We start from the raw sequence: 144,179 nt of genomic DNA, 5'->3' as shown, positions 1-144,179 counted from the left end.
TCCTCAATTAATAACATCACCATGCTCAAAGGGATATTCGATGTCTACTTTTTTATTTTTACCCATCTACCAATAGGTGCTCTGGAAAATCTCCCTTATCCCTGTGGTTGAATTGGAAAATATCCCTGGTCTTTGTGGTTGAATCTGTGTATGAAATGTGCTGCTCGACAGAGGGACCTTACAAATAATTGTATGTGTGGGGTACAGGGATGAGCTAGCCATTCAAAAATCATGTTAAACACAATTATTGAACACAGAGTGAGTCCATGCAACTTATATATATTTTTTTTACTCCTGAACCTATTTAGGCTTGCTCCCGAGTGACGCAGCGGTCTAAGACACTGTATCTCACTGCAAGAGGTGTCACTGTAGTACCTGGTTCAAATCCAGGCTGCATCACATCCGGCTGTGATTGGGAGTCCCATAGGGCAGCGCACAATTGGCTCAGCATTAGCTGGGGTAGGCTGTCATTGTAAATAAGAATTTGTTCTTCACTGATGTGCATAGTTAAAGAAAAATATTTTTTTAAACACAAACAGTAACAGAGGTTGAATACTTATTGACTCAAGGCTTTTCATTTTTAATTCATTTGTAAACATTTCAAAAACATAATTCAACTTTGACATTATGGGGTATTGTGTGTAGGCCAGTGACAAAACATCTCAATATAATCCAATTAAAATTCAGAACGTAACAACAAAATTAGGAAAAGGTCAAAGGGTGTGAATACTATCTAAATCCACTGTTTTCTAATATTCTAAATCAAGTCATTTTTGGGGGTAGGGGAAACTGATCTTCTCGGATCCGGAAATTGAGATCCGAAACAAATTGGATCTGTGAAATTCCCATTGTTTTTTGTTTGCTCTTGGGCAACAGGGTCTTAGAGGGAATTTGTATTTGTGGTCCTGGAAACTGGACTTTTTTTAGACACCATTACTTTTGTCTTACTGAGATTTACTGTCAGGGCACAGGTCTGACAGAAGCTGTGCAGAAGCTGTAGGCCTTCCTTGGTTGGGGACAGAAGAACCAGATCATCAGAAAACAGTAGACATTTGACTTCAGATTCTAGTAGGATGAGGCCGGGTGCTGCAGGCTGTTCCAGTGCCCTTGCCAACTGTATATTGAAGAGGGTGGGAATGCATTCTTGTCTCACCCAACGACCATGTGTTGTTTTGTTGTTGCCAATTTTAACCGCACACTTGCTGTTTGTGTACATGGAATTTTATAATGTTGTATGTTTTTCCCCCAACACTACTTTCCATCAATTTGTATAGCAGATCCTCATGCCAAATTGAGTCAAAAGCCTTTCTGAAATCAACAAGGCATGAGAAGACTTTTCCTGTGTTTTGGTTTGTTTGCTGTAGCAAGAGATCAAACCAGACAGAGAGAGAGGCAGACAGAGAGAGAGGCAGACAGAGAGAGAGGCAGACAGAGGAAGGAGAGATAGTAATGCTTTTGACTGGACCAACTGCCATGTGTAGCAAATGTGATTTATAGATAATATTATTTTCTTCGGGATATTTTCTTGTTCAAATATAATTTTGGATCTGGTTGGTATTTCACATGTTTGCAGACAGATCCGAGGTCTGTGGTCACCGAGTGTGATCCGACCCAGGAGCCGATGGTCAACTACAGACTTTTGGCTCCTATCTGTTATCGGGTTAGGGTATAACTAACTTATCAGGTAAATGTTGCTACTGAAAACCAAGCTTCCAATGAAAATCCAGCACAATCATAGCTTTTTGAGATCACTTTTTTGCCAGTTTCTATGTCGCTAGATAAGTATCTAAATATCTTTAATCAGACCAAAACAAATGTATCCGTTCTTACTCTTATCTACGGCCGATCCCTTTGGTCCTTCAATTTATCTGCCTTCTCCTATGTATCCATCCACTGTCTCTCTCCCTCCCCTCCTTGAACTCCTCTTCATTCTCCTCCCCCTCCTCCTTATCTTTCTCCTCTCCCTCCTCCTATTTATCCTCCTCGTATTTATCCTCCTCTATCTCAGCTCACTCATCCTCTTTCTCCTCTCTCCCTCATTCTCCTCTCCCTCCTCATTCTCCTCCTCTCCCTCTTTCTCCTTCTCATCTTCCTCCTTCTACTCCTCCTACTCCTCCTCCTACTCTTCCTCCTCCTCCTTTCTCCTCCTCCTCCCCCTCTTTCTCCTCCTCCTCCTCCTCTTTCATCTCTCTCTCCTCCTCCTTCTCCTCTTCTTTCTCCTCCTCCTCTCCCACCTCATCTTTCTCCTCCCCCTCCTCTTTCTGCTCCTCCACCGCCTCCTCTTTCTGCTCCTCCACCGCCTCCTCTTTCTGCTCCTCCACCTCCTCCTCTCTTTTTCAGTTCTCTTACTATACCCATTGTTGTCATCAATGCCAATACTGTATACCAGTTTCCCATTCATTAGACTTTCTGTCTGCTGTGCCCACTACCTGGCATTGTCCTGTATCACCCACATTGATTGACTACCGTTGCCATCAGACCCATTAGACACCTCTCTTGGCGTGTGTATGTTAGCTCCTCAGGTCAATAATCCAGCCCTAATAGAGGTATGTGAGTTACAGCACCTTGTGATGTAGGAAGTGAAAGACAGGTGATTTTGGATCAAATGCACAGAGAAAAAAGAAGTTACACTGAACAAAAATATGAACGCAACATGTAAAGTGTTGGTCCCATGTTTCATGAGTTGAAATAAAAGTTCCCAGAAATTTTCCATATGCTTTCCAAAGCTTACTTCTCTCAAATGTTGTGCACAAATTTGCTTACATCCTGATAGGGAGCATTTCTCCCTGTCAGGATTGTAACGATCGTCCGTGGTGGAAGAAGGTGAGGACCAAAGTGCAGCGTGGTATGTGTTCATGTTTTTTAATAAAGTAATGAACACTGAACAAAACAATAAATGTGAAGTAATCAAACCGAAACAGTCCCGTGTAACACCTACACTGACACGGAAAATAAACACCCACAACTCAAAAGTAAGTATGATTCTCAATCAGGGACAACGATTGACAGCTGCCTCTGATTGAGAACCATACCAGGCCGAACACAGCAATCCCAAATCAATAGAAAAAAGAACATAGACAACCCACCCAACTCACGCCCTGCCCTGACCATACTAAAACAAAGACACAATAAAAGAACTAAGGTCAGAACGTGACAAGGATAGTCCATCCACCTGGCAGGTGTGGCATATCAAAAAGCTGAATAAACAGCATGGTCATTACACAGGTGCACCTTGTGCTGGGGGAAATAAAGGGATACTCTAAAATGTGCAGTTTTGCATGCTGAAATGTGCAACAATTGGCATGGTGACTGCATGAATGTCCACCAGAGCTGTTGCCAGATAATTTAATGTTAATATATCCTCCATAAGCCGCCTCCAACATCCTTTTGGTGAATTTGGCAGTACGTCCAACCGGCCTCACAACCGCAGATCATGTGTAACCACGCCAACCCATGACCTAGCAGGAACATAGGCTGTGTGTGTGACAGCTCATTGACAGCAGTGAGTGACAGCTCATTTGAAAGATACAGATGGCTACTCAAACGAATGTCTAGCTCAGCTGGCTACAATAGTCTTGAAGGCGAACAGCTGCATGAGCCGTGGGTTTGAACCCTGTTCAGTCAACAATATCCCAGACAGACACTCTCAGAAAAACACCATCCCAGACAGACACTCTTAGAAAAACACTATCCAGACAGACACTCTCAGAAAAACACCATCCTAGACAGACACTCTTAGAAAAACACTATCCCAGACAGACACTCACATAGTGCTATCTGGAACCTAAAAGGGTTCTTCGGCTGTTCCCATAGGATAACTAGTTTTGGTTCAAGGTAAACATGATTTTGGTTCCAGGTAGAACCCTTTTAGGTTCCCAAAAGGGTTCTACCTGAAACCAAAAAGGGTTCTCTTACGGGGACAGCTGAAGAACCCTTTCGGGATTATTTTTATCTAAGAGTGTAAGAAACATGAGAGGCGTGTGAGTGACAGCTCATTTGAATGATGCAGACGGCTTATGCACTGACATCAAAGGAAGACAAACACCATTCAGATCATTGGAGAGGGTGTAATTTCTCCAGTAATATAAATAATAGGACAACATCACACATTTTATATGCCTATTATATGAGGATCTATTCAAATGAATAGACGTCACCGACTCAAACTTGTGATTTGATAGCTCAAGTGGCCATTGTGTATCTGATGGAAACATAAAGAAGAAAATTAAGCTGCGATGAGACAGACAACCTCTTGTATAACAGAGGCTTGTGATCACGATGCCACATCCTGAGACCCCAGATGATGATGTGTTGTTTGTGATCACAATGAAATGACACGAGGTGAAAACACTCTTGGTGCTGTCTGGAAGGTTCCTTATGACTAATATACATACTCGCGTGCAAGGTCGCAGACACACAGGCACACACACACACTGACAAACACACACATCTCTTTCCAGATAATGGGTCTGTGGCAGGTTCAGGTGTGTTCTCACTGAGAGGATGATTAGACCAATCTCTGTAGCCACTCACAGAACAGACACGAGTAGCCATGAAGACACTCAAGTCATTTTTGTTTCACAGTCCTCTATAATGAAATGAAACTTCAGGATACTTGTCATCTATTACGAACATAGACCAAACACAGGAAGAACACACAGAAAACACCTTTGTAGGTCGATTCTCAATTTGTGTTTGTCTCTTTACACAACGGATTTCAGTTTGTGTCACCACAGGAACCGTTTCTGTTTGTCTGTGCAGGTAATGGGTGGGGTTTTACCTGTTTGTGGCCCTTGCAGCACAGATTGTCTCGTACGATTTCCTACAACTTATTCTAACTCATTTCCAAAATAGAATACAGTGAGTTGGTTTGTTACTGCCTGTTCAGATCTCTCACAAGGGTTAAAGCACAAATGTCTCATTTCTTCCCCCCTCCCTTTCTTCCCCTGCTTTATCTTGGCCAGGTCGCAGTTGTAAATGACAACTTGTTCTCAATTGACCGACCTGGTTAAATAAAAAGTAAAGAAATTGAAAAATCACGCTTTTTCGCTTACTTTCTCTTTCCTCTCTCTGTCCCTCTCTCTCTGTCCCTCTCTCTCTGTCCCTCTCTCTCCGTCCCTCTCTCTCTGTCCCTCTCTCTCTGTCCCTCTCTCTCTGTCTTTCACTCTCTTCTCCACACAACTTTGATATTATTCCCATATGTACCCAGCTGTGAATCTAACATTCATTGATGTTTGCAATTTCCTGTAGCTTGTGGTTGTACCTCTACAGTATATGGACATATATTTCTGTATTGTGTCATGTTTCATGTTTTGTGTGGACCCCAGGAAGAGTAGCTGCTGCTTTCGCAACATCTAATGGGGATCCTAATAAAATACCAATACCAGTCTAGTCAACAGGACATGTCTAGAAGGGTAGAATCAATCATCCTACTGATACCTTATTTGCTTCAAGGAAAACTGAGGGGTCTGTGCAGCAACCATCTGTCTCCTACTCTAATGGTCAGAGTCAGAGTAAGACATTCACAACACACAAAGTTGTATTTCTTCAAGGTAGTCATGAAAGAATGAATCCAGGGCTGGATTCATACAATATTTATACAGGTTCTTCATATTACTATGTCTGTCGGCAGGTACTACTACGCTCATCCGTTGAGACGCTAAACGACATGCAGTCAGTCGTCAATATGTGTAATACACGGCTGATGTCTTTGTAATCTCTTTAGTGGCTTCCAGATGAGGACAAACTGCCTACAGCTGTAAAGCCATAGAGATACAATATGTGTTCTGTGTGTGTGTACGTCTGGTGTGCAGCAGTTGAGGCTGGTGGGAGGAGCTATAGGAGGATGGGCTCATTGTAATGGCTGGGATAGATTCACTGGAATGGTATCAAACATATGGAAACCACATTCTATTCCAGTCATTACAATGAGCCCATTCTCCTATAGCACCACTCACCAGCCTGCACTACACAAGACTCCACTTGTGTGCATACTTGTGTGCACACTTGTGTGTGTGTGTGTGTGTGTGTGTGTGTGTGTGTGTGTGTGTGTGTGTGTGTGTGTGTGTGTGTGTGTGTGTGTGTGTGTGTGTGGCATAGCAGCAGAGACAGAGGAAAAAGAGCCTAGCTTTATGATGTAGAAAAGTGATCAGCCCAGACCTACTGCTGGAGGAAGGAGTGGGAGAAACACAACATACAGACCAATTAACACATGTCTCAATGCAGGTCAGAGCATCACTAGATCCAATTAAATACCTACTGATCAGCAGCCCACTGACTTAGACAGTTTGAAAGACTTCAATATAAAAGGTCAATGTGGACATGTAGCATTCATTGAATCATCTAGTTATGACAGCATAACCTTGAGATTGAATAGCTGTTATGTGATGGGAAGACCAGTACTGTATGGTGGCATGCAGCATGTAAAGATTTTACAATGTTTTTCATCTAGTGGAAATGTGAAGATTGTATGGTGTTTTTCATCTAGCGGAATGTGAAGATTGTATGGTGTCTTTAGATCCACAGATGTGTATCATTAACCAGTGTAGATGTAGTGTCATGTACAGAACCAGTCAAAAGTTTGGACACACCTACTCATTCAACGCTTTTTCTTTCTTTTTTAAATGTTCTACATTGTAGAATAATACAGTGCCTTGCGAAAGTATTCGGCCCCCTTGAACTTTGCGACCTTTTGCCACATTTCAGGCTTCAAACATAAAGATATAAAACTGTATTTTTTTGTGAAGAATCAACAACAAGTGGGACACAATCATGAAGTGGAACGACATTTATTGATTATTTCAAACATTTTAACAAATCAAAAACTGAAAAATTGGGCGTGTAAAATTATTCAGCCCCTTTACTTTCAGTGCAGACTCTCTCCAGAAGTTCAGTGAGGATCTCTGAATGATCCAATGTTGACCTAAATGACTAATGATGATAAATACAATCCACCTGTGTGTAATCAAGTCTCCGTATAAATGCACCTGCACTGTGATAGTCTCAGAGGTCCGTTAAAAGCGCAGAGAGCATCATGAAGAACAAGGAACACACCAGGCAGGTCCGAGATACTGTTGTGAAGAAGTTTAAAGCCGGATTTGGATACAAAAAGATTTCCCAAGCTTTAAACATCCCAAGGAGCACTGTGCAAGCGATAATATTGAAATGGAAGGAGTATCAGACCACTGCAAATCTACCAAGACCTGGCCGTCCCTCTAAACTTTCAGCTCATACAAGGAGAAGACTGATCAGAGATGCAGCCAAGAGGCCCATGATCACTCTGGATGATCTGCAGAGATCTACAGCTAAGGTGGGAGACTCTGTCCATAGGACAACAATCAGTCGTATATTGCACAAATCTGGCCTTTATGGAAGAGTGGCAAGAAGAAAGCCATTTCTTAAAGATATCCATAAAAAGTGTTGTTTAAAGTTTGCCACAAGCCACCTGGGAGACACACCAAACATGTGGAAGGTGCTCTGGTCAGATGAAACCAAAATTGAACTTTTTGGCAACAATGCAAAACGTTATGTTTGCTCATCGCCCTGAACACACCATCCCCACTGTCAAACATGGTGGTGGCAGCATCATGGTTTGGGCCTGCTTTTCTTCAGCGGGGACAGGGAAGATGGTTAAAATTGATGGGAAGATGGATGGAGCCAAATACAGGACCATTCTGGAAGAAAACCTGATGGAGTCTGCAAAAGACCTGAGACTGGGACAGAGATTTGTCTTCCAACAAGGCAATGATCCAAAACATAAAGCAAAATCTACAATGGAATGGTTCAAAAATAAACATATCCAGGTGTTAGAATGGCCAAGTCAAAGTCCAGACCTGAATCCAATCGAGAATCTGTGGAAAGAACTGAAAACTGCTGTTCACAAATGCTCTCCATCCAACCTCACTGAGCTCGAGCTGTTTTGGAAGGAGGAATGGAATAAAATTCAGTCTCTTGATGTGCTGTGTGCGACACTGTTGTGTCGTCGGCAAACTTAATGATGGTGTTGGAATCGTGTTTGGCCACGCAGTTGTGGGTGGTGAGGGGAGTGCATGAGGGGACTAAGTAAACACCCCTGAGGGGCCCCAGTGTTGAGGATCAGCGTGGCAGAAGTGTTGTTGCCTACCCTTAACACCAGGGGGCGGCCCGTCAGGAAATCCAGGATCCTGTTGCAGAGGGAGGTGTTTAGTCCCAAGGTCCTTAGCTTAGTGGTGAGCTTCGTAGACACTATTGTCAATAGCTGTAGTCAATTAACAGCATTCTCACAAAGGTGTTCCTTTTGTCCAGGTGGGAATGGGCAATGTGGGGTGCTATTGAGGTTGTGTCATCTGTGGATCTGTTGGGGTGGTATGCGAATTGGAGTGGATCTAGGGTATTCGGGAGGATGCTGTTGATGTGAGCCATGACCAGCTTTTCATAGCACTTCATGGCTACTGACGCTACAGGGAGGTAATCATTTAGGCAGGTTACCTTCACTTCCTTGGGCACGGGGACTATGGTGGTTTAAGTGAAACATGTAGGTATTAGACTCGGTCAAGGAGAGTTTGAAAATGTCAGTGAAGACACTTGCCAGTTGGTTGCGCATGCTTTGAGTACATGTCCTGGTAATCCGGCTTTGTGAATGTTAACCTCTTTAAAGGTTTTGCTCACATCGCTACCGAGAACATTATCACACAGTTGTCCAGAACAGCTGGTGTTCTCGTGCTTGCTTCAGTGTTGCTTGCCTAGAATTGAGCATAAAAGGCATTTAGCTGATCTGGTAGGCTCGCGTCACTGGGCAGGTCGCATTTGGGTTTCCCTTTGTAGTCCGTAATAGTTTTCAATCTTAGTCCTGAATTGATGCTTTGCATGTTCGATGGTTCGTTTGAGGGCATTGCGGGATTTGTTATAAGCATCTGGATCAGTGTCCAGCGTCTTGAAAGCGACAGCTCTAGCCTTTAGCTCGATGCGGATGTTACCTGTAATCCATGGCTTCTGGTTGGGATATGTACGTACGGCCACTGTTGGGACGTCGTGGTCGATGCACTTATTGATGAAGCCTATAACTGAGGTGGTATACTCCTCAATGCCATTGGATGAATCCCGGAACATATTCCAGTCTGTGCTCGCAAAACAGCCCTGTAGCGTAGCATTCACGTCATCTGACCACTTCTGTATTAAGCGAGTCACTGGTACTTCCTGCTTTAGTTTTTGCTTGTATGCAGGAATCAGGAGGAAAGAATTATGGTCAGATTTGCCAACTGGAGGGTGGGGGAGTTTTGTATGCCTATCTGTTTGTGGAGTAAAGGTGGTCTACAGTCTGTTTTCCTCTGGTTGTACATGTGACATGCAGGTAGAAATTAGGTCAAACGGATATGTTTGCCTGCATTAAAGTCCCCGGCCACTAGGAGCGCCACTTCTGGATGAGCATTTTCTTGTTTGCTTATGGCCTTATAGAGTTGGTTGAGTGCGGTCTTAGTGCCAGCATCGGTCTGTGGTGGTAAATAGAAGGCTACGAATAATATAGATGAGAAATCTCTTGGTAGATAGTGTGGTCTAAAGCTTATCATAAGATACTCTACCTCAGGCGAGCAATACGTTGAGACCTCTTTAATTTTAGACATCGCACACCAGCTGTTATCGACAAATAGACACACACCCGCACCCCTCATCTTACCAGATGTAGCGTCTCTGTTCTGCCGGTGCATGAAAAATCCCACCAGCTCTATATTATCTATGTCATCGTTCAGCCATGACTTAAAACATAAGATATTGCAGTTTTTAATGTCACGTTTGTATGATAATCTTGATCGTAGGTCATCAATTTTATTCTCCAATGATTGCACATTGGCCAATAGAACGGGTGGTAGTTTAGCCCGACCTCCACCCTGTAACGGGAGTGGTCGTCTGAAGAAGAGGAATCGGACCAAAGCGCAGCGTGGTAAGTGTCCATGACTTTTTATTTAAACTGAACACTAAACAAAAATAAGAAAGTGAATAACCGAAACCGAAACAGTCCTGTCAGGTGCAAAACACTAAACAGAAAACAACTACCCACATAAACCATGTCGGAAAAAGCTACCTAAGTATGGTTCCCAATCAGAGACGACGATAGACACCTGTCCCTGATTGAGAACCATACCCGGCCAAAACAAAGAAATAGAAAAAAGAACGTAGAATTCCCACCCAAATCACACCCTGACCAAACCAAAATAGAGACATAAAAAGCCAGGGTGTGACAGTACCCCCTTTTTCTCTGTATTTTCTTCACGCAAATGGGATTTGGGCCTGTTCCCGGAAAAGCAGTATATACTTCTTGTCGGACTTGTTAAAGGAGTTATTTTCGGTCATAAGAGATGGTAGCAGCAACATTATTTACAAAATAAGTACAAAAATAAGTAAAAAAACAACGCAAAAAACCTAACAAAATACCACAGTTTATTAGGAGCATGTAAAACATCCGTGATCCTCTCCAGCGCCATTTTCATGGACATTAGACTAGTAGAAATCTGCCCTTTGGTCTGATGAGTCCATATTTGAGATTTTTGGTTCCCACCGCTGTGTCTTTGTGAGACGCCGAGTAGGTGAACAGATCTCCGCATGTGTGGTTCCTACCGTGAAGCATGGAGGAGGAGATGTGATGGTGTGGGGGTCCTTTGCTGGTGACACTGTCAGTGATCTATTTAGAATTCAAGGCACCAGCATGGCTACCCCTGCATTCTGCAGTGATTCGCCTGTCACACCCTAATCTGTTTCAACTGATTTCGTGCTTGTCTCCACCCCCTCCAGGTGTCGCCCATCTTCCCCATTATTCCCAGTGTATTTATACCTGTTGTCTGTTGCCAGTTTTCTTTCGTCAAGTCTACCAGCGTTTTTTTCACATGCTCCTGTCTTTCAATAGTTCCTGTTTTCTAGTTTTGACCATTCTGCATTCTGCCTGTCCTGACCCTGAGCCCACTGTTCTTTTCAAACTCTGCTCTGGATTATTGACCTCTGCCTGCCCTTGAGCTGTCATTTGAGTGCAAGCATTCCTCATGAAGCTGGTTGAGAGAATGCTAAGAGTGTTCAAAGCTGTCATCAAGGCAAAGGGTGGCTACTTTGAAGAATCTAAACTTTGAAATATATTTAGATTTGTTTAACACTTTTTTGGTTACTACATGATTCCATATGTGTTATTTCATAGTTTTGATGTCTTCACTATTATTCTACAATAGTAAAAATAAAGAAAAACCCTTGAATGAGTAGGTGTGCCCCAACCTTTGACTGGTACTGTACATATAGCTGGTAAATAAATACCAGCCCATTACACACCATGTCCTTAATTTTCATTCTCCCATATTAACTACTGCTGCTGCTGTCTGACTTTAGTATAATGTTGAGACCAATGTGTTGAGTGGTGATGGACCCCAGTATATTAAATTAGAATATAATCTCTTCATCTACATGACCTTCTCATTAAGATTTTAATCTTAATGAATCTCATATCCGTCAACCTCTGATCGTCTGTTTATCATAGTGACCCTCCCTTTTGGGTTTCTAAACTCAGTTAGCCATACACAGTATCATGCAGAAGTGGAGCTATGGCCATGAGACCAGTGTGTTGAGTAAACTACATCTTAATGAATATCATATCCCTCATCCTACAACCATCTCTTTATCAATTTGACCCTCCCTCTGTGTTTCTAAACTCAGTTAGCCCACTACAGACAGCATCATGACGTCTAGATAAGCAGTGCAACCTATTCACCCTCAGACCAAGAGACCAGTGGGTTGAGTGGAGAAGGACCAGAGAAGATGATATCTTATTGACTCTCATATGCCTTCTTCTATGATGATCTCCTCCCTCCTTTAGCTCAGTCTACAGTATCATTAGATGTTCAGATGTGCAGTTAATCGGTGGACCCTCATCTGCCCTGTGGACATGATTATCCCTAATGACAGTGACTCACAGTAGGTGTCCTCCCTTCCTTCCTTGTTGACGTTTGGTGTTGAAAGAAACCCACGCATTGGTTTCTATTTAAATCTATCAATACATCAATAGGTGCCACAAAGCCCTGGGGATTACAGGAAGCAAGTGAAGTGACAGAAAGGCTGGTCAGTCAGACGTTAGTTAGATAGGACGTCACTTTTAATTATGTTGTGATGTTGATGATCTGACATTTTCAGGATGCACACAGAGACAAATTATTCTGTCATTCAACAGCGCTGGTGTCGTGACAACCTCTCTCATTATCTCTCTCTCGGTCTCATACAGACTGTCTCCCTGTCAAATAGCATGTATCTCTTCCAACCTCTTGTTTCCCCCTCGACCCGCCTCAGCCAGCCCTAGTTGACTTTGATGTAAAATGCAATGACCTATAAGGCTCATGTATTTTTAAGATCATCATTTCTCCATACAGAACTGTAGAACCAAAGGATTCAGGTGGTTAAGGTTTTATTCTGTTAGAGGTAACCGTAGCAACATGGGCACTGACATTCAGAGATAAAAGGTGAACACTCATTTGTGGTGATTAAGAAACCATCAGGATCTTATCAGCTCATATATATCTACCCACTCTGACTCTACCTAGACCTCTGGCACCTTATGCACCTACTACAGGTCTGTGCAGCTGCTGGCCCAGACATAGCAACAGACCTGGATTTCATTCAAATACATTAGCTAGGCTTTTGACTGAGCCTTCCTGGCGTGCCAGATGGTCCAACAACAACGACCATTTGAACCCTGACCTGCACAGTAACTGTACTTTCATAATGTAGGGGAGACATCTTTGCATCCATAGTTCTGTCTATGAATTCGAGTGGTTGCATTTCTCCAGCGGCAATCCTCAGCTTTTACTGAAACATGAGTGGGGAGAACGTGTTCTTATTGTTTCAACTTCCGACTGCCGCTTTAGAGATGATTCCATATGGAGAATGAGTAGGTGTATTACATTCATCCTACATATTTGAAAACCTCCCACACCTAAAACATGAAACCACAGTTGTTGCACAACGAAGGAGTAAATTGCAGTGCTATATCTTATGAAAGACTGTTTGCCATATGTTCTTATCATGACAGTATGACATCTGTGTGTTATGAACAGTAATGCGATCAACCAAAGAAGGAAGAAGCTGTCTGTTATAGATGTCAGCTGTCACTTACAGAGGAAAGGCTTTGAGAAAAAATGATCAATCTGATGCGTTGTAGTGTGTGTGTGGGCATCTTTATGTGTTTGTGTGTGCCGGGAGGGGCTCTTAGGAGAACCTTGGGTCATCATTCAGTGTGCTGTATTGCGTGTGTGGGCGTTGTTATGTGTCCTGTCCCCTCTCTCTGTCTGCTCTACACATATGCACTATATATACAAAAGTATGTGGACACCGCTTCAAATTAGTGGATTTGGATATTTCAACCACACCATTGCTGACAGGCGTATAAAATCCAGCACACTGCAAGGCAATCTCCATAGACAAACATTGGCAGTAGAATGGCCAAACTGAAGAGCTCAGTGACTTTCAAAGTGGCACCGTCATAGGATGCCACCTTTCCAAAAAGTCAGTTTGTCACATTTCTGCCCTGATAGAGATGCCCCGGTCAACTGTAAGTGCTGTTATTGTAAAGTGGAAATGTCTAGGTGCAACAACAGCTCAGATGCTAAGTGGTAGGCCACACAAGCTCACAGAACGGGATCGCCAAGTGCTGAAGCGTGTAGCACGTAAAAATGATCTGTCCTCGGTTCTAACACTCACAATCGACTTCCAAACTGCCTCTGGAAACAACATCAGCACAAGAACTGTTCATCGGGAGCTTCATTAAATGGGTTTCCGTGGCCGAGCAGCCGCACACAAGCCTAAGATCACCATGTGCAATGCCAAGTGTTGGCTGGAGCAGTGGAAACGCATTCTCTGAAGTGATGAATAACGCTTTGCCATTTGGCAGTTTGATGGATGAATATGGGTTAGGCGGGAGCCAGGAGCACGCTACCTGCCAGAATGCATAGTGTCAACTGTAAAGTTTTGTGGTTCGGGCTAAGCCCCTTAGTTCCAGTGAAGGGAAATCTTAACGATACAATGACATTCTAGACAATTCTGTGCTTCCAACTTTGTTGCAACAGTTTGGGGAAGGCCCTTTCCTGTTTCAGCATGACAATGCCCCTGTGGACAAAGCAAGGTCCATACAGAAATGGTTTGTTGAGATCAGTGTGGAAGAACTTGACTGGCTTGCATAGAGCCCTGACCTCAACTTCACTGAACACCTTTGGGATGAATTGGAACACCAACTGCAAACCAGGCCTAATCACCCAACATCACTGCCTGACCTCACTAATGCTATTGTGGCTGAATGGAAGCAGCAAAGGGGGGACCAACTCCATATTAATGCCCATGATTTTGGAATGAGATGTTCGACGAGCAGGTGTCCATATACTTTTGGTAATGTAGTTGCTGAGAGGGACAGAAACCAATCACAATCAGCAAGATGTCATCCCTTCCTGAACACCAGCAGAGAAACAAACTGTACTGGGAACACATAAATAAAGTAACACACATTCGTAGGCAGACACGCACGCACAAACGTATGCATGCAGGCATACACACACACACACCGGGTTGAATGTCATTAAGAAAATAGTTTTGTAATCCAAGAAGTAATCATCTAGTTTTTCAAAAGTATCTGATTACAATATTTTTGCTGGTAACTTAACTGATTACGGTTAGTTTTTGTTGTTGTACTGAACTAGATAGTAATAGTAGCTGGTTATCTTATTGTCACGCCCTGACCATAGAGAGCTGTTTATTCTCTATGCTGTTAAGGGCGGGGTGTGTATAAAGGTGGGTTATCTAGGGGAATTGTGTATCTATGTTGGCCTGGTATGGTTCCCAATCAGAGGCAGCTGTTTATCGTTGTCTCTGATTGGGGATCATATTTAGGTAGCCATTTCCCCTTTGTGCTTTGTGGGATCTTGTCTAGGTATAGTTGCCTGTGAGCATTATTATAGCGTCAAGGTTCGTTTGTTTGCTTTGTTGTTTTGTTCTTTGAAGTTGTCTATTCCAAAATAAAGGATGGGAACATACCACGCTGCACCTTGGTCTACTCCTTTTGACGAATGTGACACTTACCCATGATTTTGCACAACGATTTAAGTCAATTAGTCCTGGTTTTAGTCAAAGTACAGTATGATATATTTGGGCTTGAAGTGAAAAATCCGAACTGCCCACTTTGTGCAAATCCGTGTGTATGTGGTGTCCTTTCCTATGATATGATATACAAATTATTTTCAGCCTACATTTCATTTCAGGGCTGGGTTTAATTTTAATCTTACCACCCACCATCATGACATTGTTTATTAATCAGAAACAGGTGCAAAGTTAGTCCTCTTCGCAACTGAGATGAGCTAAACAGCCTTGTGTCCACTTGGCCGTCTATGCCACGGAGCTAAATTAAAATAGCTAAATTATGTTTTTTTGCACCTCCACTTTTTACATAATCCATTGGATTATTTGTCAATTTTCACTTTTTTTTGTAGTTGGTCTGTTTAAAAAAATATATATGTATGACCATTTTATAAACAGTATAATTGCATATGATAGCATTTAGACCTGCTTAGCTTTGATATTTGTTACCGACTATCAATGTGCAATTATGAGATAGTTATTGAGAGATCTCTTAAGAACTAAAAAGATTCATGGTTGCTATCAAAGTCATTCAAAAGGGTACGTTTATTAACAGAGCCAATCAAAAGTTAGATTAAGTCAGTGGCACAAAATATCTCCCTCTAAAGTGGATATCTGGTTGCATTTGAACTTTGTTCTGCTTTTAAAATGGTTGAAAGTGCAGTGATAACACATTTAGATGACAACTATACCAGAAATCAGACATGGTTTTTCCATTGGAATTTGGTTGTGCGTTTAGATGGTTGAAGCATAACACACTGGGAATTCAACACACTTCTGTCTGTCTTTTTGAGTGGGTGAATAAAGGTTGGAATCTCAACCAAAAATTACCCACATTTCCACGTTAACGTGTCCCTTCTCCCTCTAGACTTCTACCCATCTAACTGCAAGCCATCCTATCTCTTCATTTTGTTTATCTTAGTGCTAGCTGGTCCATCAGGTGTTGTGAAACGTTAAATTACCCAACCAACGTGTCCAAGACCCCTGCGCCCTGGGCATAATGCCGTAACGACTCAGGAAGGCACACACCTGAAGTCTGTGTCCACTTGAAATGCAGGAAATTGTGGCTGCTCTCGTTAATTGATGCTCCGCAGCTAATGGGACTGTGACAGGTTTTGAGACGTTTGCTGTTGTTTCGGGCTCTGGGTCTGTGACTGTGCTAGCTGTATTCTTTACTGCGGTAAGAGTTAAGAGCTGGTGATATAATATTACTCAGCTCAGCTCCCATGCATCAAGCAACCCTCTGTGTGTGTCTTGTGGACTGGTGCCCCACCCCAACCAGACCCCTCTTCCACATACTCATCAGGAAGATGGATTTTCAGTGGAAATTGATGGGCATGACAGGGATCATGGTGGTTCAGGCAATAACAGAGACAGAGATTGTAAAACACTATACCCTTCCAGATTGCATTATGCACCTACTGATTGCATGGGAGCGGTCTGGAAGAAAACAAACAAAAAAAAATTGGGGTGTAATTCCCCTTTAATTGTGCATCTGTCCCTTTAATTGCATGTCCAGAGAGTAAAGGAAAGTGCCTTCTAATGTGCCGGTCTAGCGATGATTCTCTACTGCTGCTGCTCATTTCATGGCAAAGTTTGCAAATAACAAATAATAGATACAAATTATATACTTACTCATGATATACTTCTGCCAGTTAAGCCTACTTTGCAGTTAACATTTAACTGAGAAGGTTTTGGGGAAAGTAGTTCTGTCAACCCACAAGATGGTTATCACATCAACTGGCTACTCACGGAGTGATAGACAAACACGCTCACCACACAGACAGAAAGGGGCAATATTGGGGTGAGATAATGTCAATGTTGCGTTGGTTGGATAGTAGCAGGGAGCTTTTGTGGTGTCTGACACTTGTGAGATTTGTTAATGACAGTTTGCAATGGAACACATGAAAAATGTCATGTACTTTCGGAATTGTTTGGTGAGCTAGTCATAAGTGGGCTGCAAGCTACTGATAGCTCCGATCAACTTGTTAGAGACCCCTGCTGTAGACTGTAGGCAGAGCAACACAGAGTTCAGTGGGCTCCTCTACCAGCTGGCTCCTCTACCAACTGTAGGCAGGGTACCTGGCAGAGCAACACAGAGCTCAGTGGGCTCCTCTAACAGCTGGCTCCTCTACCAACTGTAGGCAGGGTACCTGGCAGAGCAACACAGAGCTCAGTGTGCTCCTCTAACAGCAGGCGCCTCCTCCAGTTGTCTCCTCTTCCAGTTGGCTCCTCTACTAGCTGGCTCCTCTACCAGCTGGCTCCCCTACCAGCTGGCTCCCCTACCAGCTGGCTCCTCTACCAGCTGGCTGCTCTACCAGCTGGTTCCTCTACCAGCTGGCTCCCCTACCAGCTGGCTCCTCTACCAGCTGGCTCCTCTACCAGCTGGTTCCTCTACTAGCTGGCTCCTCTACCAGCTGGTTCCTCTACTAGCTGGCTCCTCTAACAGCGTGTTTCTCATGGAGTGTAGGCCTACAAAACTTCACTGGAGAGAGATGAGCAACACATGGAGAAGTCTCTGATCACACTCGTGCACTCATCATGTACGCCATGTCGACCATCCCCTACTCACTGAAAGGTTGCCTGAAATGTGCCTTGACCCGGCGTCTTGCAAGTGGTTTGGGAGCTATCTGTCAAACAGGACACGTGTGCTTTCTGATGGTGTCAAGTCAAGTTACCAAGCTATTACTAAAGGTGTCCTGCAAGGGTCGATTTTGGGACCTGTCCTCTGTACTATTTAGATAAATAATATTGGTCTATCTGCATAAACCTGGAACATTCATCTGTATGCAGATGACACCGTTGTGTGAGATCTGTTGGATCTGCAATCGGATTTTGTTGCTTTGCAAATCAAGAAACCCAGCCTAAAACCCCAAACAGCCAGCAATGCAGGTGTAGAAGCACGGTGGCTTGGAAAAACTCCCTAGAAAGGCCAAAACTTGTGCCGGGTGGAGATAATAACAGAACATGGCCAAGATGTTCAAATGTCCATAAATGACCAGCATGGTCAAATAATAGTAATCACAGTGAATAACCGCAGGCAGAACAGTTGAAACTGGAGCAGCAGCACGGCCAGGTGGACTGGGGACAACAAGGAGTCATCATGCCAGGTAGTCCTGAGGCATGGTCCTAGGGCTCAGGTCAACCGAGAGAGAGAAAGAAAGAGAGAATTAGAGAGAGCATACTTAAATTCACATAGGACACCGGATAAGACAGGAGAAATACTCCAGATATAACAGACTGACCCTAGCCCCCCGACACAAACTACTCCAGCATAAATACTGCAGGCTGAGACAGGAGGGGTCAGGAGATACTGTGGCCCCATCCGATGATACCCCTGGACAGGGCCAAACAGGCAGGATATAACCCCACCCACTTTGCCAAAGCACAGCCCCCACACCACTAGTGGGATATCTTCAACCACCAACTTACCATCCTGAGACAAGGCCGAGTATAGCCCACAAAGATCTCCGCCACGGCACAACCCAAGGGGGGGTGCCAACCCAGACAGGAAGACCACGTCAGTGACTCAACCCACTCATGTGACACACCCCTCCTAGGGACGGCATGGAAGAGCACCAGTAAGCCGGTGACTCAGCCCCTGTAATAAGGTTAATAGGGAGAGAGGGGAACCGGCCAGGCAGAGACAGCAAGAGTGGTTCGTTGCTCCAGTGACCTTTCCGTTCACCTTCACACTCCTGGGCCAGACTACACTCAATCATAGGACCTACTGAAGAGATTAGTCTTCAATAAAGACTTAAAGGTTGAGACAGAGTCTGCGTCTCTCACATGGTTAGGCAGACCATTCCATAAAAATGGAGCTCCATAGGAGAAAGCCCTGCCTCCAGCTGTTTGCTTAGAAATTCTAGGGACAATTAGGAGGCCTGCGTCTTGTGACCATAGCGTACGTGTAGGTATGTGTGGCAGGACTAAATCGGAAAGAAAGGTAGGAGCAAGCCCATGTAATGCTTTGTAGGTTAGCAGTAAAACCTTGAAATCAGCCCTTGCCTTAACAGGAAGCCAGTGTAGGGAGGCTAGCACTGGAGTTATATGATCACATTTTTTGGTTCTAGTCAGGATTCTAGCAGACGTATTTAGCACTAACTGAAGTTTATTTAGTGCTTTATCCGGGTAGCCGGAAAATAGAGCATTACAGTAGTCTAACCTAGTAGTAACAAAAGCATGGATTAATTTTTCTGCATCATTTTTGGACAGAACATTTCTGATTTTTAAATGTTACGTAAATGGAAAAAAAACTGTCCTCGAAACCGTCTTGATATGTTCGTCAAGAGAGATCAGGGTCCAACGTAATGCAGAGGTCCTTCACAGTTTAATTTGAGACGACTGTACAACTTAAAGGTCCTGAACCATCAAGATTAATTGTAAGATTCAACAGAAGATCTCTTTGTTTCTTGGGACCTAGAACAAGCATCTCTTTGCAGAAAGTCCTTGTTGATTTAAAATTGGTACTAAATCTATGCTATTTTCTAATTCTCATAGAAATATTTCAGGTGGCTTACACATTTCTGCATTGGAGGGTTCTTTCATCAAGCAGGTTCTCGCTTATAAATATCTGGCTTTTGGATTGACAATAATTTGACGTTTAAAAACATGCAGATGAGCTGGTCAAGAAGCCGAGATTTAAATAAGGCTTATTTTTAGAAATAGATTGTGCCTCTACCTAAACAGCAGGAAGCAGATTGTGCCTCTACCTAAACAGCAGGAAGCAGATTGTGCCTCTACCTAAACAGCAGGAAGCAGATTGTGCCTCTACCTAAACAGCAGGAAGCAGATTGTGCCTCTACCTAAACAGCAGGAAGCAGATTGTGCCTCTACCTAAACAGCAGGAAGCAGATTGTGCCTCTACCTAAACAGCAGGAAGCAGATTGTGCCTCTACCTAAACAGCAGGAACCAGATTGTGCCTCTACCTAAACAGCAGGAAGCAGATTGTGCCTCTACCTAAACAGCAGGAAGCAGATTGTATAGTCAACCAGTTCTTGACTATGGTGACACATTTTTAATTTGTTGTATTGTTCGCCCAATGGGCGACGCTGGGCCCATTGGGCGCCGCCCTATGGGACTCCCAATCACAGCTGGTTGTGTTACAGCCTGGATTGTAAATTAGATCCTGGGCTCAATGGGTTCCCCTGAATAAATAACATTTTAATAAATCAAAATTAAGACTGTCTACAACATTCCACTATCCCTCCCTGACTGACATTATCTTTTTTTGATTGTGCTTATAAGTGCTGCACTTATAAGCTGTCAACATCCCTCCTTGTCCTTCTTCCAGGGAGAGAGCTCATTCTCATCCACCAAACTGATGTCGTCTAGGTGGTGTGTCAGTCAGACAGCGACACATGCTAGGCAGTCACACAACAAAGCCATCCCCTGTGGTACTCAGACTGTTAAATAGACTAATTCAGTGGGAAGACACCTGAAACAGAAAAGCATGACAGGGAAGAGAGTGACCACCAACCAAGGGTAACAGTATTGGCCAAAGACAGCAATGGGCTTCACATGGTTCTGCTTCCACATTCTCAAGTAATGACATCCTGTATTGGTCTGCAGAAGTAGAACACACAGGTTGTCATGAGACGGAAAAGTCCAGACAGATGTCCACCAGCTTACACTTACGCACACACACATGCCTGCACACACGCACACACACACCAGCAGACCAATACCTAAATATATCAACCACTAGCTAAATATATGAAGACCACTAGCTAAATATATTAAGACCACTAAATTCATATATTAAGACTATAACCTAAATATATCAAGATCACTACATTCATATATTAAGATCATTACCTAAATATATCAAGAACACTACCTAAATATATCAAGATCACTTAAATTCATATATTAAGACCATTACCTAAATGTATCAAGACCACTACTTAAATAACAATTCATAGAATAGCATGTCTAAAGTATGCTTTGAAGTCCATTCACATCTGCAATTAATCAAACTAAAGTTTCATCTGATTCATGATTCATGATTAACTTGTGGAAATGTTTTACTTTGAGAAGTTTGACGCATCTTGCTCCTGTTATTCTCTTTTACTTAGAATGTAAAAGATTGAGAATGTAAAAGATTGAGATTTTTTTTGTACCAATTTCTATGGTTGAAAACCCATCTCAAGACTGTCAAGAGGGCAGATTGCTACAGATGTAGAGACAATAATACAAACAAATAGAGCCAGTGGGAAGAAACACTGATTACCCCCAGTGACAAATACTAATGTCTTCATCTTGGCTAACACTAAACTACTTTTCTTTCTCCTCCAACTGGATGGCGAGCAGTAAACGGGCATCAACGCTAACAGAAGCACCAGAGCTGTCCCCTGATAAGATGTTTGAGGCTAAACAAGTGTCTTATTTTTCTCCAGTTTCTCTCGTAGTCACCTGTTGTCATAAAAGATAGTGTAGAAACAGATTTTTGAGCGGAAAACAAAAACACTTTCAGGACCTAACTAAAGAACTTTGAAACCAGACACACACACACACACACACACACCACAATGGAAGTATTGTTTAAAATGAAATCCCATTACGTACAGTAGATACATATCCCAACCAGAACCCATCGATTACAGGCAACATCCGCACTGAGCTAAAGGCTAGAGCTGCCGCTTTCAAGGAGCGGGACACTGATCCGGACGTTTATAAGAAATCCTGCAATAGCCTCAAACGAACCATCAAGCGGGCAAAGCGTCAATACAGGACTAAGATTTAATCCTACTACACCGGCTCTGATGCTAGTCGGATGTGGCAGGGCGTGCAAACTATTACGGACTACAAAGGGAAACCCAGCTGCGAGCTGCCCAGTGATGTCAGCCTACCAGAAGAGCTAAATGTATGTTATGCTCGCATCGAGGCAAGGAACAGTGAAGCATGCATGAGAGGACCAGCTGTTCCAGAGCTGTTCCAGAAAACACTTTCAGGACCAAACTGGAGATTACTGAAACCAGACACAGGTGGCACCTTAATTGGGGAGGTCGTGCTTGTGGTCCATGTCTGAAGCAGAATAGGTGGAATGATAACAAATATATCAAACATATGGTTTCCAGGTGTTTAATGCCATTCCATCTGTTCCATTCCAGTTATTATTATGAGCTGTCCTCCTTTCAGCAGCCTCCCATGGCGCACACGACAATGGAAGTGTATTTCAGTGCAAATGGTATTTCACATCAAATCCCATTAACATCCCTGCCCGACAGTCTTATAGCCTTAGAGGAATATACCACCAGCCTAGCAATCAAATGATCATTTAGATGAAAGTGACATCTTGAGGTGTCAGAGTTCAGGCAGAAACAATCATGTACCCTACAGAGTCCAGGGTCCATAGGAGCCTAGACACACAGGAAATATCCTCAGTTTCATTACAGACCAATAATTCAATTACTGACATGTGCCTCTCAACTCTTATCTTGTGGGGAGGAGTCGGGGTGTCTGTGGAAGATCTCCACCAATACGCTCCTGGATTTCCTCGGAGGTTTGGAGAAGGAAGCCAGAAGAGAGGGAGCAAGGAATTTTGAGCTCCACATCAGACATCCACTGATTGTATTTCTGGTTTCCATGTGTCGCTGTTGGCTGAAGAGAACAGCGGGGGTACAGAGAGCGTGGGACTGTGTTTCCCTAAGTTTGGGTGGTGTGAGCTCACACGTAGTAGTCTGACACCTCCTTCAGACTAACACACACACACACAGGCATACAAAAAAATTGAATAAATTGTTCTTTGTCACATGCTTCTATCATGACGTTGCCCTCTTTGGGTACAGCAAGCACCATCCCCCTCTCCCTGCTCCTTTAACCATATTGTGTCCTCATGGACACAATATGAGAAGGTATAAAAGATCGGTGAAGAATACAGCTACGAACTGGTCCATTTGTAACAACTTGGGGAAGCTCATGGGAGACGGTGCGGCCACATTACCATAACGCTGTTTATATAATAGCCTCAGATATGAGGTTTATATCTAATTGTTGTATAAGATGAATGAGTGAGGATGATACTGTTTGTAAAATTGTGATTTTGGACTGTTTAATGAAGGAAACTCCAATTCCCTTTTGAGTTTAACTAAATCAGAGGAACGCCCAAGAGCCCAGTTAGGGTCAGGCATCCTGGGGCAGCCATTGTTCTGCAATCACGAATGTTACCCAACTTTGAGAAATTCTAAGTAGACCATGTTTCTCTCAATCACGGGAGGACAAAGGCTGCAGACCATTGCTGAATCTTTTAACCATACCACGTGGTTAAACTCTTAGACTATTGATACCGACAGAATAAGAACAAGTCTTTGATATTAATTACTAGTCTGCAGCTAGGAATTCGGTATCATTGAAGGCGAAGAACAACAACCGCCGAAACATCCAATATACAACAACATGAATGAATGTCACTCTAAACTATCCACTATAACCACGACAGAGAGAGACAGACAATTCTACAAAAGAAACAAACTTTTCAAGAGCGATCAAGACGACACACTGAGCGTGAATATAGATTGATTGCAATTGTTCCCGAATGAGTGAGCGTTCATGTGTAAACGATTAGCATTTAAATTGTTATAATTATTAACTCTGTAGTGACTTCTTAGTCGACCCCCACTTCCCTTTTGTCTAACAAGCCGCCATGCCAGTTTAGCCCACTAGGGCACATTCTCCTATCATATCTTGTAACCATATTTACTTTTTTTACTTTTTTTTATGCATTTCTGTTCATTACTTAGTTAGTAATAAATAAATGATTAAAGACAATTGATGTATGGATGACTCATAGTGAAGCCTGGGTTCTTGCAGATAACCAACTATTTACAACGTTTGGAATGAGACTAACGTGAGGAAAAGTAAATAATTAATTAGAAGACTATTGATCAGATATGAAAATATCTGAAAGGTTATATTGGGAAATTATAACTTTGTAATCTGAATATTTTCCTTGGTGCCCCGACTTCCTAGTTAATTACAGTTACATGATTAATCAGTTTGATCGCGTAATACTAATTACAGAGAGTCTTTGATAAAAACTAAGTCTTCAATTTACTGATAGTAAAGACACGACACTTCATAAACAGGTGTAGACTAACAGTAGTTAGTTACGAGCCCTTCCCAACAATGTAGAGAGAAAAAAAAGAAATAATAGAAAAATAATAACACAAGGAATAAATACACATTGAGTAACGATAACGTGGCTATATATACAGAGTACCAGTACCGAGTTGATGTGCAGTGGTACGAGGTAGATACTTGTATGTACATATAACTATGAAGTGACTAGGCAACAGGATAGATAACAAACAGTACCAGCAGCATATGTGGTGTGTGTGTGTGTGTATACACATTATTTAGCAGTCTTGTTTAGCAGTCTTATGGCTTGTGGGTGAAAGACTTGGTGTATTGGTACTGCTTGCCATGCGGTAGCAGAGAGAACAGTCTATGGCTTGGGTGTTTGGCAATTTTTGGGGACTTTCTCTGACACCTCCTGGTAAAGAGATCCTGGATGGCAGGGAGCTTGGCCCCAGTGTTGTACTTACGGTCTGCTGCCATGCTGTAACGATCATCGTAGGTGGAAGAAGGAGAGGACCAAGGTGCAGCGTGTACGTGTTCATGATCTTTTAATTACACTGAACACTAGAACAAAAATAACAAAACGGAACAAACGAAACAGTCCTGTCTGGTACAGAGACAGAAAACAACTACCCACAACTTAAGGGCGAAACCAGGCTGCCTATGTATGGTTCTCAATCAGAGACTACGATTGACAGCTGCCTCTGTTTGGGAACCATACCAGGCCAAACACATAGAAATACAAACATAGAACAAAACATAGAATACCCACTCACATCACACCGTGACCAAACTAAAAATAGAAACATACAAAGCAATCTACGGTCAGGGCGTGACACATGCAGTTGCCGTACCAAGCAGTGATGAAGCCAGACATTGTAAATAAGAATTTGTTCTTAACTGACTAGTTAAATAAAGGCAAAATAAAAAATGTATAAAAAAGTGAAGATCTTGACCCTCTCCACTACAGCCCCATCGATGTGGATGGGGGGATGCTCACCCCTCCGTTTCCTGTAGTCCAAGATCAGCTCCTTTGACTTGCATAAGCAGATATACACACAACATCTGCCCCTGGGACTCATTGACAATGGATTATCAGCTGTCTCCTGTCCTAGCCTGTTTACAGATATATTTGTTTTTACACCCACAAGCTCTAGTCAGCAACTTCATCCTCTCTCTCTCTCGCTCTCTCTCCCTTCTCTTGTCCTTCCATACCTGCGAAATCATATTACAGCTCTCTAATGACGTCAACCCTCTATTCAACTCCTCTCAACTCTTTTGACGACATGAAACTTAAAAGCCTGTCCAAATGGAAGATGAGAAAGGCAGGCTACCAGGGTATTATATCCTGTCTGTGTCTGTGGTTTCTTCACCATTCAAGGGTCATATTAATATGTTGCAGCTCCTCTGCTGTCTTTCATTGGTGTTCTACAGTACATCTACTCAACTTATTTCACCCACCGGGAGATGGACGTAATAGATTTCATTTTCTGAGTCACAGTAAACACTCTTCATGAACTAGCTTACTTGAGACATGTTCTTCTCCTACTGTATAACAAGAGTGTAAACTGCCAACTCCACGGCGAAATAGACTTCTTTTGACAAATGGGTAGTGCATCATCGGTCAGTAGAGTATGCGGTCTTCCCAATAAACAAACAAAAATACATCTGTTACTTAGGGTAGAGGAGGTGAACAAAAGTGCAGACTCAGATGAGGAGACAGGGATAAGGTAACCAAGGTATTTACTGAAAAGCAGGGGGAGATGGGGCGTGTAGCAGGGAACCAGGAACTGAGGCTGGGGCAAGGGGAGTAGGGGCAGGGTAAGCAGGTCTGGAGCAGAATCCAAGGAAGCAGTAGAGCAGGGGTCCAGGGCAAACGGCTTGAAATGCAGATGGACTGAGCAGAGGCTACGATCTGGCAGTGTGGAAGTGGCAGGGCTGAGTACTTGTAGAGGTCTTGATTATGGAACAGTTTGCAGCTGGTGGGGATCTGCTCTGACTCCAGCACACCTGTCTCCACTCACACAATCAGATACACCCACACAGAGAGCGGGAGAGAGCACTGGGGGAGTGGCGGCACGTTAGGGAGACACAGGAGGAGAAGTAGAGGGCGTGGCAGGGGTAGATGTAACACCCAGTTTAAACCACCCATTTTATACCTCCAGGTTTTGTGGTTTACGGCCAATATACCAAAGCTAAGGGCTGTATCCAGGCACTCTGTGTTGCGTCGTGCATAAGAACAGCCCTTATCCATGGTATACTGGCCATATACCACACCCCCTCGGTCCTTATTGCTTAATAAATAAACTTGGTGGTTCGAGCCCTGATTGCTCCATGGCTGAAAGCCGTGGTATATCAGACCGGGTATGACAAAACATTTATTTTTACTGTTCTAATTACAGCAAAAAGGCACCTTGGGGGATTGTGGCTGTGTCCAGAGACTCTGCGTTGTGTCGTGCCTAAGAACAGCCCTTAGCAGTGGTATATCGGCCATATACCACACCCCCTTGGGCCTTACTGCTTAAATATACCATGCTTAAGGGCTGTTCCTATGCACGACACAAAGCGGAGCGCCTGGATACAGCCCTTGGAAGTGGTATGTTGGCCATATACTGTACCAAACTCCTTAGTTTAAAACGGTTACCAACATAAATACAGTGCCTTCGGAAAGTAAAGACCCCTTGACTTTTTCCACATTTTGTTACGTTACAGCCTTATTCTAAAATGTATTCAATAGTTTTTTCCCCTTATTAATCTACCAACATTACCCCATAATGAGAAAAACAGGTTTTTAGAAATATCACATTTACGTAAGTATTCAGACACTTAGTACTATGTTGAAGCAGCTTTGGCAGCGATTACAGCATCAAGTATTCTTGGGTATGATGCTACAAGCTTGGCACATCTGTATTTGGGGTGTTTCTCCCATTATTCTCTGCAGATCCTCTCAAGCTCTGGCAGGTTGTATGGGGAATGTTGCTGCACAGCTATTTTCAGGTCTCGCCAGAGATGTTCAATTGAGTTCAAGTCTGGGCTCTGGCAGGGCCACTCAACGACATTCAAAGACTTGTCCCGAAGCCACTCCTGCGTTGTCTTGGCTGTGTGCTTAGTGTCATTGTCCTGTTGGAGGTGAACCTTCATCCCAGTCTGATGTCCTGAGCGCTCTGGAGCAGGATTTCATCAAGGATATCTCTGTACTTTGCTCCCCTTTATCTTTCCCTCGATCCTGACTAGTCTCCCAGTCCAAGCCGCTGAAAAACATCCCCACTGCATGATGCTGCTACCACCATGCTTCACCGTAGGGATGGTGCCAGGTTTCCTCCAGACGTGACACTTGGCATTTTAGCCAAAGAGTTCAAGCTTGAATTCATCAGAGAGTCTTTAGGTGGGCTGTCATGTGCATTTTACTGAGGAGTGGCTTCTGTCTGGCCACTCTACCATAAACACCTGATTGGTGGAGTGCTGCAGAGATAGTTGTCCATCTGGAAGGTTCTCCCATCTCCACAGAGGAACTCTAGAGACCTGTCAGAGTCACCTCCCTAAACAAGGCCCATCTCCCCCGATTGCTCAGTTTGGCTGGGCGACCAGCTATAGGAAGAGTCTTCCATTTAAGAATGATGGAGGCAAACTGTGTTCTCGGGGACGTTCAATGCTGCAGACATGTTTTGGTACCCTTCCCCAGATCTGTGCCTCGACACAATCCTGTCTCGGAGGTCTACGGACAATTCCTTCCACCTCATGGCTTGTTTTTTTAATTATCTGACATGCACTGTCAACTGTGTGACCTTGTATAGACAGGTGTGTGCCTTTCCAAATCATATCCAATCAGTTCAATTTACCACAGGTGGACTCCAATCAAGTTGTAGAAACATCTCAAGAATGATCAATGGAAACAGGATGCATGCAACGGCCGTTGGTGGAAGAAGGTGAGGACAAAGGTGCTGCGTGGTACGTGTTCATATTATTTATTCGAAACTGAACACTAAAATAGCAAAGCAATAACGAGAACAACCGACACAATTCTGTCTGGTGCAGACACAAAAACAGAAAGCAACTACCCAGAAAACTCAGGTGGGAAAAGGCTACTTAAGTATGGTTCTCAATCAGAGACAACGATAGACAGCTGCCTCTGATTGAGAACCACACGGCCAAACAACAAAGAAATCCAAAACATAGAAAATGAACATAGAATGCCCACCCTAGTCACACCCTGGCCTAACCAAAATAGAGAATAAAATCCTCTCTATGGCCAGGGCGTGACAATGCACTTGAGCTCAATTTCAGCCAATCAGCATTAAGGTCCTAATCTATCCGGTTTCTAAATAACAATAATTGTCAAGAGACTGGATGTGGTTGAGGATTGAACAAACTGAGTCAGAGACTCTGATCCCCAGTGACACCTCATGACCAGACTCAAGGAAGTCAGACTTACTTTGATCTCAACTTCACAAAAAGACAAACAATACAATACAACGCCCACACAGATGCCAATACAACGCCCAGACAGACGCCAATACAACGCCCAGACAGACGCCAATACAACGCCCAGACAGATGCCAATACAACGCCCAGACAGACGCCAATACAACGCCCAGACAGATGCCAATACAACGCCCAGACAGACGCCAATACAACGCCCAGACAGACGCCAATACAACGCCCAGACAGACGCCAATACAACGCCCAGACAGACGCCAATACAACGCCCAGACAGATGCCAATACAACGCCCAGACAGATGCCAATACAACGCCCAGACAGACGCCAATACAACGCCCAGACAGATGCCAATACAACGCCCAGACAGATGCCAATACAACGCCCAGACAGACGCCAATACAACGCCCAGACAGACGCCAATACAACGCCCAGACAGATGCCAATACAACGCCCAGACAGACGCCAATACAACGCCCAGACAGACGCCAATACAACGCCCACACAGACGCCAATACAATGCCCAGACAGACGCCAATACAACGCCCAGACAGACGCCAATACAACGCCCAGACAGATGCCAATACAACGCCCAGACAGATGCCAATACAACGCCCAGACAGACGCCAATACAACGCCCAGACAGACGCCAATACAACGCCCAGACAGATGCCAATACAACGCCCAGACAGACGCCAATACAACGCCCAGACAGACGCCAATACAACGCCCAGACAGACGCCAATACAACGCCCAGACAGATGCCAATACAACGCCCAGACAGATGCCAATACAACGCCCAGACAGACGCCAATACAACGCCCAGACAGACGCCAATACAACGCCCAGACAGACGCCAATACAACGCCCAGACAGATGCCAATACAACGCCCAGACAGATGCCAATACAACGCCCAGACAGACGCCAATACAACGCCCAGACAGACGCCAATACAACGCCCAGACAGATGCCAATACAACGCCCAGACAGACGCCAATACAACGCCCACACAGACGCCAATACAATGCCCAGACAGACGCCAATACAACGCCCAGACAGACGCCAATATAACGCCCAGACAGATGCCAATACAACGCCCAGACAGATGCCAATACAACGCCCAGACAGACGCCAATACAACGCCCAGACAGACGCCAATACAACGCCCACACAGACGCCAATACCACGCCCAGACAGACGTCAATAAACGCCCAGACAGACGCCAATACAACGCCCAGACAGACGCCAATACAACGCCCAGACAGACGCCAATACAACGCCCAGACAGACGCCAATACAACGCCCAGACAGACGCCAATACAACGCCCAGACAGATGCCAATACAACGCCCAGACAGATGCCAATACAATGCCCAGACAGACGCCAATACAACGCCCAGACAGACGCCAATACAACGCCCACACAGACGCCAATACAACGCCCAGACAGATGCCAATACAACGCCCACACAGATGCCAATACAACGCCCAGACAGACGCCAATACAACGCCCAGACAGATGCCAATACAACGCCCAGACAGATGCCAATACAACGCCCAGACAGATGCCAATACAACGCCCAGACAGATGCCAATACAACACCCACACAGACGCCAATACAACCCCCAGACAGATGCCAATACAACGCCCAGACAGATGCCAATACAACGCCCACACAGATGCCAATACAACGCCCAGACAGACGCCAATACAACAAAAATGTGTCCATTTCAATCTCTGAATTGGCACATTTTCACCAAGTCAATTTAAATGTATTGCCAAGAAACACTTGCATGAGTTGCTTCCATCAACTTTGAAAATAATAAACTGTGAAACATTGTTCACAATTCAGTATAACTGGACTATAATGACACAGGCTCAAGCTCTATAAGATGTGATAACTGGCTGCCGCAGATACATACAGCTTCGGTGCAGTATTATTTCAAGGAGAACAGGCTGGTTTAAAACCATAGAATGAGAATGTTGCTTCATTACAATTCCCATGTTCCTAACCCAGGGTAGCAGAACATCAGCAAATCAAATCAATATCTGCCAAGAAAATGACACACCTGCAGCTAACTGTCATGCTTTTATAGAAACACCCACAGCCAGGTCACAGAGAGCAAGCATGCCCAACGCCTGTACACGTTCAAGTGGTCGTCATGGTTGTCACAACATTCAACATGGTTCAACATGAACATTTGTCAACACTGAAATTGGGACAAGTTGTTCTGTACAAATTCCTTTTAAGTTTATGTCAATGTCATAAACATCAGTGTCATAAATGCCAATGTCATGAATCACCTCGTTTTACAGTTGACCCAATATCATTGAATCTCTTGAAAAATGATCACGTATTATTGTAAAGATCCAAGTGATCTGTTGGTAACAGGGAAAGGAGATGATTGTAGACTACAGGAAAAGGAGGTCGCCCCCAATTTCATTGACGGAGATGTAGTGGTGCAGGTTGAGAGTCTCAAGTTCCTTGTTGTCCACATCACCAACAAACTATCATGGTCCAAACACACAAAGACAGTCGTGAAGAGGGCACGACAAAGCCTATTCCCCCTCATGAGACTGAAAATATTTGGCATGGTTAATAATGTCATGTCCTCAGATCCTCAAAAAGTTATACAGCTGCACCATCGAGAGCATGGTTGCATCACTGCCTGGTATGGCAACTGGTCAGCCTCTGATTGCAAGACACTACAGAGGGTAGTGCGAACGGCCCAGTTCACCACTGGGGCCAAGCTTTCTGCCATCCAGGCCCTCTATACAGGCGGTGTCAGAGGAAAGTCCTAAAAATTGTCACAGACTCCAACCACCCAAGTCATAGACTGTTCTCTCTGCTACAGCACGGCAAGCGGTACCGGAGCGCCAACTCTAGGTCCAAAAGGCTTCTTCACAGCTTCTACCACCAAGCCATAATAGGTTATCAAACGGCTTCCCAGACTATTTGCATTTCCCCACCCCCTTTAATACGGCTGCTAGTCTCTGTTATTTATCTATGCGTAGTCACTTTAACTCTACCTAAATGTACATATTACCTCAATTACCTCAACTAACCTGTGCCCCTGCACATTGACTCTGTACCGGTACCCCCTGTATATAGCCTCACTTTTGTTATTTTACTGCTGCTCTTTAATTATTTGTTTGTTTTATTTTTTACTTACCAATGTTTTTACTTAACACTTATTCTTCTTAAAACTGTATTGTTGGTTAAGGGCTTGTAACTAAGCATTTCACTGTAAGGTCTACCTGTTGGTTAAGGGCTTGTAACTAAGCATTTCACTGTAAGGTCTACCTGTTGGTTAAGGGCTTGTAACTAAGCATTTCACTGTAAGGTCTACACCTGTTGGTTAAGGGCTTGTAACTAAGCATTTCACTGTAAGGTCTACCTGTTGGTTAAGGGCTTGTAACTAAGCATTTCACTGTAAGGTCTACACCTGTTGGTTAAGGGCTTGTAACTAAGCATTTCACTGTAAGGTCTACACTTGTTGGTTAAGGGCTTGTAACTAAGCATTTCACTGTAAGGTCTACCTGTTGGTTAAGGGCTTGTAACTAAGCATTTCACTGTAAGGTCTACACCTGTTGGTTAAGGGCTTGTAACTAAGCATTTCACTGTAAGGTCTACCTGTTGGTTAAGGGCTTGTAACTAAGCATTTCACTGTAAGGTCTACCTGTTGGTTAAGGGCTTGTAACTAAGCATTTCACTGTAAGGTCTACCTGTTGGTTAAGGGCTTGTAACTAAGCATTTCACTGTAAGGTCTACACCTGTTGGTTAAGGGCTTGTAAGTAAGCATTTCACTGTAAGGTCTACCTGTTGGTTAAGGGCTTGTAACTAAGCATTTCACTGTAAGGTCTACACCTGTTGGTTAAGGGCTTGTAACTAAGCATTTCACTGTAAGGTCTACCTGTTGGTTAAGGGCTTGTAACTAAGCATTTCACTGTAAGGTCTACACCTGTTGGTTAAGGGCTTGTAAGTAAGCATTTCACTGTAAGGTCTACCTGTTGGTTAAGGGCTTGTAACTAAGCATTTCACTGTAAGGTCTACACCTGTTGGTTAAGGGCTTGTAACTAAGCATTTCACTGTAAGGTCTACCTGTTGGTTAAGGGCTTGTAACTAAGCATTTCACTGTAAGGTCTACCTGTTGGTTAAGGGCTTGTAACTAAGCATTTCACTGTAAGGTCTACACCTGTTGGTTAAGGGCTTGTAACTAAGCATTTCACTGTAAGGTCTACCTGTTGGTTAAGGGCTTGTAACTAAGCATTTCACTGTAAGGTCTACACCTGTTGGTTAAGGGCTTGTAACTAAGCATTTCACTGTAAGGTCTACCTGTTGGTTAAGGGCTTGTAACTAAGCATTTCACTGTAAGGTCTACACTTGTTGGTTAAGGGCTTGTAACTAAGCATTTCACTGTAAGGTCTACCTGTTGGTTAAGGGCTTGTAACTAAGCATTTCACTGTAAGGTCTACACCTGTTGGTTAAGGGCTTGTAACTAAGCATTTCACTGTAAGGTCTACACCTGTTGGTTAAGGGCTTGTAAGTAAGCATTTCACTGTAAGGTCTACCTGTTGGTTAAGGGCTTGTAACTAAGCATTTCACTGTAAGGTCTACACCTGTTGGTTAAGGGCTTGTAACTAAGCATTTCACTGTAAGGTCTACACCTGTTGGTTAAGGGCTTGTAACTAAGCATTTCACTGTAAGGTCTACACCTGTTGGTTAAGGGCTTGTAAGTAAGCATTTCACTGTAAGGTCTACCTGTTGGTTAAGGGCTTGTAACTAAGCATTTCACTGTAAGGTCTACACCTGTTGGTTAAGGGCTTGTAACTAAGCATTTCACTGTAAGGTCTACCTGTTGGTTAAGGGCTTGTAACTAAGCATTTCACTGTAAGGTCTACACCTGTTGGTTAAGGGCTTGTAACTAAGCATTTCACTGTAAGGTCTACCTGTTGGTTAAGGGCTTGTAACTAAGCATTTCACTGTAAGGTCTACACCTGTTGGTTAAGGGCTTGTAACTAAGCATTTCACTGTAAGGTCTACACCTGTTGGTTAAGGGCTTGTAACTAAGCATTTCACTGTAAGGTCTACACCTGTTGGTTAAGGGCTTGTAAGTAAGCATTTCACTGTAAGGTCTACACCTGTTGGTTAAGGGCTTGTAACTAAGCATTTCACTGTAAGGTCTACCTGTTGGTTAAGGGCTTGTAACTAAGCATTTCACTGTAAGGTCTACACCTGTTGGTTAAGGGCTTGTAACTAAGCATTTCACTGTAAGGTCTACACCTGTTGGTTAAGGGCTTGTAACTAAGCATTTCACTGTAAGGTCTACACCTGTTGGTTAAGGGCTTGTAACTAAGCATTTCACTGTAAGGTCTACCTGTTGGTTAAGGGCTTGTAACTAAGCATTTCACTGTAAGGTCTACACCTGTTGGTTAAGGCCTTGTAACTAAGCATTTCACTGTAAGGTCTACACCTGTTGGTTAAGGGCTTGTAACTAAGCATTTCACTGTAAGGTCTACACCTGTTGGTTAAGGGCTTGTAACTAAGCATTTCACTGTAAGGTCTACACCTGTTGGTTAAGGGCTTGTAACTAAGCATTTCACTGTAAGGTCTACACCTGTTGGTTAAGGGCTTGTAAGTAAGCATTTCACTGTAAGGTCTACCTGTTGGTTAAGGGCTTGTAACTAAGCATTTCACTGTAAGGTCTACACCTGTTGGTTAAGGGCTTGTAACTAAGCATTTCACTGTAAGGTCTACACCTGTTGGTTAAGGGCTTGTAACTAAGCATTTCACTGTAAGGTCTACACCTGTTGGTTAAGGGCTTGTAAGTAAGCATTTCACTGTAAGGTCTACCTGTTGGTTAAGGGCTTGTAACTAAGCATTTCACTGTAAGGTCTACACCTGTTGGTTAAGGGCTTGTAACTAAGCATTTCACTGTAAGGTCTACCTGTTGGTTAAGGGCTTGTAACTAAGCATTTCACTGTAAGGTCTACACCTGTTGGTTAAGGGCTTGTAACTAAGCATTTCACTGTAAGGTCTACCTGTTGGTTAAGGGCTTGTAACTAAGCATTTCACTGTAAGGTCTACCTGTTGGTTAAGGGCTTGTAACTAAGCATTTCACTGTAAGGTCTACACCTGTTGGTTAAGGGCTTGTAACTAAGCATTTCACTGTAAGGTCTACACCTGTTGGTTAAGGGCTTGTAAGTAAGCATTTCACTGTAAGGTCTACACCTGTTGGTTAAGGGCTTGTAACTAAGCATTTCACTGTAAGGTCTACCTGTTGGTTAAGGGCTTGTAACTAAGCATTTCACTGTAAGGTCTACACCTGTTGGTTAAGGGCTTGTAACTAAGCATTTCACTGTAAGGTCTACACCTGTTGGTTAAGGGCTTGTAACTAAGCATTTCACTGTAAGGTCTACACCTGTTGGTTAAGGGCTTGTAACTAAGCATTTCACTGTAAGGTCTACCTGTTGGTTAAGGGCTTGTAACTAAGCATTTCACTGTAAGGTCTACACCTGTTGGTTAAGGCCTTGTAACTAAGCATTTCACTGTAAGGTCTACACCTGTTGGTTAAGGGCTTGTAACTAAGCATTTCACTGTAAGGTCTACACCTGTTGGTTAAGGGCTTGTAACTAAGCATTTCACTGTAAGGTCTACACCTGTTGGTTAAGGGCTTGTAACTAAGCATTTCACTGTAAGGTCTACCTGTTGGTTAAGGGCTTGTAACTAAGCATTTCACTGTAAGGTCTACACCTGTTGGTTAAGGGCTTGTAACTAAGCATTTCACTGTAAGGTCTACCTGTTGGTTAAGGGCTTGTAACTAAGCATTTCACTGTAAGGTCTACACCTGTTGGTTAAGGGCTTGTAACTAAGCATTTCACTGTAAGGTCTACACCTGTTGGTTAAGGGCTTGTAACTAAGCATTTCACTGTAAGGTCTACACCTGTTGGTTAAGGGCTTGTAACTAAGCATTTCACTGTAAGGTCTACACCTGTTGGTTAAGGGCTTGTAACTAAGCATTTCACTGTAAGGTCTACCTGTTGGTTAAGGGCTTGTAACTAAGCATTTCACTGTAAGGTCTACACCTGTTGGTTAAGGGCTTGTAACTAAGCATTTCACTGTAAGGTCTACACCTGTTGGTTAAGGGCTTGTAACTAAGCATTTCACTGTAAGGTCTACCTGTTGGTTAAGGGCTTGTAACTAAGCATTTCACTGTAAGGTCTACCTGTTGGTTAAGGGCTTGTAACTAAGCATTTCACTGTAAGGTCTACACCTGTTGGTTAAGGGCTTGTAACTAAGCATTTCACTGTAAGGTCTACCTGTTGGTTAAGGGCTTGTAACTAAGCATTTCACTGTAAGGTCTACCTGTTGGTTAAGGGCTTGTAACTAAGCATTTCACTGTAAGGTCTACCTGTTGGTTAAGGGCTTGTAACTAAGCATTTCACTGTAAGGTCTACACCTGTTGGTTAAGGGCTTGTAACTAAGCATTTCACTGTAAGGTCTACCTGTTGGTTAAGGGCTTGTAACTAAGCATTTCACTGTAAGGTCTACACCTGTTGGTTAAGGGCTTGTAACTAAGCATTTCACTGTAAGGTCTACACCTGTTGGTTAAGGGCTTGTAAGTAAGCATTTCACTGTAAGGTCTACACCTGTTGGTTAAGGGCTTGTAACTAAGCATTTCACTGTAAGGTCTACCTGTTGGTTAAGGTCTTGTAACTAAGCATTTCACTGTAAGGTCTACACCTGTTGGTTAAGGGCTTGTAACTAAGCATTTCACTGTAAGGTCTACACCTGTTGGTTAAGGGCTTGTAACTAAGCATTTCACTGTAAGGTCTACACCTGTTGGTTAAGGGCTTGTAACTAAGCATTTCACTGTAAGGTCTACCTGTTGGTTAAGGGCTTGTAACTAAGCATTTCACTGTAAGGTCTACACCTGTTGGTTAAGGGCTTGTAACTAAGCATTTCACTGTAAGGTCTACACCTGTTGGTTAAGGGCTTGTAACTAAGCATTTCACTGTAAGGTCTACACCTGTTGGTTAAGGGCTTGTAACTAAGCATTTCACTGTAAGGTCTACACCTGTTGGTTAAGGGCTTGTAACTAAGCATTTCACTGTAAGGTCTACACCTGTTGGTTAAGGGCTTGTAACTAAGCATTTCACTGTAAGGTCTACACCTGTTGGTTAAGGGCTTGTAAGTAAGCATTTCACTGTAAGGTCTACACCTGTTGGTTAAGGGCTTGTAACTAAGCATTTCACTGTAAGGTCTACACCTGTTGGTTAAGGGCTTGTAAGTAAGCATTTCACTGTAAGGTCTACACCTGTTGGTTAAGGGCTTGTAAGTAAGCATTTCACTGTAAGGTCTACACCTGTTGGTTAAGGGCTTGTAACTAAGCATTTCACTGTAAGGTCTACACCTGTTGGTTAAGGGCTTGTAAGTAAGCATTTCACTGTAAGGTCTACACCTGTTGGTTAAGGGCTTGTAACTAAGCATTTCACTGTAAGGTCTACACCTGTTGGTTAAGGGCTTGTAAGTAAGCATTTCACTGTAAGGTCTACACCTGTTGGTTAAGGGCTTGTAAGTAAGCATTTCACTGTAAGGTCTACACCTGTTGGTTAAGGGCTTGTAACTAAGCATTTCACTGTAAGGTCTACACCTGTTGGTTAAGGGCTTGTAACTAAGCATTTCACTGTAAGGTCTACACCTGTTGGTTAAGGGCTTGTAACTAAGCATTTCACTGTAAGGTCTACACCTGTTGGTTAAGGGCTTGTAACTAAGCATTTCACTGTAAAGGTCTACCTGTTGTATTCGGCGCATGTGACAAATACAATTTGATTTGATTTGACTGGGCCTGTCTAAATTGTTTTCTGCAAAATTATCACTATTTGACAAACAACGGGGGCTTCAAGGGGAAAAAATGGTCCGGTGTAGGGGCCTCAAGGAAATAAATTGTCTGGTATGATAGCAACTGAGACGATTTCTAGTCCCTGTCCTCAAGGGAATAAATTGTCTAGTATGATAGCAACTGAGACGATTTCTGGTCCCTGTCCTCAAGGGAATAAATTGTCTAGTATGATAGCAACTCGGCCGATTTCTGGTCCAAGTCCATCCCTGGTTGGTAATGAGTTAAAAAATACCTGCAGTGTGACCCTTAGACAACCTTTTTTAGGAATTTCCACAGAGCACTGCACCATTTTATTTATTTTATTTATTATTATTATTTAACCAGGTAGGCAAGTTGAGAACACCTTTATTTAACCAGGTAGGCAAGTTGAGAACACCTTTATTTAACCAGGTAGAATAGTTGAGAACAAGTTCTCATTTACAATTGCGACCTGGCCAAGATAAAACAAAGCAGTTCGACACATACAACAACAGAGTTACACATGGAGTAAAACAAACAAACAGTCAATAATACATTAGAAAAATAAGTCTATATACAATGTGAGCAAGTGAGGTGAGATAAGGCAAAAAAAGGCCATGGTGGTGAAGAAAATATAATATAGCAAGTAAAACACTGGAATGGTTGATTTGCAGTGGAAGAATGTGCAAAGTTGTCACACCCTGACCATAGTTTGCTTTGTATGTTTCTATGTTTTGGTTGGTCAGGGTGTGATCTGAGTGGGCATTCTATGTTGGATGTCTTGTTTGTCTATTTCTATGTCTGGCCTGATATGGTTCTCAATCAGAGGCAGGTGTTAGTCATTGTCTCTGATTGGGAACCATATTTAGGTAGCCTGGGTTTCACTGTGTGTTTGTGGGTGATTATTCCTGTCTCTGTGTTTTGCACCAGATAGGGCTGTTTTTGGTTTTCCACGTTTATTGTTTTTGTAGTGTTCGTGTTTATCTTTTGTTATTAAACATGAATCAAAGAAACCACGCTGCATTTTGGTCCGCTTCTCCTTCACCCCAAGAGAACCGTTACAAAAGTAGAGATAGAAATAATGGGGTGCAAAGGAGCAAAATAAATACATAAATAAATGCAGTAGGGAAAGAGGTAGTTGTTTGGGCTAAATTATAGATGGGCTATGTACAGGTGCAGTAATCTGTGAGCTGCTCTGACAGCTGGTGCTTATTAAAGCTAGTGAGGGAGATAAGTGTTTCCAGTTTCAGACATTTTTGTAGTTCGTTCCAGTCATTGGCAGCAGAGAACTGGAAGGAGAGGCGGCCAAAGGAAGAATTGGTTTTGGGGGTGACCAGAGAGATATACCTGCTGGAGCGCGTGCTACAGGTGGGTGCTGCTATGGTGACCAGCGAGCTGAGATAAGGGGGGACTTTACCTAGCAGGGTCTTGTAGATGACCTGGAGCCAGTGGGTTTGGCGACGAGTATGAAGCGAGGGCCAGCCAACGAGAGCGTACAGGTCGGAGGCTTCTAATGTTAACATGCATGAAACCAAGGCTATTACGGTTACAGAAGTCATCAAAAGAGAGCGCCTGGGGAATAGGAGTGGAGCTAGGCACTGCAGGGCCTGGATTCATCTCTACATCACCAGAGGAACAGAGGAGGAGTAGGATAAGGGTACGGCTAAAAGCTATGAGAATTGGTCGTCTAGAACGTCTGGGACAGAGAGTAAAAGGAGGTTAATGGGGTCGATAAAATAGCTTCAAGGTATAATGTGAATACAGTGGAGGTAAACCTAGGTATTGAGTGATGATGAGAGAGATATTGTCTCTAGAAACATCATTGAAACCAGGTGATGTCATCGCATGTGTGGGTGGTGGAACTGAAAGGTTGGATAAGGTATCATGAGCAAGGCTAGAGGCTCTACAGTGAAATAAGCCAATAAACACTAACCAGAACAGCAATGGACAAGCCATATTGACATTAAGGAGAGGCATGCTTAGTCGAGTGATCCTAAGGGTCCAGTGAGTAGTGAGGTTGGTTGGGGTCACGGCGATTCAGACAGCTAGCCGGGCTATCGGCAGCAAGCTAGCATAGGATGGAGGTCTGTTTTTAGCCACCTCGTGCGTTTCAGTCGGTAGATTAGTGGGGTTCCGTGTGGTAGAGGGGATCAATCCAATTGGCAAAATATATATAGTTATAGTGATCCAAGAAAAATTGTCCAATAGACCTATTCAGATAGCAGCCGATAAGACAGCTAACGATTACCACTCCTCCACCCTACCTCACCCCACACCGCCACACCCCCACCCTACCATACCTCACCCCCCGTCCCTGAGGAAGAGGGGAATGGGGAGAGGAAGAGGAAAGAGGAAAGAGGGGAGTGCGATGTGGAAGGGAGATGGGAGTGGGTTCAGGGCCATATACCAGCAGGTAAACATCCCATCTGGCACCATGCAGCGCCATGCAGCACCATGCAGCAATGCTGCAGCACCATGCAACCCGCTGCAACCCGCTGCAGCCCAATGCTGAACCATGCAACTCTATGCAGAACCATGCAGCCCCATGCAGCCCGCTGCAGTCCCTACTTCTGTCAGATCTCTCCACCCCCAACCTTACCCTCCCGCACACCAGCCTGGTCAACACATACACCAATAACCACACACCCTCCATCCCCAACCTCGACCCCTGCCCTCAAAACCCCCACTCTCTGCCTTATTTGTGGATCTACAAAACACAAGAACTAAGAAATATGGCCTGGAGTTCCTTATTAAAACCTGACACTTTTAACCTTTTGTAATATGCAACATTTGAACATTTGGATCCCTACTGGTCCTTTGTTGTTCCATGCATGTATTCCATCGTTTATCTAATCACAGTCCCTAGGGACTGAAGTCTTTGCATCTATTATATCCCCCACGGCCATAGTCCCTAGGCTGCTATGATCTGAAAGTTTATATAAATGAAAAATGCATGACTCGTACAGATGCGTTATGGTATGATTCATAAAACGTCCATTGAAGTTGAATCTGATTGCCAGAGTAGGATTTAATTGTGACGCAAAAATAATTGTTGATTTATTTGCTTACTGCTGATAAAAACTGTTTTGAGTTGCTTTCAAGTTTTGGTTAATTAAATTGTATTTTCATTGTTTGATAATAATGTTTTATTTCAGAATAATAATTCAGTTGCATATGAAGTAAATAATAAACTACCAAAACTCAATGTATTGTATTACCATTGTCCAGAAAACGAATGCTTCAACGCAGCAGATTTAGGTATGGGCAACATATGCAGCCGCCCACGGGGGCAGCACAGGTGCCCACACAAAAAAATTAGAATGGTGACATTTGCGTGATCGGTTTTCTATCGCTCATTTGCATGTCAAGTCAATGATATCATGTCACCGTGTGGGACTGTGGTTCAATTAACCTTGTCGGAGTGGGTGCCCTGATTCTAATTTGTGAGCTAGGCAGACTACTGCCTGGGAATGTCTCCCACTCAGAAGTATGAGATGGGGAGGGGGGCGGGTGTAGGTTGACCTCAGGTCTCCCCACTGGAAGCCCGGGGTAGGGGGAGCGGGGGTAGGTTGACCTCAGGTCTCCCCACTGGAAGCCCATGGTAGGGGAAGCGGTGGAATCTATCAAATAGCACACCTCTAACTTTGTACAGTACTAATGCAATTAGTAAAATCAGTCACACAAGGAAATGCTACCAAATAAACCAGAATTCCTTCGTAATACTGTGAATATATAGTTTCACAGGCCTATGTTGCAATTTCTTCTGGTTTGTGCGAAAACTAGTCTGCAAACCACCAAGGTGAATTGGTTTAGTCATGACTCTTGGTTGACAGTGTTGGGGAGGGGGGGGGGGGTAATGTATTGATGCTCGAGTGCCAAATCAACACAAATGGATAAGAAAAGGTCTAAGCCATCAGGTGCCCAGTTTAGGAAAAAGAGGAAAGAAGAAGAGGAGAAACGCACAAAAGATAAAGGTATGCAGCTATGTCATCTATTTATGAGTATAATATTATGTAATGAAATAGGTTAGTATAACACTTACAATGCCTTGCAAAAGTATTCACCCCCCTTGGCATTTCTCCTATTTTGTTGCATTACAGCTTGTAATTGAAATTGATTTTTATTTGTATTTCATGTAATGGACATACACAAAATAGTCCAAATTGGTGAAGTGAAATTTAAAAAATAACTTGTTTCAAAAGATTCTAAAAAATAAAAAAACAGTAAAGTGGTGAGTGCATATGTTATGAAGGCCCTAAATAAGGGGCCATCCATATGTATTCACCCCTTTACTATGAAGCTCCTAAATAAGGGGCCATCCATATGTATTCACCCATTTACTATGAAGCCCCTAAATAAGGGGCCATCCATATGTATTCACCCATTTACTATGAAGCCCCTAAATAAGATCTGATGCAACCTATTACCTTCAGAAGTCACATAATTAGTTAAATAAAGTCCACCTGTGTGCAATCTAAGTGTCACATGATCTCAGTATATATGCACCTGTTCTGAAAGGCCCCAGAGTCTGCAACACCACTAAGCAAGGGGCACCACCAAGCAAGCGGCACCATGAAGACCAAGGAGCTCTCCAAACAGGTCAGGGATAAAGTTGTGGAGAAGTACAGATCAGAGTTGGGTTATAAAAAAATATCAGAAACGTTGAACATCCCACGGAGCACCATTAAAGAATATGGCACCACAACAAACCTGCCAAGAGAGGGCCGCCCACCAAAACTCACAGACCAGGTGAGGAGGGCATTGATCAGAGAGTCAACAACGTGACCAAAGAGAACACTGAAGGAGCTGCAGAGCTCCACAGTGGAGATTGGAGTATGTGTCCATAGGACCACTTTAAGCCGTAGACTCCACAGAGCTGGGCTTTACGGAAGAGTGGCCAGAAAAAAGCCATTGCTTAAAGAAAAAATAAGCAAACAAGTTCGGTGTTCACCAAAAGGCATGTGAGAGACCCCCCAAACATATGGAAGAAGGTACTCTGGTCAGATGAGACTAAAATGTAGCTTTTGGCCATCAAGGAAAATGCTATGTCTGGCACAAACCCAACACCTCTCATCACCCCAAGAATACCATCCCCTCAATGAAGCATGGTGGTGGAAGCATCATCGGCAGGGACTGGGAGACTGGTCAGAATTGAAGGAATTATGGATGGTGCTAAATACAGGGAAATTATTTCTTCTTTCTTTCAATCTTCCAGAGATTTGAGACTGGGACGGAGGTTCACCTTCCAGCAGGACAATGACCCTAAGCGTACTGCTAAAGCAACACTCAAGTGGTTTAAGGGGCAACATTTAAATGTCTTGGAATGGCCTAGTCAAGCCCACACCTCAATCCAATTGAGAATCTGTGGTATGACTTAAAGATTGCTGTACACCAGCGGAACCCATCCAACTTGAAGGAACTGGAGAAGTTTTGCCTTGAAGAATGGGCAAAAATCCTAGTGGCTAGAGGTGCCAAGCTAATAGAGACATATCCCAAGACAATTGCAGCTGTAATTACCGCAAACGGTGGCTCTACAAAGTATTGACTTTGGGGGGGGGGGGGGGTGAATAGTTATGCTCAAGTTTTCATTTTTTTTTTCTTATTTCTTGTTTGTTTCACAAGAAAAAATATTTTGCATCTTCAAAGTGCTAGGCATGTTGTTTAAATCAAATGATACAAACCCCCCCAAAATCTACTTTAATTCCAGATTGTAAGGCAACAAAATAGGAAAAATACCAAGGGGGGTGAATACTTTCACAAGGCACTGTATGTTTGTTAGCCTATGTTGCTTGCTATGCTATTACACATAGGGCGACACTATTCAGTTTTCTGTCCAACTAGCTTACATGACATTGGATATAATTTCACAGTTTCATCATGATAGTGTGTGTAGCCTGTAGCAAAGCGATTACAACCTAACTAGTGCATTATTGATTTTGTTAACTTTCATTGAGGTGACATCATAAACGTTTTCTGTGATTGTACTGACTAGGTCCTGAGCTCAGTAAGGGGAATTTCCAATGCTGTAGGCTAACTTAAAAGATGCCTGTCTATATTATGCTGATATTTTGTATCGTTTGTGATATATTGAGTCTTTTGGTGTCTTATGCCTAGAATTACCCAAGGCGGTTGTATGGTTCATTTGGTTCCTATTCTGAAAGTTTGATAAATTGTGCATAATGACATGTGTATTTAATTGTGCAACACATGTATTTAGGGTGTCAGACTCATATATTGTATTTCAATGTAGATTCAGGGGCACCTCTGAAATATTTTGGAGCACCCTCTGGCACTGGCCAGGATCAGGAGCCATCTACCTCCTCAGTCACACAGGCCTCTTCAGAAATTATCTTGGCGCCTTGGGTTCAGGGGCCTTCCACCTCCTCAGCCACACAGGTGTCTTCACAAATGTTGTCTGAGCCTGAGGACCCATTTGCTTCCACTTCTCCACAGCAGGATTCTTCAGGTGTGTTTGTGTAGCACGTGGACATACATGTGTGTGTGTGGGTACACACATGTGTTTATGTGTGCATCACTGCATAACATAAACAAAATAAATCATTTCCATTTTGAAAAGTTTTAAGTTTCCATTTTCGAGGTAACAATGATGATTTTATTATTACTGGGTTTGTATGTGGGATGTTCCACCACTATAAATGCTGTGAGTAACGAATGCTCATGTGCTCTCCATCTCTCATATGAGTGTGTTATTCTTTTTGTGTATTTGTGTGATTTAGTGCAATTTAGTTTTATTTGTGTGTTTCTTGTTAGCAATAGGATAATTATGTAACAATTTGATTCTCTTATTTATTTGTATTTATATACTACAATTTGTTTCTATTTGTCTTTGTTACTTCTTTTTTATATTTATGAGTCTTATTTCTGTATATATTTATATAGTTTTAAATGTTATGATTATTTATTTGTGTTTTTCAAAATGTCTGATAAAACGTAGTTAGTGCAAAATTGTGCTTTTTATTGTTGAGGGGGCGCTGAGGGGGGTGTTCGCCCAGGGAGCCATACAAGCTAGGACCGCCACTGCTTCAACGAATGACTGATACTATGCTTCATATTTTTTTATATAAATCCTCTTAAAGATTGGCCACTTTAAAAAAAAAAAATCGCCTAAAATGACATACCCAAATATAACTGCCTGTAGCACAGGCCCCGAAGCAAGGATATGCATATTATTGGTAGGTAACATTTGAAAGGAAACACTTTGAAGTTTGTGGAAATGTTAAAGGAATGTAGGAGAATATAACACATTAGATATGGTAAAAGATAATACAATGAAAAAACAAATTTTTTGTATTTTTTGTATCATCTTTGAAATGCAAGAGAAAGGCCATAATGTATTATCCCAGCCCATGTACAATTTAGATTTTGGTCACTAGATGGCAGAAGTGTATGTGCAAAGTTTTAGACTGATTCGAAGAACCATTGCATTTCTGTTCAAAATGTATCAAGACTGCCAAAATGTGCCTAATTTGTTTATGAATAACTTTTCATGTTCAAAACTGCACTCTCCTCAAACAATAGCATGGTATTATTTCACTGTAATAGCTCCTGTAAATTGGACAGTGCAGTTAGATTAACAAGAATTTCAGCTTTCTGCCAATATCAGATATGTCTAAGTCCTGAGTAATGTTCTTCTTACTTACAGTGCCGTGCGAAAGTATTCGGGCCCCCTTGAACTTTGCGAACTTTTGCCACATTTCAGGCTTCAAACATAAAGATATAAAACTGTATTTTTTTGTGAAGAATCAACAACAAGTGGGACACAATCATGAAGTGGAAAGACATTTATTGGATATTTCAAACTTTTTTAACAAATCAAAAACGGAAAAATTGGGCGTGCAAAATTATTCAGCCCCTTTAAGTTAATACTTTGTAACGCCACCTTTTGCTGCGATTACAGCTGTAAGTCGCTTGGGGTATGTCTCTATCAGTTTTGCACATCGAGAGACTGACATTTTTTCCCATTCCTCCTTGCAAAACAGCTCGAGCTCAGTGAGGTTGGATGGAGAGCATTTGTGAACAGCAGTTTTCAGTTCTTTCCACAGATTCTCGATTGGATTCAGGTCTGGACTTTGACTTGGCCATTCTAACACCTGGATATGTTTATTTTTGAACCATTCCATTGTAGATTTTGCTTTATGTTTTGGATCATTGCCTTGTTGGAAGACAAATCTCCGTCCCAGTCTCAGGTCTTTTGCAGACTCCATCAGGTTTTCTTCCAGAATGGTCCTGTATTTGGCTCCATCCATCTTCCCATTAATTTTAACCATCTTCCCTGTCCCTGCTGAAGAAAATCAGGCCCAAACCATGATGCTGCCACCACCATGTTTGACAGTGGGGATAGGGTGTTCAGGGTGATGAGCTGTGTTGCTTTTACGCCAAACATAACGTTTTGCATTGTTGCCAAAAAGTTCAATTTTGGTTTCATCTGACCAGAGCACCTTCTTCCACATGTTTGGTGTGTCTCCCAGGTGGCTTGTGGCAAACTTTAAACGACACTTTTTTGGGATATCTTTAAGAAATGGCTTTCTTCTTGCCACTCTTCCATAAAGGCCAGATTTGTGCAATATACGACTGATTGTTGTCCTATGGACAGAGTCTCCCACCTCAGCTGTAGATCTCTGCAGTTCATCCAGAGTGATCATGGGCCTCTTGGCTGCATCTCTGATCAGTCTTCTCCTTGTATGAGCTGAAAGTTTAGAGGGACGGCCAGGTCTTGGTAGATTTGCAGTGGTCTGATACTCCTTCCATTTCAATATTATCGCTTGCACAGTGCTCCTTGGGATGTTTAAAGCTTGGTAAATCTTTTTGTATCCAAATCCGGCTTTAAACTTCTTCACAACAGTATCTCGGACCTGCCTGGTGTGTTTCTTGTTCTTCATGATGCTCTCTGCGCTTTTAACGGACCTCTGAGACTATCACAGTGCAGGTGCATTTATACGGAGACTTGATTACACACAGGTGGATTGTATTTATCATCATTAGTCATTTAGGTCAACATTGGATCATTCAGAGATCCTCACTGAACTTCTGGAGAGAGTTTGCTGCACTGAAAGTAAAGGGGCTGAATAATTTTGCACGCCCAATTTTTCATTTTTTGATTTGTTAAAAAAGTTTGAAATATAAAATGTCGTTCCACTTCATGATTGTGTCCCACTTGTTGTTGATTCTTCTGTGTCCCACTTGTTCTGTGTCCCACTTGTTGTTGATTCTTCTTATAAAATGTCGTTCCACTTCATGATTGTGTCCCACTTGTTGTTGATTCTTCACAAAAAAATACAGTTTTATATCTTTATGTTTGAAGCCTGAAATGTGGCAAAAGGTCGCAAAGTTCAAGGGGGCCGAATACTTTCGCAAGGCACTGTACAACCTCATGCATTAGCCTACATTAGCTCAACCATCCCGCAGGGGACCCACAAATCCTGAAAAAGCTTTTAATCAATTGTCTTATTCCTTGTGAAGAAAGGAATCGTACTCGTTGGGTCTAATGTCATGCTTGGGGTAAGTTGTAGAATCGATGTTTGTTCGCAACGGCTGTCAAAAGCGTTTAAGTAGGAATTTAGCAGCAGAGGAAGCAATTTGAAAAGACCTTTGGAAACACACACACACACTGACTGACTGCCAATCACTTTGACATCTTTACAGGATCTCTTTCTGCTAATCAACCCGGCAAGCAGGCAGCAGCTCAATTAGCTGTCTCCAAGACGTCCATCCATGTAGTCTCACGGTGCTGTGGCTGCTCCTATCTCTATAGTCTATAATGACTTCCTAGACGGATTGGGCTCTTGTCAATGACCACTACAATTAAGCGATCAAGAGCACAGGCCACCACGATGAGAGCAGCTATTTAGCAGTTAACTAAGGCAGAGCAAAAACCAAAATGAACCTTAATCCACTTATCTTCAGTACCAATTAGATTTGTGTCATGTATCAAAGAATAGGACTATGGAACGTTTGAGGCCATTGAATGGATCGTGGTGTTCGTTTTTCCGATGACAGCTAGGCGCCACGGGCTCCATTTGAACAGCATGGTCATCATCACGAGTAGTATGAATATGAGTGTACACGAGAATGTGCTATGACGTCGAGAACCCACCTACGTTTCTGCAGCCGATTGGACTCGCGCAGATACCCAGCTATCATTTAATAAACAGAGGTGGATTGGACCTCTCACTTTCGTCGTGGATCTCGTCGCTGCACTGCAGGAGCTATTCACGCCTTTCCTCACTCCAGAACGCACCTGGGCACACGCGCGGCGTAACAGAATATTACCACTTCGATCGGAAAACAGGTAAATAAGTATTTATTTTAGAGAAATATGCCCTGTATTGATGTATTATATATCTAGATGTTTTTAAATGATTGCTATGCTTGTCAAATGGCGTGCATATTTCAGCGACATTTGGAGACGCTGATAACCCAACCTTGAACGCAGCGGGAAAAAAACATAAATATTGGACTGTTGTTGTTGAAACATGATTAATGTCCTTGAAAACATCCGAACAAAGCAAAAATAACTGCCATTGTTTATTAATATAGACTTTAAATTCAAAATGCATGGCAACATTTCAGTGCGCATTATGCGTATTTTCAAACAAGAAGCCATTTCCTTTTGGGTCTTTATTTTCATTTTTTTTTTTAAGATTGTATTGTAGAGTCATATCTGTCAGCTATATTATATTTATTGAGGGACAATATTAATTCGCGTAAAATCAGGCTCAAATGTGATGCGAGTTTGGTTTCCGCGGAGCTCTTATCCAAACTTTTCAAGTTGTTTGGCTATATTGTTGCTAACCCATCGTCACTCACCTTACAGGTGGTGGTAAAAAGATGAGAAGCGGCATTTTGCTGGTGGCTTTGTTTGTCGCCATGAAACTCCACTCAAGCCAGTCCAGCTGCGAGGAACATGCACACAGATCAACCGACTCAGAGGTATGGAAGTTTCTCAGCCTAAAGTTTCAATTTAAATCTCAGGTTAGCGCGTAAATGTTCTGTTTTTCCTTCATACAATAAATATGATTTGTGAATTCAAATTACTGATAAAATACACTATAGCCAATGAATAGGTTGAATCAAAGCCGGACTGTGGATAGATAACATTGTTTCATATGACATGAAAACATTAAATGAGTTAGAATGAACGAATTCCTTCATATTTCACCAGACCTTGCCCACTGGGAACAAACGTTAGTTCAACGTCTAGTTTTGTTTTACATTTGGTTGAGTTGTCGACTAATTCAACGTGAAATCAACAAAACTATTTACCATGTAATTGGATGTAGGTTAAAAGTTGGGTGAAAAAGAGACGCAGTGCCATTCATTGATGACTTTTTGAAAATCCAAATCGTTTTCCAAGCTGATTCAACGTCATCACATTGATCTTTGGGGGGTGGAATGACCATGGGTGCTTACGTTTTTTTTCTTTCTCAATCACTTTGGTGCAATTTTCACAAGTACAGTATGTGTTACATTTTCACAACTCTAAGCACACAAATCTAAAGAGATCATCAATGGCTGGTGTTTCAAAACTCCCAAGTACATTTTCAATTGACTGAGTACAACAAGCTAATTCACAGAGTCTCTTGTCCACTGCACCAAATCACTCTTCCAATTTGGATACATATTCAATCTAAGTATCTGCTTTTCAAAATGCAATATCCTCTTTACTTTTTTAATGTCATTTGTTAACAATACAATTAACTATCACTTAATCAAACTGCTCAACACTAATAACTACTGAAACAAATGTATGTAGTGCCTAGTTAACATTATAGTTTGATTACTGCTGAACACTGTACATTTTTATATATTTACCTCATAAATGTGTCAATTTGACATAAATTTATGCTGGAAGGTAAAACCGAATCATATATGGATGTGGCTGTAAATACTACATCATCATTCTCCATCAGCCATTGTTCTTCAACAGGACAAAGTAGAAATAGTCACTATGTGCTACCATTTGTAATTATAGTGTAGTGTACAATGCACTGCTGAAATACCTAAATATATCATATTATTCTATTATATTCCACTCGTTATCTGAATTGCATTGATACACTGTAAGCAGAGAAAAAAAATGACAAAATATGGGTAAAAAATAAAAAATAAAATAAAAGTGATCTTGAAAAATGTTGCATGAGGCACAAATGACACACAACACAGTGCTATGTTTTTACAGTGGCCAACTGCTTTACAATACCACTATTTTTGATGATTTGTCCTATGTATGTAATTTATAAGGATAATTAAACTATAAGCTTTACATGTTTCTCAATATTCTCACAATCTGCCACTGGATACAAATATACTGTATGAGAAATTATACTTACCATCTAATATTCTTTCTATTCAACACTATAAAAACTAACGTTGTTTTTTTGCTATTGGATTAAATGGTAGTTAAAATGATTAAATGGTTAGCCTATCGTTATCTGATGTATTGGTGACCAAACAAAATGTTCTCATGGTATTTCACAGAAAAGATTTTGGCATGGATGACTCAGGGGTGAAAGATGTGTGAAACCCCAATGTATGCAAGGTTTTGAATGTAAAATAGGAGGCATTACAAGTGTTATCAGTTCAGAGTTTTGTACCTGGGAGTATACCACTTACATCTAAAAACTTGCACAAGTGATTGAACAAAAAGAAAACACTGAATACAATCATGTGTCATCATTACAGGAGGGTCCAGGTTTGGGAAACATCCAGCGGACCATTCTGAAGAGATATAACGGTCTGGATTATGACAGCTTCGTCGGGCTGATGGGGAGAAGGGGTGCTGGTAAGTGTCTGCTCTCTCTACTCCACATCCTAGATCAAACTAAAGTTATTTAGAAATACCTTTTTACATCAGCAGACAACAGTTGTCACAAAGTACTTGCCCTGGCCTAAAGAGATGATGTTGTGTTGACTCAGGCCATTCATGTGTTTATATAGAAGTGTTTATACCAATGATACATCTTTAATTATTTCATAACATGTTCAATGCTGATGCTGGTGTTCACTGCTGGTAAAGGACATTCTTCATAGGACTAACTCACTTTTTATTGGAGATCTATTGCGATTTATGATTTTTTGACATTTGACTTGGTTTTCCCCAGATATAAATGATCTACCACCATCTCCCCATAAAAGTTAGTAATAACCATTCATTTACTGTTTCTTTTACATATCAATAGAAATGTTATTATCTTTAATTGAAAATTATGAGGCATTTCGTGTCATATAATACTAATTCATAAAGTGCTTTTTTCATACCCAAGGTCCTAAAAAATGTAAACATACTGTGAACACCTGCATTTGATAATGACCTAAGCCTTTTTGTAACAGGGGAGATGGACGACGTCTTTGTTGGGCTTATGGGCAGAAGAAACTCTGAACTTGGTGAGTGTAGGTGGATGGGTATATGTTATTAGCCTCAGGATGGAGATCTGAGAGCAGTAAGGAGGTAATATGAAATGCGGTGTAAAAAAGGAAGCACATGAGAATGTTTCAACTTTATCAAGTGACTCCGTTTTCATAATCAATCAAAAGTTAAATAAATGAATATTCATATCAAATAAGTTTACATAAAGATGAAATGATTCTTAGATTGAATTTCAAGAAATAACAAAAATAGAATTGACATTACCCAATGAAACAAAACACCATTCAGTATTTAAGTCTCCTCCATGAACACACTAACATTCAGTCTCCCAGTCTTGTATAGCAAACAGCTCCATTTTATGATGACCACATCAGCAAGAGACAAACAGTTCAAAAGTCTGATGATAGAACCACGACAGAGTATTACTGTAATAACAGCCCAACTACGTTCTGCATCCCCCTGAACCATGAGATGACATTACTCTCCTGTTGAACAAATAAACCATCCAATACATTCACTGTAATATACATTAGAAAATAGTTACTTGGATATGGACACGCATTCCCCAGGGCACGAGCAGGCACCCTTTGAAACTAGCTAGCAGCCCCTCTCGATAGCTAGCTGGCCTAGCTCACTAGCTTGTTTGCTACATTGAATTTTCATAAAAAATATAACCCCATGACCTATAAACATTACAAAGAATGTCAGACCATGTTGCTAAACACCTTGTAACTCATCAACAACAAATAAAGTACAAATAAAGGAATTTTACATGAAATGAGGTGGAAAAAAGGAAGCACATGAGAATGTTTCAACTTTATCAAGTAACTCCGTTTTAATAATGAGGCCAGCCAAGGTTGCCAGGTCGAGCTAAAATGTATAGGCCAATGACCTCTGAAAACCCGCCCACAAGGCCTGACCACTAGCCCATAAAAAATGTTGTTGCAAGAGTTGCCACATTTATCCAATAACCCCTTTTCCATAAAGTTATCAATCGAATTAAGAAGGAATATCAATGTCATTTTTAACGACTTAGACTAAGAAGCAAAATTCGTTTTTTCATCAAAATAATAATTCTTGCGAGTTTAAGAATAAGTCGCAAGAGAAAAGATAAAACACCCTTATTAAACTCTCCAGATCATTGTCCATCAATGGATGTCGATTTAACTTGTTTTGACTGCTTTGATTATGCAGTAAGGCTGGAGGAGGTGTGGTAAGAACAGCCCTTAGCCATGGTATATTGGCCATTTACCACAACTCCCTAAATTGCCTTATTGCTATTGTAAACTGGTTACCAATGTAATTAGAATGGTAAAAAGTATGTTTTTGTCATTCCCTTGGTACACATCTAATATACCATGGCTTTAAACCAATCAGCATTCAGCACTAAATTATAATTCTAAACTGGGTGGTCCGAGCCCTGAATGCTGATTGGCTGACATAAGTGGCATATCAGACCTTATACCACAGGTATGACACAACATTTATTTGTACTGCTCCAATTACGTTGGTGACCAGTTTATAATAGCAATAAGGCACCTCTGGTGTTTATGGTATATGACCAATATACCACGACTAAGGGCTGTGTCCAGGCACTCCGCGATGCATCATGCATAAGAACAGCCCTTAGCGGTAGTGTATTGGCCATATACCACACCCCCTCGTGCTTTATTGCTTAAATGAACCCTGTTTATGCACGTGCATAACTATAGATACATCGACCTGAGAGTTTGAGTGATGAAAGTTGGACAGAGGGTCTCGAAATCGCTGCAAGAATCATTTGGACAAACTTTAAAAAACGAATGTTAGTCTATTTTCTCGCAATTGTGCCGTCATTATCTCCCAAATGTTAAGACTACAAACATAAATCGCCTATTTGCGAGGTTGACTTGTTATTTCAATAGGCAATATAATTAAATATAATTGCAATTCAACTGTGCCAGATGCAGGTGACCTATAGCCCCTGATAGGCCAACATGCCAACATCTCATTTCAGGAGAAAATCCACAATGGAGAATGATACATTTGTGATAGAGCTGTGAACATGATCACATTTGATAACTTCCAATTTAATTTAACTAAACATGCCCATTAATAATTGCATAATTACACAAGGATACAACAACAAACTGAATTATATTCTATTAAATCCGTTTGCCAGCTCCAGGTAGGCTACACAAGTGGCACAAATTGATTTGCATCGACTCCAGTGATATAATAATTTCAACATACTGTATTTACTGTATCAAATGGCAGGCTACAGTAGCCGAGAATGGCATATAAATTAATAGCTTACTTGATGGCCATCAGATGCAAATGTCGCCTATCAGTCCACACATGTAATGTGATTTTCATTGTGGACATTTCCCCATAACACAAGCACGCGAGGGAGTTCCATAACTTCCATTTCAAATTTCCCTAGAACTGAGCATGAGTAAAACCCTTCGCCTGATACGGTTATCCATAAGAAAATTCACCTTCAAAAATGCAGTTTACTTTAAACCACCTCTGAGCGAATTTATCTAAAGTGCTCTAGTGCGCCTAGTGTCGATTTCAAATGCATTCTCGCCGTTATCAGTTCTAGCTTGTTAATGTTTAATGGAAAAAAGGGTGTCTCCATAATGACCCATCTAAATTGCCTACCTACAACCGGTAAAAAAGTTATCACGATGTGCGCGCGTGCTGCTCTGTCTCCCTGACTCAGTGAAATATATATATATTAAGGAGAAATACGATTGCGGTGCAATTGAAAGTAGCCCAAAAACCCGCCACCCGCGACCAATGCATTTTCACCCGCGACATCGTTTTCAAAGTAGCCCAATTTCGCTGGAAAACTGCGAACATGTCAACACAGAAGCCAGCTCAGTACTTACTCCTTTGATTCCTAGTCCAACACAAGTTAGAGCGCCCTCTTGTGTCCTGACTGTAATTGCATCTACTGCTGCATAATGAATACCTGACTGCATAGGAATGGATAGACAGTCCAGCAAAATAGAAAAGGTATCCCTTGAATCCCATGTACTTTAAGTTCTAACTCAATTATTTGCAACCTGCTACACGCTCACCCTCTTTAAATAGTCCCTCCTGTTATTACTCAGCAAGTCTGTAACTGAGCAGTATGTCTGGTGTTCTGTATAGGTTTCGGCACTGGTATTGATATTGGTCACACTGCTGACATTGGTAAGTAGACATGCATTTTGGTGGAGTGGGTGGTAGAGTTTGCTATAAGGCATGAATGTTAGGTCTCCACACCTGGTATGTTGGCTGTCCAAGTGTGTCATAAGTTAGCTTGCTCCTTGGTTTTAGGCAGTGGTGTAAAGTACTTAAGTAAAAAATACTTTAAAGTACCTCAAGTTGTTTTTTGTGCTATCTGTACTTTACTTTGCTATATATATTTTTGACAACTTCTAGTTTTACTTCACTACATTCCTGAAGAAAATAATGTACTTTTCACTCTATACATTTCCTGACACCCAAAAGTACTCGTTTTGAATGCTTAGCAGGACAGGAAAATGGTCCAATTCACGCACTTATCCTGAGAACATCCCTGGTCATCCCTACTGCCTCTGATCTGATGGAAACACTAAACAGAGAACATCCCTGGTCATCCCTACTGCCTCTGATCTGGTGGACTCACTAAACAGAGAACATCCCTGGTCATCCCTACTGCCTCTGATCTGGCCGACACACTAAACAGAGAACATCCCTGGTCATCCCTACTGCCTCTGATCTGGTGGACTCACTAAACAGAGAACATCCCTGGTCATCCCTACTGCCTCTGATCTGGCCGACACACTAAACAGAGAACATCCCTGGTCATCCCTACTGCCTCTGATCTGGTGGACTCACTAAACAGAGAACATCCCTGGTCATCCCTACTGCCTCTGATCTGGTGGACTCACTAAACAGAGAACATCCCTGGTCATCCCTACTGCCTCTGATCTGGTGGACTCACTAAACAGAGAACATCCCTGGTCATCCCTACTGCCTCTGATCTGGCCGACACACTAAACAGAGAACATCCCTGGTCATCCCTACTGCCTCTGATCTGGCCGACACACTAAACAGAGAACATCCCTGGTCATCCCTACTGCCTCTGATCTGGTGGACTCACTAAACAGAGAACATCCCTGGTCATCCCTACTGCCTCTGATCCGGTGGACTCACTAAACAGAGAACATCCCTGGTCATCCCTACTGCCTCTGATCTGGTGGACTCACTAAACAGAGAACATCCCTGGTCATCCCTACTGCCTCTGATCTGGTGGACTCACTAAACAGAGAACATCCCTGGTCATCCCTACTGCCTCTGATCTGGTGGACTCACTAAACAGAGAACATCCCTGGTCATCCCTACTGCCTCTGATCTGGTGGACTCACTAAACAGAGAACACCCCTGGTCATCCCTACTGCCTCTGATCTGGAGGACTCACTAAACAGAGAACATCCCTGGTCATCCCTACTGCCTCTGATCTGGTGGACTCACTAAACAGAGAACATCCCTGGTCGTCCCTACTGCCTCTGATCTGGCGGACTCACTAAACAGAGAACATCCCTGGTCATCCCTACTGCCTCTGATCTGGTGGACTCACTAAACAGAGAACATCCCTGGTCTTCCCTACTGCCTCTGATCTGGAGGACTCACTAAACAGAGAACATCCCTGGTCTTCCCTACTGCCTCTGATCTGGAGGACTCACTAAACAGAGAACATCCCTGGTCTTCCCTACTGCCTCTGATCTGATGGACTCACTAAACAGAGAACATCCCTGGTCATCCCTACTGCCTCTGATCTGGTGGACTCACTAAACAGAGAACATCCCTGGTCATCCCTACTGCCTCTGATCTGGTGGACTCACTAAACAGAGAACATCCCTGGTCATCCCTACTGCCTCTGATCTGGTGGACTCACTAAACAGAGAACACCCCTGGTCATCCCTACTGCCTCTGATCTGGCGGACTCACTAAACAGAGAACATCCCTGGTCATCCCTACTGCCTCTGATCTGGTGGACTCACTAAACAGAGAACATCCCTGGTCATCCCTACTGCCTCTGATCTGGCCGACACACTAAACAGAGAACATCCCTGGTCATCCCTACTGCCTCTGATCTGGTGGACTCACTAAACAGAGAACACCCCTGGTCATCCCTACTGCCTCTGATCTGGCGGACTCACTAAACAGAGAACATCCCTGGTCATCCCTACTGCCTCTGATCTGGTGGACTCACTAAACAGAGAACATCCCTGGTCATCCCTACTGCCTCTGATCTGGCCGACACACTAAACAGAGAACATCCCTGGTCATCCCTACTGCCTCTGATCTGGTGGACTCACTAAACAGAGAACATCCCTGGTCATCCCTACTGCCTCTGATCTGGTGGACTCACTAAACAGAGAACATCCCTGGTCATCCCTACTGCCTCTGATCTGGTGGACTCACTAAACAGAGAACATCCCTGGTCATCCCTACTGCCTCTGATCTGGCCGACACACTAAACAGAGAACATCCCTGGTCATCCCTACTGCCTCTGATCTGGAGGACTCACTAAACAGAGAACATCCCTGGTCATCCCTACTGCCTCTGATCTGGCCGACACACTAAACAGAGAACATCCCTGGTCATCCCTACTGCCTCTGATCTGGTGGACTCACTAAACAGAGAACATCCCTGGTCATCCCTACTGCCTCTGATCTGGCCGACACACTAAACAGAGAACATCCCTGGTCATCCCTACTGCCTCTGATCTGGAGGACTCACTAAACAGAGAACATCCCTGGTCATCCCTACTGCCTCTGATCTGGTGGACTCACTAAACAGAGAACATCCCTGGTCATCCCTACTGCCTCTGATCTGGTGGACTCACTAAACAGAGAACATCCCTGGTCATCCCTACTGCCTCTGATCTGGAGGACTCACTAAACAGAGAACATCCCTGGTCATCCCTACTGCCTCTGATCTGGAGGACTCACTAAACAGAGAACATCCCTGGTCATCCCTACTGCCTCTGATCTGGTGGACTCACTAAACAGAGAACATCCCTGGTCATCCCTACTGCCTCTGATCTGGTGGACTCACTAAACAGAGAACATCCCTGGTCATCCCTACTGCCTCTGATCTGGTGGACTCACTAAACAGAGAACATCCCTGGTCATCCCTACTGCCTCTGATCTGGCCGACACACTAAACAGAGAACATCCCTGGTCATCCCTACTGCCTCTGATCTGGTGGACTCACTAAACAGAGAACATCCCTGGTCATCCCTACTGCCTCTGATCTGGTGGACTCACTAAACAGAGAACATCCCTGGTCGTCCCTACTGCCTCTGATCTGGCGGACTCACTAAACAGAGAACATCTCTGGTCATCCCTACTGCCTCTGATCTGGTGGACTCACTAAACAGAGAACATCCCTGGTCTTCCCTACTGCCTCTGATCTGGAGGACTCACTAAACAGAGAACATCCCTGGTCTTCCCTACTGCCTCTGATCTGGAGGACTCACTAAACAGAGAACATCCCTGGTCTTCCCTACTGCCTCTGATCTGGAGGACTCACTAAACAGAGAACATCCCTGGTCTTCCCTACTGCCTCTGATCTGGAGGACTCACTAAACAGAGAACATCCCTGGTCATCCCTACTGCCTCTGATCTGGAGGACTCACTAAACAGAGAACGTCCCTGGTCTTCCCTACTGCCTCTGATCTGGAGGACTCACTAAACAGAGAACATCCCTGGTCTTCCCTACTGCCTCTGATCTGGAGGACTCACTAAACAGAGAACATCCCTGGTCTTCCCTACTGCCTCTGATCTGGAGGACTCACTAAACAGAGAACATCCCTGGTCTTCCCTACTGCCTCTGATCTGGAGGACTCACTAAACAGAGAACATCCCTGGTCTTCCCTACTGCCTCTGATCTGGAGGACTCACTAAACACAAATGTTTTGTTTGTAAATGAATGTCAGTGTTGTAGTGTGCCCCTGGCTATCCGTAAATATATATACAAAAAAAAATGAAATTATGCTATCGGTTTCCATGATATAAGGAATTTGAAAGGATTCATACTTTTCCTTTTGATACTTAAATACATTTCCATTTCAATTCTATTTACTTTTGATACTTAAGTATATTTAAAACCAAATACTTTTAGACTTTTACTCAAGTAGTATTTTACTGGGTGACTTTCACTTTTACTTGAGTCATATTCTATTAAGGTATCTTTACTTTTACTCAAGTTTGACTTTTGAGTACTTTTTCCACCACAGGTTTTTGGATACATTGGGATCTTCTGATATCCATCCCTTCCTCTACGCACTGCTGATCTGAATCCATGACGTCATTCATACATGAACAACCATTGTCTGGATTGGGCCCAACTACAGTTTCGGGAGTGTCATCTCTCCTTTCAACATGGTCCTCTCTCCCTTCGGCATTGTCCCAATCCTCATTGTTTGGTTCTTCTAGGACCTCTGATTCCTGCTTCATGTTCTCATACTAACTACTTTCTGTATCCTGAATACAGGGATGAAACATATAGGCCTCTTCTGTCAGTGATTTTTATCTGAGGTCTTGGGTGTTCTGTGCTTGCAACTGGGTTAACTCCACGAGAACAGAAGTCTTCCTCATTAGATTCTTCTGAAGTTTCATCCCCATCTCCTCCATGTTCCATGTTTGATGTTCTTTTACTAGCATGCTGTTTCCTCTCTTCCAAGGTCTCATGTTTCACACAGGTATGTCGTTCACTAACAACATCATGTTGCTATGGAGCACTCTGATGCCCTTAGCACCATTCTCCCTTTCCACCTTGTAGACTGGTCCTTCCCCAATCTTTATTACCACCCTGTGTATGGCAGTGTCCCAGTAGGCCTGCAACTTGCCTGGTTCTCCTCTCTCTAACATGTTCTTCACCAAGACTCTATCTCCAGTTTGGAGGGCCACTGCACCATGGTCGTAGTGTCTTTTGCCTTTAGCAGAGGACTCTCTACTGTTTTCAGATGCAACTTGGTAAGCTTCCTGCATTTTGGTGGCCTAGTTCTGAGTGTAGACTGGTTGTGACACCTGTTTATCACACTGATTGAGGCCAAGCAACTGGTCAATGGGCAGGCGGGGTAGTTGGCCAAAGAGAAGGAACTGTGGTGTGTAAGTGTTGCTCCGTGACGAGTAGAGTCTATGAATGTACAATATGAGCAAGCGTTTGGCTCTCACACGCAGTTGCCTTTTCTCGGTGTCTGTTGGTTGTCGCCCCTTTAACCTCTTCGGCAGCTTGGATGTCCTCAACGGTTAACGGTATCATGTCTTCCCAGACATTAGTGTTGTCAGGAACTGGAAGACTGATTGACAGAGCAGCTGCCCACATAGCCTCCTTTTCTTTGACAGCTTTACTTTCCTTCCAGATGGCAGTAATTACATCTTGAGTCATGTTGTTGGTGAACTCGCATTCACCCTTATTGGAGGTCAAGTGTGTTTCTGGATAGAGTGTCTGCGTCAATATGGACTTTCCCTGGGTGGTACTTAATGTAAAAATGTAAGTTTGCTAGTTCACGCACCCATCTGTGCCCTACAGCGTTAAATCTGACAATACTCATCACAAATATAAGGGGATTGTTATCTGTGTATATTGTAAAAGATGAGGCATAGTAGAGATTATCACGGAACTTGTCACAGCCCATTTTAGAGCCAGGAATTCGAGCTTTCCGGAGTGTAGGTGATAGTTATTTTCAGCTGGAGACAAGGTCTTCGACCTATAACCTATCATTCATATCTTTTCCTGCTGCCTTTGGTAGCTTACTGGTAGTTAACTGCATTCACACATCTATCTACAATGGCCTGGTGGGCTGCTGTCCATTCTACTGGCATCTTTGATGGCAAACGTGAACATTTGGTTTTCAGCTTTCCTTTCGATGTTCTTTGGGACATTTTGGTCTCCACTGTATTTTCTCAGTCGGACTGGAGCAGTTCATTCAGCTCTTTTGCGAGTCTCAAGAAATCTTCTATAGGAACCTAGAAATCAGAGAATAGGCCTCACCTCTCCCACTGTTCTCACACAACAGGTAATGAGTAGGACCACTTTGACCACCCCCCCTCTTTCAAGCAGTGTGTGCACATGCTCCTTCACTTCCTTCTACAATGGTTTTGGAATGGAGTTGTAGGATTTCTGTACAGGTGTGTCATCACGTAGGTTCACACAACCTATATCTCCCGGAATTCTCAGCAAACACATCTGATTCGTCGAACTACATTTGTCTCACTACTTATTCCTGCCTTGAATCTAGATCAGTGGCTCCCAAACAATTTATCGTCCCATACCCCTTCAAATATTCAACCTCCAGCTGTGTACCCTCTTTAGCACCAGGGTCAGCTGTACCCCCTCTAGCACCAGGGTCAGCTGTACTCCCTCTAGCACCAGGGTCAGCTGTACCCCCTCTAGCACCAGGGTCAGCTGAACCCCCTCTAGCACCAGGGTCAGTGCACTCTCAAATGTTGTTTTATGCCATCATTGTAAGCCTGCCACACACACACGCTATACAATACATTTATTAAATATAAGAATGACTGTGAGTTTGTCGCAACCCGGCTCGTGGGAAGTGACAAAGAGCTCTTATAGGACCAGGGCACAAATAATAATAATCAATCATTTTGCTCTTTATTTAGCCATCTTACATATAAAATGTGATTTGTTCATTGAAAATTGTGAATAACTTACCACAGGTTAAGGAGAAGGGTGTGAATAACTCACCACAGGTTAAGGAGAAGGGTGTGAATAACTCACCACAGGTTAATGAGAAGGGTGTGAATAACTTACCACAGGTTAAGGAGAAGGGTGTGAATAACTCACCACAGGATAAGGAGAAGGGTGTGAATAACTCACCACAGGTTAAGGAGAAGGGTGTGAATAACTCACCACAGGTTAAGGAGAAGGGTGTGAATAACTCACCACAGGTTAATGAGAAGGGTGTGAATAACTCACCACAGGTTAATGAGAAGGGTGTGAATAACTCACCACAGGTTAATGAGAAGGGTGTGAATAACTTACCACAGGTTAATGAGAAGGGTGTGAATAACTCACCACAGGTTAATGAGAAGGGTGTGAATAACTCACCACAGGTTAATGAGAAGGGTGTGAATAACTTACCACAGGTTAAGGAGAAGGGTGTGTTTGAAAGGATTCACATAACTCTGCAATGTTGGGTTGTATTGGAGAGACTCTCAGTCTTGAATCATTTTCCACACACAGTCTGTGCCTGTATTTCGTTTTCATGCTAGTGTGGGCGAGGAATACACTCTCACATAGGTGCGTGGTTGCAAAGGGCATCAGTGTCTTAACAATGAAATTTGCCAAGGCAGGATACTCTGAGCACAGCCAAATCCAGAAATCTGGCAGTGGCTTCTGAATCAATTATATAAGGGCACAGGGCGAGACCCAGATGCAGACACAGGAGGCAGATGGTTTGAGGCAGACCGGGCAGACTAGCAAACAACAGGTGACACCTGGAGGGGGGTGGAGACAATCACAAAGTCAGGTGAAACAGATCAGAGCGTGACAAAAATGTAATTTTCACAGAACCACTTCTTGCAATTTTGATGAGGCTCTCTTGTTCAGATATCAGTAAGTGAACTGGAGGCAGGGCATGAAAGGGATAACGAATCCAGTTGTTTGTGTCATCCGTTTCAGGAAAGTACCTGCGTAATTACGCACCCAACTCACTCAGGTTCTTCTCTATATCATATTTGACATTGTCCATAAGCTTGTGTTAATTTTCACACAAAAAGTCATACAGTGATGGAAAGACCTGTTTGTTGTCCTTGTTAATGCAGACAGAGAAGAGCTCCAAGTTCTTAATCATTGCCTCAATTTTGTCCCGCACATTGAATATAGTTGTGGAGAGTCCCTGTAATACTAGATTCAGATCATTCAGGTGAGAAAAAACATCACCCAGATTGGCCAATCGTGTGAGAAACTTGTCATCATGCAAGCGGTCAGACAAAAGAAATGTATGTTCGGTAAAGAACTTTAAGCTCGTCTATAAATTTTTTTAAAGCGTGTCAATACTTTGCACCTTGATAACCAGCGCACTTCTGTATGTTGTAAAAGCGTTACATGATTGCTGCCCGTATCATTGCATAGTGCAGAAAATGCATGAGGGTTCAGGGGCCTTGCTTTAACAAAGTTAACCATTTTCACTCGTGGTGTCCAAAACGTCTTTCAAGCTGTCAGGCATTCCTTAGGAAGCAAGAGCCTCTCGGTGGATGCTGCAGTGTACCCAAGTGGGGTCGGGAGCAACTGCTTGCAGGCGCGTTACATCTCCACTATGTCTTCCTGCCATGGCTTTTGCGCCATCAGTACAGATACCAACACATCTTGACCACCAAAGTCCATTTGATGTAACAAAGCTGTCCAGTACCTTAAAAATATCCTCTCCTGTTGTCCTGGTTTCCAGGGGTTTACAGAAGAGGATGTCTTCCGTAATTGACCCCCATTAACATAACGGACATATACCAGGAGCTGTGCCAGGCCCGCCACGTCTGTTGACTCATCCAGCTGTAACAGACATATACCAGGAGCTGTGCCAGGCCCGCCACGTCTGTTGACTCATCCAGCTATAACAGACATATACCAAGAGCTGTGCCAGGCTCGCCACGTCTGTTGACTCATCCAGCTGTAACAGACATATACCAAGAGCTGTGCCAGGCTCGCCACGTCTGTTGACTCATCCAGCTGTAACAGACATATACCAGGAGCTGTGCCAGGCACGCCACGTCTGTTGACTCATCCAGCTGTAACGCATAGAATTCACTGGCATGTATGCAAAGCAGTAATTGTTTCAAAACATCTCCTGCCATGTTACTGATGTGTCATGAAACAGGGTTGTTTGAGGAAGACATTGTCTGTATAGTCTTTTTGGCGTTTTCCCCCAGCATTGTCCCAGCCATATGCACGGCAGCAGGAATAATTAAGTCCTCCACAATAGTATGGGACTTGCCTGTCCTAGCCACTCGGTAACTCACCATATAAGACGCTCCTAGCCACTTCTTATTAATGGTATCTGTTGCTTTTATACATGTCTTACTACTCGAAAGTAGTCTTAATTCTTGCTCAAAAAACTCCCCTGGCTTATTTTCCAAATTGGCATGTTTTGTTTCTAAATGTCTGCGCAAGAGTGAAGGTTTCATTTAGTTGTGAGATAGTACTTTTGCACATATACTCAGCAAAAAAAGAAATGTCCTCTCACTGTCAACTGCGTTTATTTTCAGCAAACTTAACATGTGTAATATTTGTATGAACATAACAAGATTCAACAACTGAGACATAAACTGAACAAGTTCCACAACATGTGACTAACATAAATTGAATAATGTGTCCTTGAACGAAGGGGGGTCAATATAAAAAAAATAACAGTCAGTATCTGGTGTGGCCACCAGCTGCATTAAGGATTGCAGTGCATCTCCTCCTCATGAACTGCACCAGATTTACCAGTTCTTGCTGTGAGATGTTACCTCACTCTTCTACCAAGGCACCTGCAAGTTTCCGGAGATTTCTGGGGGGAATGGCCCTAGCCCTCACTCTCCGTTCCAACAGGTTCCAGACGTGCTCAATGGGATTGAGGTCCGTGCTATTTGCTGGCCATGGCAGAACACTGACATTCCTGTCTTGCTGGAAATCACGCACAGAACGAGCAGTATGGCTGGTGGCATTGTCATGCTGGATGGTCATGTCAGGATGAGCCTGCAGGAAGGGTATCACATTAGGGAGGAGGATGTCTTCCTTGTAACGCACAACGTTGAGATTGCCTGCAATGACAACAAGCTCAGTCCGATGATGCTGTGACACACCACCCCAGACCATGACGAACCCTCCACCTCCAAATCAATCCCGCTGCAGAGTACAGGCCTCGGTGTAACGCTCATTCGTTCGACGATAAACGCAAATCCGACCATCACCCCTGGTGAGACAAAACCTTGACTCATCAGTGAAGAGCACTTTTTGCAAGCCCTGTCTGATCCAGCAACGGTGGGTTTGTGCCCATAGATGACGTTGTCTGGTTAGGACCTGCCTTACAAAAGGCCTACAAGCCCTCAGTCCGGCCTCTCTCAGCCTATTGCGGACAGTCTGATCATTGATAGAGGGATTGTGCATTCCTGGTGTAACTCGGGCAGTTGTTGTTGCCATCCTCTACCTGTCCCGTAGGTGTGATGTTCGGATGTACCGATCCTGTGCAGGTGTTTTTACACATGGTCTGCCACTGCGAGGACCATCAGCTGTCCGTCCTGTCTCCCTGTAGCGCTATCTCAGGCGTCTCGCAGTACGGACATTGCAATTTATTGCCCTGGCCACATTTGGAGTCCTCACACCTCCTTGCAGCATGCCTAAGGCATGTTCACGCAGATGAGCAGGGACCCTGGGCATCTATCTTTTTGTGTTTTTCAGAGTCAGTAGAAAGGCCTCTTTAGTGTCCTAAGTTTTCATAACTGTGACCTTAATTGTATACCGTCTGTAAGCTGTAAGTGTCTTAACAACAGTTCCATAGGTGCATGCTCATTAATTGTTTATGGTTCATTGAACAAGCATGGGAAACAGTGTTTAAACCCTTTACAATGAAGATCTGTGAAGTTATTTGGATATGCACAAATTATCTTTGGACAGGGTCCTGAAACGTTTCTTTTTTTGCTGAGTTTATATAATATAATATACACTATCGTTCAAAAGTTTGGGGTCACTTAGAAATGTCCTTGTTTTTGAAAGAAAAGCACATTTCATGTCCATTAAAATAACATCAAATTGATCAGAAATACAGTTTAGACATTGTTAATGTTGTAAATTACTTTTGTAGCTCTGGCTCACTAGCATGGGAACCGTTATAGCCATATTTGGTACTTTGGATGTCCACCAGCACCTCAATCCACCCCTCAAAGGGTACTCTGGTTCCATTTGCTGCCTTCCTATTGCGGTGTTCTTTATCTCCAAGTAATGTGTCAATGGTGGGCAGTGTCTTGTCAAGCCACTTCTTTCCCACTATGCTAACCTGTGCGCCTGTGTCTAATAGTGCCTCGCATGACACTCCATTCATGAGACATGAGAGCAGACACTTGCCCCCAATTAACTGCTATGTATTTTGTGTTTTGCCCATTACTGTATTGTCCATCTTCTGAATAAAGTGAGAATAATTCTGTCACTAGACCTTGCTGTAGTGTCGGTTTGGTCAGTAAATACCTCAGGAGGGGACTTTCCCATGTTTGAGGTCACTGGTCGTCCCCGCCCTGTGACCTCCTCCAGTTTCCCAGTCTCTGTCCTTTCGGCAGACAACCCACTGCTCGGTGGCCAGCCTGTCCACAGAAGAAGCAATAGATACATTTATCTTTAGCTTGTTTCACACTGGTGTTCCATTTCCCCTTATCCTCCTTCTTCTAACACTGCTGTGTTTGCTACCAAAGTGTCAGCACACTGCCCACGCTCACTTTTTGGTCAGATCATTTTTTCTGGGTTCTTTGCGAGGACTGTGACTTGAGTAGTTAACTCTTGGATGGCTACTCTGTTTGCCTGTACATCACCTTGTATGTGACCTTGGTTTTAGTCCGTCACACTTTCACCCCACTCACTTTGCTGTAATACATTAGCAACTACTGAGCACTGTCTGTAAGACCCCCATGGGATTTTGGATTTCTGCTTCATCCCTTGCTGACTCAGTGATTAGATCTACAAGGAAATCATCTTTAATCTTAAAATCAGATACATATGCTTTTAAATCACTTCCTATATTTGCATGTTTGACACTGAACCCTTGATGTAAAGTGTAAAGGAAAACATGCTGGACCAATGGTTTGTCATATATTATTGTGTCTGCACCCTCGTGGCCAGCACTATGCGCTGTTTCAACCCAATAAGCCTATATGCAAATTCCTGTGGGGTCTCTTTATCTAGTCGTTTTGCAACGGCTCACTACTGGCTTTATCTTTCATGTGTGATTTGAGAAATGACTTTAATTCATCAACTGTAAGTCCTTCATATTTAACGAACATCTCTAAGAATGTGCCCAATTCTGATAACCTTGAGGACAGCTCTAACTACCTCTGATTCAGAAATGTTTGCTCTGGTTTCCTCAATTTGCTTAAAAAATGCTACTATAACTAATATCAGCACCTGAATCGGCTATTTGACCACCAAAGACCTCCAATTCATGTTGTGGCAGAAGGGCTGCCACGTCTGACACGCTCACCAGAACACTAGGTCTCTGTATTTTTGGTGTCAGGAATGGCGACTTCCTCAGGAACCACCACATGGCCGGTGTACATTGGTGTGTCTGTACGTTGTTGTCTGTTGACTCTTGTTGTCTTTGTTCGTTGTCCTTTGATGGAGTCCAGTTCATCTCTCTGGCTGTTGTGTAGACGTCGGTGTCCCCCAGCAGTTGGGTGACAAGATCCTGCAGAAATAGCAGCTGACCGACGCCCTCATCTTCCAGCTCACTCAGCTGTTTACTGTTCATGTAACACAATGTAGTCATGCATTTCTGCATCATTAGCCCCTGTGACAGTGGGAGCCTCTACAAGCGTTTCCCCAATCAGGACAGCTGCCAGTTTGGATGACTGCATTTCATTGAGCTGGATCAATCGTTTTTGAATGTCCTACACTAGCTTTTTACATGTGTTAACTCATGCCATTCCCCCTACCATCTATTGACGTCTGTGTGTCTATGTCGAACACTTCTGAAAAGGGGGATACCTAGTCATTTGTTCAACTGAATGCATTCAACTGAAATGTGTCTTCTGTATTTAACCCAACCCAGCTTGCTCTGGACTCCAAGCGTTTGTCGCCGTGGTTCTTTCACGATCTACAACTCTGGTCAGTGTTGTAGATCACAGACGAGCCCCCAAAATGTTACTACCCTTAGAATGGAGATCTGAAAGCAGTAAGGTAGAAATATGAAATGGGTGTAAAAAAGGAAGCACATGAGAACGTTTCAACTTTATCAAGTGACTCCATTTTAATAATCAATCAAAAGTTGAATAAATGAATATTCATATATCAAGTTGATCTAAATAGGAAATTAATCTCAGATTGAATTTCACAAAATAACAAAAATAGAATTGACATTACCCAATGAAACAAAACACCATTCAGTATTTCAGTCTCCTCCATGAACACACTAACATTCAGTCTCCCAGTCTTGTATAGCAAACAGCTCCATTTTATGATGACCACATCAGCAAGAGACAAACAGTTCAAAAGTCTGATGATAGAACCACGACAGAGTATTACTGTAATAACAGCCCAACTACGTTCTGCATCCCCCTGAACCATGAGATGACATTACTCTCCTGTTGAACAAATAAACCATCCAATACATTCACTGTAATATACATTAGAAAATAGTTACTTGGATATGGACACGCATTCCCAAGGGCACGAGCAGGCACCCTTTGAAACTAGCTAGCAGCCCCTCTCGATAGCTAGCTAGCCTAGCTCACTAGCTTGTTTGCTACATTGAATTTTGTTAAAAAAATATAACCCTGTGACCGATAAACAGACATAAATAGACATAGTCCATCAAATCCGCTACACATACATGAGAATATAGTCTATATAATGATCCTCTGCAACTCAGCTTGTGTGGCTCAGTTGATAAGAGTGAGGTGCTAGTAACACCAAGGCCATGGATTCAATTCCTACAGGGATCATACTGTATTTTAAGTCACTTTGGATAAAAGCTTTGGCTAAGTGGCATACATGATCATATGAATTAGTCTACGGTATCTATACCTCTATAGTAATCCAATGTACGATGGAGAAAATGTACAGTATTTTTTCAGCTAAGTCACTCAGTGTGGGCTCTGTTTTACAGGTAACATGCGTCCTTTGAGGAAGGAGGTGTACCCAGAAACAAGAAAAGGAGGTCTATTCTTTAACAAGTGCAGACTGAGGTGAGTGAGTGTGTAAGGCATCTTCTCTCCCATGTCACTCAGTAGACTGCATGCATTATATACTGTTTTCCATTCACGTGTTAATTACAAATGCATGATCTTAATTTGAGCCAGTTTGCTTGGCTTAAAAACAATCGTTAAGAAGCCAAGTCATTCCAACCATATCAACCATTTTACAATCATCATGACATCAAAAGCATCTACAGATGTAGGATTTTAATTTGAGCCAGATTGCTACAGCAAGAAAATAATCCTGCAACAACAAGAAATGTTATGCGGATTAAAACTATTGGACATTTTTGTAGGGGTTGATACATTTTTAGTTAGCAAATCAAATCTGAAATCTCTAAAGTGTAAATTACAAACTTTTGAAGCCTTTTTTAAAACTCAAATATACTACAAGTTTGCATTTCCTGCTGTGCAGGACAATTCTCTGTAGGCCTCCACTCAAATGAACAGCTTTAGTTCAGCTCTCTACGTACCAGAATACATTGAATAAGAAATCAAGTGCTTCATATTTCATGTTGAATTAAATAAACTATAATTCTATTTTATTCTACATTTATGAACCTTTATTGATTATAAATGTATCATACTGTACATCCACTGTTCCGGTTTTGATCCAGGTTTCGTCGTGGGTTATAGACAAGACATTCATCTGGACCCATCTCTACCATCCAGCTAAGGAAACACCCCTTTTCAGAAGATTGGAGATATTATTATACAATACAGAAGAGCAACGATATATTTTACAAAAACAAAGTATTCTGAAAACTTCAATGGAATTTAAACTGACCAAACCAACATATTACTGTAACGTTCCAGATGGGTTGTCATAGTAACTAATAACTATACAGTTTGTATATAACATGTATTGTCACAAAAAAAAACAGTCACATCTGATATGATCTATTTCCTTAACATAGTTGGTTATTTTTCCCCAAAAGTTCAAGACAAAACACTTTTTTGTTGTTGTAAATTAAAATATTAATTTAACCCATCTTTGTACTTCTTGTCATATCACAACTGTAATATCTTATCAAATGGAAAGAGAGACTATGGAAATACAGGATCCCACAGCTGCCACCGATTATACTGGTAGAGTATACAGTACAAAAGGTTATATGATGTATACTAGGGCTGGGATTCAATACCATCACGGGTTATAGGCATTGCGGCTTTCAAAGGCAATGTTGCCGCTTTCGCAGAGATCCCATTCACGGTAAACAAAATGGCCTTTAAAAGCCGCAATGCCAATAACCGGCAATCGGATTGAATCCCACCCTAAATTGCTTGTTTCATTCCAGCTGAAAAACATACAGGTCAATGTTTAGTGTAGAAAATTAAGGTAGATATGAAATCTTCTCTTCGACCTCTCAAAAAGACAACGAAACCAGAGAACAAGGTAAATGGCTTAAAAACGACCATTAAGAAAGAAGCCAAGTCATTCCAACCATTTTACAATCTTCATGACATGCAAAGCATCTACAGATGTAGGATTTAAAATGAGACAGTTTGCTACAGCAAGAAAATTATCCTCTAGTAACAAGAAATGTGAATTATTATGTGGATTATAATTAATGGACTTTTTTGTAGGGGTTGATACATTTTTTCGTAAGGGAAAATCAAGTCTGAACTTTCAAAGTGGAAATTAAAAACTTCAAAACCCTTTTTAAACCTCAAATACAATGCACGTTTGAAACCTTTTAAGTAACAGATGCATTACGCATTCCAAAGGGCATCACAGTCTATTGTACCAAGTTATCAAGCGTAATGAAAGAGGCGTGCGTAACACCTAATAAGCTGTCAAGTACTGGATATAGATGAATGGTAAGTAACTGCATACTATTTCAATTCAAACAGAATATCATATTAAATCGCAACAGATATCAAATAAAAACAGTTAAGACTTTCAAGTTAAATGATTTACAGTATATGGACTCACTTAAAAGATAAATATATATATATCAAATCCCCATAATCAATTAAACCTGCACTGTGGTGGAACTGGCCATAAGAGCACTATGTGGGTAATCATTTTTTCATTATTCATGTGTCAATTCCACTTCAATTCAGTCAATTCAGGAAGTAAACTTAAATTGACTGAAATTAAGTGGAATTGCCCCATCCTGGTCCATACACTACACAGTCCTGTTCCAAAAACACATGTAAACCCATACAGAGAGAATCACCCTTGTCTCTCCTGTGTGACTGCAGTCCTGTTGTTGTCAATGGGGATTTTACCCAATGTCTCCTTCCCACCTTTGTCTGACAAAGGCTTTGCCCCGGACTCGGCTTTGGACTGGTCTCCATCACCACCAACAGTAATACCAGCTGGGGTTCTCCCTCTCCCAGCTGTACCCACTGTAGGCCTCTCTGTTTGGGCCTGCCGCTCCACCAGGCCCTGGGATAGTGGAGGTCTGTAGCGGTACCTGTAGCCGTAGGCACGGAGGTGGTAGGTCCAGTATTCCAGTGTGTACATCAGCTCTGCATCCACATAGTGAAAGGATACTGCCAGGTCTGAGCAGCACCGGGGACCCTGGTGAAGGAAAGCACACACAGTATTCTAAAACGTACTACATGGCCTTTCACTGTATCTGTTGACAGAGCGGGATACAGGAACCAAGGCTCCGAATCGCACCCTTAAAAATATCAGGGATTTTTGTATATTCAATTCAACAGCTTGAATTTATACCTGACTATTGTGGTGTTCACTGTCTGTTTCAAATGGCTTTCAGTATCTTGGGTACTATGAACATCTCATTGCCCCTTTTTCACTGTCAGTCTGATAACCATTTGGAAATAGGCTACCTTGGTATCGAACAGCAGAGACACTGGCTGTGTTTCCACCACAAATACCCTTGTTTAACCCTAATTGCATTGCCGTGTGTCTCGATGGTCTCTGTCTGACAGACTCATAATAGACTTCTCATTTGCATTGCAAAGCACAAAGAACTAGCGCTATTATCTGTAACAAATTGGCAAATGTTCCTATTGTTGACAGAGTTTTGTCTCTACTGCAATCATCCACCTCAGCATCAATGTAATTGATGTATTTATTTTAAAGCTGTACTAACTAGGGCCAAAGACCCAGTGGGACAGACAATCGGAAGTTACGAATGTAACTATGGTTCTACGAATATTTGGAGACCGTCAGTACGGTCACCACGAACATGCCCATCAGTTGTTGAACGTTCGTACCTTCACCAACACATTCAACAGGAATTTTTGCAGAAGAAGATAAATGCTGTTCACACACTGAGGTGTTACACATGCCCTCATCGTGTGGAAGTTCAGAACCATGCAAATAAAAGGTGACCTTTTGGCTTGGTGTGCAGTTGCTATTTTCGTTGTTCACGGTAAGACCCAGTACGATGACGAGGGTCAGTGTCAGCGCTGTGCTCTCGACTGCACACTCGCAAGAGTTATTTATTTTATTTGACCCTGCTTTCCCCAGCTAAGTTGCCTGAGAACACATTCTCATTTACAGCAACAACCTGGGGAATAGTTACAAGGGACAGGAGGGGGGATGAATGAGCCAATTGTAAGCTGGGGATGATTAGGTGACTGTGATAGTATGAGGGCCAGAAAGGGAATTTAGGCAGGATACCAGGGTCACCTACCCCTACTCTTAGTCAGCCACCAATTGTGCAAGTTCTCCCACTTAAAAAGATGAGGCCTGTAATTTTCATCATAGGTACACTCCACTGATAATCTCCCTTGATCTAGGGCTCCACGCAAGATCTCACCCCGTGGGGTCAAAATGATGACAAGAACGGTGAGCAAAAATCCCAGAACCGCACGGGGGGACCTAGTGAATGACCTGCAGAGAGCTGGGACCAAAGTAACAAAGCCTACCATCAGTAACACACTACGCCGCCAGGGACTCAAATCCTGCAGTGCCAGACGTGTCCCCCTGCTTAAGCCAGTAGATGTCCAGGCCCGTCTGAAGTTTGCTAGAGAGCATTTGGATGATCCAGAAGAAGATTGGGAGAATGTCATATGGTCAGATGAAACCAAAATATAACTTTTTGGTAAAAACTCAACTTGTCGTGTTTGGAGGACAAAGAATGCTGAGTTGCATCCAAAGAACACCATACCTACTGTGAAGCATGGGAGTGGAAATATCATGCTTTGGGGCTGTGTTTCTGCAAAGGGACCAGGACGACTGATCTGTGTAAAGGAAAGAATGAATGGGGCCATGTATCGTGAGATTTTGAGTGAAAACCTCCTTCCATCAGCAAGGGCATTGAAGATGAAACGTGGCTGGGTCTTTCAGCATGACAATGATCCCAAACACACCGCCCGGGCAATGAAGGAGTGGCTTCGTCAGAAGCATTTCATGGTCCTGGAGTGGCCTAGCCAGTCTCCAGATCCCAACCCCATAGAAAATCTTTGGAGGGAGTTGAAAGTCTGTGTTGCCCAGCAACTGCCCCAAAACATCACTGCTCTAGAGGAGATCTGCATGGAGGAATGGGCCAAAATACCAGCAACAGTGTGTGAAAACCTTGTGAAGACTTACAGAAAACATTTGACCTCTGTCATTGCCAACAAAGGGTATATAACAAAGTATTGAGATAAACTTTTGTAATTGACCAAATACTTATTTTCCACCATCATTTGCAAATAAATTCATTAAAAATTTCTCATTGTCTGTCATAGTTGAAGTGTACCTATGATGAAAATTACAGGCCTCTCATCTTTTTAAGTGGGAGAACTTGCACAATTGGTGGCTGACTAAATACTTTTTTGCCCCACTGTATATACTGTACTCTATCATCTACTGCATCTTTATGTAATACGTGTATCACTAGCCACTTTAAACTATGCCACTTTGTTTACATACCCTACACTACTCATCTCATATGTATATACTGTACTCGATACCATCTACTGCATCTTGCCTATGCCGTTCTGTACCATCACTCATTCATATCTTTATGTACATATTCTTTATCCCTTTACACTTGTGTGTGTATAAGGTAGTCGTTTTGGAATTGTTAGATTACTCGTTGGTTATTACTGCATTGTCGGAACTAGAAGCGCAAGCATTTCGCTACACTCGCATTAACATCTGTTAACCATGTGTATGTGACAAATACATTTGATTTGATTTTTGATTTGAACAGTGTAGCTGCTGGGGCCTTCTTAAAGAACAGGTTAGCTGCAGGGACTGTGGCTTGAGGGTGCTCAAGAATGTACACAGGACAGGACAGCGCATAGTGAGGCAGAGCTTTCTTCTGACTCAGTGTGATCAGAACCTCGGAATGACTCCTCTGACCCATCTTTAGCGTTGAGGCTGAATGGGTCCACAACTGGTTGGCACCCCCTTCACCATGTTGGGCTTTTCATCATCCTGGTGAGTAAAGTGCCAGTTGGATGCCCGAGTAGAAAGCAGGTCATCATCAAGGCTATCTGAGTCCTCTGGAGGGAGTGCTATAGGGCCCCGACTCAGGGGACTCAGAAGAAGGCAAAATCATTTTTAGCTGCTCTATCTCAGAGGATAGGGAATTGACATTCCGAGTGAGGCTCTTATTTTTTGACTTTTTCACGAAGGGGGCACCATCGGTTTTGTGGAATTTCCCTCTTTTGGTGGTCCTGGGTGGGTCCTGGCAAACAACACTGGTAAATGATTTGTGAAAACCAGGCCCTCAACTCTGGCTAGCCACACTTCCCTCACCTTCACAGGAAGGATGTTGCAGTTAATGCAGGGGTCAGTAAGGGCCTCACGCAGGTGGCCAAAGCCTAGGCACGTGGGGCACAGGTCATGACCATCTTCTACTTGTAGTTCAGCTCCACAAGAGGAACAGCCATGCATGCCCAGCATCATGGTGATGCAGTGTTCTCTCAGCTCAGAAAGTAGAGAAAAAAAAAACTATAAAATATTTCTTATGTAATATACTGATTCATGAAATTAGTGAGGTCAATATCCCTCCAGGATACCTGGGCCAGGGAGATTAGAAAGGCATGCTCACTGAAGTGTTTTAGGGAGCGTTTGACAGTAATGAGGGGTGGTCGTTTGACCGCAGACCCATTACGGACGCAAGCAATGAGGCAGTAATCACTGAGAACCTGGTTGAAGACAGCAGAGGTGTATTTGGAGGGCAGGTTGGTTAGGATGATATCTATGAGGGTGCCTAGGTTTACAGATTTGTGGTTGTACCTGGTAGGTTCATTGATAATTTTTGTGAGATTGAGGGCATCAAGCTTAGATTGTAGGATGGCCGGAGTGTTAAGCATGTCCCAGTTTAGGTCACCTGACAGCACGAGCTCTGAAGATAGATGGGGGGCAATCAATTTACATATGTTGTCCAGGGCACCGCTGGGGGCAGAAGGTGGTCTACAGCAAGCAGCAACAGTGAGAGACTTGTTCCTGGAAAGGTCGATTTTTAAGTAGAAGCAAACAATTGTTTGGGCACAGACCTGAATAGTAAGACAGAACTCTGTAGGTTAACTCCGCCCCTTTGGCAGTTCTCTCTTGTTGGAAATTGTTAAGTTAGGGATGGAAATTTCAGGGTTTTTGGTGGCCTTCCTAAACCAGGATTCAGACAACTAGGACATCCGGGTTGGCAGAGTTTGCTAAAGCAATGAATAAAACAAACTTAGGGAGGAGGCTTCTAATGAAATGAAACGAAGGCTTTTGCGGTTACAGAAGTCAACAAATGAGAGCACCTGGGGAATGGGAGTGGAGCGAGGCACTGCAGGGCTTGGATTAACCTCTACATCACCAGAGGAGCAGAGGAGGAGTAGGATAACGGTACGGCTAAAGGCTATAAGAACTGGTCGTCTAGTACGTTCAGAACAGAGAGTAAAAAGAGTAGGTTTCTGGGCGCGGTAGAATAGATTCAAGGCATAATGTACAGACAAAAGTATGGTTGGATGTGAATATAGTAGAGGTAAAATCTAGGCATTGAGTGACGATGAGAGAGTTATTGTCTCTAGAGACATCAATTAAACCAGGTGAGGTTACTGCATTGTGGGAGGTGGGACAAGAGGGTAAGCTGAGGCATATTGAGCAGGGCTGGAGGCTCTACAGTGAAATAAGGGAATAATCACTAACCAAAACAGCAATGGACAAGGCATATTTACATTAGGGAGAGGCATGAGTAGCCGAGTGATCATAGGGTCCAATGAGTAGCTGGACCATCTGGCAGTCCGAAGGACAAATCCGGGTTTGGCTGATGCCAGGAAAACGCTACCTGCCCCAATGCACGGTGCCAACTGTACATTTTGGCGGAGGAGGAATAATGGTCTGGGGCTGTTTTTCATTATTTTAGTTCCAGTGAAGGGAAATCTTAACGCTACAGCATACAATGACATTCTAGACAATTCTGTGCTTCCAACTTTTTGGCAACAGTTTAGTGAAGGCCCTTCCCTATTTCAGCATGACAATGCCCCCCCACCCCCCCCACCCCTGAACTCCGCCTAGCAGACATCTTTGTATTAGCAACTATTAATTATGAGCTTATATGATATTAAAGTTAAGGGACATCACCCTGGTCAGGGTGATCCTCAGTAGGGGATAAAAAGGGAAAACACCATATTTTGTGCTGAGTGTGTTACTTGCAAATTACTGTTAGTGTATACTCCGGGTTGCAATCCGGCTTGCAATCCTTATTAAACAAACTAACCTCTGATCAAAGAAGATTCCTGTGGTCACTTCTGTGCACATAGGACAGAATTCCCTTACATCAACCAACATCAGTGCCCGACCTGAGTTATGCTCTTAAGGCTGAATGGAAGCAAGTCCCCGCAGCAATGTTCCAACATCTAGTGGAAAGCCTTCCCAGAAGAGTGGAGGCTGTTATAGCAGCAATGTTCCAACATCTAGTGGAAAGCCTTCCCAGAAGAGTGGAGGCTGTTATAGCAGCAATGTTCCAACATCTAGTGGAAAGCCTTCCCAGAAGAGTGGAGGCTGTTATAGCAGCAATGTTCCAACATCTAGTGGAAAGCCTTCCCAGAAGAGTGGAGGCTGTTATAGCAGCAATGTTCCAACATCTAGTGGAAAGCCTTCCCAGAAGAGTGGAGGCTGTTATAGCAGCAATGTTCCAACATCTAGTGGAAAGCCTTCCCAGAAGAGTGGAGGCTGTTATAGCAGCAATGTTCCAACATCTAGTGGAAAGCCTTCCCAGAAGAGTGGAGGCTGTTATAGCAGCAATGTTCCAACATCTAGTGGAAAGCCTTCCCAGAAGAGTGGAGGCTGTTATAGCAGCAATGTTCCAACATCTAGTGGAAAGCCTTCCCAGAAGAGTGGAGGCTGTTATAGCAGCAATGTTCCAACATCTAGTGGAAAGCCTTCCCAGAAGAGTGGAGGCTGTTATAGCAGCAATGTTCCAGCATCTAGTGGAAAGCCTTCCCAGAAGAGTGGAGGCTGTTATGGCAGCAATGTTCCAACATCTAGTGGAAAGCCTTCCCAGAAGAGTGGAGGCTGTTATGGCAGCAATGTTCCAACATCTAGTGGAAAGCCTTCCCAGAAGAGTGGAGGCTGTTATAGCAGCAATGTTCCAACATCTAGTGGAAAGCCTTCCCAGAAGAGTGGAGGCTGTTATAGCAGCAATGTTCCAACATCTAGTGGAAAGCCTTCCCAGAAGAGTGGAGGCTGTTATAGCAGCAATGTTCCAACATCTAGTGGAAAGCCTTCCCAGAAGAGTGGAGGCTGTTATAGCAGCAATGTTCCAACATCTAGTGGAAAGCCTTCCCAGAAGAGTGGAGGCTGTTATAGCAGCAATGTTCCAACATCTAGTGGAAAGCCTTCCCAGAAGAGTGGAGGCTGTTATAGCAGCAAAGGGGGGGACGGACTCCATATTAATGTCCATGATTTTGGACTGAGATGTTTGATGACGAGGTGTCCACATACTTTTGGTAATATAGTGTACCAGGGGAGAGGGATGCCTAGGGGAAGCAATCCGAATCTCACGTCTTATAGCTGACTAGGCTAACAACCTTCCTGGACGCGGTTATCTCGAGAAGTGACCAGTTGGAGTTTTAAATAGTTGTGGCCTCAATAATGAGCACAGCAGTGGAGGATATCTTGACATGGTTAGCATCGGAGTGCGGTGGCCAACACAGACACACCCTAGCAAGTGGGCTAAATCCACACAAGACAAGGAAGCCCGATATCCTCAGATAAAAGGGATAGGTAGGGGAGACCTGTCACACAGCCTTGGCGGGCGAATTTCGCGCTCTGACCCATAGGTCACAGGCTGTTGGTGACAGACCGACAGTACACACAACTCATAGAGTTTAGCTTATCGTACCGCTACCTGAGAAGATGCAATCCCCCAAACAACGGGAGCAGTGGAGCAGTCACCTTGGGTGATATGGCTCAGCTAACTTTGGAAGAAGAAATAAGAGATGTGGTCTGACGTCCGTTTTTTTAATGAAGCGTGGGGGCACGTCCTCCCACGCCGTCACGTCACCGGCGTGACTTGTTGTTATTATTACTGGACCTGCACGGAGCACGAGGGATATAATCCATACTTCCAATTATACTGACGATCTGAAAGGTATGAAGTAGAACCAACATTCATTAATGTTGTCATTCACTGGAAGATATCCTTTACATAATATGTTGTTTATATTCAGGCCGTTTGTTCATTGAAAATAAGTGTAAATATACCATATATATTACACCAAGAGGGTTTGTGTAAGACTGATAACCTGGTCAAAAGATGCCATACCCTTTAATAGACCAAAAACACTTGGTGTCACAGGAGGTTGGTGGCACCTTAATTAGGGAGGCCGGGCTCATGGTAATGGCTGGGGCGGAATAGGGGGAATAGTATGCTGCCAATATACCGACTCAACTCCAGCCACTTTAATAATGGAAATTTATGTAAATTTTTTTTTATCACTAGCCACTTTAAACAATGCCACTTAATATAATGTTTACATACCCTACATTACTCATCTCGATATATACTGTACTCAATACCATCTACTGCATCTTGCCTAAGCCGTTTTGTACCATCACTCATTCATATATCTTTATGTACATATTCTTTATCCCTTTACACTTGTGTGTATAAGGTAGTAGTTGTGGAATTGTTAGGTTAGATTACTCGCTGGTTATTACTGCATTGTCGGAACTAGAAGCACATGCATTTCGCTACACTTACATTAACATCTGCTAACCATGTGTATGTGACAAATTTAATTTGATTTGAAATACATCAAACATAGTTTGAAATCCTAAAAAGAAAAAAAAACATGTATCGAACAAGTGATCATTTTCAGGTTTTCATACATTTTTGGAATGTTTGGGAGTTACGTTATATTCAGGCATTTGTGAAAATTCTATAGCAATATAGAGTGGGAAAGCGTCAGTGTAATTGGACAATTAATAAACACTGCAGTAAATAAAACATCTGTCTCAACCAGTCTATGCAGACCAGTGCACCATAGCCAATCAGAGCACAATAGGCCTTTATGAAAACAAGCCATTGCCACACAGGCCTGTCATCATTCACACTCATCATTGCAACTGTGCAACTTTAGATCATTAGAACACATTTGCCAAAAGCCACAAAATTCACCTGAATGGATTTCTGCAAATATGTCAATATCACATGGGAGTCCTCTTAACATCTGGGAACTTTTCAGTCCTATTGATCAAACAACCATGAAAAGGTAGGCACTCTCAGTTATGCACACCAACAAGCTCAACAACTAATGCTAGCTAGGTCAAGTTGGGCTAAAATTTTACAAAGGAACATTTGGTAAACCCTCATCAAAATTTCACTGATAAACAATAGGGAATTGTAGCCTACTCGTCCTTCTGCACCTTGTTTAAATGTTATCTAGAGCGTTCGTGACTATTATTGTGCCTGTTTACTGACAACGGTCATATTCAGCGGGCGTTGCTAAATGTATCAGTTATTCTGCGCCCTGGCGCACTCAGATGAGAGTGCTCTGAAATTGGGGTAAATAGCCAGAGTGAATTTGCGAAAGCAAGAGATATGCTAACTGGATAACAGTCGTTAGAGTTCTTGCTAGATAACCAAATGACACCTGCATCACTAGCTGTGTATAGCAACCGAAAAAGTATATGTGGGGAATAAACCAGTCACTCACCCACTCCTCCAATGACATGACATCCTCCTAACAGCTAGCTAACTAATGTTAGGCTCTGTGTTTTTAGCTAGGAATGTTGAGTCAAATAGACCCTATTCTTAAAACCTCTTCTAAAGTTGGTTTTGTAGCATGAACTGGGAATTTGATATTTTTGACTGATATTATGATTGTCTATTTGTTTCATATCTGCAAAGTAGTTAAAACACTGTCCGTTTCACTTGAATAATCTGTGAAACTGTAAGCCAACAAGTAACAACAACAAGACAGACCTCTACGATGGGGTAGTAGCAGTAGCTCCAGTACCAGAAGCTCTTGGAGAACTTCCCTGTCAGATGATGCTCGGGAACAAACGGATGAAACGTCTCCCGTTGAAGGGTATCCCTCGAGTCCATAGCCAGAACACCCATCTTCTCCAGACACTGTCCCAAAGCCAAGTCCTCCACAGAGGTGGTATGGGTACACACCTTGGTCTTGAACCCCTCCACAAACCTCCTGAGAGCTTCTTTACTCAACACATATCCTGCTCCGCCACTCATGTACCCCTGCTTTGCGTAGGGCTTGAAGCGCTTGCCAAAGTAGAGGGGCTCCTCGGGCGTGTGATTGGACAGGACCCAGCGGAGGTTGTCCACCACAACGAAGGTGTCGTCGTCCGCCTTGAGGAACCAGTCGGCATCATTCCCATGATGCTCCAGGGCGTAGTGGAAGGCCCGGATGGTCTTCCAGTAAAGCTGGTCGCGGCCCTCCCCCGTGCCGAGCCCCACTGTGGGGAAGTCTGGAGAAGAAGAATGCTTTATTGCCCAATTTCCTACATTTCACCAACACTGGATCGAGAGCAGTTAGGGTTAAGTGCCTTGCTCAAGGGCACAACAGCAGGAGACAGCATCCAGATTTTTACCGTTGTTAATGAGATTCGAACCGGCCACCCTCGAACCAGCCCGCCTCTCTGCCCTCTAGGCTACCTGGCTGGGTACCTACCTGGGTCGTCGATAGAGCTCATGAAGACCACGACGTTGCAGTGGCGGCTCCAGGTGGCCTTTACGTGGCGGGCCTTGGTCTGCAGGTTACTGGGACCAGTCATCACCCAGCACAGGATGCGCACCTTCCGGTACAGCTCATCTGCCACGCTACTGTCCTCACCTGAAAACCATAGCCAAATTAGAAACAACTTTAATTGATGGAAGAGAGACACTGTATAGTATTCATATTTCTATGGGGAGATGTATAGATGTTTTGGAAAGAGCATATTTCAATAATGAAGTGTCTTTGTGGCAGCAAAGAGATCCATGTTCTATATTAAAATACACAACACACACCTTTCATACTTCCACACAGATTTATGAGAAACTTCAGAGGAAATTAATTTCCTCTAACCTGAAGAGGTCCTGTGTCTTATTGGGCCTGTGTACCTATGTGGTGTGGATGGTTGAGGTTGATGAGGGTTGCTCCTTCCATCCTCCAGTTATTACTGTCACTAGCCTGTCTCTTCTTCGACAACGCTGCTACTGAGCTGTCCTGGCCCTCTCCCAGCACATCGGGCTTCATGCTCATCTCGAACCACACCTGTTTTTACAAATAAAGATGACATGATTCAAATTCAACAAAGTTTACTGACTGATAACATCATAATACCATAGCAGGTATACAAAATACAGTAGGTACAGTCAACAGTAACAACAATGCAAGGAGAGAGTACCGTAATTACAGGTGTATAGGTAGGGCTACCAGACTAGTAATTACAGGTGTATAGGTAGGGCTACCAGACTAGTAATTACAGGTGTATAGGTAGGGCTACCAGACTAGTAATTACAGGTGTATAGGTAGGGCTACCAGACTAGTAATTACAGGTGTATAGGTATGGCTCCCTTAATATTAATTACAGGTGTATAGGTAGGGCTACCAGACTAGTAATTACAGGTGTATAGGTAGGGCTACCAGACTAGTAATTACAGGTGTATAGGTAGGGCTACCAGACTAGTAATTACAGGTGTATAGGTAGGGCTACCAGACTAGTAGTTACAGGTGTATAGGTAGGGCTACCAGACTAGTAATTACAGGTGTATAGGTAAGATTACCTGACTAGTAATTACAGGTGTATAGGTATGGCTCCCTTAATATTAATTACAGGTGTATAGGTATGGCTCCCTGAATATGAATTACAGGTGTATTGGGCTACCTTAAGAGTAATTACAGGTCTTTATAGTTACCTGAAGAGTAATTACAAGTGTATACAGTTGAAGTCGAAAGTGTGGTCTCCATATGGTTGGAGTTTTTAAAACTCGTTTTTCAACCAGTTTTACAATTTCTTGTTAGCAAACTATAGTTTTGGCAAGTCGGTTAGGACATATACTTTTCCAACAATTGCTTACAGACAGATGATTTCACTTATAATTCACTGTATCACAATTCCAGTGGGTCAGAAGTTTACATACACTAAGTTGACTGTGCCTTTAAATAGTTTGAAAAATTCCAGAAAATGGTGTCATGGCTTTAGAAGCTTCTGCTAATTTACATAATTTCAGTCAATTGGAGGTGTACCTGTGGAGGTATTTCAAGGCCTACCTTCAATCTCAGTGCCTCTTTGCTTGACATCATGAGAAAATCAAAAGAAATCAGCCAAGAGCTCAGAAAAATAATTGTAGACCTCCACAAGTCTGGTTCATCCTTGGGAGCAATTTCCAAAAGGCCTGAAGGTACCACGTTCAGCTGTACAAACAATAGTACGCAACTATAAACACCATGGGACCACGCAGCCGTCATACCGCTCAGGAAGGAGACACGTTCTGTCTCCTAGAGATGAACGTACTTTGGTGCAAAAATTCAAAGCAATCCCAAAACAACAGCAAACAACCTTGTGAAGATGCTGGAGGAAACAGGTCCAAAAGTATCTACAGTGGGGCAAAAAAGTATTTAGTCAGCCACCAATTGTGCAAATTCTCCCACTTAAAAAGATGAGAGACGCTTGTAATTTTCATCATAGGTACACTTCAACTATGACAGACAAAATGAGAAAAAAATATCCAGAAAATCACATTGTAGGATTTTTAATGAATTTATTTGCAAATTATGGTGGAAAATAAGTAATCAAGCAAGATTTCTGGCTCTCACAGACCTGTAACATCTTCTTTAAGAGGCTCCTCTGTCCTCCACTCGTTACCTGTATTAATGGCACCTGTTTGAACTTGTTATCAGTATAAAAGACACCTGTCCACAACCTCAAACAGTCACACTCTAAACTCCACTATGGCCAAGACCAAAGAGCTGTCAAAGGACACCAGAAACAAAATTGTAGACCTGCACCAGGCTGGGAAGACTGAATCTGCAATAGGTAAGCAACTTGGTTTGAAGAAATCAACTGTGGGAGCAATTATTAGGAAATGGAAGACATACAAGACCACTGATAATCTCCCTTGATCTGGGGCACCACGCAAGATCTCACCCCGTGGGGTCAAAATGATCACAAGAACGGTGAGCAAAAATCCCAGAACCACACGGGGGGGCCTAGTGAATGACCTGCAGAGAGCCGGGACCAAAGTAACAAAGCCTACCATCAGTAACACACTACGCCGCCAGGGACTCAAATCCTGCAGTGCCAGACGTGTCCCCCTGCTTAAGCCAGTACATGTCCAGGCCCGTCTGAAGTTTGCTAGAGAGCATTTGGATGATCCAGAAGAAGATTGAGAGAATGTCATATGGTCAGATGAAACCAAAATAGAACGTTTTGGTAAAAACTCAACTTGTTGTGTTTGGAGGACAAAGAATGCTGAGTTGCATCCAATAAACACCATACATACTGTGAAGCATGGGGGTGGAAACATCATGCTTTGGGGCTGTGTTTCTAAAGGAAGGAAGGAAAGTAAAGGAAGGAAAGAATGAATGGGGCCATGTATCGTGAGATTTTGAGTGAAAACCTCCTTCCATCAGCAAGGGCATTGAAGATGAAACGTGGCTGGGTCATTCAGCATAACAATGATCCCAAACACACCGCCTGGGCAATGAAGGAGTGGCTTCGTAAGAAGCATTTCAAAGCCCTGGAGTGGCCTAGCCAGTCTCCAGATCTCAACCCCATAGAAAATCTTAAGAGGGAGTTGAAGGTCTGTGTTGCCCAGCAACTGCCCCAAAACATCACTGCTCTAGAGGAGATCTGCATGGAGGAATGGGCCAAAATACCAGCAACAGTGTGTGAAAACCTTGTGAAGACTTACAGAAAACGTTTGACCTCTGTCATTGCCAACAAAGGTTATATAACAAAGTATTGAGATAAACTTTTGTTATTGACCAAATACTTATTTTCCACCATAATTTGCAAATAAATTCATTAAAAATCCTACAATGTGATTTTCTGGATTTTTTTTCTGATTTTGTCTGTCATAGTTGAAGTGTACCTATGATGAAAATTACAGACCTCTCTCATCTTTTTAAGTGGGAGAACTTGCACAATTGGTGGCTGACTAAATAGTTTTTTGCCCCACTGTATATCCACAATAAAACAAGACCTATATCGACATAATCTGAAAGGCCACTCAGCAAGGAAGTAGCCACTGCTCCAAAACCGCCATAAAAAAAGCCAGACTATAGTTTGCAACTGCACATGGGGACAAAGATCGTACTTTTTGGAGAAATGTCCTCTGGTCTGATGAAACAAAAATAGAACTGTTTGGCCGTAATGACCATCGCTATTTTTGGAGTAAAAAGGGGGAGGCTTGTAAGCCTAAGAACGCCATCCCAACCGTGAAGCACGGGGGTGGCAGCATCATGTTGTGGGGGTGCTTTGCTGCAGGAGGGACTGGTGCACTTTCACAAAATAGATGGCTTCATAAGGAAGGGAAAATTATATGGCTATATTGAAGCAACACCTCAAGACATCAGTTAGGAAGTTAAAGCTTGGTCGCAAATGGGTCTTCCAAATGGACAATGACCCCAAGCATAAGTCCAAGGTTGTGGCAAAATGGCTTAAGGACAAGTAAGTCAAGGTATTGGAGTGGCCATCACAATCCCCTGACCTCAAACCGATAGGAAATTTGTGGGCAAAACTGAAAAAGCGTGTGCGAGCAAGGAGGCCTACAAACCTGACTCAGTTACACCAGCTCTGTCAGGAGGAATGGGCCGAAATTCACACAACTTATTGTGGGAAGCTTGTGGAAGGCTACCTGAATCATTTGACCCAAGTTAAACAATTTAAAGGCAATGCTACCAAATACTAATTGAGTGTATGTGAACTTCTGACCCACTGAAAATGTGATGAAAGAAATAAAAGCTGAAATAAATCATTCTCTCTGCTATTATTCTGATGTTTCACATTCTTAAAATAAAGTGGTGATCCTAACTGACCTAAGACAGGTCATTTTTACTAGGATTAAATGTCAGGAATTGTGAAAAACTGAGTTTAAATATATTTGGCTAAGGTGTATGTAAACCTCCGACTTCAACTGTAGGTAGGGCTACTTGAATAGTAATTACAGCTGTATAGGGCTACATGAATACTAATTACAGGGCTATAGGGCCACTAGATATTGGAAACACTTCTGGAAGTAAAGCTAAACAAAGAGATGTATTCAATCCACTAATACTAAATATGGGCTTGTAACACATAAACATCTTTATTTTTTGTCTTCTGATCTTGGACAATGTTTCTTAGAGGTATGGGTAGTGCTATGTTGAAGTGCCACCAGGAGGCGCCTTGCTTCTAGTGGACCTGAAAGGTTTCTCAACTTCGAATGCTCTGTCATTTAGATCAAGACAATTAAATTTAAGAAACTGTAAACAATTTGTTTTTATGTTGGTAATTATAATAGTTACATTTCCAATTTAAGTGTGAAATGAAATGTTGATAACAAGCCGAGTAGACAATCAGATAAAACCAGGCAAGGTAGCTAGCTAGCCTAATTGATTTAGCTTTTCTCTTGTCTTGTCTTCTTGATGTAAATGTTTTCATTGATAACTGTACAAAATACTCATACTTGACATTTTGAAGAGCATTTTTCATTAGCTAGACCTAGATAAAATGAACTGGCTAGTAATTCAGGTAAGATATGGAGCTAGCTTGCTAGCTAGCCAGTCATACAGAAGAGAGGGCTGCTGTAGGATTGCTATTTTACCTGTAAAATGTATCATCCCTATATAGCTAGCTAGCTAACTACATAGCTACATATCTCGATATAGCGGAATTATGTTTTTAGAATGTTTTACTAATTAAAAATTAACACCTGAAATGACTTGAGTCAATTATTTATTCAACCCCTTTTTGTATGGCAAGCCTAAATATATTCAGGAGTTAAAATGAGCTTAACATGTCCCATAATAAGATGCATGAACAGTGCAATACTAGTGTAATAAGTCAGTGAAACGACTAACTCATTCACAGTAAAAAGCTATCACTATCATGATTTCAAATTATCAATATGCTTTTTTCTTTATATTCATTAGGAAGTTGCGTAAATAGCAGTTGTTTGGGGGAAAAGCATATAAGTTACGCATTTTCACAGGTGTTTTTTCTTGACTGATTACCCTTTGATTGATGTGGTGCTACATATGTAGGATCTTAGTTTGATCACTTTTGTTGATGAGAATTTTCCTGCAAACTTGTTTGATTCAACGTTCAACGTTTAAAAGGGCTTCTAACGTGTGTAATTTCCACTTAAAACGTTCAGACTTGATTTGCCCTAATGTAAAATGTGTCAACCCCTACAAAAATGTTTAATTAATTATAATCCACATAATTCAAATTTCCTGCTGTAGCAAACTAGCTCAAATTAAGATCCTACATCTGTATTGCATGTTATATCGTTTGAAAGGGCTGTTTCTCAGCTTTCAAAATATGTATTATGTCTTCATTTATGGTTTGACATCAGAAAATAATGCTCATTAATGTACGCAGAGGTCATGGTCTCAATAAATTCAGGAATTCCAAAACTCTCCTACAGATGATGCAACAATGCCAATATGGCGATTTACAGTTACAGTTAGCTGGTGTTCTGAAGCCTAGTGTTTCCATTTCACTTTAACCCACCTGGCGCAGGAAGTACAGGCTCAGGGTTCCCACTAAGAAACCCATGTAGAAGCAGCATCTGGAGCCACTCAAGCCTTTCATGGTGACCTCCTCCCTCTCCTCGTCTCTAGTAGTTCCTCCTTGTCACTATGATCACAGCATCTCTGTCTGAGATTGAAAGAGAACAGTAGGGATGAATAGGCAGACAAGATAGCCACCTAGAAGCAACAATAATTTCAAAAATAAACTCTCCAGCACAATGCCAGTATGCACATAAAGTATGTGAAAATGGTACATTTCTACATTTTGTAGAAAAAAATTATAATTAAAAAGTTTTACCCGATGACATCATCAAAAGTTTAACCTCACTAGGGTCTGTGGGACAGTCCCATCTGGCCAACATCCAGTGATATTGCAGAGCACCAAATTCAAAAACAGAAATACTCATTATAAACATTCATAAAACATACAAGTGTTACATCGGTTTAAAGATTAACTTCTTGTTAATCCAACTACGGTGTCAGATTTCAAAAAGGCTTCACGGCGAAAGCATACCATGCGATTATCTGAGAACGCCGCCCAGCAGACAAATCATTACAAACTGTTACCAGCCAAGTAGAGGAGTTACACAAGTCAGAAATAGTGATAAAATGAATAACTTACCTTTGATGATCTTCATATGGTTGCACTCACAAGACTCCCATTTACTCAATAAATGTTTGTTTTGTTCGATAAAGTCCCTCTTTATATCCAAAAACCTCTGTGTGATTTTCAGTGATTTTCTTACTTTTAACCCTGCCCTGTGATGTCTCAGGGAATAATTATTTTAGGAACTTTCTTCTCATCTTTTTAAACACAGATCATAGAAATGCAACATTTTCACATATGTATAAACTGGTATTGTACTGAAGATAATGAATTGTTGAAAAGTGGCGGAACTGCCCTTTAAGTAGTAAATTGCTTGTTTTGCATGAACCATGACAGCTCAGCCCAACTACCTGTGAAAGTACACACTGGAGGTGTGTCAGGAACCTTGCTCTTCTGTAGACTTTGTCTAGAGAAACCAATTGGCCGATAGCAATGCAATCTTATCACCCAGGTATATGTTCTTGTTGGATTCATTTATTTTAGATGAGAGCGAAACTACAAGAGTGAAAGCGCAAACAGGAGTGGCCAGTTTACTAGAATCCGGTCCATTGACTAGAAGTTAAATTTCAAAAGACATTTCAGACGTGCAATGGAACTACAGAGACCCTTGCCACCATAGTTTTCAGATAAACAAACTCACTTTAACACATGTGGAGGTTAGAGACCTCTAATCATGGACCAGGAAGTTAATTATTTACACTAAATAGGCCAAGCTTATATAACCCTTTAACAGACAGACTAGGTTACACTGTCTGTATCCCCTCTGCTGCCTGCTGTACTGCACTGAAAAACATGTCTAAACACAATGGTAACATTGTATAGTACAGTTTGCAAGCTACCCCGTATCTTCCCTAGCCTTAATCTCCTGGTGGGTGAGAATCTGGACTAGTCCTAATAACTGGAGAAGATAAATTTATACAATGTTACAGAGACCACCACGACAACATAACAGTGACGCACGCGTGTTAACGCGATCATCTTTCCCCGTCAATACATTTTATCATCAGTTATTGTGTCCCAAAATATAATAATTACCTGTGTTTGTTGACCAGAGTTTGTTGACGATAATATGGAAAGCAACCTCCACATTGAGAGTGCAACCTAGCCTACAATGAATTGCTGAATTTCGAGACTAAAGGACGACATATAACATTACACCATCACACAGTGGGTCAGTCCAGTATTGAAGTTTGTAAAGCTCTCTATGTACACAACCGCTCAGAAAATAAACGACAGCATGAATAACGTCACTGTAAAAATCCACGTTTTTAAGCATTACAGTGTAATCTCCGAAACCGCGGCATTTGACCGATGGAAATATCGCGTTTGACATAAAAACCCGCCTCCTTCCCGAAACCACGCTCCTAGATTGAGAGGATCAAAATGTGTGAGACGCTGCGCAGAATTACAGATTTTTGCAGCCTCGGTACAGATCACGTAAAAAAAACTATTTACAGGTTAGTTATTTCGCAGTGGACAATAATTTGCAGATCAGTGAATCTGCGCATCACCTTGTTCGCAATGCATGATAATTTGTAGGTCAGTGAATCTGCGCGTCACATTGTTCAAACCAAAAACAGTACAAAAACAAATACTCTTGAGTATATTGGGTGCGTTCCAGATCTGATAAAATAATAGAGATACAAAGATACGCCTAGGATGCAGGATGCATCCAGGATGCAGGAAGCAACTGAAAATAAAATCCAATAAAATGTTATTGGTCACATACACATATTTAGCAGATGTTATTGCAGGTGTAGCAAAATGCTTGTGTTCCTAGCTCCAACAGTGCAGTAGTATCTAACAATTCAAAACAGTAAAACGCTTCACACAAGTTTTCTAGTCATTTGAATGAATGAAATACCAACATTTATTTAGAATAATATGACTTTTAAATACTTTAACGAGATTAGTAGCCTACACTACGTATCTTTATAGGCCTATGTGACTGCAGTTATAACTAGGCCTTTATAGCCTACTCAGAACTTCTGGGTAAATAACTGCAGCCTGGTCGTATTTGCACAATTCTAATCACATTAGGGCACGTTAGTTCAACTGTCCCGGTATAGGGATACCGATCCCGTAGATTCACTTTTTTTGGTTACTACATGATTCCATATGTGTTATTTCATAGTTGTGATGTCTTCACTATTATTCTACAATGCAGAAAATAGTCAAAAAATAAAGAGAAACCCTTGAATTAGTAGTTTTTTTATAACTTTTGACTGGTTCTGTAAATTATACCAAAGTCAGTTAGAATTGTGCAAATACGACCAGGCGGCAGTTATTTACCCAGACGTTCTGAGTAGGCTATAAAGGCCTAGTTATAACTGCAGTCACATAGGCCTATAAAGATATTTAGGCTACTAATCTCGTTAAAGTATTGTGATGACCCTCCCACTCTGTCTGCCGTGTTCTCTCTCTTTGCTCTGGTTTTCTTATTAGGATGCCGGTGGGCGGAGCCAGGAGGGTTGTCAGCTACATGGGAAACACCTGGGCCCGGGTGTGTCCCAGGATAAATAGACCTCTTCCACATTCATTGGGGAGACTCTCTCCATGCAGACACCTTCATAGATTTTGTTGTGGTATTTTTGCTTTGGCACCTTTCAACACCCCGCATTATCACATGTATGCATGCCAAACACTCACTCACTCACTCACTCACTCACTCACTCACTCACTCACTCACTCACTCACTCACTCACTCACTTACACTAGTGATTACACACACTATTGTTAATTGCATTTAGGTTACCTTAGTTAATAAATATATTTGGTTATTCCTTATCTCCACGTTGTCTCCCTTTTTGTTACGGGCTTCGAGCAGGTTCGTGATAGTATTAAAATTCATATTCTTCTGAATTAATGTAGGTATTTCATTGATTAAAATGAATGGAAAACCTGTTCACTGTGCATGCCTTTATCAATAGTTTTTTCCCAGCATGTCCCTCTCAGTTCAAAAGCTTCTACTTTGCATATCTGATGTTGTTTTTAAGATAATAGGCTTCTAGACTAAACTAGTTTGAAGGGACAGCAAACAGGCCGTGGCTGGCTAGCCGATGTGGAACGAGATTAGGAAATCTTGTTCTATCAGACACTCGCGCACGTGTGCACGCACTTACACAATTGAGGCACAATCTCTGTTAAATATTAACCAATACATGCCATGTGAGGAGGTCAAGGTACAAAACCCTTTAAAATATGACTAAATAAATTACATATATGCTAATAACATTTATTGAAACCTTTTACAGTAAATGTGGGTGTATGTATGTGGTTTATTTTTATGCAGAACATGCTTGTTGAGTCCATATCAATTTTGGCCACTACATTTCCCCCTAACAAAGTAAGGTTTCTTATTGTCTATGTAGATAACCTTAATGCCCCCAAATCCTTGTTTTCTGGAGTCTTGTTAAGGCCACATTAAAACTATAAAGTTTCAAATCTTTTACTGATTGAAGGTCAAGTATTGTCTGATAAGAGTAAAAGGAACTATACAAATGTGAATTAGCAGGTAATGAATTCGAGACCGGATAAAAAATTTAAAACATGTATTCAATCAATTATTATTATCATGGAGGTAAATGCTCTCCCTCAAATTAAATATTTCAAAGCATGCCATTCTGAGTTGCCAGTTTTCAGATTATAAACATGTTTAGCAAATCCTTGCAAAAGGTCATGTACAATAATGCATTCTGGGTACTAGTCTGTTCAGCTACAGTGTCTTGCCACTCCTTGTCATGCTAAACATCTTTGGTGCATGGAGTACACGGAGCAAATGTTAGTTAAACATACTTGTACGCCCATGCTACATAATACACTATCATACAGTTAAAGTAGGCGTAATATGAGTGCAAATACCACAACTGAATAAATCATTAACAATATGTGCTATGGTGCTCTGTCTGCTCAGACGCTGAAGTCCAGGTACAGTTGAAGTGGGAAGTTTACATACACCTTAGCCAAATACATTTAAACTCAGTTTTTCACCATTCCTGACATTTAATCCTAGTAAAAATTCCCCATCTTAGGTCAGTTAGGATCACCACTTTATTTTAAGAATATGAAATGCCAGAATAATAGTAGAGAATGATTTATTTCAGCTTTTGTTTCTTTCATCACATTCCCAGTGGGTCAGAAGTTTGTATACACTCAATTAGTATTTGGTAGCATTGCCATTAAATTGTTTAACTTGGGTCAAATGTTTCAGGTAGCCTTCTACAAGCTTCCCACAATAAGTTGGGTGCATTTTGGCCCATTCCTCCTGACAGAGCTGGCATAACTGAGTCAACTCAAATCAAAATCACATTTATTTATAAAGCCATTCTTACATCAGCTGATATCTTAAAGTGCTGTACAGAAACCCAGCCGAAAACCCCAAACAGCAAGCAATGCAGGTGTAGAAGCACCGTGGCTAGGAAAAATTCCCTAGAAAAACCAGAACCTAGAAAGAAACCTAGAGAGGAACCAGGCAATGAGGGATGGCCAGTTCTCGTCTGGCTGTGCCGGGTGGAGATTATAACAGAACATGGCCAAGATGTTCAAATGTTCATAGATGACTAGCAGGCTCAAATAATAATAATCACAGTGGTTGTAGAGGGTGCAACAGGTCAGCCCCTCAGGAGTAAATGTCAGTTGGTTTTTCATAGCCGGGAGAGAAAGAATGAAAGAAAAAGAGAAAGAGAGAGAGAATTAGAGAGAGCATACTTAAATTATCCCAGGACACAGGATAAGACAGGAGAAATACTCCAGAGATCACAGACTGACCCTAGCCCCCCGACATATAATCTACTGCAGCATCAATACTGGATGCTAAGACAGGAGGGGTTGGGAGACACTGTGGCCCCATCCAACAATCCCCCGGACAGGGTCAAACAGGCAGGATATAACCCAAAGCACAGCCCCCACACCACTAGAGGGATATGTTTAACCACCAACTTACCATCCTGAGACAAGGTCGAGTATAGCCCACAAAGATCTCTGCCACAGCACAACCCAAGGGGGGGCGCCAACCCGGACGGGAGGATCACGTCAGTGACTCAACCCACCCAAGTGATGCACCCCTCCGAGGGATGACATGGAAGAGCACCAGTAAGCCAGTGACTCAGACCCTGCAATAGGGTTAGAGGCAGAGAATCCCAGTGGAGAGAGGGGAACCGGCCAGGCAGAGACAGCAAAGGCGGTTAGTTGCTCCAGTGCCTTTCCGTTCACCTTCACACTCCTGGGCCAGACTACACTCAATTATAGTACCTACTGAAGAGATGAGTCTTCAATAAAGACTTAAAGGTTGAGACCGAGTCTGTGTCTCTCACATGGGTAGGCAGATCATTCCATAAAAATGGAGCTCTGAAAGCCCTGTCTCCAGCTGTTTGCTTAGAAATTCTAGGGACAGTTAGGAGGCCTGTGTCTTGTGACTGTAGCGTACATGTAGGTATGTACGGCAGGACCAAATCGGAAAGATAGGTAGGAGCAAGCCTATGTAATGCTTTGTAGGTTAGCAGTAAAAACCTTGAAATCAGCCCTTGCCTTAACAGCTTCTTATGGCTTAGATTCCGCTACCAGGATCGATATGACAACAGCCAGTGAAAGTGCAGGGCGCCAAATTCAAACAACAGAAATCTCATAATTACAATTCCTCAAACATTTAAGTATTTTACACCATTTTACAGATAAACTTGTTGTTAATCCCACCACAGTATCCGGTTTCAAAAAGGCTTTACGATGAAAGCACACGAAACGATTATGTTAGGTCAGTACCTAGTCACAGAAAAACACAGCCATTTTTCCAGCCAAAAAGAGTAGTCACAAAAAGCAGAAATATAGATAAAATGAATCACTAACCTTTGATGATCTTCCCAAAAATCTCAGTTTACATTGGCGCGTTATGTTCAGTAGTTCCACAACATCTGGTGATGTACTCATATACTCATAATAAACATTGATAAAAGATACAACAGATCCACTTTTCCTTAATGCAACCGCTGTGTCAGATTTCAAAAAAACTTTACGGAAAAGGACACCACATAATAATCTGAGTACAGTGCTTAGACAACAAAACAAGCCATACAGATACCCTCCATGTTGTGGAGTCAACAGAAGTCAGAAATAGCATTTTAAATATTCACTTACCGTTGATGATCTTCATCAGAATGCACTCCCAGGAATCTCAGTTCCACAATAAATGTTTGTTTTCGATAAAGTCCATCATTTATGTCCAAATACCTCCTTTTCTTAGCGCGATTAGTAAACAAATCCAAACTCACGCGGCGCGGGCAAGTCCAGGGAACAGTTCAGACAAAAAGTTATATTACAATTCGCGGAAACATGTCAAACAAAGTATAGAATAAATCTTTAGGATATTTTTTTTTTTTTATTGTGGAACTGAGATTCCTGGGAGTGCATTCTGATGAAGATCATCAACGGTAAGTGAATATTTATAATGCTATTTCTGACTTCTGTTGACTCCACAACATGGCGGGTATCTGTATGGCTTGTTTTGTTGTCTGAGCGCTGTACTCAAATTATTGCATGGTGTGCTTTTTCCGTGAAGTTTTTTTTAAATCTGACACAGCGGTTGCATTAAGGAGAAGTGGATCTAAAATTATATATACTTATTTTCCACCATAATTTGCAAATAAATTCATTTAAAATCCTACAATGTGATTTTCTGGATTTTTTTCTCTCATTTTGTCTGTCATAGTTGAAGTATACCTATGATGAAAATTACAGGCCTCTCTCATCTTTTTAATTAAGTGGGAGAACTTGCACAATTGGTGGCTGACTAAATACTTTTTTAGGCAATGAGGCAATGAGTTGAAAAACTACAAACCTCAGATTTCCCACTTCCTGGTTGGATTTTTTTCTCAGGTTTTTGCCTGCCATATGAGTTCTGTTATACACACAGACATCATTCAAACGGTTTTAGAAACTTCAGAGTGTTTTCTATCCAAATCTACTAATAAGATGCATATATTAGCATCTGGGCCTGAGTAGCAGGCAGTTTACTCTGGGCACCTTATTCATCCAAGCAACTCGATACTGCCCCTAGCCATAAGAAGTTACAGGAAGCCAGTGTAGAGAGTCTAGCACTGGAGGAATATGATACATTTTTTGGGTTCTAGTCAAGATTCTAGCAGCCGTGTTTAGCACTAACTGAAGTTTATTTAGTGCTTATCCGGGTAGCCGGAAAGTAGAGCATTGCAGTAGTCAAACCTAGATGTGACAAAAGCATGGATACGTTTTTCTGCAACATTTTTGGACAGAAAGTTTCTGATTTTTGCAATGTTACGTAGATGGAAAAAAGCTGTCCTTGAAACAGTCCTGATCTGTTCATCAAAAGAGAGATCAGGGTCCAGAGTAACGCAGAGGTCCTTCACAGTTTTATTTGAGACAACTTTTCAACCATCAATATTAATTGTCAGATTTAACAGAAGATCTCTTTGTTTCTTGGGACCTAGAACAAGCATCTCTGTTTTGTCCGAGTTTAAAAGTAGAACATTTGCAGCCATCCACTTCCTTATGTCTGGAACACAGGCTTCCAGCGAGGGCCATTTTGGGGCTTCACCATGTTTCATCTAAATGTACAGCTGTTTGTCATCTGCATAGCAGTGAAAGTTAACACTATGTTTTCGAATGACATCCCCAAGAGGTAAAATATATAGGGAAAACAATAGTGGTCCTAAAATGGAACCTTGACGATCACCGAAATTTACAGTTGTTTTTTCAGAGGACAAACCATCCACAGAGACAAACTGATATCTTTCCGAGTCAGGCTCGCAGACGCTTTTTCAGATTTGCCCACAAATGTTCTATGGGTTTGAGGCCAGTGCATTGTGATGGCCACTCCAATACCTTGACTTTGTTGTCCTTAAGCCATTTTGCCACAACTTTGGACGTATGCTTGGGATCATTGTCCATTTGGAAGACCCATTTGCGACCAAGATTTAACTTCCTGACTGATGTCTTGAGATGTGGCTTCAATATATCCACATAATTTTCCCTTCTTCATGATGCTATCCATTTTGAAAGTGCAGCAGTCACTCCTGCAGCAAAGCACCCCCACAGCATGATGCTGCCAACCCCGTGCTTCATGGTTGGGATGGTGTTCTTCAGCTTGCCTCCCCCTTTTTCCTCCAAACATAACGATGGTCATTATGGCCAAACAGTCCGAGTTTTCAAAAAAAAAGGGGGCTCTTTTTATTTTGGTTTTGGAGCAGTGGGTTCTTCCTTGTTGAGCGGCCTTTCCATGTTATGTCGATATAGGACTTATTTCAAATATATATATATATTTCACCTTTATTTAACCAGGTAGGCTAGTTGAGAACAAGTTCTCATTTGCAACTGCGACCTGGCCAGGATAAAGCATAGCCGTGTGAACAGACAACAACACAGAGTTACACATGGAGTAAACAATAAACAAGTCAATAACATAGTAGAAAAAAATCATCTATATACATTGTGTGCAAAAGGCATGAGGAGGTAGGCAATAAATAGGCCATAGGAGTGAATAATTACAATTTGGCAGATTAACACTGGAGTGATAAATGATCAGATGAACATGTGCAGGTAGAGATACTGGTGTGCTAAAGAGCAGAAGAGTAAATAAAATAAAAACAGTATGGGGCTGAGGTAGGTAAATTGGGTGGCTATATACCGATGGACTATGTACAGCTGCAGCGATCAATTAGCTGCTCAGACAGCAGATGTTTGAAGTTGGTGAGGGAGATAAAAGTCTCCAAATGCAGAGATTTTTGCAATTCGTTCCAGTCGCAGGCAGCAGAGAACTGGAAGGAAAGGCGGCCAAGTGAGGTTTTGGCTTTAGGGATGATCAGTGAGATACACCTGCTGGAGCGCGTGCTACGGGTGGGTGTTGCCATTGTGACCAGTGAACTGAGATAAGGCGGAGCTTTACCTAGCATAGACTTGTAGATGACCTGGAGCCAGTGGGTCTGGCGACGAACATGTAGCGAGGGCCAGCCGACTAGAGCATACAGGTCGCAGTGGTGGGTGGTATAAGGTGCTTTAGTAACAAAACGGATGGCACTGATAAACTGCATCCAGTTTGCTGAGTAGAGTATTGGAAGCTATTTTGTAGATGACATCTCCGAAGTCGAGGATCGGTAGGATAGTCAGTTTTACTAGGGTAAGTTTTGCGGCGTGAGTGAAGGAGGCCTTGTTGAGAAATAGAAAGCCGACTCTAGATTTGATTTTGGATTGGAGATGTTTGATATGAGTCTGGAAGGAGAGTTTGCAGTCTAGCCAGACACCTAGGTACTTATAGATGTCTACATATTCTAGGTCGGGAACCATCCAGGGTGGTGATGCTAGTCGGGCATGCGGGTGCAGGCAGCGAACGGTTGAAAAGCATGCATTTGGTTTTACTAGCGTTTAAGAGCAGTTGGAGGCCACGGAAGGAGTGTTGTATTGCATTGAAACTCGTTTGGAGGTTAGATAGCACAGTGTCCAAGGAAGGGCCAGAAGTATACCGAATGGTGTCGTCTGCGTAGAGGTGGATCAGGGAATCGCCCGCAGCAAGAGCAACATCATTGATATATACAGAGAAAAGAGTCGCCCCGAGAATTGAACCCTGTGGTACCCCCATAGAGACTGCCAGAGGACCGGACAACATGCCCTCCGATTTGACACACTGAACTCTGTCTGCAAAGTAGTTAGTGAACCAGGCAAGGCAGTCATTAGAAAAACCGAGTGACTGAAACTCAAACTGAGTCTGCCAATAAGAATATGGTGATTGGCAGAGTCGAAAGCTTTGGCCAGGTCGATGAAGACGGCTGCACAGTACTGTCTTTTATCGATGGCGGTTATGATATCGTTTAGTACCTTGAGCGTGGCTGAGGAAACCGGATTGCACAGCGGAGAAGGTACGGTGGGATTCGAGATGGTCAGTGATCTGTTTGTTGACTTGGCTTTCGAAGACCTTAGATAGGCAGGACAGGATGGATATAGGTCTGTAACAGTTTGGGTCCAGGGTGTCTCCCCCTTTGAAGAGGGGGATGACCACGGCAGCTTTCCAATCCTTGGGGATCTCAGATGATACGAAGGAGAGGTTGAACAGGCTGGTAGTAGGGGTTGCGACAATGGCGGCGGACAGTTTCAGAAATAGAGGGTCCAGATTGTCAAGCCCAGCTAATTTGTATGGTCCAGGTTTTGCAGCTCTTTCAGAACATCTGCTATCTGGATTTGGGTAAAGGAGAAGCTGGGGAGGCGTGGGCGAGTAGCTGCGGGCGGGGGGGTGGGGGCGGAGCTGTTGGCCGAGGTTGGCGTAGCCAGGAGGAAGGCATTGCCAGCCGTTGAGAAATGCTTGTTGAAGTTTTCGATTATCACGGATTTATCGTTGGTGACCGTGTTACCTAGCCTCAGTGCAGTGGGCAGCTGGGAGGAGGTGCTCTTGTTCTCCATGTACTTTACAGTGTCCCAGAACTTTTTGGAGTTAGAGCTACAGGATGCAAATTTCTGCTTGAAAAAGCTGGCCTTTGCTTTCCTGACTGACTGCGTGTATTGGTTCCTGACTTCCCTGAACAGTTGCATATCGCGGGGACTATTTGATGCTATTGCAGTCTGTCACAGGATGTTTTTGTGCTGGTCGAGGGCAGTCAGGTCTGGAGTGAACCAAGGGCTATATCTGTTCTTAGTTCTGCATTTTTTGAACGGAGCATGCTTGTCTAAGATGGTGAGGAAGTTACTTTTAAAGAATGACCAGGAATCCTCAACTGAGGGAATGAGGTCAATATCCTTCCAGGATACCCGGGCCAGGTCGATTAGAAAGGCCTGCTCGCAGAAGTGTTTTAGGGAGCGTTTGACAGTGATGAGGGGTGGTCGTTTGACCGCGGACACGTAGCAGATACAGGCAATGAGGCAGTGATCGCTGAGATCCTGATTGAAGACAGCAGAGGTGTATTTGGAGGGCAAGTTGGTCAGGATAATGTCAATTAGGGTGCCCATGTTTACGGATTTAGGGTTGTACCTGGTGGGTTCCTTGATGATTTGTGTGAGATTGAGGGCATTAGTTTAGATTGTAGGACTGTCGGCGTGTTAAGCATATCCCAGTTAAGGTCACCTAACAGAACAAACTCTGAAGCTAGATGGGGGAGATCAATTCACAGATTGTGTCCAGGGCACAGCTGGGAGCTGAGGGGGGTCTGTAGCAGGCGGCAAGAGTGGGAGACTTACTTCTGGAGAGATTCATTTTTAAAATTAGAAGTTCGAACTGTTTGGGCATAGACCTGGAAAGTATGACAGAATTTTGCAGGCTATCTCTGCAGTAGATTGCAACTCCTCCCCCTTTGGCAGTTCTATCTTGACGAAAAGTGTTATAGTTGGGTATGGAAATCTCAGAATTTTTGGTGGCCTTCCTAAGCCAGGATTCAGACACGGCAAGGACATCAGGGTTGGCAGAGTGTGCTAAAGCAGTGAGTAAAACAAACTTAGGGAGGAGGCTTCTGATGTTGACATGCATGAAACCAAGGCTTTTTCGATCAGAGAAGTCAACAAATGAGGGTGCCTGGGGACATGCAGGGCCTGGGTTTACCTCCCCATCACCCGAGGAACAGAGGAGGAGTAGGATGAGGGTGCGGCTAAAGGCTATCAAAACTGGTTGCCTAGAGCGTTGGGAACAAGGAATAAAAGGAGCAGATTTCTGGGCGTGGTAGAATATATTCAGGGCATAATGTGCAGACAGGGGTATGGTGGGGTGCGGGTACAGCGGAGGTAAGCCCAGGCACTGGGTGATGATAAGTGAGGTTGTATCTCGGGACATACTGGTTATAATGGGTGAGGTCACCGCATGTGTGGGAGGTGGGACAAAGGAGGTATCAGAGGTGTGAGGAGTGGAACTAGGGGCTCCATTGTAAACTAAAACAATGATAACTAACCTGAACAACAGTATACAAGGCATATTGATATTTGAGAGAGACAACCAGCAAGGCATAAAGTAATCGTAGGTCTTGATTGGGAGAGCTTGCTAAAACAACAGGTGAGACAACAACAGCTAGTCAGCTAACACAACAACAGCAGGTAAAATGGCGATGACCAGGCAGAGAGGGTCGGATTAACTACACACAGAGCCTGAGTTTGCGGCTGGGGCCAACAGATAAAACATAAATAAACAGAATGGAGTACCGTGATTAATGGACAGTCCAGCAGGCATCAGCTATGTGGCCAAGTGATCATAGTGTCCAGGGGGCAGCAGTAGATGGAACAGGGAAGCCGCCACTACGCTAGCACGCGGGCGACAGTTTTACTGTGGATATACATACTTTTGTACCTGTTTCCTCTAGCATCTTCACAAGGTCCTTTGCTGTTGTTTTGGGATTGATTTGCAATTTCTGCACAAAAGTACATTCATGTCTAGGAGAGAGAACGTGTCTCCTTCCTGAGCGGTATAACGGCTGTGTGGTCCCATGGTGTTTATACTTGTGTGCTATTGTTTGAACAGATGATCGTGGTACCTTCAGGCATTTGGAAATTGCACCCAAGGATGAACCATACTTGTGGGGGTCTACAATTTTTTTCCTGAGGTCTTGGCTGATTTCCTTTTATTTTCCCATTATGTCAAGCAAAGTTTGAAGGTAGGCCTTGAAATACATCCACAGGTACACCTCCAATTGACTCAAATTATGTCAAATAGCCTATCAGAAGCTTCTAAAGCCTTGACATAATTTTCTGGAATTTTCCAAGCTGTTTAATGTGTTACAGGAATTCTATTCCTATATGTTCATCAACCAATTAAATTAAAACACTCTGCCCATTTCTAAGAATTTGCAAGATACTTATTTGCATAAAATGGACAGAGACCAGTCTCCAAATCAATCAATAGCGTTTATTCTCGAGAGTACTGATCATAATACAACGTACATTGGTTTATATCACATTTCCTCATAGCGTTTTGAATGCTGCTCCTCCTTCTCTCCGATACAATGGCAATATAGTTCACAAGCCTTCCCACATTGTCTGCCACTTGTTAAACAATCTACTACAAGCCCAAAGTCTCTCCCCTCTCTGGGTAGAGACAGGATGTCCTGTAAGGAACACAGCATTCCAGCCCGTCTGACAATAGCTCCATTAGTTTCTAACCAGGAACAGAAAGTCCTTCTAATTCTTGACGAAAACTACACACATTACATTCAGTATTATGATTATAATAAGATTCATACATCCATACAGTAACATAGTAGTATTCTGTTCAGTTATAGTTCTGATTTCAATGTATACATAATTTAGTCATTATCCATAAAAATCCCTTAACATAAAGGCACAGTCAACTTAGTGTATGTAAACTTCTGACCCACTGGAGTTGTGATACAATTAATTATAAATTAAATAATCTGTCTGTAAACATTTGTTGGAAAAATTACTTGTGTCATGCACAAAGTAGATGTCCTAACCGACTTGCCAAAACGAAAGTTTGCTAACAAGAAATTTGAGGAGTGGTTGAAAAACGAGTTTTAATTACTCCAACCTAAGTGTATGTAAACTTCTGAGTACAACTGTGTCAATTTAGGTGTAGGAATGAAGCTCGTGCTTTCAGAGTTTATAGTGGATATCAAGGCGGATTTAGGCGGTCCATAGCAACCTACTGACCTGAGTTTTGCTGAGCGCATTATTTGACTGCGAATAGCCTAGGCTTACATGACATTTTATGGAATTTCTACATTTTGAATATGACTAGGCCTATAGTTAACTTTATTTCACATTCATTAATTTGCAAGTATGTATTTATGGTAGGCTATTTAAAGCTCTGAGCACATCATGGACACCAATAGAAAGTGGCAGGAGATGACTTTCAGCAGAATGCCTATTACAACTATACTTGAAAGGGCACGCACCTCAAACTGTGACAGCAGCGCGCAAAATGAAACTATTTTGACAGGTACGTTTCTACTACATCTGAATTATTGAAGTGTGCCTATTCGATGCTAACACTTTAGATTATGTCACGAACCCCGCTTCCTGAGTCTGTGTTTGCCTGTGTTTCTGTCCTGGAGTGTGTTTCCGGTGTCCTGGAACGCACCCTGTCTGGTTGCCGGGCAGATTAGCTTGTTGGGAGATCGATGTTCACCCGCACCTGTATCCCATCAGTAATCTGCACACCTGTCCTGATCATCACCTCTCCCCTTCAAAAGCTCTGACCTGACATCCATTCCCTGCCGGATCGTTAGCCATGAACAGTATGTTGTGCCATAGTATCAGCCTCAAGTTGGATAGAATTTGTTTTGTTGTTTTGTACGTCTAGCTTGCCTTCAACTTACCTCCGTTTGTTCTGTCTTCAGTTACTCACCCGGATCATTTACCCCATTCCCGCCTGGTCATCAGAGGATTCCGCTTTCCCATTGGATCCACCTATTTACTCCCATCAACTCACCACCGCTGCCCGCTACGCCACCTGGATGTATCTACCCACTCACATTCACTTGTAAATAAATACTCACCTTCTTCCTACTCTCCTTGTCCTGGTCTGCTTCTGGGTTCGATTTTGAAGAAACGTGACAGATTATTAGACTATGCTACTTTAAATATGTACATTCCTTTTTGCGGCGTTCAATGTGTTTGCATCACATTTTCAACTCTACGGATAGTTTTTTTTTATGTTGCCCTAAATAAGAAATGTTTATGTGCGCTCTAGGCAACAGCTGGTAGATACAGTGCGTGTAGGCTGATCTACAAGAATAAATTATTATAGAGAAGAGCGATTTTTATTTGTCAAAGCTGTCAAGAATCGATTATCATGTCACAAGAATCAGACCCTCGATGTTTAGGCAATTGGAAAGGATCATCAAGATCACCGTGCACTTTCAACACCCTGTGAAGTTCATTATAAATTATTTCATTAATAAACTGCATGGTTTCCCAAGTCGTAGAGGGAGGACCACACAATATATCATAGCGTGACTTCAATTTTACTTCGATATTATGGTTATTATATCAATATAAGCTCATAAAGGCGTTTCCCCCGCAGTTGGTTGCATAATTAGTTTTACTGATAGCAAAAGATCTCCACATTTCGAACGAACAAACAGTCGCAGCCGTCATGTTTTTTAGATTTTTTTTTTTTTTTTTTACAGACTTCACTCGCATAAAAACTGGATGGATAAGTGGTTATTGAGCCGATATTGGACAAAGATCTTTCTCTCCTGTCACACTGTAAGATAATACTTATTTATTTTATTTTATCTTGATTAACAATTGATCAACTAAATTTGACCAGTTGTTTAAACATTGACAACGACTATTATTACAATAAGATTAAATGGCATGTTTTGTTCCATTATGCCTATACGCGTGTGTTTGAGTGTAGATAGGCCAACATCCAAGTGTTATATTTGGGTGCATACTGACTCTCTTCTAGTCCACTATACAAACTACATGTGTTATCTGTAATAGCATACGGCACAGCTCTCGTTTGAATCTTAATATCACGTTGACACTGCCAATGTCATACTATATATGTAATTTCAAGTCCTATCATTCCCTGTAAAATATGATGACCCTTTCCCATTAGAAGTGACAACACCAGTGACATTTTATTTCTGATACAAATATTAGTGACCGTTAATGTCAGGTGTCATTATTTCTGAGAAGACAATGTCTGTGTAATCCACAGATCTTTATTCAGTCAAGCTCTAAAACAGAATATAATAAAATAGCAAATTAACTGAACAGAGTGGGCACATGCAGGTAAAACAGTATTTAGGCTAAGCTCTATTTAAGCATTTAAGTAAGTAGCCTTGAGCCGGAACGGCTCATAGGTATGGATACCAGTCTGTTTAGCTATCATGCCACTCCTTGCTACCCCTGTCACGCTAAAGATCTTTGGCATGTGACAACAAGTACAAGGAGTGGAATGTTAGCTATATCCTGTTTCTGTATGGTTGATTTTGCAAAGACGCGCACTTTTAGATGTTCAATGTTTTGGAAAATGAAACAGCTTTTTATCTATCTGAGTATTTTATTTACTCTGTCCGGAAACAAGATCTAATAGTGGCTGAGACCATACTATTTAAGAATATCAAGATTTTTATCGGTTTCCTCAAATACCTGAGGGGAAATGTCATTACCACCAAGTCATAAAATTAGCTTTTTTAGTTTTAAAGGAAATTACAGAAATATAACATTATATAACATTTAACATCTTTTTTAAAAACTATTTCCTAAATGTGCATAAAAACCTTGATGATGCTCAGAAACGTAGAAATGTATTTACCACATCAAAATCGTAATATGTTACATTACTTTAGAAATGTTCTTAAGAACTAGCATATAAGGTTCACATATGGGAAAAATCATCAATATCAATTGTAATTTAATACACATTTGCCTCAAAAATAAACATTTTAATGTCATTGTTGTACATGTTGAATTTTTATTGAAGATATAGAACAGACCATTCCTTCTAATTCATCCCAAAGTTGTTCAACAGGGTTGAGGTCAGGGCTCTGTGCAGGCCAGTCAAGTTCTTCCACACCGATCTCAACAAACCATTTCTGTATGGATCTGGCTTTGTGCATGGGGGTATTGTCATGCTGAAACAGTAAAGGGCCTTCCCCAAAACTGTTGCTACAAAGTTGGAAGCACAGAATCATCTAGAATGTCATTGTAAGCTGTAGCGTTAAGATTTCCCTTCACTAGAACTAATGGGCCCGAACCATGAAATTACAGCCCCAGACCATTATTCATTCTCTACAAAATGTAGGACAGATGATTTTTATGCGCTACACGCTTCAGCAGTTCCGTTCTGTGAACTTGTGTGGCCTACCACTTAGTGGATGAGCCGTTGTTGCTCCTAGACGTTTCCACTTCACAATAACAGCACTTACAGTTGACCGGGGCAGGTTTAGCAGGGCAGAAATTTGATGAACTGACTTTGGAAAGATGGCATCCTATGACGGTGCCACGTTGAAAGTCACTGAGCTCTTCAGTGTGGACCATTCTACTGCCAATGTTTGTCTATGGAGATTGCATAGCTGTGTGCTCGATTTTATACACCTTTCAGCAACGGTGTGGCTGAAATAGCCGAATCCGCTAATTTGATCCACTAATTTGAAGGGGTATCCACATACTTTTGTATATGTAGTGTATGTCCTTGTCCTCTCCTTGGTTGATTTATGGAGCATCTTATAGAAACTTTTAAAATAAATAATTAAAGTCAGTACTAATAATAAATTGTAAGTTGTCCATTGTAAGTCACATAAATAGACATCAAAATCACTCAATCACCTGAACATAATACAACATTTAATGGTCTTATTTAGCAAATAAGTGTTCATTTTGTAATTTGTTTTCAGGTCCTAAGGTAAGTAACAATGTATAAACTAATACATTTTGTCATTACCACCACATTCTGTCCTTAGCATTACAGTTCATTATGTGGTGGTAATGATGTGTAGTGGTAATGACATTTTAACAGTATTTGGTCATAAATAGCAGGGATTATAGCATGCTAACTCCAGTTGAACAGCTAGAATACAATGTATCCTAAATACACATAATTAAAACATAATTTTCAAAAATCTAATTATTATAGCCTATTTGGTATTGAAGTACAATAAATAAATACATATTTTTTTTCTATAATTTCCTGACAAAATTGGAATTCCCCTCCATGTGCTCCACTGTCACTATTCATAGCCATGGTGACCAAGTACACTAACTTTTGAAAATGTTACTATTATGTAATTTGCTTGTCATGATGGTAATGACACAATACTTTGAGACGGCTGTATTTTGTGTACAAAAAGTATCAAATAGAAAATGGCTTATGCACATCTAATATGTATATAGATTCCATTTATTTGACTCTTTTTTTAAACAGGTGCATTCAATATTTTGTAATTATCAAGACTTTTGTAAGTGTAATACATAGAAGATTGTCAAAAGTCTGGATGTGAGACAGGACAAAAACAGTGCAAAACAGTTCAATCCAGACATGAAATGCTTTAGAAAATAAAAAATACAAACATTTTGAAAGCTGAAAAAACAGTTTAAGGTTATTTTAGTCTCTACGTAATGAAATAAAACATCTAAATTAAAATGTTATCTTAAAAATCTAACCCTGAGACACAAAAAGGCCCGTGTTCGCAAAATCTCCCATATACTGTGTGAAGAAAAATAAACTGAATGTCAAACCAATATCAAATCATGTAAAACAAGTGTAACATAGTAGCCTAAGGAAGTAAATATTATTATTATTATATATTTTTAATCACAGTAGTTGAATGTTGGAATGTAGGCTTATTTTGAAATACACTTAAAGTATTAGCATATATTTGAAAATACATATTGCCTGTTTTGGTATTTGAAATAATCTATTTGAACATATTTTCAAATAGAAGGCCATCATAGGAAGTTATTTGAAAATACTTTCAAATACTTCCAATAGAAGCAGTGGTTTTGTGTCACATTATTTGAAATGACTCAGATACATAGAAAATAAGTATTTCAAAAGCAAATAATAATAAAATACCCATGTATTTGAACCCAGGTCTGAAACACATGGCTGACTAGTGTCTTATTGGTCCGATCTGTCCTTTAGTGACATCGATCTGTGTCCATGATGCGCTGCCTCGTTCAGAAGAAAACATACCTCGTCATTTTATCTCCACTGCTACTGTTCGCCCTCCTCCGCTACTGGACTCGAAGGGCCACCACCACTGTTGACTTGGGACCAGGCCAGAGCTACAAGGCACAGAAGGTTCTGAAGGAGAGGCTGCAAAATGTCCAGAATAGTTATGACAATATCCCATATGTCCTGAAGGAAAGTGTGGCAGGGTGAGTTCATATGGGCAAATGGTATAACACATGTATAACACATTCATAAATGGCAAAAATGATAGTCACAAAGTAACAAATACAAAACAATGTTTGGAAGTGTGTCCTAAATCTAGGAGATATAAGAGAACTCGGGAAATAAATACATAAATAAATATATATGCATTTACATTTTTTACACATATTTAACACATTTTTGGGGGGTAGACAAAAAAACTACATTCATACTTCCATTATTTGTTTTAAATGGGTACTGGTTTCCATCAGAGTCGTGTGACACTTATGGGGGTCATAAAACGCTACAGACATTTTCGCGAGAGGACTGATTTTCAAAAACCCTCTAGCGCTGCCACCTTTCATCGCAGACGCGGTGTGACATCGGTGGATGTGGTAGATTGAGACGTATCCAATGCAAAGAATATAAAATCAGATATCTCTAGATAAAATGGACGTATTTTTGTATGTATTCCATTTCACAATTCCATTTGAATTCGGCCAAACTGAAATTCAAGGTCCAATTCCAATTTTCTTCATTGCGTTTCAAATTTCGAACTACTTCCTGATTCGACTCAATCAAATCAACCTACATGGTTTTCATTGCACTAATAGTGACTTATTTTGTCCCATACTCTTACCAACCGTGCACAACGCTCTTCATTAATCTCATTCAGGCGTCTGGCACTGAACGTGTGTGTGTGTGAGGCAGATAAGAAGCCTGCCATCGACCTGCCTTTTGCCCAAGTGCTGTTCCCCCGTGTCTGGGCCCAGGATGACTTCCACACAGCCTTCCAGGAGGCAGAGCTGGCTCAGGTGAAAAGTCGCAGGCAGCAGGAGTACAACAGCTTCCAGCAGAGGTAACTGTACAGTACACTGAGGTGTTGTGCTGTGCTTTGCAGTGCATTGGAATTGAATGATTTGCTTTGCTGTGCACCTTGCAACTATATACTGCAACTCCCCACTGTTTTCAAGTTATGGGCCCACCCTTCTTTGCCTTCTCTCCTTCCATTGAAAATATGTGACGTACATGACGTGTTTACAATGCTGCTTTTAGTTTTAATGCACCATGATGCTGGAACAAAATTCAAAACACATTTCAACTTGATGTTCTCTCTCTGTGTGTGTGTGTGTGTGTGTGTGTGTGTGTGTGTGTGTGTGTGTGTGTGTGTGTGTGTGTGTGTGTGTGTGTGTGTATTTATGTTGTGTATACAGGGTGCATTTGTAAAAGAGACCTAGGTCTCAATATATCTTCCTGTTAAAAATAAAGATACAAAATAAAAAGTACATTACATCATCATACTTTAGCTTGAGCTTATTTCTAGTCTGGCTAACCTCTCCATGTTGGCTGCAGGTACCAGACTCCCGCAGACCTCCTTGTTATAGCAGAAGCCAACAGTCCCCTACAGTACCCTACCCAGGGGGTGGAGGTTCGCCCTCTCAAGACTATCGTTATTCCTGGTAAGATCACTGAAAAGATTTACACTCTGGACAGAAGGTATTTTTGCAGCTTTGTTGTAAATATCGCCTTTGCCCCCCCAACCATAACTGTAGAACAGCTAAAACAAAACTAACCTGACCTTATGACTGAAGATGGAATTCTCTTCTCTTTTTTAAGGGTTGGGTCTGAAAGAAAAGCATAGACAACTTCATACAGTAAGTTTATCTCCATTTATAATACTACATTGAACAAAAACATAAACCCAACATGCAAAAATTACAAAGATCTCACAGACTTACAGTTTATATAAGGAAATCAGTCAATTGAAATAAATTCATTAGGCCCTAATCTATGGATCTCACATGACTGGGAATACAGATATGCATCAGTTAGTCACAGATACCTTGAAAAAAGGTAGGGCGCGTGGAACAGAAAACTAGTCCGTACCTGATCAGACCACAATTGTGACTCACCACCTGGATGTGGTCCTATATAGCAACATTTGAAATATTTATTTTCGCTCTCGGAAGCTTAACCAGCTCTGCTGCCAACAATTTCATTATGCTTTTTTGCCAACGTTTATTGACACTGGCCATATTCAACAGGTGTTGTACACTTTATTTGAACTTCTTGCGACTAGCAATCCCGGATCCGGGAGCGTAATCATAGCCTCAAACGAATTAGCATAACGCAGCGGACCCCAAGAAACTTTTCCTATTCATGAAAATCGCAAATGAAATATATTCAAACACAAGCTTAGCCTTTTGTTAATCACACTGTCATCTCAGATTTTCAAAATATGCGTTACAGCCAACGCTAGACAAGCATTTGTGTAAGTTTATCATGGCATAATGCTATGCTAGGCTTTGCTGGCAGCAGGCAACATTTTCACGAAAATAAGAAAAGCAACCAAATTAAATCATTTATTTTTGAAGAACTTTGGATGTTTTCACTTAGGAGACTCCCAGTTAGATAGCAAATGTTCCTTTTTTCCAAAAATATAATTTTTGCAGGCGAAATAGCTCCCGTTTGTTCATCATGCTTGGCTGAGAAATCGACTGGAAAATGCTACCACTACAACGCCAAACTTTTTTCAAAATTAGCTCCATAATATCGACAGAAACACGCAAACGTTGTTTAGGATCCATCCTCAAGGTGTTTTTAACATATATATTCGATAATATATCCGTCGAGGCAATTGGTTTCTCATAAGAAGCGATTGGAAAAATGGTTACCTCAGTATTTTACGCAAGATTTTCTGCAGGAGACACCATGTGACCACTTGCTAAATATGGTCCCTTACGGCTATTCTTCAATGGAAATGCGTAAAAAGACGTCACGATGCTGTAGACACCTTGGGGAATACGTGGAAAACGTAAGCTCATTCGTAGCTCATTCACAGCCATATAAGTCATTGGCATGAGGCGGTTTCAAAAAATGCGGCACTTCCTGGTTGGATTTTTATCTGGGTTTCGCCTGTAACATCAGTTCTGTGGCACTCACAGACAATATCTTTGCAGTTTTGGAAACGTCAGTGTTTTCTTTCCAAAGCTGTCAATTATATGCATAGTCGAGCATCTTTTCGTGACAAAATATCTTGTTTAAAACGGGAACGTGTTTCATCCAAAAATTAAAATAGCGCAACCTAACATTTAACTGGTAAAGACATGTAGCTAGGTGTACAATGAACCTAGCTAGGTAAACAACATTTAAGATCATACACGTCACGTAATGTTAGCTAATGCGCCAGCCAGCTAACGTTAGCTAGTTAAACAACAAGGAACATAGTGCCAAATCATGTCGTTACTACCCTGCATGAATCTGCTGGGAGCTAACCAACCAGGTACAATGTTAACTAGCTAACATTAGGCTCTAACTAGCCAAGCAAACGGTTATGGGATACGAATAATAATGTCATACACATAACGTTAGCTAGGGAGCCAGTTAGCTTGAAATGAAACAACTTTCTGCCACAATTAGAAATGTGTAATATCTGAAAATGTAGCTAGCTAGACTATCTTACCCGTATACTTCATCATGCATGATGGACTCGTCTCCCTGTCACGGATGCCATGCCACTGATGCTTTTAGTTTGAAGATGTAATCCGGAGACAGGTGTTTTCTCCATCTCTTTAGCTATCAAACTCTAATTCTACTGATTTCGATCCTCCAGAAAGTGCAGAGCAACACTTATGCAGCTCCACTACACTATACATAAAAAAAAGCTGTGTTCTACAGGATTACCAACACAGACTGACCAACTCAAATAGACAGAAGCCTTCTTTATGGCAGACCAATCTGAACTCCTCTCTCGGCATATCTAGCCCACTCATTATCTCAGCCAATCATGGCTAGTGGGAAGGTTGCTGGCTTTTTCTGTGACTTAACCAATAAGGCTTGTAATTGAACAATATTATTTGTATTTTCAGATGGCATACAAGTTTGTTTTTAAGGCACATGAAACTTCACATGTTCCAGAAGGCATGGTTTGCTAACTATCTGTCTGATAGAACTCAGTGCACTCAATTTGATGGGCTTATGTCTGTTAAATTGTCTGTCTTGAATTGTGTGCCCCAAGGCTCTGTACTTGGTCCTCTCTTATTCACTATTTATATAAATGATTTAGACAAAAAGGTCCAAAATGCACAACTTAATTTTTATGCTGATGATACTGTTATTTACTGTTGTGCCTCGTCTCTTACAAAAGCTTTCCAGAAAATGCAAACTGCTTTTTATACTGTTCAATATACCTTGTGTCAATTTAAGCTTATCCTCAATACTGACAAAACTAAACTAATGGTGTTTTCTAATGCAAGAAATATACCTCTGAACCTTTCACCTATTACTACCTGTCAGGGCAAGGAGATTGATGTTGTAACCTCATATAAATATATTGGAATTTTAATTGATGACGGCCTCTCTTTTAAATTGCATATTCAACAATTTACAAAAAAAATTAAGCTGAAATTGGGATTTTATTTTAGGAATAAGGCCTGTTTTTCTTTTGAAGCCAGAAGGAGTCTAGTATCAGCTACATTTATGCCTTTACTAGACTATGGGGATATTTTATATATGAATGCTTCATCTCAGTGTTTGAGATCAATTGACACTCTTTACCATGGCACTTTGAGATTTATTTTAAACTGCAAAACCCTTATGCACCACTGCACTTTGTATACCAGGGTTGGCTGGCCTTCTCTAGTTACTCGTAGGCTCAGTCACTGGTATACTTTTATTTACATTTTGGGTTTACTACCTTTTTATCTGTGCATTTTTATTGTTCAGAAATGTGGTGGGTACTCTCTTCGTTCGCTGGACTTTATCCTGCTAACTGTTCCAAATGTCCAAACTGAATTCGGTAAAAGGGCTTTTATGTACTCTGCGCCATCGTCTTGGAACGCCTTACAAAATACTTTTAAACTGGAAGAACTTGTCCCGATTGGTGTTTTTAAATCACTGATGAAGGATTTTGAGGCTGATTCCCTGACCTGTCAATGTTTTTAATTTGCTGTTTTATACTCTTGTGAATTCAATGGTTTTTACTAGATTACTTGTAGTTTTTCATGTTGACTGTCAGAATTTTTTTTGTAATGACTTGGTGCTGCCTATCTTGGCCAGGGTGCTCTTGAAAAAGAGATTCTAATCTCAATGAGCCCTTCCTGGTTAAATAAAGGTTAATAAATAAAAATAAATACACATTTCTGCCAAAAAATCAATTTTGATAAAAAATAAACGTTCAAATGGCTCTCCTGGAAAATCGGGGCTTGCGACATATGCCTAGTTTCATGAAATTGGAAACAATTTGCCTCTTGCAGCACGACACTTCTCCTTTACATAGAGTTGATCAATCTGTTGATTGTGGCCTGCGGAATGTTGTTCCACTTCTCTTCAATGTCTGTGCGAAGTTGCTGAATATTGGCGGGAACTGGAACATGCTGTCGTACATGTTGACCCAGAGCATCAAAAACATGCTCAATAGGTACCATCATGTCTGGTGAGTATTCAGGCCAATGAAGAACTGGGACATTTTCAGCTTCCACGACTTGTATACAGATCTTTTCTACATGTGGCCGTGCATTACCATGCTGAAACATGAGGTGAGAATGGCACGACAATGTGCCTCAGGATATCGTCACGCTATCTCTGTGCATTCAAATTTACATCGATAAAATGAAACTTTGTGCATATGGAACATTTCTGGGATGTTTTATTTCAACTCATGCTACACGGGACCAACACTTTACATGTTGCGTTTATGTGTTTGTTTCAGTATATGTTTGTTGTAGTGGCAGGTAATCTAGCGGTTAGAGCGTTTAGCCAGTAACCGAAAGGTTGTTTGTTCACCTTGTCGGCTCAGGGAGTTGAACCATTTGTCTATGTACCCTTGAGCAAGGCAGTTAACCTATAAGTCGCTCTGAACAAGAGTGTCTGCTAAAATATAAAATGTTGATTAATGTTTAACATAAAGTGATCTACAGTCATTTTGTGACCATTGTAATTGCCCCAAGCAGACTAGTTATTTGAATTAAACTGAATCCTCCCTATCATGTCCTTTAGGTGAATCTGACTGCTACCCTGGGGACATTTGATGTTTTAGCCACCGTAGACGGGGTCTCCATTAGAGGACAGGGAGTGATGCACATGACTTTGTCCAGTAGACTCCTCTCCACTCTGAACAGACAGCTACAGTTTGTCACCTATACCAACACCTTGTTCCACCCTAGGACGGCTGACACAGGTTGGTCAGCCCCTCAGTGTGTGTCTAGTCCTGAGTTCTGATACTGCAATACAGGGTTTTGAAAACTAACTTTTTAGTGCCTGCAGCTGTACAGGAGCTGTATGCCATACTATACAATACAACTTTATTGTCCATTTAGTAACAGCAAACAACAGAAATGTGTATTTTGTTCCGTTCTCAACTCCTGCCATCCAATTCCCCATTATCATGCCACTCCCTGTCATTCCACTCACTTTTTACTTCAGTACGACAACACAGAGATAGAAACACAACGCATCATTTCCTGCATGTCTCAAATTCTTTATAAACCTGTCTATTATTCTCTGGAAGGGGCACACAACTAGCCTACACTATAATTACACAGTCCGTGTTTAGGGAAGAGATCATTCCGCAACTGGAGAAAAAGCAGTTGGTGTTTGACATTCCATGTTGCAATGTAGGTGTGGTAGACTATAGATTACAGCTTGTTTGCTGAACGAGACTTTGAGTGTAGAGAGCGATTCTAAGTGAGCTGTTTGGGGAAAGAGATGTTAGCACAGAGGCAGACTAGGGGAAGCAGTGTTTTGTGTACAACAATAACTGTGTTGTCACTAATCATTTCCATATGTTACGTGGATGTTACAAACATAACAAGTATCTGTAGACCTACTGTTAAACAAGCTTGATCTCTTATTGACCATTAGGTATTGAATGTGAAGTGAAGTACATTTTTGTTTTGTTAATTTGATTGTATTTAATCATATACTGTACTGTAATGTGATACACCTGAGATATTAGAGTGATGAGATATGTTTCTCTGCTCTATTCCAGTGCAGTTTGAGACTGATGGACACCAGTCCGTTTTTACCATAAAGGTTGGACATGCTGTTATTCCCAAGCTCTATCACTCAGGTTACACTGGAGGTATGTACTGTATGGGTTGTTCATTTGGCATTTGACCACTGTATAGTTATTTGTATCTGTACAGTTATCGTAGGGATCCAAGGTCCTAAATGTTGCAATGTTGTTTAAGGCCCAGTGAAGTCAAAATGCAGTTTTTCCTGTGTTTTGTATCAAATTGTATAACAGCTGATGAAAGTGTTAACAAATTTCTTGATAGTCTTATTTCTTGATAGTTGCTGGTTGAAAATGCAATCTACACAGAACATTCTAGGAGTTTCGGGCTTTCCATGGTGACATCACCATGCTGTAAATTGGTTAAAAGAATTCCAAATCTTTCTACCAATGACAGCTAGTGTTCAGTTTTGCTCTCCCCACTCAGACCACTCAGACCACAGACAGTCCTAGCAAAATTCTTGCTTGAGATTTTTTTTTTTTTGCTAAATAAACTATTTTGGCCCATTTGATGGGAAATCTATTACATTAAGATACTTATAGGACAATTCCACCCCTAAACTATCTTTTGTTTTTAGTTTTATTAGTCCATTGTTGACATAGTCCCAAAATGTTTTGCTTGTCAGCAATCAAGTTTTCAAGATATGTAACTTTCAAAATATAGACGTCATCACGTAGGTATCCCGAGTGGCGCAGCGGTCTAAGGCACTGCATCTCAGTGCTAGATGCGTCACTACAAACCTTGGTGCAAGGCTGTATCATAACCAGCCGTTATTGGGAGTTCCATAGGGCGGCGCACAATTGGCCCAGCATCGTCAAGGTTAGGGTTTGGTTGGGGTAGGCCGTCATTGTAAATAATAATTTGTTCTTAACTGACTTGCCTAGTTAAATAAAACAATTATGCATTTTGCATCATATGGGGGATGATTTCTGTATTATGAAAATAACTGAAGATAAGTACAAGTATGAATATTCATAATTGGGTACAAACACGCCTTTCCTTTTTCCTCAGAATACAGCATAAGCTCACTTGTCACCATAGCTACCAAGACATTTCTGCGTTATGACAAACTGCAGGATCTGATTGACAGCATACGGAAGTTCTATCCCACCGTCACCATAGTGATAGCAGATGACAACGAGCACCCCCAGCCAGTGATGGGTCCACACATTGAACATTACATTATGCCGTTTGGGAAGGTAAGCAAACTTTATTTTGGGAAGTGTAGCTCCTGTTTCATCACAGCAATCTCTCAGTTCTGGTCTTGGGGGACCCACAAGTTGTCCTTTTGTTCCAGCCCAGTATTTCATTTACTTGTGATTCCCTCCTGGTACTCTGAGGGTCTCCATGTCCAGGATTTAAGAACACCTTGGCTATCAAACGTTCGGCTATTGCCAAATTGGTAATTAAGTCTTTGTCCTGTCTGTCCACCTCTGTGCAGGGTTGGTTTGCAGGGAGGAATCTGGCTGTCTCTCAGGTGACCACCAAGTATGTGCTGTGGGTGGACGATGACTTCCTCTTCACCTCCAACACCAGGCTGGAGAATATGGTGGAGATCCTGGAGAAGACCACCCTGGACATGGTGTGTGTTTGTGTGTGTGTTTGCGTGTGCTTGCTCATAGATCTGGACCTGGTGAGTGATGAGGGTGAGGCCTCTCTGAGAGGAATTATTAAAACCAGGGTAGAGTCAGGTTAGAACCATAGTTAGAACCTGGGGTGGAATTGGGGAAGGGGGCGCGCCTGGAAACCGAGTTCTCAAAGTGAAAGTCATATTGACATGTACGTATAAGGTTTTTTGGGCTGGATTAAAATGTTTGTGGTGAGTTCCGAAAGGGGTTTCATACAGTAGCCTAGGCTAGGGGGTGACTTTCTATCCACTCCAAACTTGGAACAAAACCACACCCACAAGTAACCATAGCAACATTCAAAACTGCATGAGAGCTGAGAGTGGTGATTGGATAGTCGAAGAGCCTCATCCTAGCAGGTGAAAATGTGATCAAAGTCCAAAGTTATTTACGATGTCTTAGCTTTGAATTTGGCCCAATATTACTGGATAAAGTACAAGCATAATTCATGTGTGGTAACTGTTGTTTACTGACTTGCAAAACTTCCTTGCATAACTTGATTTTAGCAATACTAGTTTGAAAGGCTTGCATGCAAAACATGATTTTAGGAGATAAAATATCTACATTTTAAATTCAGGCTGTAACACAACAAAATAAGAAACAAATCTAAGGCTGTCAATGAATACTTTCTGAAGGTACTATTCTTTTAATAATTCTTCAAGTTCTGTCAAATTGGTTGTTGATCATTGCTAGACAACCATTTTTAGGTGTTGCCATAGAATTTGATTTTAAGTCAAAACTGTAACTCGGCCACGCAGGAACATTCAGTGTCTTCTTTGTAAGAAACTCCAGTGTCGATTTGGCCTTGTGTTTTAGATTATTGCCCTGCTGAAAGGTGAATTCATGTCCCAGTGTCTGGTGGAAAGCAGACTGAACAAGGTTTTTCTCTAAGATTTTGCCAGTGCTTAGCTCCATTCCGTTGATTTTTTATCCTGAAAACTCCCAAGTCCTTAACGATTACTAGCATACCCATAACATGAGGCAGCCACCACTATGCTTGAAAATATTAAGAGTACTACTCAGTGATATGTTTGGGGCAAATCCAATAAAACAAACACTTTGTATTCAGGACAAAAAGTTAATTACTTTAGTTAATGGCTTGTTGCGAACAGGATGCATGTTTTAGAATATATTTTATTCTGTACAGATTTCTTCTTTTCACTCCGTCAATTACTATTGTATTGTGGTGAAATCCCTGAGCGGTTTCCTTTCTCTCTGGCTATTGAGTTAGGAAGGACGCCTGTAACTTTGTAGTGACCTGGGTATATTGATACACCATACACAGTGTAATTAATAACTTCATCATGCTCAAAGGGACATTCAATGTCTGCTTTTTATATTTGTACCCATCTACCAATAGGTGCCCTTTGTGAGGCATTGGAAAACCTTCCTGGTCTTTGTGGTTGAATCAATGTTTGTAATTCACTGCTCGACAGAGGGACCTAACAGATAATTGTTTGTGTGGGATACAGAGATGATTTAATCGTTCAAAAATCATGTTAAACAGTCCATGCAACTTATTATGTGACATGTTAAGCACATTTTTACTCCTGAACTATTTAGGCTGGCCATAACAAAGGGGTTGAATACTTATTGACTCAAGCTGTTCATTTTTTATTAATTTGTAAAAATGTTGCATAAAAACAAAACTCCACTCTGACATTATGGGGTATTGTGTGTAGGCCAGGGACAAAACAAAACTCCACTCTGACATTATGGGGTATTGTGTGTAGGCCAGTGACAAAACAAAACTCCACTCTGACATTATGGGGTATTGTGTGTAGGCCAGTGACAAAACAAAACTCCACTCTGACATTATGGGGTATTGTGTGTAGGCCAGGGACAAAACAAAACTCCACTCTGACATTATGGGGTATTGTGTGTAGGCCAGTGACAAAACAAAACTCCACTCTGACATTATGGGGTATTGTGTGTAGGCCAGTGACAAAACAAAACTCCACTCTGACATTATGGGGTATTGTGTGTAGGCCAGTGACAAAACAAAACTCCACTCTGACATTATGGGGTATTGTGTGTAGGCAAGTGACAAAACAAAACTCCACTCTGACATTATGGGGTATTGTGTGTAGGCCAGTGACAAAACAAAACTCCACTCTGACATTATGGGGTATTATGTGTAGGCCAGTGACAAAACAAAACTCCACTCTGACATTATGGGGTATTGTGTGTAGGCCAGTGACAAAACAAAACTCCTCTCTGACATTATGGGGTATTGTGTGTAGGCCAGTGACAAAACAAAACTCCACTCTGACATTATGGGGTATTGTGTGTAGGCCAGGGACAAAACAAAACTCCACTCTGACATTATGGGGTATTGTGTGTAGGCCAGTGACAAAACAAAACTCCACTCTGACATTATGGGGTATTGTGTGTAGGCCAGTGACAAAACAAAACTCCACTCTGACATTATGGGGTATTGTGTGTAGGCCAGTGACAAAACACAACTCCACTCTGACATTATGGGGTATTGTGTGTAGGCCAGTGACAAAACAAAACTCCACTCTGACATTATGGGGTATTGTGTGTAGGCCAGTGACAAAACAAAACTCCACTTTGACATTATGGGATATTGTGTGTAGGCAAGTGACAAAACAAAACTCCACTCTGACATTATGGGGTATTGTGTGTAGGCCAGGGACAAAACAAAACTCCACTCTGACATTATGGGGTATTGTGTGTAGGCCAATGACAAAACAAAACTCCACTCTGACATTATGGGGTATTGTGTGTAGGCCAGTGACAAAACAAAACTCCACTCTGACATTATGGGGTATTGTGTGTAGGCCAGGGACAAAACAAAACTCCACTCTGACATTATGGGGTATTGTGTGTAGGCCAGTGACAAAACAAAACTCCACTCTGACATTATGGGGTATTGTGTGTAGGCCAGTGACAAAACAAAACTCCACTCTGACATTATGGGGTATTGTGTGTAGGCCAGGGACAAAACAAAACTCCACTCTGACATTATGGGGTATTGTGTGTAGGCCAGTGACAAAACAAAACTCCACTCTGACATTATGGGGTATTGTGTGTAGGCCAGCGACAAAAAGATTCAGGCTGTAACACAACAAAATGAGAAAACAATCTAAGGGTGTGAAAACTTTCTGAAAGATCAGTTAGTCAGGAAATACTGCTTTTGAGCCGGAAGTGTTGTTATCTAGAGCTGTGATGAAATAGAGCTGTGCTAACCTGAGTGACTTTTTTTGTCTGTTTTTTTTGACAACTTGCCAGTTGTGGTTTAGTTTTCCACTGTGACATTAAAAGAGGGTTTGCCACTGACTCAGTTCCTGTACCTTTGGAATGTACATCCTCTGGTTTTGAAGTGGTTATACAAACTAAGAGTTCTGCTTGGTTATATCAGGTCAACGGTCTATGACGGGTGCACCAGGTGTGTGTGTGTGTGTGTGTGTGTGTGTATCCCTGTGTGTGTGTGTGTGTGTGTGTGTGTGTGTCCCTGTGTGTGTGTGTGTCCCTGTGTGTGTGTGTGTGTGTGTGTGTGTGTGTGTGTGTGTGTGTGTGTGTGTGTGTGTGTGTGTGTGTGTGAGTGAGTGAGTGAGTGAGATCACAGGTGGCTGGTGCTGTGAGGGAAGCTACACTGACACATTGTGGCAACTCATTTGTGGTGACTCGTATTATCCTTCCACTCATTTTGTTATTTTTGTGTCTGTTACCCCAGGTGGGTGGTGCTGTGAGAGAAGCTACAGGCTACACTGCTACTTACCGCCACACCATCTCAGTGGAGGAAGGGGGTGAGGAGGGGGACTGTATACACATCAGAAATGGATACCATCATGTCATTGAGGGCTTTCCTAACTGTGTCCTAGCCGACGCTGTTATCAACTTCTTCATGGGGAGGACAGACAAGATGCAGCAAGTGGGATTCGATCCTCGTCTGAACCGTGTGGCTCATCTAGGTGAGTGTCTTTGTCTCATCACTAGAGCCCAGAGGTTTTCCTTATTTCTGATCAAAATATTGCCTTTATTTTAATTGTGTTAACACAAATCAAAGGAACAGCAAAAGATCAACATACTTTAGGTGTAATAACCCCCAGGGGTGTGTGCTTAGTCCCCTCCTGTGCTCCCTGTTCACCTACAACATCCTGGCCACGCACAACTCCAACACCATCATTATGTTTGCTGAAAACAAAATGGCATTAGGCCTGATCACAGACGACGATGAAACCACCTATAGAGAGGAGGTCAGAGACCTGTCAGTGCCAGGACAACAATCTCTCCCTCAATGTCAGCAAGACAATGGAGCTTTTCGTGGACTACAGGAAAAGGAGGGCCGAGCACTCCCCCATCCACATCAACAGGTCTGTAGTGGAACGGGTCGAGAGCTTCATGTTCCTCAGTTTCCACATCACTAAAGAATTAACATGGTCCACACACAGACACACACCAACACTGTCGTGAAAGAAGGCACGACAACACCTCTGCCCCCTCAGAAATCTGAAAAGATTTGGAATGGGCCCTCTTATCATCAAAAAGTTCTACAGCTGCACCATTGAGAACACCTTGACTGGCTGCATCACCACTAGGTATATATCAATGATGTCGCTCTTGCTGCTGGTAATTCTCTGATCCACCTCTACACAGATGACACCATTCTGTTACATCTGGCCCTTCTTTGGACACTGTGTTAACAAACCTCCAAACGAGCTTCAATGCCATACAACTCTCCTTCCGTGGCCTCCAACTGCTCTTAAATGCTAGTAAAACTAAATGCATGCTCTTCAACCGATCGCTGCCCACACCCACCCGCCCGACTAGCATCACTGCTCTGGACGGTTCAGACTTAGAATATGTGGACAACTACAAATACCTTGGTGTCTGGTTAGACTGTAAACTCTCCTTCCAGACTCACATTAAGCATCTCCAATCCAAAATGAAATCTAGAATCGGCTTCCTATTTTGCAACAAAGCCTCCTTCACTCATGCTGCCAAACATACCGTTGTAAAACTGACTATCCTACCGATCCTTGACTTCGGTGATGTCATTTACAAAATAGCCTCCAACACTCTACTCAGCAAATTGGATGTAGTCTATCACAGTGCCATCTGTTTTGTCACTAAAGCACCAAATACAAAATGTCAGAATAATAGTAGAGAGAATAATTTATTTCATCTTTAATTTTTAAATCTTTAAATCTTTCTTTCCTCACATTCCCAGTGGGTCAGAAGTTTACATACACTCAATTAGTATTTGGTAGCATTGCCTTTAAATTGTTTAACTTGGGTCAAACGTTTCTGGTAGCCTTCCACAAGCTTCCCACAATAATTTGGGTGAATTTTGGTTAGTAGGGTTAGTTGTCATCAGCAAACTTGATGATGGTGTTGGAGTCGTGCGTGGCCGAGCAGTCGTGGGTGAACAGGGAGTACTGGGGCCGAGCTCCCTGCCATCCAGGACCTCTATACTAGGCGGTGTCAGAAGGCCCTAAAAATTGTCAAAGACTCCAGCCATAGACTGTTCTCTCTGCTACCGCACTGCAAGCGGTACCGATGGAACCAATAGAACCCTGAACAGGTTCTATCCCCAAACCATAAATCTACTAAATAGATAACCAAATAGCTACCCGGACTATCTACATTGACCCTCTTTGCACTAACTCTTTTCACTTATCACATACAGTGCCTTCAAAAAGTGTTCACTCACACCCCTTCACTTTTCCACATTATATTGTGTTACAGCCAGAATTTAAAATGTATTAAATTTTGATTTTGTGTCACTGATCTACACACAATACTCCATAATGTCAAAGTGGCATTTGTTTTGAGAACATTTTCTAAATTAATAAAAAATGAAAAGCTCAAATTTGGTGGTGGAAAAAGTACCCAATTGTCATACTTGAGTAAAAGTATAGATACCTTAATAGAAAGTTGCTCAAGTGAAAGTCAGCCAGTAAAATACTGCTTGAGTAAATGTCTCAAAGTATTTGGTTTTATATATACTTAAGTATCAAAAGTAAATGTAATTACCTTTTTCAAACCTCGCCCTTTCCTTTTCCCAAAGTTTTTTTCAAACAACTTAATAGGAAGGTTGCTTCATTTCTGTGGAAAGGGAAAACCTCCAGAGTGAAACTCATAACTTTATGCAAACCATACTCAGAAGGACTTACTCTACCTGACTTCCTGTTGTATTACTGGGCATCTCAGTTAAAGGCTGTGTGGGTATGGCAAAATACAACAACAAGTTCACCCTCTTGGAGACAGATGGAGGAGTGTCTGACCCCTGTTACATTGGCATCTATACCTTATATTAGTCCACCTAAAGCTTTGCTAGGTCTCATAAACAACCCCTTCATTAAAAACACTTTAAATATATGGATGGAAGTCTGTAAACAAACAGATCTATATATGAACAAACACCTTTCTATAATAACCCCATCTTTCAACAACTGGCATCTCATTTTCAGTTACCTCAAACTCATTTATTCAAGTACCTACAGGTTAGGCATTATATTGCCACTCAGCAGGGAGGTAGGATTCAGCCCATGAGTAAATCTATAACTGATAAACTGTGGCTGGAGAGGAAAGAGGTAAAAGGTTTCATTTATTACATGTACACTGGTCTTCAAGCTCTGTTGGGGAACGATGAACCTCTGAAAGCTTGCATGAAGTGGCATGATGACCTTGGTCTCATTGTTGAGGATGAGAAATGGGGAAAACTCTTTTTAGATGTTCAGCGTCTTTCATCTAACACAAGGCACAAGTTGATGCAATTCAATATTTTACATAGGGTCTACTTTACACCAGAGAGACTGTATAAGATCAATTGTAAATATTCAGCATTTTGCCCAAGGTGTGAAACGGGGATGGGTATACTGATGCATATGTTTTTGTCCTGCCCTGAACTAAGCAATTATTGGAAAGACATTATTCAGATCTTATCACAGGCCACTAATATGATGGTACCACTAAATCCTTCCCTTATTCGTCTTGGAGATGACTCTGTTCTACCAGTTGATATTTGTAGCAAAACCAGATTCATTAAATTGGCAGTCATTGCAGCCAATACAGTGCCTTGCGAAAGTATTCGGCCCCCTTGAACTTTGCGACCTTTTGCCACATTTCAGGCTTCAAACATAAAGATATAAAACTGTATTTTTTTGTGAAGAATCAACAAGTGGGACACAATCATGAAGTGGAACGACATTTATTGGTTATTTCAAACTTTTTTAACAAATCAAAAAATGAAAAATTGGGCGTGCAAAATTATTCAGCCCCTTTACTTTCAGTGCAGCAAACTCTCTCCAGAAGTTCAGTGAGGATCTATGAATGATCCAATGTTGACCTAAATGACTAATGATGATAAATACAATCCACCTGTGTGTAATCAAGTCTCCGTATAAATGCACCTGCACTGTGATAGTCTCAGAGGTCCGTTAAAAGCGCAGAGAGCATCATGAAGAACAAGGAACACACCAGGCAGGTCCGAGATACTGTTGTGAAGAAGTTTAAAGCCGGATTTGGATACAAAAAGATTTCCCAAGCTTTAAACATCCCAAGGAGCACTGTGCAAGCGATAATATTGAAATGGAAGGAGTATCAGACCACTGCAAATCTACCAAGACCTGGCCGTCCCTCTAAACTTTCAGCTCATACAAGGAGAAGACTGATCAGAGATGCAGCCAAGAGGCCCATGATCACTCTGGATGAACTGCAGAGATCTACAGCTGAGGTGGGAGACTCTGTCCATAGGACAACAATCAGTCGTATATTGCACAAATCTGGCCTTTATGGAAGAGTGGCAAGAAGAAAGCCATTTCTTAAAGATATCCATAAAAAGTGTCGTTTAAAGTTTGCCACAAGCCACCTGGGAGACACACCAAACATGTGGAAGAAGGTGCTCTGGTCAGATGAAACCAAAATGGAACTTTTTGGCAACAATGCAAAACGTTCTGTTTGGCGTAAAAGCAACACAGCTCATCACCCTGAACCTACCATCCCCACTGTCAAACATGGTGGTGGCAGCATCATGGTTTGGGCCTGCTTTTCTTCAGCAGGGACAGGGAAGATGGTTAAAATTGATGGGAAGATGGATGGAGCCAAATACAGGACCATTCTGGAAGAAAACCTGATGGAGTCTGCAAAAGACCTGAGACTGGGATGGAGATTTGTCTTCCAACAAGGCAATGATCCAAAACAAAGCAAAATCTACAATGGAATGGTTCAAAAATAAACATATCCAGGTGTTAGAATGGCCAAGTCAAAGTCCAGACCTGAATCCAATCGAGAATCTGTGGAAAGAACTGAAAACTGCTGTTCTCAAATGCTCTCCATCCAACCTCACTGAGCTCGAGCTGTTTTGGAAGGAGGAATGGAAAATGTTGATGTGCAAAACTGATAGAGACATACCCCAAGCGACTTACAGCTGTAATCGCAGCAAAAGGTGGCATTACAAAGTATTAACTTAAGGGGGCTGAATAATTTTGCACGCCCAATTTTTCAGTTTTTAATTTGTTAAAAAAGTTTGAAATATCCAATAAATGTCATTCCACTTCATGATTGTGTCCCACTTGTTGATTCTTCACAAAAAAATACAGTTTTATATCTTTATGTTTGAAGCCTGAAATGTGGCAAAAGGTCGCAAAGTTCAAGGGGGCCGAATACTTTCGCAAGGCACTGTAAATGCACAGCTATTATATGGAAGAGTGACACTCTGCCAAGCAAGCAGATGTGGCTAAAAGATCTAACTTCCTATATTCCATCTGAAAAAAATAACATACAATTTACAAAATAAACCCTTTGAATTTACTGATGTCTGGGGGGACTTTCAGCAGTTCTAGAGACGTCACCTTAGCTGCCTCATTTCTACTTTCTTCATTAATCTATTATTATTATTAGTTGTTTTTTTGAATAGTTTATTTTCTAGCATGGAATGTGAAGGTCATTCTGTGTCTTTTTGTTGTTGTTAATCAGTGAAGCTAATACCAGGAGGGGGTAGTTTATGTGTTGGTGAGGGAAGAGTTGTGTGTCCCCATGTAGCATGGTGTTGTGTAGGTGGAAGGAATAATGGGGCATAATCTGTGTCATATTTTGCTGGTTGTAAAATTGAAAAAAATTAAATAAAAAGCCAATAAATATTGTAAAAAAAAAACTAATCTAATTGCTAAAATATACACTACTGGTGAAAAGGTTTAGAACACCTACTCGTTCAAGGGTTTTTCTATATTTTTACTATTTTCTACATTGCAGAATAATAGTGAAGACATCAAAACTATGAGGTAACACATATGGAATCATGTAGTAACCAAAAAAGTGTTAAACAATTCAAAATATATTTTAGATTTGTAAGGACAGACGCTGGAGACGAGAAGCAAGTACAGGGAGTGAACATTTGTTGAAACAGCGGACATATAACAAAACAAGAACAGCGTCAGGACAGGGGGAACAAAGCAGACAGAACCATTTTCTTGTTTAAAAAAAAATGTATGGATAGCCAGGGGCACACTCCAACACTCAGACACCATTTACAAAAGATACATTTGTGTTTAGTGAGACCACCAGGACAGAGGCAGTAGGGATGACCACGTGTTCTGTTGATAAGTGGGTGAATTTTACAATTTCCCTATCCTGCTAAGCATTCAAATGTAACGAGTACTTTGTATGGAGTAAAATATACAATATTTTATTTAGGAATGTAGAGAGGTAAAATATGTCAAACATATAAATAGTAAAGTAAATTACAGATACCCCAAAAAATGACTTAAGTAGTACTTTAATATATTTTTACTCAAGTACTTTACACTACTGCTAAAATGTATTGAGTCAATAAGTGATGGACCCCTTTGTCATGGTAAGCCTAAATAAGTTCAGGAGTGTGCTTAACAAATCGTATTAGTTGCATGGACTCTGTTTAATAATAGTGGTAAACTTGATTTTTTAATGACTACTTCATCTCTGTACCCCACTCATACTAGTATCTGTAAGTCCCTCGATCTAGTAGTGAATTTCAAGCACAGGTTCAACCACAAAGACCAGGGAGGTTTGTCAATGCCTCGCAAAGGGCACCGTTTGGTAGATGTGTTAAAAAAAAAGTGAAGTTATTCATTAGGCTTTTGATAGTGTGTCAATACACCCCATCGCTACAAAGATATAAGTATCCTTCCTAACTCAGTTGCCGAAGAGGAAGGAAACTTCTCAGGGATTTCACCATGAGGTCAATGGGGATTTTAAAATGTTTACATTGTTTAATGGTTGTTGTGATATGAGAACTGAGGATGGATTTTAAAAAAGAATAGTAGTTACTCCACAATACTAACCTAATTGACAGAGTAAAAAGGAAGCCTGTACAGAATACAAATATTCCAAAACATGTTTTATTATAAAAATGAAATTGGATGGAGCTAAGCACAATCCTATTGTAAAACTAGGTTCACTCTGCCTTCCAACAGACACTGGGAGATTAATTCACCTTGGACAATGACCTAAAACACAAGGCCAAATCTAAGCATTTCACTTTTAGTCTACACCTGTTTACGAACCATGTGACAAATACAATTAGATTTAATAAGTGAAACCTTCTAGACTGAGAACATAAACTGTGCCTTGTCACTGAAAGTCTGCAACAAGAAAACAAGACATTCCTTTTGTAATCAAATTGTAAAAATATTTTATTGCATCCTCAGAGTTCTTCATCGACGGGCTTGGGATCCTCCACATAGCTTCCTGTGATGACATCATCATAAACCATGCATCTAAGATCAAGTTGCCATGGGGCAAGTCGCAGAGTGAGAAGGCCTACGTCAAGTTCCGCTACTCCTCATCGGATGCTGTCCAAATCAAAAATGCCCTTTTTTACTTCAAGAACAGACTCAAATGCATGTCTAGTAACTGAAACAGGCTCTACAAGCTATCACTTGAGGTTTTAAAACTGAGGTTTTTATTTTTGTTACACTGAGCAGCCATTTTTTTGTCATCACCAACAGAGGTGTCATGCCCATAGGGGGCATGTTCCCCCCTCGGATTATATTTTGTGTATGTAATTGTCGTTTCTCTGTAATACTACTAGCCACCAATGATTATGAAGTTGGCTTTAGCTAATTCAGATTGGGAACCTCTCCCCCAACCTCATAACTAGCTAACAATGAGAAGCCATTTCAGGATATCAATCAAGCTAGAGTAGCTGGCATGCCTGCTGACAAGGTTCGTATACTTTAGAAAAGAACGCAATAACTAAATGCACTGAATAAGACTCATATTCCTTTCAATCTTTTACCCGGGTTTTAGCAGAGATTCGGAGAATAATATTTATCACCAGTCAGGAGGATACAGAGGCTCAAGAGGGTATGCTAAGTAACCAGTCAAATATACATATTTTTTAGATATATGAAGCGTAATGATTATAGATGGCAGGAAAAAGCTGTTTCGGGTTTTAAGAACAAATGTAAAATCTCCAACTCCCGGGCGAGGGACATAAACACCCCCCCCCTTTGCCATTCCAAATAAAATGTAATCGTTTTTGCTTATATCATCAAAAAAAAAAAAAAAACAGGTAGCTAGGTGTAGACAAGACCATAAGCAAATAGGCAAACTGGGATATGTTTTTTACATGTTCTTATTTTACTACTTCTGTTAGCAAACAGAACAGAACTAACAGTGGTGTAAAGTACTTAAGTAAAAATACTTTAAAGTACTACTTAAGTTGTTTTTTGGTGTATCTGTACTTTACTAATGATATTTTTGACTACATTCGTTAAGAAAATATTGTACTTTTTACTTCATACATTTTCCTTGACATCCAAAAGTACTTGTTACATTTTGAATTCTTAGCAGGACAGAAAAATGGTCCAATTCACTGCCTCTGATCTGGCGGATTAACTAAACACACATGCTTCGTTTGTAAATTATGTTTAAGTGTTGGAACGTGCCCCTGGATATTCATAAATTAATTAAAAACTAGAAAATTTGCTTTACTTAATATAAGGAATTTGAAATGATTTATACTTTTTCTTTTACTTTATTTTAGCAATTACATTTACTTTTGATAACTAAGTATATTTTAAACCAAATACTTTGATTTTTACTCAAGTAGAATTTTACTGTGTGTCTTTTACTTGAGTCATTTTGTATTAAGGTATCATTACTTTTAGTAACGTATTGGGTACTTTTTCCACCACGGCAAACAGAAAGGGTGCATATTGCTCACGAGTATAATTCATTTGCCCTCCTGGTGACCTGGGTGTAATTATGAGAGCCTTCCTTAACCCTTTAGAAGTCCCACCTAGTTGACTGCTTTTAAAATGGCGGAAGCACTCAAGGGCAAAGTCCATGCCAAAACAGGTTTTATCAATCTAGAGTCCTCTAACTATGGTATTAACAGACTGTGCCAAAGTGTGAGTCATGCCATAGTACTGAAGTGTAAGGTCTTCTCCCTCCTGATTACTTTAATTACCTGACTTAAACCCTCTTGCTCTTTGAGGAGCATATGATATCCTCCCACTCTACTACTCTGGACAAAGTTATCACTGTTCAATGTTTACGTGGCAAACCTGTCCATCATGGGGTTTGCCAAATTAATGGGGCGGCAGGTAGCCTAGTGGTTAGAGTCTAGTGTTTAGAGCGTCGGACCAGTAACTGAAAGGTTGCTAGATTGAATCCCGAGGTGGCAAGATAAAGAAAACTGTCGTTCTGCCCCCGAACAAGGCAGTTAACCCACTGTTCCTAGGCCATCATTGTAAATAAGAATTTGTTCTTAACTGACTTCCCTAGTTTAATAAAACATCATGGTCTGTTTATGGCTCCCTATATAGTGCACTGCTTTTGTATAGGAAATACTGTGCTATTTGGGACAAACATCTTTTCATCTAGCTGCTGCTCTTCCAACCAATCAAAGACTTACTTCCTTTGAAATGAAATGTAGGTTTACCTATAATATGCTTTCCTATTTTTGCACTCTTCATGAAAAACATTTTGATTGATGAATTTCATTAACTTGCTGTCTTTTTTTATACAAAGAACTGTAATGATCTGTTTGTATTGCATAATCATGGACACCTACCAGAGCATGATGTCCTGCCAATGTAATAATGATAAAGCCAGGCAGGTCACCCATGATACAAGTATTCAACGTGATATAGATGAATGTATTCTCTTCATGATGAATTCAAGCAGTCATACTTTTTGTATTATTTTGCATGAATGTTAGTGAGACTGTGTGATATCTCGTTACATGCTGCCATTATACTATTTACTAATATATATTTGCTGTTATACTATATATACACTATTTGACCACAAGGTGGAACCAGAGACCTGAATAATGATTGTCTATAGAAATCTAGTACTGTTTTGTCCCTAATGTCAAGTTCAGTTTTCTACAGTTATATTATGAAAATGTATTTTTTGTATTATTAAAATGTAATGGTTAAGATTATGGATCTGATTTTGAGGAATTGCATTTTCCGTTTCTCCTGTTATACTGTAGGCTGCAAACTGTATGAATTCTTCGACTAAGTAGAGTAATGACCAAGAGGTGCATGGTTTCTATTCACTGTTAGAAAACCAAAAACCTCCATCAAAAACAACCAAACACACCATTGATCACACTCAATATTCTAGTGAAGTACTGGAATCATCTACTGCTGTGGGGAGTAGTTGTAGCCGTAGTAGGGTTATTTTGACCATGAGAGAATATGGCTAGTACGTAAATGCTGAAATCCGAGATTGATTTGAGTCTGTTGTTTGTTATTATAAACTGGGTGGTTCCAGCCCTGAATGCTGATTGGCTGACAGCCGTGGTATATCAGACCGTATACCACAGGTATGACAAAGCCATTAATTGTTCTGCTCTAATTACGTTGGTAACTAGTATAAACTAGCAATAAGGCACCTTTGGTTTGTGGTATATGGCCGATATACCACGGCTAAGGGCTGTATCCAGGCACTCCGCTTTGCGTCGTACATAAGAACAGCCTTTATCTGTGGTATATTGGACATATACCACACCCCCTCTGGCCTTGTTTAATTGTATATCATGTCACAAGTCTATACGCTGTACCATTGGCAAAACCGAGCAACATCACTTGTGGTTAGTTGGTAAATAGTTGCTCCTTGTACTATTGAATATGATACTGGGTGAAATAGGCCTTCTGTTATTTTATTTGAGGTCCTAATTTGCAGTCTTATTTCCATTGTACGATGAGTGGTTTGGTCACATGTACGCTATGTGTGTGTGTGTGCGTGTGTCTAAGTTATAAATTAGTTTGGTGTGTTTGTGTGTGTTGGCATGAGTGGAGTGGAATTGAGGTCTGCTAGAGAGATATTGTTGCTTTCATAAACACCTGACCAGAGTGAGTGTTGTGTACCACCAGGCACTAATTGAAGTGGGCTACTTCCTTCCTGCATGCCTGCCAAATAGTAAAACACTCCTTGAGCTTTTTAAAAAGGAAGAAAACCTGAAGGGTGCTACTGTGTAGAGGGTTCTTTGAAATATGCCATGGTTAACATGAATAACTTCCATCCATGGGCATCCAGCATCAAGTAAGCAAATACCTAGTTTGTTTGGATTGCCCTGTGTTGAACTCCACATAGGGTTTTGCCACAGGGTTTTATCAGGTCAAGGTAATAGGATTATGTTGTACAGGGATGGGGAAACTTCAGTCCTCTGGGGCCAGAGTGGTGTCACACTTTTCCCCCATCCCTAGCTAACACAGCTGATGAAACCAATGGCATTTTAAACTGAAGATCATGATTAGTTGATTTATTGGAGTGAGGCGTGTTAGCTGGGGACAAAGTGTGGCATCGATCAGGCCCCCAAGGAATGGAGTTGCTGATACCTGGTGTAGCACTATGCAACCTCTAGTCCAGGGCTCGAGGATGTGGGGGAAACACTGTTCTAGACTATGCTGGTACCACTAGAAAGGCCCTGTGACAGCTCAACATCCAGTATGCTAATGCAGAACGCACACAGTTCTAGGCCTACTCACAAGATATCAGCTATGTCATTGTTTGAAGACTTCTGAGGCAAATCAAGTACAGTATGTGTCACGCCCTGATCTGTTTCACCTGTCTTTGTGATTGTCTCCACCCACCTCCAGGTGTCACCTGTTTTCCCCATTAGTCCCTGGGTATTTGTTTCTGTGTTCCCTGTTTGTCTGTTGCAAGTTCGTCTTGTCAAGTCAACCAGCGTGTTTTTCTGTGCGCCTTCTTTTTCTTATCGCTCTTTTGCTAGTCCTCCAGGTTTTTGACACTTGCCTGCCTTGACTCTGAACCCGCCTGTCTGACCATACTGCCTGCCCTGACCTTGAGCCTGCCCGCCACGTTGTACCTACCGGACTCTGACCTTATGATATTTTGCCTGTGCACGACCATTCTCTTGCCTGCCCCTTGGATTATAATAAATATCTGAGACTCAAACCATCTGCATCTGGGTCTCGTCCTGTGTCCTTAATGTACAAACTTGCCATGACAGACCCAGCAAACTTGGACCAGCTCCGCCACGCTGTCTCCCTGCAGGGAGCCACCATTAGGAGGCATGAGGAGCTACTGCTGGACCTTTTGGAAGGGCTTCGTTCCCTGACGGAATGCCACGACCAAAGGCTATTATGGAACAAATCAGTGAGTTAGCTCATAGGCAGCCCTCCACCTTAGACCTCCCAACCACCCAGTAATCTGTCTACTATCCTGGGCTACAGCAGTTTGGGAGCAACAATCCACTATTTGTCATGATCTGGAAGACCTCATGGCAGAGGTGAGGAAGGTATTCGGTTCTCCGGTATCCGGGAGCGAGGCAGCCCGAAAACTACTGGAATTACTCCAAGACTCCCGTAGCGTGGCAGACTATCGCACGTTGGCCGCCGAGAGTGCCTGGAATCCGGATTCCCTATTCGATACCTTCCTTCACGAATGATTAGAGGTGATAAAAGACGAGCTGCTCTGGAGTTACCGGTGAACCTCGATGCTCTCACCATTAGGATTGATGGACGTCTACGGGAACGCAGGAGTGAGACAAGGTCTGGCCTAGGTCACACCATCCGCTGTGCCTCGCTCACCTCTGAAGGAATCCGGAAGTCCCCAAACGCTGTTTTTCCGAGACCACCCGAGCTCCCTCGAGAATCATCGACAGGTGAGTCGGATACACCGGAACCTATGCAACTGGGAGGAGCTAGATTACCAGTAAGTTACAGAAGATAATGTTGAAAGAGTTGCAGCTGTCTTTTCTTATGTACAGTATGTGATCGAGCCCAGATAGTGTGTAGTCTCACCAGAGTTGACAGCTTCTCTCTCCCTCTTCTCCAGGGTCTCCCTGGCCTTCTCTCGACTGGAGATCCTCTCCCAGGTGAGACCCGGCATAAGACTCATGTCCTCTCGGAAGAAGCTGCGGTTGCCGTAGTATATGGGCCCATTGTACATCAGGATCTTTAAACCAGGCACCTCGCAGCAATAAGGAGGGAGAGAGAGAGAGAGACGCAGTAGTTAGGTTAACAGGTCACTAGGGAGAGGGGAAAGATTATAATGACACTGGGCGAGACCCAGATGCAGACACAGGAGGCAGATGGTTCGAGTCTGATACTTATTAAACAATAAGGAGCAGGCAAGAGGCAGGTTGAGGACAGGCAAAAGTTCATAAACCAGGTCAGAGTCCAAACGGTACAGGGCGGCAGGCAGGCTCGAGGTCAGGGCAGGCTGAATGGTCAGGCAGGCGGGCTTAGTGTCAGGGCAGGCAAGAGGTCAGAACCGGGAGGACTAGAAATAAGAGACTAGGAAAACAGGAGCTTGGTAAAAAATACGCTGGTAAGCTTGACAGGACAAACTGGCAACAGACAGACCACAGGAATAAATACACTGGGAATATTGAGGAAGATGGGTGACACCTGGAGGGGGGGGGTGGAGACAATCACAAGGACAGGTGAAACAGATCAGGGTGTGACAGAGATACAGTAGTCAGGTTAACAGGACACTAAGGAGAGAGCGAGTCAGGTTAAAACAGGGCACCCATCCCAAACCTCACTTTTTTTTAAAGGGGAGGGTAGATGGAACAAGTCACTGCATAAAAAAGCACAAGACTTTAATAACTTAGCAGACGCTCTTATCCAGATGGGCTTACAATAAGCTCATTCAACTGAAGTTAGTTAGCAGGTGTGTGTTCAAAGGGACAAGGTGACAAATCAACATTGATCACTGTCTGGCACTATGGTACTGCATCAAGAATTCCTGGAATTACTGCATTGTGATTAATATTACAGACAGAAAGGTCTCTTCAATGTGTACAGAAGTCCACTCACCTTGTGGTTCTCTAAAGGTCTGTAGATCTGTGTTGCTCACCCTGTCCAGCCCTGAGGAAAACAATATTATTGTGCGAATGTTTACATATATTGTAAGTCTACCAACTTTATGTTTACAATATTGTGAGTTTACTTGGTTATAACCAGTCATATACTTATAATATACCTATCTCTGGTTATAACAATTCTACCTCTCCCTTTGGTGAGTGTAATAAGCAAGGCAGTCGACCCGCAGCAACAACTGATGTGGTTAAATGTGGAAGACACATTTCGGTTGAATGCATTCAGTTGTGCAACTGACTAGGCATCCCCTTTAAAACTTCTGTGGGCTGCAATCCCGTTAACGGGATGGTATGACAACAGCCAGTGAAAGTGCAGGGCGCCAAATTCAAAACAGTAGAAATCTCTAAATTAAAATTCCTCAAACATACATGTATCTTATACCGTTTTTAAGGTAATCTTGTTGTTAATCCTAACACAGTGTCTGATTTCAAATAGGCTTTACAGCGAACACACCACAAACGATTATGTTAGGTCACCACCAAGCCAAAGAAAAACTCAGCCATTTTTCCAGCCAAAGAGAGGAGTCACAATAAGCACAAATAATCACAGGTAATCACAATTAATCACTAACCTCTTCATAGGATTTCATGTTACACAATACATGTATGTTTTGTTTGATAAAGTTCATATTTATATCAAAAATTCTGAGTTTACATCGGCACGTTACGTTCACTAGTTCCAAAAACATCCAGTGATTTTGCAGAGAGCCACATCAATTCAACAGAAATACTATGATGTAGAAATGTAGATGATAATACAAGTTATACACATGGCATTATATAGATATACCTCTCCTTAATGCAACCGCTGTGTCAGATTCTTTTAAATGGCGCTCAGAGAAATAATCAAATTAGCCGCCATGGAGTCAACAGAAACCAGAAATCACATTATAAATATTCCCTTACCTTTGATGATCTTCATCAGAATGCACTCCCAGGAATCACAGTTCCACAATAAATGCTTGATTTGTTCGATAATGTCCGTTATTTATGTTCAAGTAGCTACTTTTGTTAGCGCATTAGGTACACATATCCAAACGCTCGTGCATTACTTCGGACAAAAACTTCCAAAAGTTATACAGGTCAAAGAAACATTTCAAACTAAGTATAGAATCAATCAGGATGTTATCATAAATCTTCAATAAAGTTCCAACCGGAGAATTCCTTTGTGTCTAGAGGAGCAATGGAACGCAGGGCGATATCATGTGGAATGTGCGTGACCAGGAAATGGCTCTCTGCCGGTAAGATGACTCATTCAGCTCTTATTCAGTCCCACAACACAGTAGAAGCCTCATTCAAGTTTCTGAAGACTGTTGACATCTAATGGAAGCCCTAGGAAGTGCAACTTCATTCATATCCCACTGTGAATTTAATAGGGCCTGGGTTGAAAATCGACCAACCTCACACTTCCTATTTGGATTTATTCTCGGGTTCTTGCATGCCATATGAGTTCTGTTATACTCACAGACAAACAGTTTTAGAAACTTGAGTGTTTTCTATCCAATGGTAATAATATTCATATATTAGTAACTGAGACTGAGGAGCAGGCCGTTTACTCTGGGCACCTTTCATCCAATCTACTCAATACTGCCCCTGCAGCCATAAGAGGGTTAAACCTACTAAGTTCATATCATATCCTACAGGACCAACAGGCATATGAGAGCTACTAATTCATCCCTATGAGAGGTAGTAACACTGCTCTGCTCTAGAAGCCTCCATCCTTGCACACAGCAGCATCTAGGGCGTTGCGTCACGTTATTGAAAAGCATAATCAATTGGATTATAGTGTTGCTGATTATAATGTTTGCTAATGAATGTACAAATCAAATTAATAGATGTAATAAAAATAGCTAGATGTACAGTGCATTCAGAAAGTATTCAGACCATGACTTTAAAGCCTTATTCTAAAATTGAAATTGTTTTTTCCCCCTCATCATTCTACACACAATACCCCATAATGACAAAGCAAAAATAGGTTTATAGAAATTAAGCAAATTTATTTTAAAAAGCAACAACTGAAAACACATTTACATAAGTATTCAGACCCTTTACTCAGTACTTTGTTGAAGCACCTTTAGCAGCGATTACAGCTTTGAGTCTTCTTGGGTATGACGCTACAAGCTTGGCACACCTGTATTTGGAGAGTTTCTCCAATTCTTCTCTGCAGATCCTCTCAACCTCTGTCAGGTTGGATGTAGAGTGTCGCTGCACAGCTATTTTCAAGTCTCTCCAGTGATGTTCGATCGAGTTCAAGTCCGGGCTCTGGCTGGGCCTCAAGGACATTCAGAGACTTGTCCCGAAGCCACTCCTGCGTTGTCTTGGCTGTGTGCTTAGGGTCGTTGTCCTTTTGGAAGGTGAACCTTCGCCCTACTCAGGTCCTGAGCGCTCTGGAGCAGGTTTTTAAATCAGGGATCTCTGTACTTTGCTCTGTTCATATTTCCCTCGATCCTGAGTAGTCTCCCAGTCCCTGCCGCTGGAAAAACATCCCCACAGCATGCTGCCACCACCATGCTTCACCATAGGGATGGTGCCAGGTTTCCTCCTGACGTGGCACTTGGCATTCAGGCCAAAGAGTTCAATCTTGCTTTCATCAGACCAGAGAATCTTGTTTCTTCCAGATGGACAACCATCTCTGCAGCACTCCACCAAATCAGGCCTTTATGGTAGAGTGGCCAGACGGAAGCCACTCCTCAGTAAAAGGCACATGAAAGCCTGCTTGGAGTTTGCCAAAAGGCACTTAATGACTCAGACCATAAGAAACAAGATTCTCTGGTCTGATGAAACCAAGATGGAACTCTTTGGTCTGAATGCCAAGAGTCACATCTGGAGTAAACCTGGCACCATCCCTAAGGTGAACCATGAGGTGGCAGCATCATACAGTGGGGATCATCTCCTAGAGATGAACGTAATTTGGTGCAAAAGTACAAATCAATCCCAAAACTTTGTGAATAAATAAAACTAAAACTAAAAAAACTAAGATGAGTAACTTTGGCTTTAGCTCAGGTGGCTAACACAGTCTTATGGGCGGAGGAGACCCAGATTCAAAGCCAGTCTCACAAAGCCGCCCTGTGTGTTTTATCCATACATTTTTCAGGCTCCAGTCCTGGATTAACCATATCAGTGTATATTACCAGTGGAGACATGTCTTCCTGTGCCAAACAGCATATAGAGGACAACAGGAAAGAAGGTGTAGAGGACGTAGATAGGCACCATTGACATCAGTTAGGCAAAGGTGCTACAACAGGTTGCCATCACATAGGCTTATACCTGCAGCTACATTTGTAATTGTTGACATTTTCAGATAAAATGGCTTTGATATTGTTGCAAATAATTCTGCCAATTTTACTACTGGTTTACTACTACTGCTTTCAATGCTGCTATTTTCTTGACCCCATTATCTGAGAAGCCTGGGGGTGATACATCCATCAAGATGAATTGTTTGCTGTCAAGCTCAGCTGAGAATACATTGTTCATTATGTGTGTGAATGGCATATTCACAGAGGGTAAAATATATATTCAAGCTCAACAATTATCTGTAGTGGACAAAAAGTCCATATTTAAAGGTCATCAAAAAGAGAGGACCAAGGCACTCTTCCTATAATTAATTAAAATGTCTTTATTTGTTATGGCATGTTCAATGGGAACAAAGTTTTAAAACGCATGGCCTTCGTCGGGGTGTACAAAGAAATGATTGTACAATGTCCTCTTTTGAACAGCTTTTTCCAATCAGCCCTGATAAATGGGAGGCTATTCTCAACAAGTGTTCTTTTGACCTAATGCTACTTTTAAATAGAGCACAAGTAGTCCAAACAGAAATTTAAGAATTAAAAAGGAAAATCACAGAACAGTGATAATTCTAACAAAGTACAATGTGATGAGATCTTGAAAGAGAAAGTAGTCACATTCACTCTGACATTAAAGCCAGACAAGCTAAGAACATTTAGAAGAGATGAAGTAGACTATAGAGATGGCAAGGTCTTTGCCTTAAGAAAACCAACCTGCAAGAGTTCAGAATCACATCCGCAGAGGAGGAAGCCTAGATCTGTCTTTCAACTTTACAAGCAGTGACAATGAGGGTCACCCTAAAGTGTCAGAGGCCGACTACTCCCAACCTTTAAGAAAGAGAAGGATGCAGTTGAATCATTGTACAAAAATGGCGGGATTGTGGTTAAAAACAAAGCAGACAGGTGGCGCTACAGTAGTGTAAACCCGTAACATAACTCATGCAAATTATAGTGACAAAGTAAAAGTGAGAACGAAATAACCAGGACAACTGAAATCTACCGTCAAACTCAGGGTTTATTAATAAACACACAGTAATGGGGGGGGGAAACAGGAAAAGGGGCTGAGCTGGACCCAAGGAAAGAAACAATAAGTATTCAAAAACACCCCTAAACTAGACTAGCCTACTTTAACAACAGCTAACTAACCAAAAATACAGTGGGTGGTCTGCCCAGTTCTAACTAGTGTATTATGAAAGTCTACCTACGGGTAGTGTATGCCCATGGGCGACTTGTCTTGGTTTCCCCTTTTCCCACCAGCAATCAAATACAAACACCAGAACCAAAAACAATACTCACAGGTGATGACAAAGTGCTATGGAGGTGCTCAAACAAAAGAGAGGTTCATACACAAAGAGAGAGTGAAACACAGAGACCTATAGACATGGCATTTACAGAGAGATTGCGCTCTAGAGCAAACAACTGACAGGGTTTTTAAACCAAGGGAAAGGAACTGTGATTGGGTAGGAAACAGGAGGAGGTGTGTCTTCTGATTGATGATTGATTGGTGACTGATTGGGGAGTGATGATTTTCACCTGTGAGGGGAGAAGGAGAGAAAAGAAACACACACACAGGATACTTGTATCCGTAACAGCTACTTACTCTATTCAATACGGAGAGGGAGGTCTGTAAAATCCCACCATATTATTGGCTACTCTATTCAATACTGAGAGGGAGGCCTGTAAAATCCCACCATATTGTATAGGCCACTGTCACGCCCTGACCTTAGAGATCCTTGTTATTCTCTATGTTTGGTTAGGTCAGGGTGTGATTTGGGTGGGCATTCTATGTTCTCTATTTCTTTGTGTTTGGCCGAGTGTGGTTCCCAATCAGAGGCAGCTGTCTTTCATTGTCTCTGAAAGGGGATCAGACTTAGGCATCCCTTTTTCCCTCCTTCGGTGTGGGATCTTGTCTTTGTTTGAGTGCATGTAGTTTGCATGACAAAGCTTTTCGTCTGTTTTCACCCTTGAGTTGTGAGTGATTATGTTTTCTGGCTTTGTGTAGTCACCAGACAGGACTGTTTCGTGTCATTCGCTTTGTTATTGTTGTTCTCAATTTTGAACACTGTGTTAACAAACCTCCAGACTAGCTTCAATGCCATAAAACACTTCTTCCGTGGCCTCCAACTGCTCTTAAATGCTAGTAAAACTAAATGCATGCTCTTCAACCGATCGCTGCCCACACCCTTCAGCCCGTCTAGCAACTGTACTCTGGACGGTTCTGACTTAGAATATGTGGACAACTACAAATACCTTGGTGTCTGGCTAGACTGTAAACTCTCCTTCCAGACTCACATTAAGCATCTCCAATCCAAAATTAAAACTAAAATTGGCTTACTATTTCACAACAAAGCCTCCTTCACTCATGCTGCCAAACATACACTCGTAAAACTGACTATCTTACCGATACTTCGGCGATGTCATTTACAAAATAGCCTCCAACACTCTACTCGGCAAATTGGATGTAGTCTATCACAGTGTCATCTGTTTTGTCACTAAAGCCCCATATACTACCCACCACTGCGACCTGTATGCTCTCATTGGCCGGTCCTCGCTACATATCTGCCTCCAAACCCACTGGCTCCAGGTCATCTATAAGTCTTTGCCTTAAAGGTAAAGCCCCGCCTTATCTCAGCTCACTGGTCACCTTAGCAACTCCCACCCATAGCATGCGCTCCAGCAGGTATATTTCACTGGTCATCCCCAAAGCCAACACCTCCTTTGGCCGCCTTTCCTACCAGTTCTCTGCTGCCAATGACTGGAACGAATTGCAAAAGTCAATGAAGCTGGAGACTAGATATCCCTCTAGTGGTGTGGGGGCTATGCTTTGGCAAAGTGGGTGGGCTTATGTCCTGCCTGTTTGGCCCTGTCTAGGGGTATTATCAGATGGGGCCACAGAGCCCTAGGACCGTGCCTCAGGATTACCTGGCCTGATGACTCCTTGCTGTCCCCAGTCCACTTGGCCGTGCTGCTGCTCCAGTTTCAACTGTTCTGCCTGCGGCTATGGAACCCTGACCTGTTCACAGGACGTGCTACCAGTCTCAGACCTGCTGTTTTCAACTCTCTAGAGACAGCAGGAGCTGTAGAGATACTCTTAATGATCGGCTATGAAAAGCCAACTGACATTTACTCCTGAGGTGCTGACTTGTTGCACCCTCGACAACTACTGTGATTATTATTGTTTGATCATGCTGGTCATTTATGAACATTTGAACATCTTGGCCATGTTCTGTTATAATCTCCACCCAGCACAGCCAGAAGAGGACGGGCCATCCTTCATAGTCTGGTTCCTCTCTAGGTTTCTTCCTAGGTTTTGGCCTTTCTAGGGAGTTTTTCCTAGCCACCGTGCTTCTACACCTGCATTGCTTGCTGTTTGGGGTTTTAGGCCGGGTTTCTGTACAGCACTTTGAGATATCAGCTGATGTAAGAAGGACAATATAAATGGATTTGATTTAATTTGACTTATATCTCCCTCACTAACTATAAGCATCAGCTGTCAGAGCAGCTTACCGATCACTGCACCTGTACACAGCCCATCTGTAAATAGCCCACCCAACTACCTCATCCCCATATTGTTATTGTTTTTGCTCTTTTGCACCCCAGTATCTCTACTTGCAGATCATCTTCTGCACATCTATCACTCCAGTGTTAATGTTAAAATGTTATTATTTTGCCACTATGGCCTATTTATTGCCTTACTTCCCTAATCTTACAACATTTACACACACTTTATATAGATTTTTCTATTGTGTTATTAACTGTACGTTTGTTTATCCCATGTGTGACTATGTGTGTTTTTTTTTGTCGCACTGCTTTGCTTTATATTGGCCAGGTCGCAGTTGTAAATGAGAACTTGTTCTCAACTGGCCTATCTATGGCTGCAATCCCGTTAACGGGTGTGATATGACAAAAACCAGTGAAAGTACAGGACGCCATATAAAAAAACTGAAATCTCATAATTAAAATTCCTCAAACATACATGTATCTTATATCGTTTTCAAGGTAGTCTTGTTGTTAATCCCACCACAGTGTCCGATTTCGAATAGGATTTACGGCGAAAGCACTACAAACGATTATGTTAGGTCACCAACAACTCACTAAAATACACAGCCAATTATACCAGCCATAGAGAGAGAGAAAAAAGCACAAATAGAGATAAAAATGCATCACTAACCTTTGATAATCTTCATCAGATGACACTCATAGGACTTCATGTTACACAATACATGCATGTTTTGTTTGATAAAGTTCATATTTATATCAGAAAATCTGAGTTTACATTGGCGCGTTACATTCACTAGTTCCAAAAACATCCAGTGATTTTGCATAGCCACATCGATTCAACAGAAATACTCATCATAAATGTAGATGATAATACAAGTTATACACATGGAATTATAGATATACCTCTCCTTAATGCAACCACAGATTTCAAAAAAGCTTTACGGAAAAAGAAACCCATGCAATAATCTGACACGGCGCTCAGAAGTAAAAATCACCACAGCCTCAACATAAACAAGAAATTACATGATAAATATTCCTCCCCTTACCTTTGATCTACACCAGAAAGCAGTCCAGGAATCCCAGGTCCACAATAAATGTTTGTTTTGTTCGATAATATCTGTTATTTATGTCCAAATACCTTCTCTTGTTAGCGCGTTTGGTATGCATATTCAAACGCTCATTCTGGTCAGCGTTACATCGGACAAAAACTTCAAAAAGTTATATTACAAGTCGAGGAAACATTTCAAACTAAGTACAGAATCAATCATTAGGATGTTTTTAACATATAGCTTCAATAAAGTTCCAGCCGGAGTATTCCTTCTGGTCTTCATGGGCAATGGAACGCAAGTGGGTACCATGAGGTACCATGATCAAAAAATGGCTGCTTGATGGACACCTGATACATTCTGCTCTCATTCACTCCCACAACAACATAGACGTCTCATTACAATTTCTATTATTGGTTGACATCTAGTGGAATCCCTAGGCAGTGCAACATCATTAATATCTCATGGGGATTTCATTGGTGACTCTGGTGAATACATACAAAGCTCAGATTTCTCACTTCCTGTTTTGATTTCAACTCAGGATTTTGCCTGCCATATGAGTTTTAAAAACTTTAGAGTGTTTTCTATCCAATACTAATAATAATATGCATATATTTATAATATGCATATATTAACAACTGGGACTGAGGAGCAGGCCGTTTACTCTGGGCACCTTTCATCCAAGCTACTCAATACTGCCCCTGCAGCCATAAGAAGTTAATGGGGAGAACCGGTTGAAAGTTTCTGTCGGTTGAATGAGCGACACCGGTTGATCATTCCTACAGCATTTCCTTCCAGAAGCCATGAGAAAGTTGTCCGGCTGCGGGGACCGTGTGAGGGGATTTATACTACTATCTGTACTTACTGGTGGCACAGACGCTGTTTCATCCTTTCCTACACTTAAATTACCCTTGCCTAACGATTGCGTCTGAAGCTGGGCTGGCTGTATATTATGAGTACAGGGACTGCAGTTAGAAGGTTACTACTTAGCTTCAGCTGGTGGAGGTCCTGGCGATCCTCTTCCAGATAAAGCTCCATGTCCGTTCCTTATTAAATGTTTGACACCCCGTAACAGCTTCGTCTCTCCAGTGTCATTCCATGTGACAGAATGCAGAAGCCTTCACACGAAGCATCGGAGAGTACTGACGTTCCGGTTGGTATGGTGGCATCGGCTCTGGGTCGCTACCGATGGAACCAGGAGTGCCTAGCCAGCTCATCGGGCTTCCACGCCCTAGCTGGCTTGAGAGGTTTCCTTGCCCTGGTTGGCTCGGATGGTGCCCATCCCACGTCGGGCCTCAGCCGGATCATCAGTTCTTGTTCACCCAGCTGGTCCAGGAGTTTGTTTTGTTGGTGACGTCGGGGTGGATTCCGCTGCCGAGGGAACCAGGGGTGCTATAAGCCAGCCCGTTGGGCTTTCACACCCTGACTGACTCGCGAGGTTTCCTTGCCTCGGTTGGCTCGGCAACTTCCGATCCCACATCACACTCCATCGGATCTTGGGGCTCCCTCTCTGCAGCGGGATTGACAGGCGTCTTCCCTCAGCCGGATCGTTGGGCTTTCACGCCCCAACTGGCTTGCCCAGCGCCCATGTCTCGGCTGGTTCGCCCAGGTGGGACGCCGGGTGGCACCCCTATGGGGGGGTACTTTCACGTCTTCTCCCACTCCCCCCCATCATGAACTACTATTGTCCATTACGCACACCTGCCTTCCCTCGTCACGCACATCAGTGATATTGGACTCACCTGGACTCACTTTTTTACCTCCCCTAGGTGCCTCCTTCCTGTAGTATAGGAGCTGGTCATGCAGGTGCCTCCTTCCTGTAGTATAGGAGCTGGTCGTGCAGGTGTCTCCTTCCTGTAGTATAGGAGCTGGTCGTGCAGGTGCCTCCTTCCTGTAGTATAGCAGCTGGTCGTGCAGGTGCCTCCTTCTATAGAATAGCAGCTGGCCGTGCAGGTGCCTCCTTCTATAGAATAGCAGCTGGCCGTGCAGGTGCCTCCTTCCTGTAGTATAGGAGCTGGCCGTGCAGGTGTCTCCTTCCTGTAATATAGGAGCTGGCCGTGCAGGTGCCTCCTTCCTGTAGTATAGCAGCTGGTCGTGCAGATGCCTCATTCCTGTAGTATAGGAGCTGGCCGTGCAGGTGTCTCCTTCCTGTAGTATAGGAGCTGGTCGTGCAGGTGCCTCCTTCCTGTAGTATAGCAGCTGGTCGTGCAGGTGCCTCCTTCCTGTAGTATAGCAGCTGGTCGTGCAGGTGCCTCCTTCCTGTAGTATAGGAGCTGGTCGTGCAGGTGTCTCCTTCCTGTAGTATAGGAGCTGGTCGTGCAGGTGCCTCCTTCCTGTAGTATAGCAGCTGGTCGTGCAGGTGCCTCCTTCTATAGAATAGCAGCTGGCTGTGCAGGTGCCTCCTTCCTATTGAATAGCAGCTGGTCATGCAGGTGTCTCCTCTGCTTCTGAGTTGGGGTTGTTAACACTGCCCCTTTTTCACAGGGCTTTCTGAGACTCTAGGACCATTTGAGCACCTGGATGTGTTCCTACATGAGAATCAACTGAGCTGTAGCAGTTGGAATGAGGAAAGAGAGCTCTATGTGCTCTAGCCACTTGGAAAGTTAGAAATGGCTGTACTGGGTTAATAACTATATGGATTGTTTCCGTAAGAACGGCCCATGTTCTGAATTCTGTCGCTGTACATTTCAAAAGTGCTAAACAAACAGTTATATTGACTACGTCCGTCCTAACTCGCTCATTAATGTCTTAATGCCTCCTATCCACTTGTCGTCCCCTTATGCCATTGTTTGTACACCTCAATTGTCATTAGAAACCACATTTGTTTAAGCAAGTCAGCCATATCAGCTGTGTATTTTTAAAAGGCAGTAAGTGAGGCTGAATGAACTTTTTAATGCCAGACAAGGCTCTGTTTTGTGCCAGGTGTAGCAGTGGTAAGATGTTGGGACTGCTGTTGGGACAGCTTTATGTAGGCCCTAACAGTTTGTGGGCACCGTTTGTCATCGTTATAGTGCAATTTATGTATGGTTTAGTGTTGTGTTGTGTAGTGGCTTTGCTGGCATGCATCCCACTTTTTGCCCCACCAAGATTCACATACTTAATTGCCACTGAGTAGTCATCCATTCAAACATGGAACTAACAGATAGATCATGGATCAATACGCCATAAGAATAGAAAGGGACCTTCATGAAACAACCAGAGAACCCTTTTAACTCAAACTGATTCATCCCCTACATTTTCCTCCTTCTTTTTTCAATATCAAGCAATGGCAAAAAGTTTAATTATTTGGCTTCTTTGATCTACACACACAAGTGAGGGTTCATTTACATGTATTTCTCTCTCTCTCTCTCTCTCTCTTCCTCCTTTCTGTAAGACTGCCAACATCAAGATTTACCTTGGTGTGCAAATGTGCTGGAATAAGTTAAAAGGAAAGCGCGCCGCCTCTCTCAAAGGCAGCACAAGTGCAGATGTTATGAAGTTAATTAAAAATGTAGCTATTCGTTTCTCCCTGTCCCAATGTAGGTTGCATCAAATGGATGAAAACAGAAGGAAAATAACTTATGGGAGAAGTCCATAATAACAGTCTTTTTATATATACAGTAGATCATTTCAAGATGGGGAAAAATACATCTGTAGTTTAAAGCTGGCACGAAATATATCATATATATCATTATCATACATTTTTCTCCTTTTTATCAATATTACAATCCTTTTTTTTCTTAGCCAGGTGAGTCCCATTTGAGGTAGGAATCTATTTGACAAGGAAACAGATGTGCTGTTAAGTCTCAGCCACATTCTGTCAGAGATCCATAAGAGCATAAGAGTATGAAACTGATTGTGACAGTCCAGTTTGGGTTCAGATGGTCTGTAGGGGGCGGCAGATAGCCTAGTGGTTAACTGACAAGGTCAAAATCTGTCGTTCTGCCCCTGAACAAGGTAGTTAACCCACTGTTCCTAGGCCATCATTGTAAATAAGAATTTGTTCTTAACTGACTTGCCTAGTTAAATAAAGGTAAAATAAAAATAAAAATAATAGTTAAATAAATACAAAATTATTATGGCACACCTTTAACCTGTGACTCATTTCGAGGACAACAAAGATAAACACATTTAACTAAGATCCCCTCTCCTCTTCCTCCTCCCACCAAGTAACCCAGCTTTATTTAATGCAGTAATATGTTTACTGAAATTGCATCAGTATGTTGATTGATGACACAAGCCTTGTGTTTCTCTTTACTGACTCTTCGATCACCTCCCAAATAATGGTGCCATCCACAGAAAGGGTGTCCAGTCTCCTCCTCCACAACCCCTCCTATCAAGATGGTGCCCACCCCTTCTCCTATGCTCCTCCTCCACAACCCCTCCTATCAAGATGGTGCCCACCCCTTCTCCTATGCTCCTCCTCCTCAACCCCTCCTATCAAGATGGTGCCCACCCCTTCTCTTATGCTCCTCCTCCACAACCCCTCCTATCAAGATGGTGCCCACCCCTTCTCCTATGCTCCTCCTCCACAACCCCTCCTATCAAGATGGTGCCCACCCCTTCTACTATGCTCCTCCTCCACAACCACTCCTATCAAGATGGTGCCCACCCCTCTCCTATGCTCCTCCTCCACAACCCCTCCTATCAAGATGGTGCCCACCCCTTCTCCTATGCTCCTCCTCCTCAACCCCTCCTATCAAGATGGTGCCCACCCCCTTCTCCTATACTCCTCCTCCACAACCCCTCCTATCAAGATGGTGCCCACCCCTTCTCCTATGCTCCTCCTCCACAACCCCTCCTATCAAGATGGTGCCCACCCCTTCTCCTATGCTCCTCCTCCACAACCCCTCCTATCAAGATGGTGCCCACCCCTTCTCCTATGCTCCTCCTCCACAACCCCTCCTATCAAGATGGTGCCCACCCCCTTCTCCTATGCTCCTCCTCCACAACCCCTCCTATCAAGCTGATGATTCCAGAGGGGGTTTATCATTTCTGCTGCACAGGTGTTGCAGTTGCACTTGACGTTTCAACACAATTCCCCTCTCTGCTGCCTACCGCTGCTCAGCACTAGCCTCTCTGTACTGCTGCTACCCTCGGCGGGGAACTCTGACGAGCAATATTGCAAGTGGCAGCCACGCG

At 42.1% G+C, this 144,179-nt stretch overlaps 3 protein-coding genes and 2 long non-coding RNA genes across 10 annotated transcripts; 2 read left to right on the top strand and 3 right to left on the bottom strand.

Annotated features, from left to right (window-relative positions):
- Positions 1 to 47,574: 47,574 nt before the first annotated feature.
- Positions 47,575 to 68,790, top strand: LOC109908312 (uncharacterized). 2 transcript variants are annotated; one of them, XM_020506934.2, is made up of 8 exons: positions 47,575 to 47,809; positions 48,335 to 48,450; positions 50,203 to 50,302; positions 50,622 to 50,654; positions 50,851 to 50,904; positions 54,026 to 54,067; positions 67,716 to 67,794; positions 68,421 to 68,790. In XM_020506934.2, the coding sequence occupies exons 1-8, from the start codon at positions 47,590 to 47,592 to the stop codon at positions 68,437 to 68,439; spliced, it is 663 nt and encodes a 220-aa protein (XP_020362523.1). In that variant the 5' UTR covers positions 47,575 to 47,589; the 3' UTR covers positions 68,440 to 68,790. The 2 variants fall into 2 exon arrangements, with proteins under 2 accessions (XP_020362523.1, XP_020362524.1); XM_020506935.2 differs by lacking the exon at positions 54,026 to 54,067.
- Positions 66,832 to 101,058, bottom strand: LOC109908310 (glycoprotein-N-acetylgalactosamine 3-beta-galactosyltransferase 1-B). Of its 3 annotated transcripts, none has more exons than XM_031794620.1 (6): positions 100,945 to 101,058; positions 85,874 to 86,020; positions 80,274 to 80,427; positions 79,843 to 80,004; positions 79,137 to 79,639; positions 66,832 to 70,333 (listed from the first exon to the last, which is right to left on the bottom strand). In XM_031794620.1, the coding sequence occupies exons 2-6, from the start codon at positions 85,952 to 85,954 to the stop codon at positions 69,983 to 69,985; spliced, it is 1,251 nt and encodes a 416-aa protein (XP_031650480.1). In that variant the 5' UTR covers positions 85,955 to 86,020; positions 100,945 to 101,058; the 3' UTR covers positions 66,832 to 69,982. The 3 variants fall into 3 exon arrangements, with proteins under 3 accessions (XP_031650480.1, XP_020362519.1, XP_020362521.1); XM_020506930.2 differs by lacking the exon at positions 100,945 to 101,058 and adding an exon at positions 87,536 to 88,044; XM_020506932.2 differs by lacking the exon at positions 100,945 to 101,058 and adding an exon at positions 86,851 to 87,470.
- On the top strand, positions 99,993 to 127,317 carry LOC109907071 (beta-1,4 N-acetylgalactosaminyltransferase 1). Of its 3 annotated transcripts, XM_031794619.1 has the most exons (12): positions 99,993 to 100,385; positions 100,501 to 100,928; positions 105,045 to 105,280; positions 105,952 to 106,134; positions 106,629 to 106,735; positions 106,893 to 106,930; positions 111,273 to 111,453; positions 112,264 to 112,356; positions 113,300 to 113,487; positions 113,730 to 113,870; positions 117,614 to 117,851; positions 124,569 to 127,317. In XM_031794619.1, the coding sequence occupies exons 3-12, from the start codon at positions 105,063 to 105,065 to the stop codon at positions 124,775 to 124,777; spliced, it is 1,596 nt and encodes a 531-aa protein (XP_031650479.1). In that variant the 5' UTR covers positions 99,993 to 100,385; positions 100,501 to 100,928; positions 105,045 to 105,062; the 3' UTR covers positions 124,778 to 127,317. The 3 variants fall into 3 exon arrangements, with proteins under 3 accessions (XP_031650479.1, XP_020360449.2, XP_031650478.1); XM_020504860.2 differs by lacking the exon at positions 99,993 to 100,385 and having other exon boundaries at positions 100,925 to 101,656; XM_031794618.1 differs by lacking the exons at positions 99,993 to 100,385; positions 100,501 to 100,928 and adding an exon at positions 101,322 to 101,656 and having other exon boundaries at positions 104,994 to 105,280.
- Positions 104,283 to 106,901, bottom strand: LOC116354440 (uncharacterized). The gene is made up of 2 exons (XR_004203721.1): positions 106,855 to 106,901; positions 104,283 to 105,218 (listed from the first exon to the last, which is right to left on the bottom strand). It is a non-coding gene; the product is annotated as an uncharacterized LOC116354440 (long non-coding RNA).
- A 3,688-nt stretch (positions 127,318 to 131,005) lies between the features above and the next one.
- LOC116354439 (uncharacterized) lies at positions 131,006 to 135,918 on the bottom strand. The gene is made up of 3 exons (XR_004203720.1): positions 135,808 to 135,918; positions 135,226 to 135,339; positions 131,006 to 131,216 (listed from the first exon to the last, which is right to left on the bottom strand). It is a non-coding gene; the product is annotated as an uncharacterized LOC116354439 (long non-coding RNA).
- Between the last annotated feature and the right edge of the window lie 8,261 nt (positions 135,919 to 144,179).

Source organism: Oncorhynchus kisutch, linkage group LG17 (assembly GCF_002021735.2).
Source record: "Oncorhynchus kisutch isolate 150728-3 linkage group LG17, Okis_V2, whole genome shotgun sequence".
Classification (NCBI taxonomy): domain Eukaryota; kingdom Metazoa; phylum Chordata; class Actinopteri; order Salmoniformes; family Salmonidae; genus Oncorhynchus; species Oncorhynchus kisutch.
The sequence above is the reverse complement of the archived record's forward strand: the minus strand, read 5'-3'. Positions and strand labels throughout refer to the sequence as shown.

Coding starts and splice junctions, on each gene's coding strand:
- LOC109908312 (XM_020506934.2), top strand. CDS start 47,590: ATGTGCTATGACGTCGAGAACCCACCTACGTTTCTGCAGCCGATTGGA. Junction 47,810..48,334: donor CCACTTCGATCGGAAAACAG/GTAAATAAGTAT, acceptor CTCACCTTACAG/GTGGTGGTAAAAAGATGAGA. Junction 54,068..67,715: donor TGGTCACACTGCTGACATTG/GTAAGTAGACAT, acceptor TCTGTTTTACAG/GTAACATGCGTCCTTTGAGG.
- LOC109907071 (XM_031794619.1), top strand. CDS start 105,063: ATGATGCGCTGCCTCGTTCAGAAGAAAACATACCTCGTCATTTTATCT. Junction 106,931..111,272: donor AGCATAGACAACTTCATACA/GTAAGTTTATCT, acceptor CATGTCCTTTAG/GTGAATCTGACTGCTACCCT. Junction 113,488..113,729: donor ACATTATGCCGTTTGGGAAG/GTAAGCAAACTT, acceptor ACCTCTGTGCAG/GGTTGGTTTGCAGGGAGGAA.
- LOC109908310 (XM_031794620.1), bottom strand. CDS start 85,954: ATGAAAGGCTTGAGTGGCTCCAGATGCTGCTTCTACATGGGTTTCTTA. Junction 80,005..80,273: donor CAACCATCCACACCACATAG/GTACACAGGCCC, acceptor TATGGTTTTCAG/GTGAGGACAGTAGCGTGGCA. Junction 79,640..79,842: donor GAGCTCTATCGACGACCCAG/GTAGGTACCCAG, acceptor CTTCTTCTCCAG/ACTTCCCCACAGTGGGGCTC.